The sequence below is a fragment of the Brachycentrus maculatus genome, unplaced genomic scaffold (genome assembly GCF_059751285.1).
Source record: "Brachycentrus maculatus isolate JH-2025_06_01 unplaced genomic scaffold, ASM5975128v1 h1tg000189l, whole genome shotgun sequence".
Classification (NCBI taxonomy): Eukaryota; Metazoa; Arthropoda; class Insecta; order Trichoptera; family Brachycentridae; genus Brachycentrus; species Brachycentrus maculatus.
This window is the reverse complement of record NW_028280940.1, coordinates 350,989-495,167: the sequence shown is the minus strand read 5'-3', so window position 1 is coordinate 495,167 and position 144,179 is coordinate 350,989. Positions and strand designations below refer to the sequence as shown.

The window sequence follows — 144,179 nt, the reverse complement described above, 5'->3', positions numbered from 1 at the left end:
ATATAATTAATTAAAAATATTTTTTATTACCGATTGTTTTTATTATGATTATAAAATTATACTCATTATGTATGAAGCAGATCATTTAAAATTCATATGTCGATTCATAAAGCCCCGTCCAAAAACTTGAAATTTTATGTATTTTTGAAATTTTATGTTTTGTGAAGGGTTTCTTAAAAGTGTTATAATTATGAAAATTGTGGGTTAAATTAAATGAAACTTCTGGTATTCGTTTGAAACACTTTGAAAATTAAAGTTTTTTTTTTACTAAATTTCGCCTTTATGGAGAGTACAAACAAACTTTGTGTACAAACATTGCAATGTTTGTACACAAAGTCCTTTTTTGTGCTTTGCATACACTTTGCAGGCAAGACCAATACAAAACACGATTTGTGACGTGATTTATATCAAGACATGTTTAAAACATGATTTATGTCAAAATTGCCAATGTTGCGATAAATCTTGTTTACTGGTCAAACTATTTTTTTTTATTCAAGAAAATTTGTCGCTTATATCATCGACTATGATATAATTATAAATTTTAAAAAAAAAACTCACTCCTGCACACGTTAAATTAGAGATATAACCAGATCCTACTCTTATACAGTACTACTAAGGATACCATATTTGTGGATTTTGCTAGGATTGTACACACGGAATGCAAATCGTCCTCGCCATGATATCATCGCTTCGTCCAAAGAAATGTTTTGCTTTGGTTTATAAGCAGCTTAAAATAGAGGAATAAAATGCTCTATGAGCGATTGTATTCTATACAGCCTATTGTAATCTACGAGACGCAATTCATTGTTTGACAAATGAAGCATTTGCAATATTTGGAAAAATCTATTACTGTACATAGATCAGTAACAGTAAGGCCAAAAATGAGCGTTTCTAACATAGCGTTAGAAGACCAGTAGTCTCTGAGCCGATTCTTGCCTACATGCCCCAAAATAATAAATAGTCCCATAAATTTTTCCATCTCAGCCACAATGACATCAGTCCATTGCGAATCCTTGCTATGCGTGCACAGTTTATGTACATTATGCCTTCAATATATAATAATATATTCGTTTGATCTACAACTAAACAAAACTATTCCCAAGGATCAACTCCGCCGTTAACATTGCAGTTTGAGGTTTATTTGGGAACTCTTTTACCTCAGGATTCCCAAAGATTTTTTACCAGAAAAGGAACAGCATAATATTCTGATGTCCAGTTGGTAACGCTGTCAGGAATCCTGTACATTCTGGTGAGACGTGGTGCTGCTCCTGATAAAAAACTCAAATTCTGAGAAGAACTGTGTAAATCTCTTCTTCCAGTTCTTGTACGAGCTCCACCTCTCGACGTCGCACATCTCGGAACGTGCAAAGGTAGCACCTGTTCTATCAAGCATGTCCACTTTCATCACCGGTATCTCTATTGGCTTCGCATCATCCAAAGTACGGTCCGACCGCGGTGAAACATGTCGGACCACAAATCATCTACTTATCCGATGTCACTAGACGTCGATGAATCGACATCTGAATCGGAATCGAACATCAATTCAAAGATGTTTTGTTTTCAATTATAAATGAAACTATACTTGTAGAATTTTTTAGAATAAAAATGAACAATATTGAGATTCTAATGAGGACATAACGAAAATTAAAAATAAATTGCCTGTCAAAATTGACCGCTTGGTTTGGCGAGTCACAAAACTAAAATAATATTTATCAAAAACATTATATTAATCATTACGTTAAATGTAATATATTTACCATTTCTGATAAAAATTCATAGCAGTTCCGCGTAAAATATCCCTCGTAAGTAATCTTCAAAATCGAACGCCAACTGCAAGCGAAACAGTAATGGCGGGTGACGGCAATGAAAAAAATATACATTTTAGTCGATAAAGGAGGTCCTTATATTTATCGATATTACAAATCAGCTGACATTTTTTAAATGCTTTGAGTATTTGCTATTCATAGAACTAAAAAAAATATAATAGAAGACAGTAGATGTCAAAAAAATGCACATTTTACGACGACTGCTTCATCACGTCAAAACACGGAACCGGGATCCAACGTTCGTTTACACAATCACGTGTTTTCACGGCTCCGGGATACAACGTGTTAAGCAACGTTTATTCTGATGTGGATAAAAAAGTTCAGGTTAAACAAGTAAAACTCAATGGCAGGCGGCCCGAACAATTTATGTATAAATATAAATATATATTTATACATATATATATATATATATATATATATATATACATATATATATATATATATATATATATATATATATATATATATATATATATATATATATATATATATATATATATATATATATATATATATATATATATATATATATATATATTATATATATATATATATATATATATATATATATATATATATATATATATATATATATATATAACCATATATATATATATTAATATTTTATATAATAACAAAATAAGTTTATAAATACTAAGGCGGAAAATCACAGCGATTTAAATATTTAATGATGTGCAAGTTTTTTTTAAATCATTTAACCAAAGCATTTAAAAAAACATCGCGATGCTGAAATGTTGTAATTTGAAATTAAAAGTAGCTTTTTCAAATATCATAGTTCGTGAAGAAAGCTTGCTGTTTTTTTTGTTGTATTTTAATTATTTATTTATGTGTACTTTCAATGATAACTAAAACACTCGAAGTGTTAACGACGCGTTAGTTCTTGACATTTTTATTTATATAAAACTGAATGCAATGAGTTTTAAGCTGGGTACCGCCTGTATATAGGTAAGTTCCTACCAGAAGCTAAAAAAATATTTAAAATGTTTGAGATCACGTTTCTTTTATTTTTTCCGACCCATTCTTAGTGCAGCTTTTGTTGAAAAGTTTTTCTACGTACCTACTCAAAAGCAATGAGACGAGAAAACTTAATAGCAGTCTAAGAACGATATAAGGCTGAGATTAGAGTATACATTTATCAATATTATACTCGTATTATCTAATGTCGCACAGGATTATATTATTTGATAAAAAGGTTTCGAGTTTTGGAGCCTGAAGCTAATACCAGTTTAGTAAATGCTCAACATTCGCTGTATTTCCATGTCCTCGTAATAATACATCAGTAAAAAAAACTGGTTCACAGGGCACAACGATGTGGATTTCTTCTTTCTGTCTGCTTTCTGGACTTGCAAACATTTAAATAATATATGTGGCTTAGGACTTAGATGGTCTAGGTCTAGGTCTAGGTGGTTTATCTAATATCTTCATATCATATTGTACTATTACACTTGAAATGAAAGATTTTTCAACAATACTCAAAAGTGACAAACACGATTTCACTAGTTATTTCCTAAATAATTCCTCTAAGTAAAAATACTAAAACTAACAATTTATGCCAACCCAATTCTGCCATTTCCCCCTTACATTATTCTTAATCAGCATGATTTTATCAATAAATGTTCTATAACATTCTATTACGTATCAAAATATTTACTTAACGTATTTAAGTAATAATTATAGGAGTAGTTCTAAACTCTAAATGTTAATTCTATAAAAACAAAAAATATTTGAAAAAAACAGCTTAATTCTTGAATTTACTTTAAGGGTTAAGTAAATCACATAAAAAATAACAGTACTCTACATTGAACTATATATTTTACCGTATAGATATACACTAGAGTTCGCTAAATACCTACATAATATATGTACAAGGATAATTTGTAAAGTACACAATTGAAACTACCAAAAACAAATCAATATCGGTATGGTAATATTATTACCGTGTGTGCACTTCAAAATAGAAGAATATAGGCGGGTTTATTAATAAACGCTCATATCAATTACTTTAGTGCATAAATTACTCTCCTGAATAAAAAAATGTTGTATTCACGTACGAGGCGTACAATTTTATTTTTTAATAAACGGCTCATAAGACGATGAAACGAATTCTCTACGCTATGCGGCTATTATCATATTTATATTGGTTCTTCCCAAACATTATGGATGTTTTTGATTTCAGGAAAATACAGCGCGCAAGTTATGAACTCATGCAGATTATCACAGGTCATGGAGGATTTATTAGTTACCTTTGCCACTTCAAACTATTACAGATCGACAGCTGTACGTGCGATGGTTTTATACTTCAAGACGTTCCTTACGCAGGGAAAAATATCAACTCGAGGCGCGAAACAGAAGTCTCAATAAAGGACATCAAATATGTAACAAATCATAGGGACTTGTCCAGAGTGGTGGTAGCATGCGCGATAAAGTTAGCCCGTAAAAAGTATTAATCAAAATAGGACACGAAATGCCGAACAGAAGTCGAACGGAAGGTCTGGCGATCCGTTGCGAAGAAAGTAATGGTTCGTCTTCTCCTTTTTAATTGACTGTGGTTTACTCGTCACGGAGGTATACCGCATCTATGCGGAGAGTCGCACGAAGAGGCCACAACCGACCGCCCTACTCGATTCACACAAAGTTATTTCACGTAAAATAAAAATCCCTTTGCCTTTTACTAAATAAAAGCTTTGTTCACCATAAGCAAGAAAATAATAATAAATAAAAACAATTTATCAGACTACAACCAAACTCTTAATCTAGGGCAGCGGCTTCCAACCTGTGGTACGGTATCACCGGTGGTACGTGAGTAGATAGTTGTGGTGCCCGAAAAATAATCAGTAATGGCGGATAAAAAAAGTTTTTAAAAAATCAGACATAAAAATATCATTGAAAATATATACATATTTTTTTTTAATTTATAAATTTAAGTTAAATTAATTAATTAAATTTATTTGAATTATCAACTTAATTTCAATTCATTTAATTCCATGTATTTTAATATAAATCAGATGTTTAAAAAAATACTTCTTTAAATTTCCTGATTTTAAATTTCGACGAGAAATGAGCTTCGGCACCTTTTATTTAAAAAAAAAAAACATTGTGATATGTAAAGTTCAAATGTCTCATTTTATTAGAAAAATATAAAATCTTTGGTATTTTTTTAAACTTGAATAAATTGAGTTTTCGGAAATATACTCACCCTTTAAAATTTATAATGCAAATAGAATAACATATTTCTCGAAATACCTACAATCATTTTTACGAAGTGGTACAATTAAGCGTGATGTAGGTACTATCAAGTGGTAAGCGAGCCAAAAACGGTTGGGAGACGCTGATCTAGAGGCTTTGGGGGTTATTATTTTAAATAAATAAAAAATAAAATAGATTTCTTACGACTTTTTGGTCATTTAAAATAGAAAATTAAAACATTTATGTAATTTTCATTTTACGATAAATTGAATTTATATAATTAGTATTTTATAGTCATATGTATTTGATTAAAACTTTGGTGTTACTAACCACGAGTTTAGTGTTACGTTGTATTGTAGTTTACTTCCAGTTCTGAACTCATTTATGCTAACTTACTACACTATTAATAAGATAAATTTTAATCGAAAACCTAATTTTACAGGAAATATATCTACTTCTTATTATTTCGTCGGTATTTCTAGGTCTGTGTGTTGTGTACTGTATTTTTCAAAGTCTAATTCCCCATTTTCATTATTTCACCCGCAGGCAAGTCTGTGAAATTAAAGCTTTGCGGGTTAATCCATTTTGAAAAATCTAAAACAATAAATAAGTTCACTTTCATTATCACTTTAAATCACTTTTGTAGAAAAGAGGCATATGTTGAAGAATAATCGGTTCGGTCTGGATTTCTCATAATCAGATAGTTAGGTACTTTAAATTGATGGAATCAATGTGTGCAGATTCACTTACAGTTAACAACGCGGTACGGCTTTTACTTCTTAGAGTAGATTATCTCGCTGTTCGAGTATGATCACTCGTGCATATGTAGTTTACCAGGTTTGCCATCTTGGGTAGGTTTTAGTACTTCACCTGTCCGGCAGAGTGCTAGTGGAGCGGATATAAAATTCTTAGCGGTCTTTTTTCGTGACATTTGATTTTGCTTTGCACTGCCGTGAGCTTCGCGGACGTAATTTCTATTTTAAAATATTTCGCTTTTTAAAAACGCGAGTGTCTCGCAGAACGCGAGTGTCTCGCAGAACGTATTGACTTACACGGGTGTGTAATTAACATCTAGTGAACTGGTTATTATAAAACTTTGTGTCAGTGATAAATTAAACAAAATATTTTTATGGTTTCATTTTGATGGTAAGTCAGCATTTGTTTATTATCTCAATTTAAATTTATTATATTTTCCATGTAAAATAAATTACTATAGTAAATAAATACTTAATTTGAAAGTAAATTAATAATACTGTGTAAGGAGTACTATAAAATTGTATTTAAATTAGGTTTACATTGGTACATGTTGTATAGATAATCATTTATTTCTTAATATATTCCTTAAACTAAGATTAATTTATTTGTCTAAATTATTACATGCAGTTTTTTTTAAACTTATACGATGTGTGTATCAATTTTATATAAAGTGCAAAATAGTTATCTTTTGGTGTAAACTTGAATAATATTATGGAATAACTAGTTTTTAGTCATTGCATATTTATTTGTGTATGTAAGAGAGTTCAAGCCAATCACCTATTTGCGAGTGCCTATAGGTATTTTATATAAACATTCTTTTGAACTGCACAAATCTAAACTATAAGTACGTTTTATTAACATTTAACCTAGATATGATATAAGCGTACAAATAATTTATCTTGTTTCAAACACCAAATAAAACAAGTAGTGATATTTAAAAAATGTGCAAAAAATATAGATTGTTCTCTTTTCTTTACCACAATTATTGGTCCTTTTTTCGATAATGGACAAAATCACCATAAATAAATGAAAACTGTCAAGAAAAAAAAAATATCAAGTTTTTCTTAATTTTTTTTGACAGTATTGTATCTGAAATGCCATTTACAGGGGTAGAACATTCTCAAAGGGTAAAAAACGAATAAATAAAAAAATAATAAAAACAGCCTTCTAAAAATGGATTACGTATAAAAAAAAATATATTGGTCAAATGTATTAAACAATCACAAAAAAAACTAAAAGAGATATCTCGTGACATTAAGCATTATTATTCTCATAATATTTTATGTGGCCAAAATATTTTCCTCAAAAGCCGTTTTCCTTGAAAGCTTTAAGTTTAAATGTAACTACGTAAAATATTTTTTGAGACGCGGATACCAAAAACTGTTTTTCATTATTCTTTTAATTATTATTTTATTGTAATGTTATGATACTATTATATTGGTATTTGCAACATTTCTTTTAGAGTTTTTGAAAAAGCCTGATTGGCGAATGTTAATATTTTTTTAAAAACTTCAGATTTAATATAAATTCAATCTTTATTTTACATGAATACATTAAAAACGAGAAAACAAGTCCAATGATCTAAAAAATATTAATAACGAAATGTTTTTCCTATTTCTATTGGATGTGTATCAATGTATTGGAATTTATTTTAAAAAATTGACACTACAATGTGGCTGACAAAATTAAGGCGGACCTCAACTTACGCACATGATTGGTTCCTGAAAATGTATGCGAAAGTTAACTGTTCCAAAGTAGAGGGATGTAAAAAAAGTAATAAAAAAACACCAAAAATTATACTTCAAAATTTGAATTTATCAAAAATTACTTAGTACATATTGAATAAATATTTTCTTAATAAACTAGTCAAGAGTTGTATTTTACTATTTTTTTCTTTTCTTCATAGAGTTCTGTAACACGAAGTACTATTATGGATCGCCCTACGCACTTCAGATATTATGTGTTCTCAATTGGGATCACATTCTTCCATAATTTTTCAAAATGTCTCGAGATGCGTAGAAACTCCGTTCTTATTTTATATTGTCAAGCTCTTGATGCTTTCTTCAGGTTCTTCTTCCTTACTTTGGATTTGTGTATTATTTTTATTCTCTTGTCGGTCCATTAGTAATTCATTAGTCAAGGGTTCAGAATGAGATTTAACATCTCATTAGTATCTTCACTGTATAATAATATGTTCACTGCATGGAAACAAAACATTTTTGTATTTTCGCCAAAAAAATTTTTTTTTTAATGTGCAAAATAGCGAATTGTGCGAAAGACGAGGTCCACCTGTACGGCATTGTCAGATTTGGCGAAATCCTTATTCCAAAACGAAAAATTCCAGCAATGCATTGCATTTTTTGACAATATTTTTTTCATTACGGAAATTATCTTGCGTTAAATATTTCAACAACGCTTTTTCGGTAAAATTGTTTATTTTATTTTTAAATAAACATATTTTGAGAAAAAATTGCATAGAAAATCGCAACGCTTGAATTTTTATTTTATTATGAAGAAAACATCAGATTTCAAATATCTCTTTCCATTGAAATTTCGTATTTTTTGGGTCATTAAACAATTCGGTGAGAATTATATATGAAAGCGATATAAAAAAACATCGAGAATCTGAATTGACAATTATTAGTAGGTTATGCTGCCAGATATTCCTTTGAAATCGTTATTGGAGTGCAGTACACTGAGTGCATAAAGGACTGCAGCACTATCCATGTATTTAAATTGCTCTACTTCAACTTGTTTTCTTGCTGTCCTCGACTCGTCCTGCGCAGGTATTACTAACTTCGTTCAAAAATATTATGTTTATATTGATATACGTTTTTTGCACATATATGTGTAGATATAGTAGATGAATATACTGAAATATATAGTATTGAATATTTTTTCTTGTAACCCTTATCCGCACCCAATGGTGCATAGAGTACTGCATCGTATTGACGCAGTATTATCTTGATCGTTACTTACATGAAAGCAAGGTGATCACTCTTACGTTTCAGGGACCATTTTGGGATAATATTAAATAAATATTAGATTGTAAAATCACTAATATTTATTAACAACTGGGAATCGAATCTGGGACCTTCAGCTCTATAGCTTAGACGGTGTATTATATAGATGAATATGTTTTTTGTAGTGCATAATTAATTGGTAGATACACGCAAAGCTATTTTTTATATTTATTTACTGAATTAAGTAAAAAAAATAAGGTTTCTACTTTGATTTTATTTCAACCAATTCTTAAGTACCTATTCCATTAAATATATTTGGAAAAATCAGTAGTAATCATCCCGATAATAATTATTATGGTAACATGTTTGATGAAAAACACTTGAATATGTTATATACTCGAAGTATAGCAGTAAAAATATTTTTATAAAAAATATAAATCCACTCTTCAGTAAAATCTACCTTTCAAAATTATTTAAATATCAAGTCTACTTGATCGAAATACGTCAATATTTTTTATTCTCACATCCAATATTCGAGTTTTTCAAGTTTAATTTGAGAAATCATCAATAATATAAAAATAACAATAATTATGCTTTATTATGTTCCATGCAAATATATTAATAATAAAATCAAATTCATTCCATTAAATATGTATGAAAATAAGTGTATGGATACCCTTCATACGGACGGTTTTACGAAGCCTTATGAAGCTTGATACAATTTTTATCTGATGTTTGGTTATACGCACGATATTGGTGTTTTCCAAAAATTTCTACGATTATCCATCGGTTACATATCGGTATTTGTTTGTTTATAATCATCCAAGTAGGAACGGTTTAATAATACAGATAACTATTAGTTTTCTCTATTGCAGATGTGAGGAGTGTGGATATCAGAATTTCAAACGGAACTTTATGTTATATATATATATTTGTTAATATATATATATATATATATAAATATATATATATATATATATATATATATATATATATATATATATATATATATATATATATATATATATATATATATATATATATATATATATATGTATACATATATATATATATATATATATATATATATATATATATATATATATATATATATATATATATATATATATATATATATATATATATAAATATATATATATATATATATATATATATATATATATATATATATATATATATATATATATATATATATATATATATATATATATATATATATATATATGTATACATATATATATATATATATATATATATATATATATATATATATATATAAATATATATAAATCCATTTTCGCTATTGTAAAAATTCAAATTGGGTTTATATCACCAATGAACTTTGGGAAATGCATCATGTGGCGATATAAATAGATCTCAGTTGGTGTTCAATGTTCAAAGATCATTTTTTCAGCATAAAAAAATCACAAGACAGCACATACTTTAAATAAAGTATCTAAATATCTAAATTTCATATCTGAATATATAAAAAAAATCTTATTGCTTTTTAAATTATTTTATTCGTACTTTAAACAAAAATAAAATAAACTGTAAAATAAAAAATAATAAATAAGAATAATTATAAAAGGAAAATAGCCAATAATGTAAATTGGATAGTAAAAAATGACTAAAGAACATAATAAACTCCAACGATCTGCAAGAAATACTCGTCATCATAAGCATAAACCCATAATCACGTATTTAAAATTCCCATCATTCTCACAAAAACCAGAATTTATTAATGATATGCTTTTTTTTTTTATTTAAATTTTACAAACCACATTTTCTTAAAATCCATTGGTAAAATTGTGTCCTTGGAGGATGAAGTGGGGTTAGGAGCTGTTTCAATTTTTTTATTTGTGTGAACATGAACAATAGGGGCGCGTAAGAATTATATCGGAGCTTTAAAAAAATATGTAAAACTTTTCTCTACAATGCCGACACGTGTAACGAAAATTATATAACTGAGAGGAAAAATAATTATAATAACAACTGGGAATCGAATCTGGGACCTTCAGCTCTATAGCTTAGACGGTGTATTATATAGATGAATATGTTTTTTGTAGTGCATAATTAATTGGTAGATACACGCAAAGCTATTTTTTATATTTATTTACTGAATTAAGTAAAAAAAATAAGGTTTCTACTTTGATTTTATTTCAACCAATTCTTAAGTACCTATTCCATTAAATATATTTGGAAAAATCAGTAGTAATCATCCCGATAATAATTATTATGGTAACATGTTTGATGAAAAACACTTGAATATGTTATATACTCGAAGTATAGCAGTAAAAATATTTTTATAAAAAATATAAATCCACTCTTCAGTAAAATCTACCTTTCAAAATTATTTAAATATCAAGTCTACTTGATCGAAATACGTCAATATTTTTTATTCTCACATCCAATATTCGAGTTTTTCAAGTTTAATTTGAGAAATCATCAATAATATAAAAATAACAATAATTATGCTTTATTATGTTCCATGCAAATATATTAATAATAAAATCAAATTCATTCCATTAAATATGTATGAAAATAAGTGTATGGATACCCTTCATACGGACGGTTTTACGAAGCCTTATGAAGCTTGATACAATTTTTATCTGATGTTTGGTTATACGCACGATATTGGTGTTTTCCAAAAATTTCTACGATTATCCATCGGTTACATATCGGTATTTGTTTGTTTATAATCATCCAAGTAGGAACGGTTTAATAATACAGATAACTATTAGTTTTCTCTATTGCAGATGTGAGGAGTGTGGATATCAGAATTTCAAACGGAACTTTATGTTATATATATATATTTGTTAATATATATATATATATATATATAAATATATATATATATATATATATATATATATATATATATATATATATATATATATATATATATATATATATATATATATATATATATATATATATGTATACATATATATATATATATATATATATATATATATATATATATATATATATATATATATATATATATATATATATATATATATATATATATATATATATATATATATATATATATATATATATATATATATATATATATATATATATATATATATGTATACATATATATATATATATATATATATATATATATATATATATATATATATATAATATATATAAATCCATTTTCGCTATTGTAAAAATTCAAATTGGGTTTATATCACCAATGAACTTTGGGAAATGCATCATGTGGCGATATAAATAGATCTCAGTTGGTGTTCAATGTTCAAAGATCATTTTTTCAGCATAAAAAAATCACAAGACAGCACATACTTTAAATAAAGTATCTAAATATCTAAATTTCATATCTGAATATATAAAAAAAATCTTATTGCTTTTTAAATTATTTTATTCGTACTTTAAACAAAAATAAAATAAACTGTAAAATAAAAAATAATAAATAAGAATAATTATAAAAGGAAAATAGCCAATAATGTAAATTGGATAGTAAAAAATGACTAAAGAACATAATAAACTCCAACGATCTGCAAGAAATACTCGTCATCATAAGCATAAACCCATAATCACGTATTTAAAATTCCCATCATTCTCACAAAAACCAGAATTTATTAATGATATGCTTTTTTTTTTTATTTAAATTTTACAAACCACATTTTCTTAAAATCCATTGGTAAAATTGTGTCCTTGGAGGATGAAGTGGGGTTAGGAGCTGTTTCAATTTTTTTATTTGTGTGAACATGAACAATAGGGGCGCGTAAGAATTATATCGGAGCTTTAAAAAAATATGTAAAACTTTTCTCTACAATGCCGACACGTGTAACGAAAATTATATAACTGAGAGGAAAAATAATTATTGCTTAAATAAAACATCAAATAAAATGACCAAAAAAAGCAATAAAAATTAAACTAGATTTTTAAAAAAAATACAAAATAATAAAAGAATAGAATTTAATTTAAAGGAATTTCTTAAATATTAAAAAAAAAACTATCAACCGTTTTGTACGTTCTAAACCATACGCATTCAAAAATACATATGGTTTAGAACGTTGTTGAAAAATTTCTCCATTTTATTTTAGGTAAGGGTCTAAAGCGCATTTGTACCGGAATCGTAGTAACTAGTTAAATTATTATTTTAGTTTATTAAGTATGGGCCCAAAGCGCAATTGTCCTACTGTATTATTTATGTAGATGGGAATTGCATTTATTATTTACCTTGCTTATTATGTACAAGGTTTATAGATCATTTAGTGGATTTTTGTTTCTTCTAGCTAATTAAATATGTTTTTATTATGCAATATATTCCTACCGGAATATATCGCATTTCAACAACCGACATTAATGTATTGATTATGGGAGTCCTGTTTTGGAATTCCAAATTCATTTAAGAATACGAGGAAAATTGAACACAAATTTTGAGTTTGTCTTTTTTAAACAATAATTACGTCATTGAATTGATTTGAATGTATCACCAGAAAACAACACTAGATAAAATGCAAAGACAAAAAAAAATCTGATTTTCCTTAAGACGGGTTTATTTTCAAACCCTATATTTATTTTATTTTTATAAATCAATATCTTATATATTTTTGTCAATAAATATTTTTTTATTGTAGTGCTTCAATGTTGTAATACATTTAAAATATAAAAAAATGTGTTTAATTTTTTATATTGATATAGATAAGATAAGAACTTAATTAAAATTATTTACAGAGCTTAATTAAACTTTCATATTCCATTCTGAATAATAATAATATTATATGTCTGTTTTTCCGCCTCCGTAGTGTAATGGTCAGCACGCTCGGCTACCGTTCTGGAGGTCCCGGATTCGATTCCCAGGGGGGGAGTCAAAAAAATATAAGTGATTTTTTCACTCTAATATTACGCCTGAAGCGGAGGATCACCTTTCCTTCATGTGTCAACTATCAAGATAACACTGCGTTTATATGATACAGTGCCCATTGCACTAATGAACTACGGATAAGGGTTTGAAGTTGAAGATGTCTCTGTTAGGATATCAATAAAAAATCTTAATGACATTCTTAATGGACATACAAAAAAACAAACAAATTTTTTTTGAGATAATTTGGAGAATGAAACATAATTTGTACTTTTATGGGGGGTGTGGTACTTATTTTGTTCTGTAATATACCGTAATATACTTATGTAAAACAAACTAACTATTTGCCCAAAATCACCTGAAATGATTAAACAAACCGCTATGCAAAATGAAGAACGCGTCAAATTATTATTATTTCAACGTCACGATGTATCTATATTTCCGCCATTTGAAATGTAAACAACTTAATCTTTTACATTTCTCACATTATTTTCCCAAAAAGAACGGTATCGATCATCTTGTATTTTTATGTAAATTTATTTGTGAATAAATAGTAAACATTAAGTTCCCTGTCGAAAATATAGATCACCATATTGAAATAATGCTAAATTTAAAGAGCAAAGAGCAAGAATTGCACTTCAGTCAGTGCTAACATTTAACAATTGATTGTTTTCTTTGTTGATATCACCAATTTTCACCGTCAGCTATATTCCTATATAATGTTTGATCAACATCGTATTTTGCAAACATATTCAATTTTCTTTCACGACATAAAAAAACTGCTTATTGCTGATACTATTCTGGGAACTGGACAATAAAACCTATTTTTTCATTGTACACATTTTTTGTCATATTACTACGTATTCCATTGTTATTTGAAATTTCTTTTAATTTACCATATTTCAAAGTGTCAAAAGCACACAAACGATAAAAACGTTGAAGTAGTGAAGAAAACTGCTATGGATAATCGTGGAATCACTACAAGAGATTTTGCGGAGGCTGTTGGCATATCGGTTGCCTTTTTTCGTGCTTCGAGGATCGAAAAAAGCTTTGGCACTAGTGTATTATGTCTCAGGGGTTTTACTTTGATGAGGACAAAATAAATTTACGAATAAACAAATTATTTTCGATAAAAATAAAATGACGCTTTATTTTTTGAGCACACCTCGTATATGAAATCCAGAGTTAAGATCATTATTTTTAACAATTAAGTTTTTTTAGTACTTTGAACAAGTACGATTAATATAAGAATTCTACACGTAATTTTGGATAACAACTGATTATGGAACAGCGTGACGCAAAAATATTGTGAGGAATAATGATTTCTAAGGTAAACCTTCTAAACCGGTTACATACAATAACAAATAAATTATAATAATCAAGAATATAATATGTAACTGTACGTGCACTGGTAGTATAAAAATGTGGGAAGGTAAAATGTCTTAACATGTAAACAATGGTTTAATTGAATATGTAGGTACCTATATTAACAAAAATTCAAATATGTTATTTAAAAATTCTAATATTCAATTGTTTATGTATATTTTTATTTCGTGAACAAAAAAGGGTTGTCTTAAAATGTTTAACAAAATAAAATGAATCGGGGTGCTTTTGCAGAATTTTTAAGTATATAGGTCTAGATGAGGATAGACTATAGAAGGAGTGGAAGGGTAATCAACTGTTTAATACACACACACATAAGAGTACATATATGACGTATTTCCACTATTATTTTAATATCTCTCATATATGTAATATCTCTCAAAAAAGGCACTTTTTTCCAGAATTCTTACATAAAACTTAGTAGCGCTCTAAGCCTTTTCGTTTGCCAGCAGCAGCGACTCTTTGAAACGTTTCCTTTATTAAAAATAATATTTATTTTATTCGAGTATTATTTATCAACGTACCATCAAAGCAGAACAATATTTTTATGTTCTTTATTAATGAATGCACATTATGTTTTTTTACATGTTGCGTGTTACATCACTATTATATTTATAATATATTATAATTACACTAAATAATGTACCATAATATGACCATTTACATCCATTCATTATGCACGAGTAACCTACATGTATATTATATGACGTATCATTGATAAAAGTTAGGCAGTTATAATGACCCTTTTTATAAACATCGTAATAATTCGCGATTAACCTTGAAATTTTAATTCCTGTCTTGTAAATTTGTTATGATGAAGTATGTATACCTGCTTTTATGGTGCTTTAATTGAATAAAAAAATTATTTACTCGAAGAAGAATATGAAAGTCCGAGTATTTAAATTAAACGTAAACTCTAATGAACTGAGCACACCCCTTGACTCGTGATAAAGAACGTGGTAGGTACTTTTCTATAATCTGTTTTCAACTTGTCGCAATCTTTCATACGGTTTATAGCTAGCGACAGCATAGTGCTAATCGCGCCTACAGCGCGTCCGTGTAAAGGCCGCCATTGACCGTTATGCATATCTAATAGGTAATATGATGTAACAGGCTTATGTGTCATTATTAATATCAATCAAAACAGGATCTATGAATCTTCTGATTTTTGAGACAGCTGTTTCGCTTTGCAAAGGCATTATCAGACTATTTAAAAAAAGTAACTGGCATTTAATTACAAAAATTACTCAAAATAGTCGATATTTTTATATTCTTATAATGTAATGAGTGCATTTTTATAACATGTGGGTTGGAAATATATGAGTTATGTATGTCTACATAAGAATATATGTTACATAAGAATATATACGTATTTTTTTATATGAACAACTCTAAAACTAAATAAATATGAAACTACAAATACACCATTTTTTATCGTGTTTCTTTCAACAAACTATAAAATTATGTTAATATGTACATCAATATAAGAATACTAGCAAATACTTGTGAAAAATCTCACGATATTTTTTTCGAAACAAATAAACATTATTAAAACGCTTTCAAATATTGACGAAAATCTTTTATCGTTTTCAATGCGAAATGCTTTTCATTTAAAATATAAAATAAAATTAAAAAATCAAACTGAAATAACAATTCTATCACAACTGATGCAACTCTCAACAAAAAATTCAACTTTAATATTTTAACTGATGAGGAAATTTCCTTTCTTATAAAATATATCACAGCCAACCATAGACCGATAAATATATAATTTAAAGTCTTTGATTTCATATGTTTATGTGTACATTTCAAAATATTTAACTGAAAATTTAAAAACCTAAAATGTAATTGAAGAAAAAATAAATTGAAACCTAAAATGACCCAGCTGAAGCAGGTCCAAAATTCTTTTCGTACAGAATGTAAAATTAAAAAAAAATATCTGAACTATATTTTTTATCAATGGCTACACATAAAATGTCATTTGTCGTTGACATGGTAGGATAAAAGTGTTTGTTTTAGATTGTTTATTAGTGTTTAAATTCAAGGATATTCATACCTTCCTAATGTGCATGTTATGTATATTACACTATATTAATAGCTGTATACTTTTAAAATTAAGCGTTAATTTGTCTTTAGTAAATGAAACGCTGAATCAGGAAATTCGTAGACCTTCAGTGGTGTCATATTATCATTTTACTAGACATTTGAAGATCATAGAGCACAATTTTAAATTGATTGGTTTGATTAATAGAATGTAGAGTAAAATTTATAAACGAAAATATCTGCACTTCCTTATATCAACATTCGTAACGTAGGAATGTAGGTACCTACATTATCTAATTAATACTAGTGATTTTTTTTTAAATTGGCATTTACACAGAAACTAATAAATACTTATACAAGTGGAATTTGGAATTTTTGGTACGTAACAGGACTCACTACCTTGTCACGTCATTAGCTGTTTAAAATAATCACTTTTTACAGTTTCTTAAGTTTACCATTCTACTCATGATAAAGTAATCACATGATTTCATTTTGAAATTTGTAGTAAGTACGGATATAAATTATCATTCAAAATCTCGTTATGTTCAACGAAGGCGGGTACGTTCGTTTTGGGGGTTTTTGACATATGGGTTAAAAGCACCGGTGATTTACTAGAGAATGTGATGATTTTTAACTGATGACCGTATGTTACAGGGACTGAGGATAGACATCATCTGCTTTTTGAATGGATATTTCGTCACAATTTAAGGCGATTGTGAATTCGCGTATAAGTGTACTAAATACATGTTGCTTTGGCGGGAAAATTGATGATTTGGTCCTATTCATATTTTTGTCTATGCATTGCCACTATAAATTGATTAACAAATCAAATAAAGGCAAATACAATAAAAATTTATAAAAATAGTAATTCTGCCACAATAGACCAGAACAATGATTTTATTAACTGTGCATATTCATTGTTTAGTGTTATTATTTATTTTCTTTAAATATGTCACTCGGTCAGAGTTCTGAAGTAAATTGATTGCGATGCATGTATGTAGAAGAATAAGTATAAATGCACACATCGGACTGAGGAACCTGCCCAGTATTGAGTATAGTTTTGTTCCCATATGTGTTTTTATTAGTTTCTGATTTAATATTTTTTATTAATCAACATTATTACTAAAATAAACTGTTGACAATATATCGATTTCACAATTACTCATTTTTATTTTTCAGGTATTTTTCAGGAATCAAAAATTCATTTGACAAGCATTTCAAGCATTTTATTAGTGATGTTTACGATGGTAGCGACTCAGCTATTCTAAGATAAAATATTCACACAAAACAAAGAACTTTTGTGCATTTGATTATAATATAAGCAGATTTTATTGAACATGACTATACTTAATATATATATATATATATATATATATATATATATATATATATATATATATATATATATATATATATATATATATATATACATATATATATATATATATATATATATATATATATATATATATATATATATATATATATATATATATATATTTATATATATATATATTTATATATACATAAATGTATGCCAACAAACTCTTTATACCATATAAATAAAGTTTTGACGTCAAAATGAAGCATACAGAAAAAAATTCCACATAAATATGCGCATTTAAGGCTATAAAAATAAAAGTCAACCAAATATGTGAGAAAATGTGTGTATTTTTATAAGTACAATAGAGCGAACATTGAAGACTTTTTGTAGCCATAATAAAATAATAAAAACAGCAGGAAATCAAGTCAAGCACTTGCCATTATAGCTGTTTCTCATACGTAAGATCCAGTTTTAACCCGATGGTTGCCAGAGACGAGATATCTCGGCAAATGGCGGAGTGCCCGTATGGCCAGAGACGAGATATCTCGTCAGTACTTTTGATGACGTATTACTCCGCAGTTTTAACTCATATTGACAATCTGTCAAAAACGGAACATACATTGCCATCAGTTGAAGTTGTCACAAAATATTTTATAAAGTTTTTAAATACTTTTAAGTGATTTATCGGTATCACTTTCAGCTGACAGTTGACAGATGTCATTAGGGCTACCACTCAAACCACTTGAAATATTGATTATTTTAATCGATTGTTTTGAACGCCAGGGGTTTTTATTTTGCTCAATTTTTTTGTGTTTTTCTTATTATTTTAAAATATTCCATTGATAAATAATAGTTGTGTGTTAATATTAAATTTAATAAAAACTTGCGTGTGCGACTTAGTGTGACAACCCTGAAAATTTGAAACTGGTTTAACTTCAAGAATAAAACTCTAACAATCGATGCAGGATATAATATTTGGTAAGTAAATTATAATTCAATAAAAACAACAAAAAAAAATCTTTAGACAACTTTTTTTTTTCAAAAAAATACTTGGCCTGTTGAGCACTGCGGCGTAATTTATTTGCGGCCATGAAAAGGTTAATGAGTCACTTAATGGTTTGAATTACTTTATATTTACGACTTTTATACATGTAAAAGGCGCTCTTGATACCTTTCGTATGAGGTTTTAGATTTAACAAAATAATCAACATTCTGTTGTAGTAAATTATTTAGTGGATTTAATTTATAACCGGGGCTGAGCATTTCATAAAAGAAGAAAAGCAGTGCCTACACTATTCTACTATGCGTTCCATATGGGCACAATTTTTTTTCTCATTACCCAATGCCCAAATAACTATGAAATTTATTGACGATTTTTGCAACACCGCTTATCATGACCCTACTTAGACTCCATCTTTATAAGTTTTATAGCTTATTCCTACTTGTGAGTGGATTTATTAATTATGTTTAAGTTAATATGATTTCATGAGCGAAAATTCTAAATAAAAATATTCGCTGGGCACATAAAGTGTCTGACTGTTTTAAGCCTTCATCTACACCCGATGATGCTTAGGGCACTGTATCATATGAACGCAGTGTTATCTTGATCTATACCACATGAGAGAAAGTTGATCAACCCTTCGTTTCAGGTACCAGTCCAGGGTAATATTAATTAAATACTTACTACTTACTACTTACTAGAGTTAAAAAAAACAGTTACTGACCGGATCTCAATTTCAGACGACCAATATTTTTTAAGAATGTTTATTCGTTTACGAGTGATTGTTTATTTTATGGTTTTTAGGTGTCATCATCTTAAATGGTAACAAAAGTTCCATCCCTACTGATCAATTTTGTTGGTCATAAGATCGTTCGTTCATCTGATCCGGTTCTAATGATCGGATCGTGATGCAGATCTTGTAAATGATCAGATCCTACCAAACTCTATCGCGTACTGCTATTAAAAACTCTACGCACACCACTGATCACATATTTAATGTAAAGTATTATCACATTATCTCTATCTACTGTAGACCTGTACAGGTTGCTTGTTTTTGAACACACTATTTAAAAATTAATTAAAACTTTATTTTATTTTATTTAAATATAAACCTATAAATTTTATTGGACTCAAAAAAGGTCTAATGACAAGACCAGTACCAAATGCATCGGGTCTCGGAAGAATATAGCGGTGTTACCGCCACCGAAAGGGCAAATAATGCGCGGAGTAAAATAATGAACCTTTAGTTATATTCACCTGTTTGGCGTCCAATCAAGAAACAGCCTTAACCTAGTCCGACTTACCTTCGCAACAAACCGCGATCATTACACGAAACGGGTTGAAATTATTATTCTTATTTCCCCACAATACGCGTAATTATTAAATTAATTCAACCTCGAATCTCGGGTAGACTCAAATCTGCACATACCCGAGCCCGAGACCCGAGAACAAACTTGTATTGGTAGCAAAAAAGCTCATTTTACAGGACATACAGCTTTATGTTAGGTACCTACCTACCTGCCTTTAAAATGCGTACTAAATATGTACTAAGTACCTGCCTATTTGTAGGCTATATTTTACTTGCACGCTTTACAGAATATATGTTTAACATTTGTGAGTGTAACGTTATGTTCATGTTGAAATAAAAAAAAAAGAGAATTAGTGTTTCTTCATCCCCTACATTCTATTCTCACGTCGTAAAAATTTAAATATACATATATTTATATATATATATATATATATATATATATATATATATATATATATATATATATATATATATATATATATATATATATATATATATATATATATTATATATATATATATATATATATATATATATATATATATATATATATATATATATATATTATATATATATATACATACATATATATATATATATATATATATATATATATATATATATATATATATATATATATATATATATATATATATATATATAGTTTTATAACGTGGTAATATTTTTCGTCGTAAATTGGTTGTAAATAATATGTAAAGTGGGTGTATAATAATAAAATAAACAATGTGTTGCTTTGTAACTAAAGTTATTATTAAAGTTTATTCTTATTTTATCTTTATAATATTTTTATATCTATCTATCTATCTATCTATCTGATTCTGACAGTTAATAATATTATCGGAAGTCTTTTGTTTTATTCTGAGCGACGCATGCGGCATCTGGTGGTAGAACTGTTTTATGTAGGTACTTTTTGTAAGTACTTAATAAAATGTATAGGTAGGTACCTAGGTATTTTATTACATCTCCCCCCTTGGGGATGAAAATTCATAGTAAAATTTTCACTCGTCCTCCGGATCATCTTCTTGTAGTGAAGGGACTGGTATAAGTTTAGTGATATGATAAAGTTTTTTTTTTTCCTCCTATCTTTTTTCCTTCTTTTTTTTCTTTCTTTTTTTCTTTCTTGTTTTTTTTCTTTCTTTCTTTTTTTTTCTTTTTTTCCGTTCTTTTTTTTTCTTTCTTTTTTTTGTATTTTTTTTTTCTTCTTAACCCTTTTAAAGTAGACACAGTTTTTCTCAATCCATTTGTTTTTTTCTTTTGAATTCCTTCATTTTTATTCAGATCTCTTAAAGTATCTTCTAATATAACCAAATGTACAACTTTTAATTGTTCATCTGCATTTTTATTCGATTCTAAAACTGGGTTCCGGCTTATACAATCTACTTCTAAATTTTTCTTTCCTGGAGTATATTTTATTTCATCTTTCGTAGAAGTTTTTTCTACTTTATTTTTATTTTCATTTTTCAAGCACTGTTTCTGTGTTATTTGTATGTCTTCATTTTTACCCATACTCTTAATTTTTTTATGTTAAATCATTTTTTCAAGATGTCGATTAGTCGAGGCGATAATCGCACACACAGAATTGAAAAATCAATGTGTGTCCATTGTAGACATACTTTTGTATCTTATATAATAATTACGTATATTGAAATTCTAAACATTTTCTAAACGTGGAAAAAAAATGTCATCAGCAAAACCATCTAATTGAAGCTTAATGGACGTAATTATACTGAAAAATCATTTTTAAAAGCAATAAACTTAAGCACAATATGTCCTTTCAATATTTAGTATAATTTTTAATTACTCGTTCTAGAGTTAAGTTAACCCATCCACAAAAACATCTACCGTTGAAAAGCTTAAAATTACTAGACTCTACTTAGTCCGAAAATGCAAAAAAAAACCTACTACAAAAAAATGTCCCTTACTGTGTTTTAAATTTGGACAGCCGTATTGTATGTAATGTATAAAATGTAGTAATTAAAAAAATAATATATATATATATATATATATATATATATATATATATATATATATATATATATATATATATATATATATATATATATATATATATATATATATATATATATATATATGCATATATCAACTCCATTGGTGTGATCATTACTGATTCATTTCAGTATTACATATTACATACATATTATTATATAATGTTGGATATTACAATACATAATAATTATATTATTACTGTAATTAATTTAATGTCTACGCAAAAAATATTCCACGCTGAGTGTATTTTATTATTATAATTTTTCTATTATTCTACAATATATTAATATATAAATTCATTAATGAATACTAAGATTTTCCTATAAATAAAACAACAAATAAAGAAACTAATAATGTTATTGTGTCTTATCCTGAGTTAGAAGCTGCTGTAGGATGAACGATTATTCATCTATGAAAATTTTATGAAATGTATTGCTCTTCAAGTATCAGTTAATATTAAAAAGAAAAAAGGCGTTAATAAAACTTCTATTAAAGATTTCTGATAATTTCATTACTTTATATTATGGGCAGCTTGGCATTAATTAACAAAATGCTCGAAACATAATTTGACGAAAATATTAATTTCATTAAAATATGTGAAAACTGAAATTAAAATTATTTGCTTTATTAATAGTGATTTTAATAACCTTGTTTTATTTTTGGTCAGTCACCATATTTTGTCTTGGTAACCCCTAATTAACCCTACAAACTCATTATGGTTATGATGATAGTAAAGATAATTGTTGTGAGCAAAGTCTTTGCTTGGTTGTTAAATACTAAAATATTAAATTTAAACAAGGATTATATTAGATTTTATAACAATACTGCGGTTAAACCATGTCAGGTGTCGGAGCCCAAATTAAGGTTAGGTTACGTCGTAAAATAATATCATTAAATAGTTAATGTTAACGTCTAAGATTCATTCATTCTTTTTCTACCATACACATATTTACATTTACATAAGGTGTCTCAACCGAGACGGAGCGAAGGTCTGAAAATTCACACCTTCGGGTTTACGACCTGGTATTGGCTGACTGAAGTGATCACTTTATGCAATTTGTAACGTTTTCTGTCCATTGTTGCACATCTTTATTGCCTCAGTTTTCGAAAGTTGTACGAGTATATATGCAGTATTGTAACAATTGCATTCGTATATCAGCTGGATTGGACAGATGTGGTTGCCATCTGTTGAGAACTAGTAACAAATAGCTTTCCCTCTCTGATCGTAAATGAGAATCTTTTGAATTTATTTTCACTTTTTAGGAGACGTCCGAAAAATTATTTCAACTAACGTACTTCTAGTATGATTTTAATTGATTATTCAGGTTCTATTTTATTTGATTGCACTGAACATTAGATTCCATACATGAGGGAGATATTATAAAACGCAACATGTTTTTTTTGTCAAAACACGTGCACATTTTAAGTCTAAGACGGGAATTCTATTAGGCTATTGACAACATGCATGCTATCATTCATATTAAAATTTTCAAACTTGATGAAACTATCGTAGCAGATGTTTACCGCCAGAAATAAGAGAAATTGAAAGAGAGACCCACTAGCATAGATCACAATCAAAAGCAATCTATGTATATCTAACACGATCAAACTTAATCACCTAAAAATTATTACGAGTTAAATTGAATCGTTCTGAGTCACCTTTCTTCTTTACTTTCGGGGTCACTGGAACATTTCATTAGCAATGAAACTTATAGAATTCAAAATAAATATTTACATCACAGAATTCACGACATTAATTCTATTTTTATCAACTTTATAAAATAAAGTTAATGAAAATATAATATAAAAACAAAGTTGTTTTATTTTATAAAGTTCAAAACATGTGCCACAAAGTATCTGAAAAAACATTCTAGAAAATATATTTTTATACCCTTATTTTTAGAAACGGGATTTAATCTTGTGAAGGAATAATGTATAAACGATTTTTTTTCAATGTGCACAATATGTCTGTAAAAGGTGAATGTTTTTGAAGAGATTTTTTCTACTACTACTACCATCACGCCGTTTCCCCGAAGAGATAGGCAGAGAGGATGCAACGCCACACTCTTCTATCCTGACATGCACTCCTCGCTTCCTTCACGTCCTTACATTCCTTACACCTAGTCATACATTCCTTCCGATTACGCAGACTTTTGACACCGCCAGATTTTAGGTTCTGATTGATCTGATCGTGCCAAGTCTTTTTCGGCCGTCCTCGTTTTGTTCTCTCGCTCACATCTCTCCACATGCTTATACCACCTTAAAAAGAACTCTATTCAATTATTCCTAGTTCAGCTTTACATTTTTTTCGAATATCTTCGTTTATAATTCTGTCATACAATGATTTTCCACACATTCTCCCATTCGTGAGGGAGCGTAATACAACGACGTTCACTCTGCTTTCATCGTTCCTTTGCCATATCACTACCAGTACCAGCACTCCGTTGTGTACCGCCAGTTTGGCTTCCATGGGCATATTTTTATATACACCATTTATTCTCTTCTCTCTTTTTTTCTTACTTTTGATATTCAATATTTTAAAAATATATAATCTCCTACTTAAATAAAACTTCAAATCGCTTTCCGGAACGTATTTCATGGAAATGTCAGACCACGTTGTACAACGTGAAACATCGTAATAATCGGTTTCAATGTCTTTTGTGTTAATGTGAGCCAACGTATAATGAACAGGCTTTTTAAAAAATAATATTGTAAATATTGAAATTAAAAACACACCGATGGTATATATTTGTCAAACAAAAATATTTTTGTATGTTACTATCACTTATACTCGAATAATAATGTATGCGGTTTAATATTTAAAATAGGCACTCGCAATAATGACATAAACGGTTAAGTTTATTTTGATTTAATTATATATATATGTATTATGTGGATTCGATATGAAACACTAAACATTAATCACATACTTATATGTATTATGTAGATTCGATATAATCTGAAAAATTTGTAAAACTAGTTCAATTTTCTTACATACATGTACTCGAAAATTAAATCCTTTACTAGATTATCCCGATTTATTAGCATACGTACATCTGAATTTTCCATCACGCCTTACTACACCCTTATTCACTGTAAAAAATTCAACCCTAACGTTGAAATAAAATAAACACTTAAAAAATACTTTGACAAGCCAATTATCATTTAAAATCACACGCGGTTTTTCGGTGTGTGAACATCTGCAATGCACTACTTGTCCTCACACCATTAAATTTACCGACATCTGCGATTCAGTATTTACATGAACTTTTACATATAATAACTTATGCATATAATAACTAAAATATGCACGGTATCTCATAAGAGTCACCGTGCATATTTTAGTTTGCACATAATTCTTTACTATCGTGATAAGAATCTTTCCATTCCTCGGAACGATGACATGAGTGAGGCAGACTACGCTCGTAGGCGCAAATCATGCGTTAGAAGTAAGAACGAGGTTAGTTTTCGTCATACAAAAAATAATGCATGTTTGAATTTATTTTGGAATAAAATAGATATATCGGCCTAAAACAGATATTGGTTTATAACATTATCGGTATAAAACAGATATTAGTAAATTTAATTGTGCGAGGAGAAGCAGTGTACATATTTCACACTTATGCAAATACTGAGAAACCGCATATGTCCCTAACAAAAACCCTCTTTCCATCAGGAAACATTAGTTTGCGCAAACCCAGATACCAGAGTCAGTCAGGAGAGCGACGATGTTACGTGGGTAATCTCTAATATTGAATTATTATTATTATTGTTTGTGTTAAAATAATTCTCTAAACCAGTTTTTATCCAAATGGCAAAACATTTTCGCAAAATAAGTGACAAATGAATTACTTGACATTTCTGAATCCTATTTAACCCTGAAACGTCAGACTGGTGTAAAATTTACAATTCAATGTACCTACTCAATGTTTTTATACCGATATCGGATTTAATATTATAAATATTACATAACTTTAATTATCAAAAGGAAGAAAAATGTTTCTCTCGCATAGAAAGAAAATATTTCTCTTCCCTTTCACTTTCCATAAAGTGGTAGTGTCCATCAAGTAGCTCCTTTACTTCCGCATGTTTAAAAAAATATGTATATGCATTGTTACATTTATATATATATATATATATATATATATATATATATATATATATATATATATATATATATATATATATATATATATATATATATATATATATATATATATATATATATATATATATATATATATATATATATATATATATATATATATATATATATATATATATATATATATATATATCAATGAACCTAGAATGCTGGACTGATCACCCAGCCTTCGTATAATTTGCGCTCAAGTTAACACAGCGTCGTTACGATGCGATGCCGTATGCACCATCGGGTACGGATAAAAATCATCACATCGCAACAATAGAGTAGGTATATTATGTATTGTAAATACATATAATGTGTAAGACTAAGCCAATTTATGTAAAAAGACATATGTTTGTGATTTGAGTAATAATTTTATCATTTAAACCACAAAGACAGATCACATGATATATCAATTATGACTTACTAGAAAGTACTTTTAAAAAATCTAAAATTTATCAAAGCTTAGAATTTGTCTACAATCTAGATATACAACAGTAGATGATATTCGGAACTCATCTAGCATTAACCTATGTATATTATCTTCATAGGTTGAATGTCTATAAATTCGATATAAACAATAAATTTATGACATGTTGTTATTACCATAAGTTTATCACATAATTCATACAAAATGAAAAATGCTTGTTTGTTGAACCCAAAATAATATGCGTATGATATTTTTTAAAGGACATTTAATTACGTTGTATCGAGTTGTATAGGTTTTTTTTAGTCTTGTATATGATATCATACATAGATAAAAATCTGAACGGTAAGATTATATCTAACAAATGTATTAATTGTAAAAATACAATCGAATTTCTCATTTATATTACGTATGCAAGATATGTTTGAACTATAGTCACAGTCTAATTACTTATAAGTTTATTAGACTTTCAGGTTGATAATGATTGAATTCAAGGGTAGGCATTTAACTTCCTAAAACTATTCGTACTAAAATATATATTTTTAAATGTACCTAATACTCTAAAGTTAAAACAATATATGAAAAATAGTAAATTGTAATGGAAATAAAATAAGTAGCTATGGCATTAAAGTTATAAATTGCTTTCGTTTAACCCCTATCCGCACCCAATGGTGCATAGGGCACTGCATGGTAGTGCCTCATGTACCATTGCGTAGGGCACTACGATACAGTGTTATCTTAATCGTTAATTGCACGAAGGGGAGGCGATGAGCCATGTGCTTTTTTTACCCGTCCAGGGTGATATTAAATAAATATGAGAGTGAAAAACACCAATATTTGTATTGATCCCCCTGGGAATCGAAACCGGAACCTCCAGCACGATAGCCAAGCGCGCTGACCACTACACTACGAAGGTTATACATAGTCCAGGAGAATTAAGAATCATTCAGTTTTGATGTTTGGCATTAATATGCTTAAGGTCCTAGAGGTGTCACCTTCGTAAATGTTTCCTCTGATGGCATCCAAGGGACACATTTAAGGTGGCTCCCACATCTCAAATGTGTCCTGTCTATGGTTATGTTTTATTTTCCTTAAAAATGCTTAGAGACAAAAGTCAAAAGATAAGTACACACAACACCCATTGTATTTGCAAAATTGCATTTATTTCTACTTACATTGTTCATTGAAAAAAATACTGGAAAACTACAGAAATTGTGACAAAATGATCTGGAAATCTGATCTATATTTACCTACAAACCTACAAAATGAGACATCTTTCTTATCATTTTTAATTAATGTCTTACTTAGTAAATACCACTATTACTTAAAATCTACGGTGTTTGAAAATGATGCGGAATGCATCAAAACACGTGTCACAGTAAATTTTAAGAAATAATGGTATTTACTAAGTAAAACATTAATTGAAAATGGATAGATTTTACCACAAAGTGACTACCGAATCAATTAATGAAAATATTCTTATAGTTAGAAAAGTACATAGTCACAATACATTTTACTTATCAATATCATGAAATAAGTTCTGTTCAAGCCAATATTTCTTGTGTTCTTCTTATCGATAAACATACCGTTCGTAGGTAAAGAGGTTATATACTAATAAATTTTTTACGTTGTGGTACACCTTAAATCTCATTTTTAATGGTACATTTGCTTCTTCTTCTCCGTCTTAATCCTCATTGCTGAGGGTTGTGACCCTAGCAGAAGCAATGACTCTTCTCCAGTTATCCCTTGACTGCGCTGCACGTAGCGCTCCAACCACTGAGGTGCCTGCTGCTGCCTTAATTTGATCGGTCCATCGTGTGGGGATCTTCCTCTCCCTCTCTTTCCCTCCAGGCTACCGATCACAATTAGTCGTTCCAGGCTCTCCTCGTTGCCACGTGCAACGTGTCCAAAGAACTGGAGAATCCGTCGGGTACAGATATCGGCCAGAGTCAAGCCATCCAAGCGTAGTTCCTGGCGAATGGACTCATTGGTGCGTCTAGCTGTCCATGGAATTCGGAGCATTCGCCTCCAACACCACATTTCGAAGGCATCAATTTTTCTCCTTTCTGCTGCTTTTATAGTCCATGTTTCAGCAGCATAGAGAAAAATGGAGTGGACCAAGCTCCTGACAAGCTTCATCTTGGTGTTGTTACTCATCTTACATTTGCTATGAAGTGTTATTATTATTATATAAGAGAAAAATGGAGTGGACCAAGCTCCTGACAAGCTTCATCTTGGTGTTGTTACTCATCTTACATTTGCTATGAAGTGTTATTAAATGTTGTTAAGATAACACCAATACAACAAATAATAAAAGAAAAAACCTCTCTTCTTATTAGGTAGGTACATCAAACTATTGTATGAATATTTTGATACCCAATATTACGTAAGTGAAAAGTTAGGGAGTTGAACATTACAATGACAATGCATGTTTATTTATATAAATATATGTTTATTAATAAGTAAAACGAAAACTTCGTTTTCAACTACTTTATCTAATGGTTCCCATCCCTGAAGAAAAAAATTCTTTTAACTGGTTGGAAAATTGTAACAAAAATAAAGTTTTCAAAATAAAGTTTCTTGTTTAATTAATTTTTATTGGGTTTGTAAAATAAGACACAATGCATAAGTAAATAAAAAAATATTTTATTATTTTTTTGTTTGTTAAAAAAAAAACATTTTTACTACTTAATACTCTTCAGGAAATCTAATCCAGTTAAAACGCGAAACGCGTAGGTGCAGAGAAAAAAACCTGTTTTTTCTATCTATGTTTTTAAGAACCATTGCCAATGAACTCTAAATATATAGGCAATCCCATATGTTTTATTCCTAAAATATCTGCTACCAGTTCATAAATCTAGTTTTTGAATTTCTGTAATGACATTTTCAACGATGACACCAAGCCACAGCATTAATATCAATTCATTAATGTTGGGAAAGTGTCTATGTATATATTTTTCTCCGATAAAATGTAACGAATAGTCATTTTATAAATATGGTGTATACTTAAAGTGACCATACGCCCCGTTTTGAACTAGACCGTCCCGTTTTTTGTTTATCAGAAAAATATTAAACAACATAATTTTTTCATATTTATTCCTCTTATATTCTTTATCAGTATTCCTTTTCTTTTTATTAAAACATAAAAACTATGAAAAAATACGTGTTTTCTTGAATATAAATACTATTACGTAAAATTTGGTAGATGTTCCGTTTTGAGGACAAAAGTAAATAGTCAATTTATGTATACTTTGCGTATTTTTCAATGTAGTTTAACACACTATGAAAGCCAAAAGTACACGCTTCCTAAAGGAAAAATAAAATAAACTCTTTTATTAAAATAAACTCGTATCTCCACTTTTGGCTGCGACCGAATATGTACCGAGTACTGATCACAGATAACGTGTTTTTTCAACAAAAAGAATCGTGCGGGTAAAACAGATTTGCGATTGATTTGATATTCCGCTAATTTGAAGATAGACTAAAGTTATATTCTTCTTATTCAAACCCTCATGCGCACCCGATAGTGAATAGAGCACTGCATCATATAAATGCAGTGTTATCTTGATCGTTGACATTAGAAGGAAGAGTGATAAGCCCACCGCTCGCTTCAGGTACGAGTCCAGGGTAATATTGAAAAAATATTAGAGTGAAAAATCACTTAAGTATATTTATTTTATCCTCCTCCTCATTTACAAATTTCAAAAGGTGCAATACAATAAAAACTGTAAAGATTGATTGGCCTTTTAGATCATTTTATGACGTTAATTCTCGAAATACACTGCCTTGTATTTTCCTCAACCAAAGATTTAAAAAACAAGATAAATGAAATGAATTACAAGCTAAATGAATTAGAAAAATAACTAAGCCATATTTTAAGATGTGCGTTAAGTTAAGTTGTTAAGTTGTTGTTAAGTGGTGCGAAATTTTATTTCCGTATATATATATATATATATATATATATATATATATATATATATATATATTTATATATATATATATATATATATATATATATATATATATATATATATATATATATATATATATATATATATATATATATATATATATATATATATATATATATATATATATATATATATATATATATATATATATATATATATATATATATATATATATATATATATATATATATATATATATATATATATATATATATATATATATATATATATATATATACATACCTTCTAATTGAAAACCTAAAAAATATTTATATTTGGCATTTAATTGGCTTGTTTTCCTTAAAGTAGTGAAACAACTGAGATTTTATTATTATAGCTATTATATTTTATTTTAATTATTATGATTTTTTAAAATTGAAGTAGATACTTAAACGACGGCTTAAGAAAAAATATTATATTGTAAAAAAAAAATTATAATAAAAAAAAAAATACATAGAATTGTGATGAAAACACTCCCGACGCCAATTAGGCGGCCATCTTATAATATTATTTAAACTTTCTATAAAATCCATCGTCCAGAAATAATCAAGATAGCCAATTTCTAGGAGTAATATTTTCGAAATTTTGCCTGTGTACAATTTTTCTGTAGTAAAGACAATTATTAATCCTTTACCATTTGAAAAAAATATATAAAATTACGGAGTTGTTTTGAAATCGTCGTGTAATTTTGTGTAAATATATTAGTTTTAATTATTTTTATTTACAGTAATTCTGAAAAAAGCTCCTAAATAAATAGCTTTTTTTTTGTATATATGCTATATTTCATGTATGTGATGCATTGTGAATTATTTTTCCTTCAATGGATTAGTGAAACAAAGTACCTAACTTTTAGTTAGGTACCAAGGTACTTTATTAAATTTTATGTGATAATTTGACCGTAACGTGTTTTAACAAATTATTGCTATATTGAAGGAGGTCAAACTTCTTGGGTAGGTAAGTACTCGTACCTGCTCTGATTTCTGGGGGAAGAATCGCCAGATTCTGGTTTTTCCAAGGTTTTTTTTACGTATACACATTCTTACGTTTGATTTTTTTATTATATGCGGAAATCTAACCCTCCGCAACACGTAACCATAATCGACCTCGTATTCCACTGCGCCACGCCCGTTGTCCTTAGCTGATTATTATATTATTTAATACGTGTGATCTCGTGTATACATATATTATACTTTGTTTTGTCTGTACAATTAAAGTTTACACATAACATTTCTTAGTAGGTAGGTAAGTGATGTAAGTAAGCGATGTTTTTTTATTAATAATAAAAAACATTTTATTTATTCCAATAGAATTAATGTATACATAAATATAAGGTATAGGTATCATGTGGTGTTTTTTACTGTAATTGTTGGCAGTAAACACTAGAGCTTTTATTTATACATACCTCGCGTTAGGGAATGAAACACGCTGCTAGATAAATCCTAACAAATTTTATTACTTAGTATCGACTTGAAAGTGCCCGGACGCACACACCCTGTATTATTTAATCGTTGTCTGTTATCTGGAGGAAAAATCCTTATAAAACAGCCTCAGGTTCAACAACAAAAATCGCCAACACAGACGGGTATGTAAGGAACCATATTATAATGTACAGGATTAGAAACCTGTTTTTGGCGTTGTTTTAAAAAATATATTTATATTCAAGCTTGTTATTAATACTAAGTAATATATCTGTGCCTAAATCTAATTAATAACAAAACGATATTAATATTATAGGGATATATGTATATTTTTATTATTGACGTTTCATTTTATATTATGTACTTATATTTATTTCCCAAGAACCAAATGAAATAAATTAATGTCATCGCTATTTGGGTACCTTTATAATAATAGAAAAAAAACGTATGATTAATTTCTAATCATTTGTAAAATTAAATGAATAAATCTTACATAGGATATTTATTGATTCTATAAAAGTGAGTCTTATTTAAAATGAAGGCAAGCACTATTCATATAAACAATATCTAACACCTTGTTTATTCATTTAACATTCACTTATTGAATATCCATTTTTAAACTCGATATTTAATTTATATTGTAGATAACATTTATTAATAATCTCAATCGTGTTGATGCACTCAACATACATATCATAAGGTGTTTGATAATGATGTTGAGTGCATCGAAATACGTGTCATAATATTGTTAATAATTAGTGGTAGTAACCAAGTCAATGTTTAATTTTACAAGTAGAAATATCGGAATTTTACACTACTTTGTTCGCAAAGTATTTTAATGTTATGTTTTATTTTAACCGATTCTAATATAAGATTTCTCGTGTTATGTGCAAATATATCAGACTTTTGAAATCATACTATGTAGTTATATTTCAAATTTGATAAACTTTGGATCATAGTTGTGTTGTGAAGCGCATGGGCCATCTAATTTTTCTATTAATAAATCGACGATACACCATAGCTGTAAGAATGTATACTTTTGGTTTCATAAAAGTTATAGTTAATAACTCAAACTCAGTCGTTAAAATGAAGGCGGGCAAAATGTAATCTACCTAATATCGCTTTTATTTCCGACATTAGTTTTTTCGAACTCTCGGCCGTGTGAACTATTGTTGAGCCTTAGGATCATTCATAGCTGTGTGAAATAACTTTAAAGAAACACATAAATTACCTCTTAGGATTGAAGTTTTGAATCCACCATTCTAGTCGTATATACATGGCGTATGTTATACTGTATACCTGTGTCCTAGTATGAAACTACATGAATAAAATGCAATAGATCTAAAAATTAATCCACTGCGGCCGGCGGTGATTATTTTATTGGACGTAATTATAGTCTCTCATTTGCTTATTTCATCCATTGCATTAATTAAATAACAAGATCAAAGAATTTGAACCCATGAATTTCCTGAAAACAAATTAAATAGCCCTTCACTAACGACGTACCCATACCACTATTTTTAAGCTATTATTTCTAAATATTTTATTACGACACTAATAGACTAATGCCAAGATCAGGGAAATATGCGAGATCGAAGATGTCGTTAGGTGGGGAAGGCAACGAAGAAGACAATGGATGCGCATGTGAGGAGAATGGAACCATCCAGACTCCCCCACATCGCACTGTACGGCCAACCCTATGGTAGACGACTCCCGGGCAGACCACCAAGAGATGGGCCGATAGCTGAGAATCGACGTCGCAGGAGGCTAATCCCTCTTAAAAACAGGCCGCAAGGCTTATAATAATAATAATAAGAAGAAGAAGAAGACTAATAGACTGATATTACTATTTAATGTAGGTAGATACCTCATTTCAAACAATAATTTGCATACAAAATTAATGTGATTATTGACAGAAAAATATCGAAGTACACATTAAGGATCGCATAATATATGTACATATATGTGTACGTAATAACATATCAAATTAAACATATTTATACTTTTGTACGTTTAAAGCAACTATATAAGTAAGTACATATCTAGTAATCCATGAATGGAAAAAATTAATATTATTTTTTGACATCTCATCAAAGATGAAGAAGAATATGGAAGTCTGGGCATTTACGGGGCTTACGACCGTCATAGGCTGGTTTTACAATGCTTTACTGAGTGATCACTTTACACACGTGTAACATTCACCAATTCTACCCATTATTGACAACCACACTACTCAAATTCTTGGAAGTTCTATATATATGAACCAATTTAGAAACCTTGTTCATGAATCACTAAAACTTCACTAGAGACATCTATTGGTGAGATGTAAAGAAGCTTTTTATTAAGCAGAAACTCTTATATTAGTATGTGAGATCCGAATCCCGGATTATAATCACACACATGAGAAACGCCAGAAAATACCATTTTCATTTTTATTATTAAGCTTATAATTTGACCAGATAATTTATTTACTTCGGATCTCACATACTAATATAAGAGTTTCTGCTTAATAAAAAGCTTCTTTACATCTCACCAATAGATGTCTCTAGTGAAGTTTTAGTGATTCATGAACAAGGTTTCTAAATTGGTTCATATATATAGAACTTCCAAGAATTTGAGTAGTGTGGTTGTCAATAATGGGTAGAATTGGTGAATGTTACACGTGTGTAAAGTGATCACTCAGTAAAGCATTGTAAAACCAGCCTATGACGGTCGTAAGCCCCGTAAATGCCCAGACTTCCATATTCTTCTTCATCTTTGATGAGATGTCAAAAAATAATATGAAAATAACTCCTGTAATTGGAGATAATCCAGATTTTGTGAACAAGTATTTGGACACACTCAAAATGTTGAAAAAATTAATCATGTATAACGGTATTCATTTTTTTATTTTTTACATTCGATAGGAATTTCGTTGGCGGCAATGTTTTTATAACTCTTTCAACCTGAATTATTGTTTCAGTGTATTTAATGTAATAAAACAACTGCCATATAGTTTCTGCGCTTTAAAAAAATAACAAAAAGGTGAAAAAAGCTATGCAGCTGTTGTTTTATTAAATAAATATTTGATTTGCCCTAGCTCTCCTTTACCGATCACATTTTCAGTTTAGTGGTTAGCACGTTTCACTACCATACAAGATATCCCGGACGTATTTCCAGGGGGTTAAATAACCCCAGACTGGTACTTGAAGAGCAGCATTTTGCCTTCATATAATCGATATGGTACAGTGCTCTATGCAACATTTAATATATTATCCTTGTCTGTAGAGATAAGGGTTAGAAATTTCTTAAATTGCATATATTCTAACTGACAGGAACGTTTCACACTTTCAATGCAAATTTCAGTGCTGCCATCCATTTTTTAACCTGAGACTTTTATTTTTATGAATATGACATTCGTTCCGAATTATTTCCACATAGTAGCAAACCCATTTCTTAATTACTCAAACACCAAATTTTTCATGTATTAACAGCATTTTAAATTTATTAATTTTTTTACACAAATACTAAATTTAACCCTACAGCTGAATCAAATATTAATATCTACATAAAATAGATTGCAGCTTACGAAAATGGAAATCCTCGGATTATCCATAAGATGATTTCGATCTAATGACACGTTCGACACAAAATTAATCACGTAACTAGTAGTTTTAACACTACGTATTTTAAAAAATCTTACTAAATATATATTTTCAGTTTTCCTTAAAAGTTTGTCCTCGTACGAAATTACATTTTGCATTTAACAGAAAATAACACTTGAAATCAAATATTTGATTATATCGCAATAATGTTATATTTGCTTTACTTAAAAGAATAATCACAAAGTTCTATATAACGACAGGGTCATAAAAAGAACAAAAAACCCCGTCACTTCCGAGAACTCTTCGGTTGCGTTGAAACATTCTTGGTCCATCAAAAGAAATACTCATGTGTTATATTATTATTATTACTTTGTTATATTATTTGTCAGAAAAATTAGTAAACATTGTTATAGATATATGTAAATAACAATTAAGATAACACTGCGTCAGTACAATGCGGTGCCCTATGCACCATTGGGTGCGGATAGGGGTCTAGAAGAAGTAGAGAAAAGAAGTATTGAAAATGAAAAAACCGTTTCTCAAGCCTTGCCTGGGGAGGTCATATATTACACATACACCTAAGAAATGAAAAAAAAATCGTTGAAAACAAATCATGCAACTAGATTTTTACAATAAAAAACAGTACCTTATGCGGTTGAAGGTAAAGCAAATACTTTATTGTTCTTCATAGGTTTCATAACACTAAAAAATAACCCAACCTTTCAGCAATAAAACTACGTGATATACATACATAAATATGAATTAGAGTTTAATTTCAAAGAACTACAGGCTACATTCAAATTGTTTTTGTGCAATCCATAACGATAATTATGTTCATGATGTCCTCAACATGCCCTCACCTTTTATTAGTTTCTGTAAGTTACAATTATAAAAAGATAATCTTTAAATCTTAAAAAAAATATATATCCAAAATTATGTTTTTCCCCGCTGACGGGTAAGATAGATGTCATTATAAAATGTATAGAATGTGAAGGTTAAATAATTACTTAAAGTTAACGGAATCTAACCGTATAGAAAATTATATAAAAAAATATCCCGTTATCTGTAAATCATTAATCATTGATCTATCGTCGTATCGAGATATATTAGTTATGTAAAAACTATACTTGTTTCAACAGTTACCAGTAACATAACATCGGTCAGCATAATACAAAAACATGGTCACAAGGCCCACATTTTTATAAGATATGGTAAAAAAGAAAAATGTAAACCGCTATGGCGGTTATAAATTGGCGCTATATAAATTATCCAAATATTATTATTACTGAATAGGTTTGCGGTGAAATTTACGTCTTTATATAAGTATGAATATCAAGAAAAAAAAGTACTATATTTTCAATCACTAAAAAAACAGCTTTGTTTTGTGATAACTAATGAATATTTGAACATCGTCGTACAAAACGTTTCAAATTAGTCGTTCTCATTTTCAATATGTATTTAAATGAGAATGATTGAGATGATTACAATTGAAAGTGTGAATATTGGAATATGACGAAAATTACAAAACGGGTAATTTGACTCACCTCTTCTAAGATTTTTTAAAATTGGTTTAGTATTAAATTGGCTTTAATTGCAAGAACTCGTTTTGAAGAATCGTTTGATACCTATTTTGCCAAAGGCGATCCTACCTTTATTAATTTACTACTAACTTACCGTTTATTTTTTGCATTCGATATCAAAAATACCACTTGTTTTTTCTTCATACATATTCAAGTTTAAAAAAAACAATGTAAATCCGGGTAGTAAAATAATCAAGCCAAAACTGTGTAATATCAAAAATGTCTAATATATTTATAAACAACTTTTAAAATATTTTTTTCAACATTTTTTATTAAATTCTTTTCATCAAATCCACGTGAAAAGATTAATGATCGATTTTTTAACTTTAAAAATAGTAGATGAATACGTACTCTTGTTGTGATAATTATTATTCGTTTGATTTCCATCACTTCACAATAGTTCTTTATAGTGCCCTGTGTCAAATTCTAACAATGATTATACACATTAATTTTTTTCCACACCCTTGCACATGTATTATAAAGAAAACACCGAAAAAAATATTAGAATTTGACAATTTTCGGAAGAGATACAGTTTTTTTTTCAGGACAAGAGTTAATGACACAAAAAAAGATTGCTTTGGCATTTTTAAGTATATATAATATGAGTAAAAAACAATAGCACTCGAACGGTTAATAAATAACTCGACACTGGCGATAACACCCAAGATGGGTGAAAAGCCATCAAAAAGAAGAAGAAGAAGAAGAACGGTTAATAATAAGTATCAACCATAATGGATAATCTTGTATTATTATTTTTTTTAAATATGGACGTGATTGAAAATTGTATTATTCATTTCAATATTATATTGTTATAAACATGTATATTATAATATTTGTAATGTAAATACCAAATAAGTATATATTTTAAATAAGATTTTAATTACATTAATTTATTTTTATTTTGTCATTCAAGTGCTGAAGAACTCTCATTAGCTGTTTGAAGTGAATCATTTTATATGCTGTGTAACATTACTCATTATTTATAGGATTGAATATCCAAATAAAGTCTTTTAAATCTAATACAAATTTATACTTCAATGCTAAATCCAGTAGGGTTTTGGTTTTTGAATACATAGATTTGGTCATACGTAAATACATGAAATATTATAATAGTTAATACTTCAATATGAATTTAAGTATAGATCAGTTTTTTGAGAACATACAGATACGTACGAATATTATGCTTTAACGATAATACAATTTTATTTTTTACGTGTTTTGATTCCTTATGGCAAGCTATCTTCAATTTATTTAAGCACGTTTTACCCTCAATGAATTATTAAAAACGAAAAATATATGTTAAATATTTGTCTTAATCAAACACACAAAATATAACATTATTTTTTGTACAAACATATTTTTTCAGGTCAGTCGCAGTACTGCAAATCCTAAGGACGGTCGGGTGAATAAAATCATCAGACAAAAACAAATCAATCTCCAAGTCGTCCATAAAGGAATTTGGAAACTATGGCCATCGTAAGTTCGTTCTTGGAGTCTTATCACGACTTGATGGATAACGCGAGTGACCCACGCGTCAATGGCTGGCTGATGATGAGCTCTCCTATACCTACACTCGCCATTTGCTTGTGCTATGCATATTTTTCAAAGGTAAAAACTTATTTACTTATAAAGTTTACCGTTTTGTGATTAATAGGTAAAGTCGAAATTAAAAACTATAGCTTAATAATCCAGAAGAAGGGATTTGTTATAAAAACATCAAATAATATAAATAAAATTAAAACGTTAAAGGTAAAACAATAAAAGATATTCCAAGATTAAATAAAATAATGGTGAATTTTTCATAACTTGTTTCTCTTCTGACTAACTTAATGATTTTTTTTGGTAATTAATTTTAATTATGAACGATTGATAAAAATTTCTAAGCTTCCACGTGCTCTCTACGTATATTTTAGCTGTATCTTTTTCAAAAATAATATTTTTTCTTTTGACTCTTATCCTTAGCGTTTGTGAAAAAAAATCTACCCTAGAGCCGACTAGTTTAGACTCTAAACTATACACCCTGAATTATTTGGATTTATTTGTTACAGGGACTAAAACCAACCATTCTGTATCATATTACGTGCAGAAAGATTAAACAGATAATTAAAAAATGGAAATACCATCAAAGAGCCATGACAATGATATTCCATGTGCCCTCTTTCATTCAGTAGCTAGAAGGCTTGTTAAGGCGGGTACCCACTTGCGTGCGAACACAAACCGCACCGCACAACTGTAACTGCATTGTGCTGTAGCGATCTGATCGATCTGTTTCGACAGAGAACGTTCAGCGAACGTAAATTTGAAGTTGAAGCGGTCGGTTCGTGTTCGCTCCTAAGCGAGTATGTATTACTCGCTGTCACATGATAATAGCAGTGGCAAAGAGTGATTAATATCCATAGTATACCCATTCTATAAATTGATACACACGCCTGTAAAATTAATAAAGGTTTTAAACCTGGGTTTTTTTAATGGTGATTAATAAGGTGTTCACAAAATTGTATTTATTAGTGTTAGATGTCGTTCATATAAATTTTCTGATGACAGGTATATATGTGCACGCCATTCGGGCCATAGTTAAGGCAAGGACCATTTATCGCTGTGTGAAATGACGATACTCAATGCTTTTAAAATGATTCGAGTCGTGTTTCAATGCAAAATTTTAACCCTTTGGCAGGAAAATGTACTTTAACTGTCAATTGTCAAGCCATTATTTTATTTCCAGGTTTTGGGTCCTAAGCTGATGGAAAATAGAAAACCGTTTCAATTAAAACGTGTTCTCATAGTATATAATTTTATTCAAGTAATTTTTAGTACGTGGCTCTTCAATGAAGTAAGTTGACAAAAAATTTAATTCATTATTTTTGTTACTTCTACTTTTAAGCTATATAAATCATATACCAATGATATATTGACCACGTATGATACATTATTTCATAAGAATAAGAAAGGTTAATTGATTCCTAGAATAAAGAATTAGAGTTACAATTGTAAAATTTCTGCTATCGTAAATTCGTCATACTTGAAGGAAAAGCATCAATGACCATGTTTTTTTTAATGGACATGTTTTTTTTATGTAATTTTGTACTTAATAATAATTTCTTTTCAATTGCATTATTTTTAATTTGATTTAAATATATCTGCCTTCTCAATTGTTTAAAAATAATTCACAAATATTTTCTATAACTTTCATGTATTTTCAGGCAGTAATGTCAGGTTGGGGTGGCCATTACAGTTTTAAATGCCAACCAGTCGATTACTCTCAAGATCCATTGGCATTGAGGGTAAGTCAATTTTTTTTTAATAGAGGTTGTATTCGTTTTTAGCATTTAAAAAGTTACCTGCTAATTAAAATATGGACAGATTTCAAGTCCACGTTCTTTGTTTATTTATAGGAATGTTATTTCGTTATCTGAAGGCATTAATTCCTCGTTTTGTGTGAATTTTAAGGAAAAATTCTTTCAAAATTTGCACTGATGTAATATATCACGAGTTAATAGTATTTTAACATGATTTATATTATAACGATGCTGCAATGACTGAATCTCGTTAACACAAAACACTTTTTTAGTAAACTAAAAAATATTTCATCCCGCTTTGGATGTTTCCAAATCCTTGTTTGCAAATCTGGATTTCTCCACTATTTATATTTTAATATCTCAACAAAGATGAAGAAGAATATGGAAGTCTGGGTATTTACGAGACTTACGACGTGAAGGTATTGTTGATTAATGTAGCTGAAAGCCGCAATCCATCTTACCCTCGGTTTGACAGCTCGTTCAACTAACCAGCGTTTTCGGTGTATCCGCTGGTCAGATTACAAACTAAGTTACTAAAATAACTCATAATTATCAAATACAGGGCTAGAGTTTTTTAATCCATTTAAGGCGCAATTTGCGCATGTAAATAAGGTGATGAATATGTGTAAATCGAACCTACATACAGGTATACGAGATATATAATATAGAATATAATTATAAATAAATCGCAATAGAAAAGAAATGAGGAAATAATTCTGAGCTTAATGTTTTTTATGGTAAACAATAAAAACGTTTTGCAAATGCCAGTAGGATTGAGTTACGAGAGCTAAATTATTTGAATAATTTAATTATCTATTTTTCCTGTTTGTAGATGGCACGCGGCTGTTGGTGGTACTATATGTCCAAATTCTCCGAATTTTTTGACACGGTGAGATTTTTATGTTTTTTAGATTTATACGGTAAGGGACTTTGATATGCATCGCTTCCTTGTTTTCTAACAAAAACATATACATTTATTCAAAGATTGACTCATTTCTGGGGTTTTTGTTAATGTGCATACTTTTTCTGGAGGTTTTGTCGGTATGGACCTCACGTCAGGGCTCGACATCGGTATTACCCCAGCTGTTTTTAATAATTGTTTTGCAAGAGAAAGTCTGTCAGGAAGCCTAGATACTTCTGTATCAGATCTGGGAATGCGATGGGACAGTTTTAAATATCGCATTTGTTAACCCTTTAAGTTTCAGAAGTCTGGAAACCATTTTTAAATAACAAAATAATATATATGGTTCAATTTGTCTGAATTTTTGGGCAGTAATTAGTAAATAAGTTCTGCCTACATCCCTAGAGGTGGCAGCATAAGTATCGTATTTAATTTTAATTTTCTAGTGTAATTGTTTCCCAGAGACATATGTGGTTCAATATAGGTATGGTGGAAATTTTCCGCGTACTATTTAAAGGGTTTATTGATTGATTGTCTCACATTCACGATCGATCCTTTGTATAGCCTATGCACCTATGTGTGAATATATTGCGCCGGTTGCCGGTTTCATGTGCTCGAATTGAGATTTTGGGTTTTGACAATATTGCAATAAAAATGTTTTAATAATTTAATTTATCCTGTTTATAAATCGTGATGACGAATATATAAGGTATTTCTGTTTAAAAAAGAGGAATCCTTTGTATATAGATTTACAAATATTGCCTATAGAACCTATCGGTCAATAAAAAATAACGCCAATCGAATTATCTTGTAAGATACGAGTATTATGTCCTTTATTCGATTTCGTAAATAACACAAACTAATTGAGCAATTGTGAGACTTCTGATGAGACCCGATAAAATTGACATAAAAATCCTATACGTAGTACATATAAATAAAATAAAATAAAATCTTCAATTTATGTAAATCAGGACCTACAAAAGGAAAATTAAACAAATGAATATTTTCATGGACACTGCAATATTGCATTGTATTTTCATTCATTCAAACCCTCATCCACATCCGATGGTGCATATGGCACAGCATCATATAAACGCAGTGTTATCTTGATCGTTAACACACGAAGGAAAGGTGATCAGCCCTCCGCTTCAGGTATCAGGTACCAGTCCAGGGTAACACTGAATAAATAATAGAGTAAAAATATCACTTATTTTTATTTTACTCCCCCCCCCCCCCAGGGAGGGAATTAATTGCCACGCGAATACAAATATTTTTCGGGGTCGTCAGAAGAAGCAAACACAAATGTTAATTTGTCAAACGATCATTTTTATTTTCAGATATTTTTCGTACTGCGCAAGAAGAACGATCAAGTATCAACTCTGCACGTGATTCACCATGGGGTCATGCCATTATCTGTCTGGTTCGGAGTCAAGTTCACGCCAGGTCTGTAATAAATAACTGTTCGCATATTATAGTGCCTTTTTTACAAATATTGAAATTAAAATTTTATGCGTTATAGAGATACGAACAATAAATATTAAAAATAAATCGAAATTGCTACCTCCTTATGTGTTTTAAATATACACACACACATATATATATATATATATATATATATATATATATATATATATATATATATATATATATATATATATATATATATATATATATATATATATATATATATATATATATATATATATGTGTGTGTGAAATTCAAATACTCATTTGTTTTATGTATTTTTATATGTACATATCTTAAGAAAACTAAATAAGTATTGCAACTGTAGCTATATCCTTTTGTCAGATTATGGAATACACTATTTTAGACATTTTGTGGAACTAGTTTACAAAATGAAAAAAATGACAAATATACCCCATTTTATGTCTTATATTTTTTACATATGAGATGTTTAAATTCTACTGTGTATTTTTATTATTAAACACAATAAAAAATATATAAAACAAGTTGTATAACCTCAATAACAAATTTATTGTGGATTATGACCGGTTGTTGAATCGAATGAATGTGTTGTTCAAATAGATCAGAAAACATGCATCTGAATTCATATTCGAAATACATATAATATATACGTCCAGACATTTACATTTGGTCTTCGTGCAAGGGAATCACTATTTTCCTTATATTAATTAATTCCATGCATATGAAAATACATATCACGTTTTTGGCGGGTGCCATTTTGATAATTGAGAAAATGTTTTTTTTATTGTTATTATAACCTGTTTATCCCATAACGAGTATCGTTGATGTTATGACAAGGCAATGCAAGTTCTATAATAAATATATATGTACAGTGTGCATGTCTTAATAGATTGCAATCGGTTGAAATTATAATATCGCTTGGATATGTTCTTTAATCTTGTTGAAAGTTTGACCAAGTAACGAAAAGTATGTACAAAAATAGGAGATTAAGAGGATTGATTTATGTTTCATCTTCTTCGCAGAAGGATACTCCTCTCTAAAGGGTGTTATTTCTAATTAAAAATGCGATCGTTTACTGCCAACAAATACTTAAAATTTGTTTTTAATTACCATAATTCACCAATCATAAGAATTAGATTTGTTGCCGATTCTTATTGAAGATATATTTGTTATTAAAATATTGTTAAATTTGATTTAATAAAGTATCCGGTATCTGGCTACTAACCAGTTTAATATTTCGGTATGGATAGATACGAAAACGAAAATAGGGTCGAATAGAAACTAAATATCCATTTCGTTGCTAACGATAAATATGTAGATACCCATTAATTTTTAGTTAGTGCATTATGAAAATGAATTATTCGCTCATATATACTAAATTGTAATATGCTATAAACAACACACAGTATTAATCATTTGAACCATTTGATGACTTTGCATGTGATGTGGTGATATATTCGTGTCATTAATTTTGCACATCGAAATTTCCAAGAAAATTGCATGATATGTATATTTGTGTTGTGGCTATAGCATACAAATTTAAAATAAACTCATCGATTTTTTTGGTTTTAAATAAATATCTTAATACAAGTGTAAGTAATAAACGTTTATTGATTATGATTATAAAAAAGTCAATAGGTCTTGGACTTCGCGACCATTGATTAATTTTATAAAATAACTGGATCACGAATGCAAATTATGAAAATGCACAAATAGTGCATTATAATTCTTTGACAGTATAAAGGTCATTGATAAATCATGTGAAAAAAAAGAAACCGCGACTAAAAGAATAACCAATTATTTCTACATCATAATGCACAACGCATTCGGGTTTTTTACAAAAAATAGCAAAATGTGTAACAATTTTTTTCGTTGCCATCAACAATCCTCTCCCCAAAAACATTTGTCTTCCATAGAAGGATCCCAAAAATACTAAATTTCCGGAATTTAGGTAAAAAAGCGGTACATTTCGACATGATTTTAGTAGATTCTGGTAGGTTTCAGTAGATCTACCAATATGTCCCCCGAAGTCGGGATCTATATCGCTCACTCCTTTCAAGAACGTCATAAATAAAAAATCTTCTATTTTCAGTTGCGCATGTTTTCGGAATGCGCAGAAAAGTACTATATCCCAGCAAAAGCGGCATATTTTTTCTTAATATTTACCCGCTTCAGGGCTGAAATTGTTTTTTTTGCATTTTGAAGAAAAGGTATTGTTTAATTATTTTTTTTATTTATAACAAATAACATTTATAACAAATTACAAATATTTTTCAAAAGGAGAAAAAACCTTCTGGTTTTACCTAAAAAGATCAGTTGCACAGTAAAAAAATTCAATAAGTGGCTTGATAATTATTTTTAATGCATTGTATTATATTTTAAAACTTTAAAAACATTCTCCTGAAAAATCAAGTTTTTTGATTTATGACGTTCTTGGAAGGAGTGAGCGATATGTTACTTTGCGCTCAACTGTAAACGACACAGCTCGCCCAGTATTGGCATAAGTGCGAAATATACGAGTATTTATAGTAAAAATCTTCAGTTGAGTAGATTTGGATGATAATATATATATATATATATATATATATACAGTATCTACTCAATGAATTAGGGCCACGCAGAATTTCGCGCAATTTCTCAATTCAAACAGGAATAACTCAGAAAAAACCTTGAATAAAACAACATTAAATTTTATTTACACATGAACACTTTATTACGCTTAAATTGTGCATATATTTTCAAATAAATATAGTTAGAATTTAGTATTTCAACCTTTGGCAGAAATAACTGCCTCAATTCTTTTTGGCATACTTAAAATGCACTGTTTTATCATGTTTTTTATTTCTTCGTCTTCTGACCAAATTTTTTGAATATTTTTTTTTAGACAGTCTACTGTCGGATTTTGAAATGAGTATACCTTATTTTTTAACATGCTCCATACGTTTTCTATAGGATTAAGGTCCGGAGAATTTCCAGGCCAGGGGAGCAAAGGCAGATTTTTGTTAGACAAAAATTTTATTATTGATTTAGCCCGGTGGCAAGGTGCCCCATCCTGCATGAAGGTGTATGGACCTTCTGTTGGGTCGAGTGTATGGTAGAAGGGCAATAAAATTCGTTCGAGGACCTGCTTATAGGAATTTTGGTTCATTGTTCCTTCCACGAAAAACAACGGCCCAGGTAAATTGTTAATAATACATGACCATATCATTGTTGCAGGGGGGTGTTTGATAACTTTTACCACACAGGCCTCATTGTAACGTTCCATTGGTGTTCTCCTGACGAATCGACGGCTCTCTGTCACGGCTTCTAACCGGCACTCATCACTAAAGATGACCTGAAAAATAATGAAAATTTAAGTTTAATTCAAATATATAAGTTTATTTACTCAAATGATATGTTGAAAATTCAATTTAAATAAATACCTTTTTCCAATCATCTACCGAGTAATTTCGATGTAGCCTGGCCCATTTTAATCGATCCGCTTTCGTTCGTGGTGTCAATTTTGGTACTTTTAAAGGGCGCCTGCATTTCAGATTTACTTCGTAAAGACGTCGCCTCAGTGTTGATACCGATATATTTATACCCTCTTCTTCCAATTTTATTTTTAATGTTTTTGCTGATGCACTACGGTTTTTTAAGGCACTTTGAACGATTTTTCGATCAGTCCTCGGTGTTGTTTTTCTAATCCTACGACAGTTTTTTCGCCGATTGCTGGTGGCGGGTGACTGATTTTTTATTGATTTTGAAATTCTGTCCACTGTTTGACGAGAAACGTTTTCTTTTTTTGAAATTTCTCTATTAGATAGTATTCCTAATTTCAGTAGCACTATAACACTAGACTTTTTTTCCTCAGAAATGTCTTTACTTTTTCCCATTTTGTCCTTTTCAAAAAAAACACTTGTGTTTACAAAAAAAAAAATATACTTTATGAACTAAAATTAAAAATTAAGTTTTTTTCACAAGACACGATAACTATATAACCTCTCTGAACAAAACAACAACCAGAACTCAAGAAACTTCAGTAATAAATGAGATAGGACTATTTTTTGAACTTTCAACTATCTGTCTACCTGTGCTAATTAGGGACCTTTCTCAGAAAAAGGGTTTGAAATTTTGTAAAGGCTTAAATAATCCAGGTATATTTTACATATTATTGAAGGTAATATACATGATATTAGATGTCAATAGAAAACTTAAAGTATTTATGTAAAATAAATATAATAATCCAAAAGATTTCAGAGTATTCAAAAAAATAATGGGTGGCCCTAATTCATTGAGTAGATACTGTATATATTTTTTTATTTTTTTTTTTTTTATTTATTAATGAATTCAATACTAGGCATGAGTTTTTGCATACATGTTTCATTTATATAAATAAAAATGTTAATGTTCCTTCGTTCAAAATGTTAAATCACGCAAAGTGATTCACCGATTGTTTTGAATTTTAAGACAACTTTTGGATTCAAATATCCGCGTGTTTTTATATGTTTTTACCTGTGACAGGTCAAAATATGTTTTTTTGAAAAACATTTTGTTTGACCGCATGGCAACACCATCGCAACGTAACAGCAACTCACGAATACTTAACATGGCTCATGACGGATAGCGTACTTCTTGACACTGCTGTCACTTAGCATTTTTATTTTTTGCTATTGTTTCGGTGTTTCAAAGTTTTTTTAAAAATATTTTATATGCTTCACAAGCATTGCGGTATGAAACAAATTAGAAATGTGTACTTTCTATTTTCTTTATTTTCCATTTAATCAGACAGAGCCATGCAACCCGTGGCCGGGTCCAAATAATTAAGAGCATAATAATAAATTATAAAAACACATATTTTCACTTCCCCTCAATTCGGCAAAAGGCCAATGATTTTTTTTTATAATAGTTGTTATTAACGTTAGATTAACTTCCTTATAATACTTGTAGAAAACCTGTTTCGTAATCAAATGTCATTATAAATAAAATCCCAGAAATAAAGTTACAGTTACACTTCGAAATTGATTCGTTATCTATCCATCGTAATTGACCTGCTGGGGTTCAAACTGAAATTTTGATGTAGGTAAATTGTAACTTATATCCTGTTTTCTGTAGCCAAGCAGACGGTGTAAATAATTGTTCTTCAGTTAATTTTAAAGATGTTTATTGAAAAATATAAACAATTGCTTAAAAAAACATATAGTATGTCGGTGTGGTGGAATGTTTGTAAAATTAACCAATGATGCGCTTTGGAAGCTCTCATGGAAATTCTCTCGCCTCATGAAATGGCTCAGAGTTGAAAGTATCTAACGTTTTGATAAACATGTTCCAGGTGGACACAGCACCTTCTTCGGTTTGCTAAACACGTTTGTTCACATAGTGATGTACACTTACTACCTGCTGAGCGCCCTCGGCCCACAAGTGCAAAAATACCTGTGGTGGAAGAAATACCTCACCGCCCTACAAATGGTAACTATTTTATCATGTTTTTGTCATCTATTTAATATACCCCCCCCCCTAGTGCATCATGTCTTCCTTCAGTAGGATATTTGCATTCGAGAGATTATTGGATTTCACATAAGTATGTACAGGTTGCACAAAATTAATCACTCCATTAGAAGATGTTTTAATTTTTGCAATTGACGTCGTATGTCAATAATATTTGACATTTGTGAATAAGACTGCAGTTTACAAGGGTACAAAATTAATCATCCAATTTTGTTTTTTTATATACTTTTTTCCTAAATAAAATAATAGTTTTTCAGTTATGAAAATCTTTATTTGGAAGTTGACAATTTTTCTGTTAAGTGGAAAAGATGATATCCGTCAAGTGGCTGCCGCCAGTGATGATATGCATTTGTTCCCGTTTCCTTATGTTTGTATACTGCAGTGTCTAGATCACAAATATCAGATTGATCGTCACGCCATTTGCAAAAATGATAACATCTTCCGATAGAGTGATTAATTTTATGCCACCCTGATTGTAGGCATTTTTTCCGGAAAATAAATCATTACCTTTTTCACTTTTAAAATATCTTATAGAAAAACAGTATTTTTCTAAGTTGGTGACTTACTGTATTATCACATTTGCATAACTTTACGTTTATGTATGTGTATTTTTAATCGTGTTCTTTACATCTGAGATGTCACGCGTCTTCGATCTGTGATTGTTCTGTCAGTTTCGATTCACATATTTCATAGAGTAAAATAGTTTTTTGCATCTCTTATTAGTCGAGAATCTAAAAAAGTAATCAAATAGAGATCAAACTGTTACCTCTGTCGAACTAATATTTATTGGACGAACGAAAGCCTAGAGAAAATCCAGGAATATTGAATATATCCGAACTTCAACTAAATTTGTTTTGTTAAGTGAATTCGAGCAAACATAGTACGTACCGATTTTTATATAAATTTTTGCATAAGTATATAGACAAATGCGTAAAAAAACTATTGAATGGAATGCGTGATTTAAGTTCCGTGTTAATTATAATTAAAGTACTATATCGCTTATTTCCATGTTAACATAATATAATATTATGACCCTGGTATTAAAGCATATAACAATCAAAACAAAACAATACTCAGTTTAATTTATGACATTACTCAAATTCGAATTGGATTTTCTTTGTGTATCCGTTTAAAAACGTATTTATGATTCGTAATATTTTTGCGTTTTTATATGTTAGTAGATTTTTTGAACAAAATGCAATAGGCACGTTACAAAATCCAGGACCAATGTCAAATCGTGATTGAAATGAAACCTTCTGCTTAGAGTTTAGATCATTCCTGATGTCTTGCTCTTGCTTTAACTTGGCTAATGGTACTCGTTATTCCGATTCAATATATGTGTCGTCGGTAAATCGATGTCCGCGGGTATTTTCGCACATTGGAAAATAAAAATTAAAAGGCTTGTTATCATCACTAGTTTGCAACATCAATGTATTTATAATAGAAAACTAGTTTTAGCAAGCATATTATAATATGGGCAAATGTTCCCGGTAGAATTTTCATCAGATAATGTTTACATTATGGTTGATAACAGGTCAGAGTTCATGGCAAAATATCCATAGGCTAAAAAAGTTTCCAAAATGTTATTATTTGATCTCGAGTCTCGAGTGAATTGATTGCGGTTGAAATCTTCAGATGTACACGGTTAGTAAGTAAATACCTAAAATATTAATTCTGGTATAGGTATTTCTGGCAAGATTATATTTATACTGTAATAATTCTGGTATGGATATTTCTAGTATGATAATTCAGATATTGAAATAATTATTTTATGGATATTTCTGTAACGATTATATTTCTGATATAATAATTCAGGTATGGATGTTCCTTGTATGATTATATTTCTACTATGATAAATTCTGGTATGGATATTTATATTTGAATAAGTCAACCAAACCATATGGGTAATTACATAAATTTATACATGATATCAAGGTTACGTTCATATTTATAAAATCAGAAGTTCAAACTACCAGTTCAATCAACTTTTAAAATATGCATAAATTTGATTAATGTACAAACTTTGCTCTATATTCGAAGGCAAAAAGATATACGTATACATAAATACTTGTAGGTTTATTCTATGAATGTTGTTAACGTTTATTTGTAACAAAACGAAAAATAGAACATCAATAATCTCATCTTCGACCTAGCATAATCATCGTACCATAAATTTTCGTATTTTTCGGTATGGATATCGCGAGTTTTTTTTTATTTTCAGCGAGTTAAACGGTATATTTTTTTGTAAAAATTGTAAAGTTGAAGTTATCTACGTACTACGTAGATAGCCTGTATCTTTCTTTGGATTAAGCGCCTTAGTCACAACGAAGACTAGTGAAAGGATAAAGCTTAATGCTACACGAAAACAAAATATCTTTATATCACCGTCATCGCTATCGTTTGCAAAACTACCTTATTCGATGTCCGCCGCTCCTCGCTGTTCTAGACGTAGGTCGAAGGGTCGCTTGGCGCGTGGCAAGGAGACCTTCACCCAGCGCTTGGTGAACGCTGGTTGAAGACGAGAGGTTTATTAGTATTTAGCGCCAATGATGCCATTCCCAGACATGCTACTAAATCACCGAATGCTCGATAACCGGTCTAAAATATATGTCTTGTGCTTCATTAAAATGTCTTTTGTGTATGTATGCATTTATGCATTATATTCTCGTGGAACGTGATCTCAAGGTGTTATACCTTGTTTGATGCATATCGTGGTGTTGCAGTTCCTATAAAATTACCCGCATCTACAGTATAAGAATATTTATTAAGTACTTTTATACGCGATTGTTTTTATGATGCGTGAAATTTTTCACCAAAAATGTAATTTATATTATTTTTAAACCTTAAATTGATGTCATCAGTGTGAATTTCTCGGTGATATTACCTACGTTGTATCAAACCACCATACGAAAGGTTGCCACAAAGTAGCAATTCGAATTATAATAAAGAATTTTGAATATTTATTCTTTCATGCAGTATTGTTTTATTGAAATTCTACTTTACAGGTCCAATTCGTACTGGTGATGCTCCACGCCTTCCAGCTGCTCTTCATCGACTGTAACTATCCTCGTGCCTTCGTGTGGTGTATCGGCCTTCATGCTGTCATGTTCTACTTCCTATTTTCCGACTTCTACAAACAAGCTTACATCAAGAAAAAGGCTGCAGATGCCAAAAGGGTAAGTTTCCGTTCTCTATGTACTCGTGTGCTAGGTAGTTTTTCTTCGATCTTTTTCGCGAGGATTATTGCAGGATTTTGGCATTTGGATAGATGCGATTAATACGATTTGCATGGTCCAGGCTCCGAACAGGTTCAATCCGGGCTGATCCGACCAGATCTAGAAGGGTATCTACCATACATAAATAGATTTACAACGTACTTTACTAAGGTCTAACCTGTTGGATATCTTGGGCCACATTGGAAGAACGAGTTATTTTGGGCCTCAAATAAAATGCAATAACACTGACGATAGCTAATGAGCAGCAAAACGTCTACAATAAATCATTTTAAGTAATACAAAATTATTTAATTCGTGAAAGAGTCATTATAAAAGTTTTTACAAAATATCAATCTGAAATGAATGATACATTGTTTTCGAGGTGGTGATCGGAAATATTATTTGGTTTGATGAATGTACTTGCAATTCTCAATTAGTTATGAAGGTGCTCTTCAGTATTTTTAGTTGTAGTTTTATTCTTCTTCCTAAAAATAAATTATCAGAAATGTAGGTGCTTCTTAACAGCGACGACATTGTTGTGGCTACCAAACAAGGAAGGAGTCCATATCTGGAAACACCGTAGTTGGCAACAAGTTATAAATATCACTGGCACAGAATCATTTTTTGCCTTTTCCTCTGCACTGGTCGCTGATAGTAATTGGCTCGAATAAGGCGTGACTGGGAAGCGAGGGACGTTTTTATTTGACACTTAAACTACCTAAACCCTCGAGTTTTCCTCTTTCAAAATCCCGAATGGAAAAATTCCATCAAAAATTGACGTAGTAAGCTCTCGGCTATTTTTTTCCAAGCGAATAATATTCCGAGTTGTGATTTTTTTGTAGAGATTCATGCATTCGAGATTTCGAAAATTTTTCGTAAGCTACTTTTTTTATTTACATTCTATAAATAATGCTTATGAAATACAGTAGCGACGTTATCGATCTTCAAAGCTTTTTCGCTTAAATTTTCCTGATTTCTATCCGATGACGTAATCTGTGATCGTCCTGGACCACGGATTAGAGAAGCCTGCTATAGACACTAACAGATCATAGTTTTTCGAGCACCGAAGCAAATTGAAATGTTAAAATTTCTAGTTAGTTAGAACCGATGTCAATAATTGTGGGATGCATAAGTACTTATATATTTGTTTATGTTTATAATTACAGAGTCAAGACGCCCTCGACAAAAGTGAAGCGCTCTCGGAATTACAGAATGGATCGAAACATGCATTAGCGCCACACCTTGACAAAGCTGGTAACAATCGCGGAGATAGTTACAGCAGCGCCCACCAGAGGGTAGTATTAGAACATTCGCAGTAAAGAGTACTCGGCAATATAATAAAATTATATTATATTATATTTTTGCCAGTAGATTAAAGGGCCATGATTATAATTTACCATGTTTATTTTAACAATGTAAACATTAAACATATTTTTACTCATAATAATGTAATCATAAAACGTAGATTTGTAAGGAGATAGCTTATCCAAATAAAATAAAAAACGGTTTCATAAAATTATAATAGATATCGCCAGCTGCATGCTTTTACCAAAGTTAATTTGTTTTTATAAAAGGAAACATATTTTAAACATAGTAAGAATGTAATATTTTGCTTGCAAATCACTTCACACTGCAAATTATCGTTTAAGCGAACTGTCGTAATAAAATTTCTTATGCATTAGTTACGTATATATTTGTAAAAAATCAATTGCGCTTTCAAATATTTCATTTGTCCGCATAAATACAGGGCACTACATATATACTTAATTTCTGCTCTCGTAAATAACAGCAGAAACACTTGGCAACACCGTTTTCATTTTTTTCAATGTTTTAAGATGCACAGCAATAAAAAGGTGCTAAATAGTCCTTAAATAACATATGTAAAGTATCAATTCATTCTGATAACTCTTTCTGTCCGCGGATTGGTGTTAAAGTTTAATTTTTGCGGTTTTCGAGGAAAGTTCCAGTTTGGATTCTAACCATTAAACATTACTTTTTGATACATACGTCATGATTTCAGACCAATGAAAGGGCTTTAAAGAATGAATAGGTTAAGTCAAGAAACACAAGCACATATTCCAGCACTTCCAACACGCGTTTCCAGTAAAGCTCAGACTAATAAAACAAGAAATTGTGTTGTGCTTGTTTTCATCATTTTTGCTATGAATCGTGGTCGCCCAAAGTGAAAATGCCTGTTATTTGGTGATTTAAGTGATATTAAATGCAATGTATTACCAAACTTCGAAGGTGTTATGAAATTATATGTGTGGAAACGGCATATGATAAAATGTACTTATAAAATTAAGCAAGAACCAACATTTAAAGAAAAAGACGACATTTCGTGCTATAAATTGAGGAAATATAGTAAAATCGAACATTGCCTTGCTCATGATGGCATCCAAGCTTATAAAAGGGTTTTATAATCCTGACATCTCGGAGATCATAGAATTATATGCGCCAGAGAACTACGTTAGAGCCAGGCAACAGACTATTTGTTCTACATGGGTTTAGAACCAATTTACCCTAGGCCTGTAGGGAGGACGATTAGTCTGCTGAACGGCCTACCAAGAGAGGTGGACCGGTTTTATCTCAGCACTACTAGATTTAGGCAATTCGTCTCGGATTATATAACATGATGTATATTGGTGATTTTGTTTTGTTAAGTGATTTTTTTTTGTACGTTTTATAATTTTTTGTATGCTATCTTTAAAACTGTCTGTCATTTTCTTTTGTGCATTTTTTAAAAATATATATATGAATGTATGTACATTGTAATTGGCTTTGCTATCATGTATGTGACATGTAAATTTGAATAAATAAAATAAAAATAAAAACAAATAAACATATGTATGTACATATCACACAAACGTATTTGTTCTGAACATTTACGCTAATAAATGTACGTAAGGAATAAAAACATTTACTTTATTTTACCTACAATGGTATTTTAGATGTAACCAATCGGTCCATAAAGTTTGTAATAATGTTCTTGGATTTTTTATAATAATGTAAATGGAAAAATGGAAATAATTTAGCAAACATCCATCATGTTTAAGTTTTCATTGAAATATTTATGGATTTGGCGTTTAATTTGTAGAACTCCATTTTAATTTATATACTTATTGAATATTAAAATCAAACATTGGTTTTGAGAGTCTACTAAATAGCATTTTATTATTAAATAAACATAAAAATAAAATTTGTGACTATTGTTTCACCGTGTAATGACATTTTTGAACTAGTGTTTTTTAAATAACTAAATTTAAATTCAATTAAACTAATTCATTTCATGTTTTTTTAATGATAAAATACAATGTAGTGGACTCTAAAAATCAGTGTTTGATTTTAATGTTTAATAATATATATAAAATTTATTATTGCTCTTACATTTTGTTTTTTTCGTCTATAAACGTAATGAGATACATACGGTATGTATATTGCCGATTACATGTATGTTAAAGATGTAAAAAATGGTTTAAATATATTTTTCCATGACAAAATGGGTTTATTTTATTTGAAATGAGAATAATTTCCCTGTTACTCCACATATACATGTACCACACTGTTAAAATATCAATAAAAATATCCTCGAAGAGTATCAACCCGTTCCCTACTCGCAACACCCACCGTGTAAGGTTTTTTTTTTTTTAAAACATTATTTTAAGCGGATCCTATAATTGGAGTTTTGTGTGATATTTACAACAAGAATTAAGATATACTTATAAATAATAAATAATAAATGAAATTTACGTAAAAATAATAACTAATATTATTTTCATATCAATTTTCAGATACTTGAAAATTTATTAATCAGAGGAATGTAGTATGAACGTATGACATATCAAGCTTTTAAGTGTATAAAGGAACATGTTAGGAGTATATCTTCTGATATTTGACGGCCCTTACGTAAAGTACTCTACAAATCGCAAATCGGTTACTTTACAGGAGAGAGCTTAGAATTTTTTTTCAGCGTATTTTTATTTATTAATTAACGGTTTTATCTGAAATTCTAAACTAGTATTATGCAATTAAAAACACGATAAAATAATAAATAAAATCGTTTTAAAACTTAATTCTTTGTCAAAATTAAGTACATAGTGTTTTAGGAGTTAAATTCATTTGAAAATTTTGATGTAGATAGCGTCTTAGATATACGCCTGAAAACTAGGAGTAATTTATTTTAAACTTTTTTTTGTTTATATACATATGTAGATAACGGTCAGTTGACTACATACATCAAATATCTCAAAATGGACAAAAATGTAGTTAGAGCACTTTACGTAGGGCACGTCAATATATAAATTCACAAAGTCAAATAATGCATCTGAATGATGAATATGCATTTCTCAACTTAAAGGAGAGGATTTATGCAGTGCTTATATATATGTTGATAATTTATTATTTTTATATGATTTACAACATTTTGAGTGTGTCCAAATACTTGTTCACAAAATCTGGATTATCTCCTATTACAGGAGTTATTTTCATATTATTTTTTGACATCTCATCAAAGATGAAAAATATGGAAATCTGGGCATTTACGGGGCTGACGACCGTCATCTATATAATACAATAACTATTATTTTTAAGTCCTTTTCTTAATAATGTCCTTTTCATAATTTTACATACTATGTCCTTTTGATAGAACTTAACATTCTGTCCTTAAGCTCAATAGAATATTAAGCTCAATAGCTCAATAGAATATTAAGCTCAATATTAAGCTCAATATTAAGCTCAATATGTCCTTAAGCTCAATAGAATCAATCGAAACCGGTAGACGTAAAAATCTCGGTGAGTGGTTATATACTAATTTTATTAACATTTTTGTAAAAAAATAAATAAGTAAAAATGACTAACCACAAAGTAAATGCTTTAAATATTAATAATATTGAGAATATCAATAGAATATGTACATATTTATCAAAATTTATAACCGCCTTTTCTTAAATATTCTTATAGTGATATTTCAAATATGATTTATTTAATTTTCTAGCAAGTATTCTAGTAACAATATTTAGTATGTCCTGACCTCTGTACATAAATTCAGGATTCAACCTCCGAAAGATTTTAACCAAGATATTAATAATATACTCTATTGTTAGTCGTAAAATAACCATAAAAATACTTTAACGCGTTTTCGTAGGCAAAATAATTCTGAAAGAATCACACCTCTTCACTTCTACTACTTCACAAGATATCAACAGGTGTCGGTAGGAACTCGCATTTGGTTTGTTCCTTGTTATTTAAAATACTTAAGTATATAAAAGCTTCAAAATAAATACGGCTGCTCAGTAATAAACAAAATGATAAATGTTTCATTGTAAATAAAGTGATCACTTAAATTAGTCAATAACGTAAGGCCAGACATTCATGATTCTTTCTTAAAAAGCTCATCTGTATCTCATTAAATGTATTATTTTATGTTATTGTCGCCAAACCAAAATAATTTTTGGTTTGGCGAATATGAATTTTGTAATTGAAAACGATTTATTAAATTTTGTACCTTTACACAACACTGTTTTTTTATCTCATTAAATGTTGAGTGACGTATGTTTAATTAATACGTATACGATATTCGTCGTAAGTGATAAATAATGATACTCTGGGTTACAAGTATGTATCATAGATTTTTTTTCTTCATGTTACGATTTTTGTATTATGCTTGACAATTTTTAGCAAAAAGTATACAATGATACATGATATTTGTATTTTTAAATATACCTACCTTTATTTTTCTATAATCTTATTCTTAGTTTGAAAAAGGCACACATTAAACAATAATTATTTTAATTTTAATCCCTTGATTTACCTAGGCCGAGGTAGACCAAGCCTGAATTATTTACCAAAATCGAAAAATGCGAAAAGTAAATGTTCAATGTACATGTGACTGAATAAATAACCAAAATCACATTGCCTACAGTATGACTGACAAACAAGCTAACACAGCATTGATCCAGTTGAGTACGGGTATTTGGGGGAGATGTTTAGTGTTTCGAGCGTATAAAGGGGGTTTTATGCATAATTTCAACAATATAAACTGCATAGGTATGGGTAGGTATCTATTAGTGTAAACGCTGTGGCGTAGTTGGGTAGACGCTCGACTGCAAAACTGCCGCCGCGGGTTCGATTCCCTCCAAGTAAAAAAATTAATTCAAGAAATCTTTATATCCAATTGGTCTGGGTATTTGTGTTGTATTTTTCACATTAACCTTCTCTATCCTTACTATTCTACCTGCAGACAAGCTTCTAAAAGGCAAGTTATTCCCTTTTTTAATAATAAAAAAGGTAAACTTAATATTACAATTCAATATGAATATTAACTTAATACTAAATCATTTAACCTTAATATTATACATACTTTTTTATGGCCTAATTTAAGTAGCAACAACAATGATCAGGTTGAGGTTGAGGTCTTCACATAAATGTTTAGTAATTATATGGTTCAATGCTAATTTTCACATTCAAGGACAGCTTTATTTCAATGTGACTCTGAATCTGGATCAAATTATTAGAAATAGGCTAATTAAATTTCTACGTTTAGTACAACGTAAGTTTCTTTGTTAAGAATACATAAAATCACTCGTTAACGAGTGGAGGAAACGAATAATAAAAATGCGCAACGAATCGCTCTACTGTATTTGTTCATATCTTCGATAGCAAAGTGAAGCAGAGGTAACAAGTTCGTCCAAGGAAGGACCTACAACCTGGGGACGAGGAGAGCTGACACCAATAATCTACAAAGGCGATAAGTTGGGATGGCCAGGAAGAAGATATAGATATATAGAAAAGTAGTTTATCAATACATCTGTTGTTATGTAAATATTATTACATGATTTGAATGATTCTCGGTATCGTGATACATCTTCTACAAATCTAAAGTCCTTTTATATGATGTAACTCCATATTCCATTTGTTAAATACATTTCACGTGCAGCGCTGTTTGCGTGAACGATGATAATGCAAACACGTGACATGAGAACGTTCAAAACTCAAGTTGCTATTCTCGGAAAATAGAAATACCTAATAATAACGATAGCTGATCGACAGGAAAATACATAATGCACCTTTTTCTTTATATAATTCTACATTAATTCTAAATACCATTTTACAATCTTAAAGAAGCATACCTTTATGTAAAAAAAAGTCAATCTACTAGAAATTTTCTTTATTATAATAGTTATTGACTTGGCATTATCTTTGTGAAATGATTTAATGAATGATGATTTGATTTAATTTGAATGATTTAATTTTAAAAAATAATAACGTTATGTTTGTATAAGAACACATTTGAGTTTATTATACGTACAAAGAACACTTGTGTTTTCTTTCACTATTGAAAAGAACATCTGTAGTTTTCGAAACTACTCAAGTTTAAACATACAATGTTTGAACTTTAGTGTTTAGGCTAAATAAAAGGATATTTGTGATGTACGAGTTATTGACTTGGTTAAGAGTATTTATAAAGTATGGTTTTACACTCTGCCAAGTTATTTAGACCTAGTTAAGTAAATTTAAAATTAAATGTTTATATTCTAATCAGAGAGTCGTATTTTTATTTTTTCGCCGAATGAAGTTATATTATCAACCATTTATAATTTTAGCCCATAAGAAGACGCTACGAGTTTAGCAAGTTAAAAAATTGGAGTTTGTAGTTCGTTTAACTACTGCGGAAAAAATGTCTTTTAAATGTCCACAAATTATTCATCTATTTTTGTCGAATGTGAGCAATTTATGTTAAAATGTATTTTAAATTTTGCACTACACTGTTAATTATTGATATTTTCAATTATATTTTACGTTTGAAAAACAAATAAGGAAAAACTACATAAGAAACACTAACATCCGCTTTGTAAATATGCATTTTCTGCAATGAAAAGCGCCTAATCTTTGCAACATCTCAACATGTACGCTAAGCTTTGACTGGAATTAATAAATATGCATATAATTAAATTTATACATATATACATATATATATATATATATATATATATATATATATATATATATATATATATATATATATATATATATATATATATATATATATATATATATATATATATATATATATATATATATATATATATATATATATATATATATATATATATATAATTATATATATATTCTTTTATTTTATTTTAAAGGAATAACCCCAAAGCCAGTGGATTGTCTGCAGGTAGGATAGTTAGAAAAGGGAAGGTATATGTGAAAAATACATTACAAACACCCAGACCAATTAAATATTTCATGAATTAATTTTTCAATTGGCGGGAATCGAAACCACAACGGCAGTTTCGCAGTCTAGCGTCTACCCGACTAAGCCACGGTGCCTGTCAATAATTAAGCATCCCGGAATAATAATTTATATACCTTTCAAGTATTTCTCTTGTTCGTGATCTTAGAAATTAATATTGTATTTTTTCTGCAAAAAAAACCTTGAAAACACTTCAGGTATGAAAAATACAAGTTATGAAGAGTTACTACAAAAAATATGACGCAAAAAAGGATTCTGATTAGTGGTCAAGAAGCCTTTTTTATTAATTCTTTTAAATATTAGCGGAAACGATGCGTATTTTCCTTGCCTACTTAATATTCGTCTCTCTTGACCGTGAAGATTTTACATGTGACCAAATACTGTATATTATAATCATTCAGTTTTAACATACACATTACATGTGTTTAATATCAATCGCCATGACCTATGTAAGATTTCCAAAATAATTAGCTACCAGGAGAAATATTACGCGCATTCTGGAAAATTCTTACAACTATTTTCCTCAAGGAAATACTAAGTGTGATTCACTCTTTGAATCTCGATTCGATCAAATTTTTCTTATTCCTTTACATTTTAGCAAACGCAATTTTTGTTTCGAGATTTCAGACTCTGTATTTTTAAAACACATTCTAAACTATTTTGCTATACTTAGATACATATTTTACAATACGTTTTTTGTAATTGAAATAATCTTTTCTTTGTAATGTGAGTTATTCCAATTTTTCTACAAAAAAAACTTGCACTTTGTCATGCGATAAAATCCTTTGATGGTCTACCCGGGAGTCGTCTATCTTGGGGTTGGCCATATGTTTAATACAAATTAAAATAATATAACTATAACCATCATAGAAAAAAAAAAAAAAAAAAAAAAAAAACTGTCCGCCTCCGTAGAGTAATGGTCAGCACGCTCGGCTACCGTTCTGGAGGTCCCGGGTTCGATTCCCAAGGGGAGTAAAATAAATATAGGTGATTTTTTCACTGTCATATTTATTCAATATTACCCTGGATGGTACCTGAAGCGGAGGGCTGATCACCTTTCCTTCATATGTAAACGATCAAGATAACACTACGTTTATATGACGCAGTGCCCTATGCACCATTGGGGTGCGGACAAGGGTTTTATTATATTATATTATTAAACATCATACACTTCCCCGCAGGGTCGTCGGCTCCTATTTCCAAATATTGACAATACATTCGACTTACGATTTTCTTTTACTATTCTTGGCCATCGGTTTCAGTTAAGGACGTCGATATATACGAGTCTCTTCAGGCAACATGTATGTCCATATGTACTCGTATTATTGTGTACGTAGTCGTAGAATATGATGTGTACGTAAATATATAAATAATCATTCAATACCTCGGCTGGTTTGTCTTCATATATTTTTAACGTGAACCTCACACCTCACTGTATATTATGTACATAGTACGTTCATATATTTTTAACGTGAACCTCACACCTCACTGTATATTATGTACATAGTACGTTCATAATGTATCAATAGAGGCATGATCATATTTTTAAATTAATACTACACAATGACGAGTTTTTTTCTAGTGCAAAACAAACACTTTGAAGCAAAGATTATATCTAGGAATTTTATATTAATGCTTTACGGCGCGTCGTACGGTTACCATATATTCCGGGACACATTCGGGATGTTTATGTTGCCGGCTCCATATATCGATTTATCATCTAATTAAAGATAAGCTTATTGAAAATATCAAACGGATCTTCATATTTCATTTTAATAGTATGTGTCGATTTAGAGCCTTGGACTCATAAATAAAACCTCTTCTTCTTCTTCTCAAAAATCTTCTTCTTCTACACATGGTGTAGTACCGTGCGATGTCGATTCCCAGCTATCAATCCATCTTTTTGGTAATCTGCCCGGGAGTTGTCTACCTTGGGGCTGGCCGTGCAGTGCAATGTGGGGGAGTCTGAATGGTTGCATATTCCTTACATGCGCATACCATTATCTCCTTCGTTGGCTTACCCACCTAACGACATCTTCGATCTCGCATATTTCTCATATCCTGGTGTTTCTTATTCTATCTCGTAGACTCTTGCCAGATATGCTCCTTGGAGTCTTCATTTCTGACACTCTCAGCGCATTTTTTGTGACTGCGGTGTCTGCTATGCATTCGATCTCATATGTGTCATGATGAGTCGCACACAAGTATTTTATTTTTTCTCATATGTGTCATGATGAGTCGCACACAATTATTTATATTTTAATTTTACTGGCGATCTTCATGTCAGGGTTTTTCCATATAGAATTTTTCAGGCATCTTGAGATAACGGCAGCCTTGTTTACTTGCCCCATACTTCACATCGCAGATAAAACATACAAAAATTAAAATCAACAAAAAAATTAACTTTGGAACGTCTTTCACAATCGTAAAACTTTATAAACACGTTAATATTTATAAAAATCATTACATATAAAAATAAAGCCATTAAGCTTCAATCGGCCGATTTCTTCAAAGCCAACATACCCTGGCCATCACTCAAATTCAGCCGGATCTCATTCAAAATTGGATTTCTCGGATCCGTGCGATCGTGAAAGAGTACGGGTATTATCCGTGGCCTTTTCTTACCCCATTTCTCCAGGGTATGCGGTATGCTCCTTATTTCATTAAAGAGTATAGGCTCTTTCTATCCCCATTTCTCCAGGACATGCACCTTACTGATATCTCTTCATGAAAGAGTACAGGTATTATTATTTGCAGCTCTTTTTAACCCTATGTTTTTAACTAATATCTCTTCATGAAAGAGTACGGATATTGTCCTCGGCTCTTTCCAACCACATCTCTTCAACGCGTGCAAACCTACAACCGTTTCAGCATTTTCAAATACAATATAAGTCATCCTGTAATGTCAGATCAAATAAAAATCGTTAAAATAATAATCCACAAAAAATGTTTAAAAAAATACGTGGCTTCTTTTTATAAAATCGGGTCATTTGATTAATTAATGCTCACCTAGTTTTTGGATACAAAGGATAATTTAAATAGGTTTTTAATCCGAGGAAACGTGAATAATATTGCTTACATTAATCATTCAGTAACATAATAATGTTCGATATGACATGGGCAATTAGACAGTCCTGTGAAGAGGCCAAGCTGAGGTGGTTTTCACGGCCACCTTGGTACTACTGCGCAGAACGTGTTCAAATTCTCGTGTTTTTCTTCACATAATATATCAGGAACTACTTGCCATGTATTCTACTTACAGGAAAGTATTTTATTTTTCATGAAAATCATCCTTGGCATATAAATGTTTCTAATCGAATCATGCAAATTAGGCCTTTGGATACATACCGACAGATAAATAATTCATAGTTCTGTATTTAATGATCAACCTAGAGATAATATCAAAAAATCCCTACAATTCAAATCTATTTCGACAATTGAGACGAATTTCATATAAAAATATACAGTGGAACCTCTCATAATGAGTTTAAATCGTTCCAGCATCTTCCTCGTTATGCGAATCAGTCGTTAAGCGAAACATTTTTTCTCATACAAATCAATGGAAAAAACGTTAATGCGTTCCAGGCCGAAAGAAAACTCAATTATTATTATTTTTTTAAACGTTTATTCAAATAAAATTACCTACTTGTAAATTGTTAAGGAGTGTTTAAACTTTAGATTTGGAAAAACGTAAATAAAAATATGAATTTATGAAAAAAAAATTATCACTTTTAACTAGAAAACTGTTTTAAGACATTTGTTTTAGCCAACGCTTCAAAAAAAAACGAAAATGTGTCACAGCATTATTATTGAATAAATTTGTTGCAGGGAGACACCTCCTTATTAGGGCGATGCTTCTTAATGTACGATGCAACAGTTTCCCATGCTTTCAGAATTTCGAATATTGGTGCTCTGCTACTTCCTCCTCCTCAAAGGCGGAGGAGAAAATAGATAGCATTATTTAGAAATATAATGTATTGCTGTGAAACACGATACGACTCCATAAGCTCTTCGGTGGTCAGCCCTTGGCTTTACTCTTTCACAAGCTCAATATCGTTGTTATCCACCTCGAGTCCCATGATATTAGCTAATGACATAATTTCGTTGACTGTAGACTCCACAGTTACCGTTTCGAAATCACATTTGAAAACACTCTCTGGCCAAAAATGTTTCCTAGCAGAAGTAAGAGTCCTCTTGGCAACTCCTTCCCAAGCCACGAAAGCCCCGGTTCACATGTGAATGTCGTGAAAAAGGGAATTGCCCTACCTCTGTTACTCGTTATGCGAGAATCGCAAGAATCGCAAAAGAATAAAAAGAATGCAAAATTTTCATACAAATAAAATTGTTTATTCAATGTTTATACTGTCATTGATTGATGATTGCATTAATTGGTAATTCCGATATAAATGGTTTGTGATGTGTCTAAAATATGATATACGATTATATCCGTGATTCGATATTTTAAAGATAACGAGAAAAAATTTGATCTATCTACTTCCAAATAATGTTGTTGATTCGTTGGGTTTGTTAATTACACCGCGCACGCGCGCAATACTATCTTATTCTATCGTATCGTTGTGACTTTCTTTTGATCCACTCCCGTGACGTCGGAATGTATGGATCTCTTTCTTCTCTCTAATGTAACGAAATGTGCTTATAAACGTGACGCGTCCTTGAGATTTCAATCTCGATTCCCGTCCGATTATCGTTTTCCGAATCCCCGCTTACGAAGTTTCACTTTAAAAATATAAATTTGATTCAATACATTTTTAATGGTTTTCAATTTAAATATAAATGTAGGTTCCTGAAACTGATTGTTACTTTTTACAGATGCAATGACTTAAAGATTATAAAAAAATAAAAGTTTTACTTCAACGAGATAAAAAACTCAAAATTAAAAAAATTAACACCAGAAAAAAAAAAGTATTTTAACTGTCATGCACACCCAGTGGTGCATAGGGCACTGCATCGCACAGACGCAGTGTTATCTTGGTCGTCAATAACGTGATCAATAATAATCAGTCAGATAAATGTTAAAAATGTTAAATCACTTATATTTCTATTGAACCCGGGAACTCCATCGGGATTGTTCAAAGCGATTACCCACCGCTTTGTGTATTTCAAATTAGATGGGCACCCATTATAAGTGACTCATTGGTAACTATTACTTTTTCAGTTACCCTATTGGGTTTTTTTTTACTTTTTCAGGGTTTATAGTTCTATCCAGCTATAGTTTGTAAACATTTATGTCAAATAAAAAAAAATCTAGAGATTTGGGGTCATTAAATGATTGGCGTATTAAATTATTGAATCCACAATCGTTGTTATTTAATACGATCACTCATATCTAACACACATGTACTGATTGATAGTATTTTTATTTAATCTTTAGTCACTCAGTAATCAATCACTAATACTTATACTTCACCCTACCCAAAATTAAAATTCATGCACGTTGACAGTATTTATTACATAATGTAAATAAGACAAAACCTAAAGCAATGTTTAAAAAAAACTGGAGTCTAGAAAACAAAATATCTTATGATAGTAAATGTAACATCTTCCTACAAAATTAATATATAAGTATATACCAATTTCAGTCAGCTGATTTCAGAATGCAGGACGAAGCGTCAATTTTGACGACCGTGTAATGTTCGTTATTTTACCTACAGGGAACAGGGATACCAACGAAACAAATTTAAACCGCCCAGTCGGCGGCGACCTAACCTATAAGTGGAGTGGCGTCCTCTCGGGTCCGCTGTCAGTTGTAACTTATTTTTCTGACTTTTCTTATTAGTTTATGCGCATTGAGATAATAAATTTGAAATTTTTGTGTTCAAATAATCAATAAGTGTGTGTACATTAGGGTATTTATGATAAGTAAATGGGCGGCCTTCATGTAGCTATTCTAACCTTAAAAAAGCTGTCATTTGACACTTATGTTTCGTGTTAAAGTTTTCGGAGGATTCTAACTTAATAGTGTTTTTGTTTTTAAAAATAAAAAATAAACTATGTGTGCAAGTAATAATAGTATTGTCACTTATATATTTATTCCGCGATAAAAAAAGGTGTAACCCACTCCTATCGTTCATAGAATGAATCATCAGTGTAATCTCACGTCTGAAAATACTTTTTGGTGATAATTATTGTTCTAAATTGGTTTAATTGTTATCGAGGCATTAATCAATTCGAAGATACTAAAGCAGGCGCCCCACCGCTTCTCTTGGGAAAGGTAAAATGTTCTTTGTAATTCCATATACGTTACTTACTCGATTGCTAATTTAAAAATAATGGACCACATTAGTGTGTACGAATTGATGTGACATAACATAAAATTATTAATAAAATTTTATTGATGAAATATTACAAATCAGGTTACATTATGATATTTAATATTTCGAACCCCAACATATTTTTTTACCCTTTTTAGTTTTTAATATTTTTAATCAATGTAAATATTTTTTTACTTCCGTTTACTTGCCTGATACTTAAAAAATCATAATCGCCCACATAATAAATATATATTTTTCAAATATGTTTTTGTAATTATATTTGGGTAATAAGTATTGACTCATTACCCAAATAATTTTTTTTCTGGCAATTTATCGTATACTCCGAAACCCCATTGCATAAAATATTGTTTTCAAATTTCCCTGCTTGTGTAAGACATATTTGTTTAATTAAAAACGTTGGTTTATTGCTCTCTATCTTGTGATGAATAAAAATAAGATAGCAAAAAGGCGTTAAATTCAAATTACAAAATGTTGTATTAATATTTTTGATACCGTGTTTACATACAGATTCTGTTCGACTGCATAGACTTTTAGTTATTATAAGTGTGCTCGCGAAAACTAATACAATAATTTATCCCTGAAATCTTTTTTTATATACATACATACATTTTTGGGTTTTTGTGTATTGATGATTTAGGAGATGGAAAAATGAGTTGTGATTTTTACCAAGAAATAATATTTATTATAATTATTATACTGATAAAATCTAAATTATTATAGTATCCACAATTCTTATATACCGTAGAACGTGGCTACTTGAACTTTGATGTGTTACTTGAGCCCAGTACAAAAAAAATAGATCGTGGTGTCGATCGAAGTATCGTGACAATAAGTGTCACCTCTCAGGGAAACAATGAATCATGTCGATACGTTCATTATTGTAGACCAAATGCAGATTTAAATAAAAAAATTGTACTGGGCTCAAGTAACACATCAAAGTTCAAGAAGCCCCGTTCTACGGTACTAAAATAGTGAGTGATCTGTTTTTTTTTAACTTTATTTTTCTCATTTAAAAAAAAATGGTTAGTAATTATTTTATGTTTATTTTTATTATTTGTTGAAAATTAATCATGACTTTTAAGCATAACTTTAGAAGCCTATTTAATTATCGAAAACTAGAATTAGAAATAGATTTAGGTATTTTACAGCCAACCAAGCCAAGTTTTTGACAACTAGTCATTCATTATTAAAGCATTTTCAAAATTTTAATAATGTTCATACTCATATCCTCCCTGGGCTTTGACAAGAAATTTGAGATTTTGTTCCCTAGCGCGAATCTGGGTTCCCGATAGAACATCTGGCGTCAGGATATCTATTTTTGTTACCAATTTCAAGGTGCAACACGTTTAGGAACGGAAACCCTACAACCTTCAACCATTTTAGCACTTTTATTGTTAATTTATCTTGATCGCTTATATATATTATATTTCACTTTGATCCTCCAAGTGTACGATATTTTACAGATCGTATAATTATTTTTTAGCAAATCGACTAAAACAAAACAATAATATAATAATAATAAAACCCTTATCCGCACCCCAATGGTGCATAGGGCACTGTGTCTTATAAACGCAGTGTTATCATGATCGTTTTACTTATGAAGGAAAGGTGATCAGCCCTCCGCTTCAGGTACCAGTCCATGGTAATATTGAATAAATATTACAGTGAAAAAATCACTTACATTTATTTTTACCCCCCTTGGGAATCGAACCCGGGACCTCCAGAACGGTAGCCGAGCGTGCTGACCATTACACTACGGAGGCGGACAAAACAAAACAAACCTAACTTTAATAGTTTTTATGAATTTCGCCGAAATGATGTTTTGATGATATGCGGAGTGTGTCGAATCCGATATTCCTTCCAACTGAAGATTCGAGATCATCGAGATAATACAAGATGATCAGTCTTATTAGTCTTCTGCTTCCAGTCCAGAAAACGTAATGACAACAAAAAGTAGCATCTATTGTATATCCGGATTTTGTTACTGATTCGTCGGCTTTGTTAAAACACATTGTTAAATATTACTTACACGTCGCGCAGTATCTCAGTTGTTCATATATAGTTTCTAAAATTTAAAACGCGCGCATATGCGTCACTATCTTATTACTTATATCGTTTTGTATCGTTGTGTATACGTCGCTCTCTTTTCCTCCACACCTGTCGTCGGAATGTATAGCTGTCTTTCTTCTTCTCTCCGCCATATCTTTCTTGTCTCTCATGTAAACAAATGTGCCTTTTAAACGTGACGCGTCCTTGAGATTTCACCCTCAATTCTCGTAAAATTATCGAAACGCCGCCTACGAAGTCTCACTTCAAAAAACACATTGTAAAGATATTTATTCTGTTATGGAACATCCAATACATCAATACATTAAATGTCTCTTTATAACGTAAATATAACACATAATTTATTATTTTAATTAAGTTTTTTTAGACTACAGTAAAATAAGTTAATAACTTATGTAACTAATAATAATATTGTCAAAAAGTAAAGTCTTCTGTTTTTTGTAACAAGGAATAATAATTTTGTAATTGAATAATCTTTCAATTTACATAAATTAATCGCTATAAAGAGTACGTTTTTTTCCAGATCTTGCCTAAAAAACTTTAAGCAGATTTACATAAAAAAATATTTTGTCGTTTATGATGTTTTGACGTGAAGGGTCGCTATTATTTGACATTTTATTTTGGATATTTAACTATTCACATATAGCGTGCCTACAGCACTAACGAGGAATATTGAATTTAGCGCAAGTATCCGAACTTACTTTATGTTTATTTAATTTTTCCTTTTAGTTTGTTTGTAAAAATATTCAAGAAATAACAATTTTCATCACTTCACATTTTCCTTATATCAATTAATTTTCAGAGCCCATTTTTGTGCTATCGGTAGGTTTCACCATACTAAATATAATTATACCAATTTTGAATGAATCGCTTTAATAATTTATCTACCTGTTACGAAAGTCCTCATATTTCTCTCCTAACCGCGAGTTACCACCAATTACCAACAACCAATATCTCTCGCTAGATGCAAGATAAACCATAAAGAATGTTAATAGTCCACACCAGAACGCGAAGGTGCAGCATTACGGCAACTGCCAAGTAAAATGATTAAAAATGGGCGTATGTACGTTCAATCTCCATGTTTCAAAGGACAAACCGCTAGGATAAATAAAGGGTTGCATTTTTTTTCAAATGTTAACATAATTAAATATTTATTAATTATAGCTACACTCGGCCACGCGTTGCTGTGCCTCAGCCTGGTCAAATGGAAAAGAAAACAATTTATTATCTGTTTTATTTCAGAATACTTGTAAAGCAACGAAAACATAAGAATCTACGAACAAATAACGCAATCGAAAACATTAAGAATACTTAGTGAGAACATCTGTCAAGAAGCACGCTGTTCACCAATGTTAATATTACGCGTGTTGCTGTTATGTTTAACAGATAGCTCAGCCATTTCGGTAAAAAAAATCGTATTTTTGCCTGTCAGGGGTATATAGTACCTAAAAACTAACGTTGCGTCAAAATTCTAAAGCAATCGGTGAATACCTTTAGGAGATTTAATATTTGAACTAAACGAACATATGTATATATATATATATATATATATATATATATATATATATATATATATATATATATATATATATATATATATATATATATATATATATATATATATATATATATATATATATATATATATATATATATATATATATATATATATATATATATATATATATATATATATATATATATATATATATATAATATAATATATTTAAACAACCTTCTTAAAAGATATTTCCGATCTCAACTTTTGAATTATTTACATTTATTATTTCGAGTCGATGACATTATAAACGAAAGTTCACGATATTATTTGGATCTGGTTGGAATTATGCTTCTATGGTTGGCACTGTCAACTTGGACAACTTAAGTCATGGAGTACCTGGCGGCCAAGGTGCTGGAGATGCCCGGCAATGCCGCCAGTGACAACAAGAAGACCAGCATCACCCCCGCCAACTTCAGTTGACTATTCAAGATGATGGGAGCTCAACAAGCTGCTCTACCGCTACCACACTCAGGGAGGCGTCCTGCCCAACATCTTGGCCATGGTCCAGCCCAAGAAGAATCAGAAGAAAGCGCAATAATACGACGGCTTCACTTTCCCCCCTTCAGACTCAGCCGATGGACGACGTTTATCTTTAATATTTTTTTATCTCTCACTATAATTTTTATATCATAATCCATATATGTTTAAGCGCCCTTAGGTAGTTTTTTACGAAAATGGCGCTATATAAATCATCCAAAATTATTATTATTATTATTAATTGCGGTTTCATGAACATCTATGGATTGCAAAACCCATGGGCCATCAATTTAAAAAGATAAATGCTGGATAGAGAAGCAAAATGTATTCCACGCGATGTCCGCTCGCTGCTGAACAGAACGATATTATTCTAATAGTATTTTAGTGAGCAGATTATATTATTAACTTGTGTATTGGACATGCGCGCCAAAATTAATTTACATGGAAAATAAAACAAGTAAAATGTCTCATAAACAGGGCATGTCGCAACGCATAGGATGCCGGCGACCAGGAGCTAGCAATACATCTGCGGTCTGCAAAATTAGAAACACTATGCAGCGAGTGTTTTTGCCTAGAATTTTCACTCATGAATTACATGAAATTATAATAAATAAAAAAATAAAACCCTTTTCCGCACCCCAATGGTGCATAGGGCACTGCGTCATATAAACGCAGTGTTATCTTGATCGTTTACACATTAAGGAAAGGTGATCAGCCCTCCGCTTCAGGTACCAGTCCAGGGTAATATTGAATAAATATGACAGTGAAAAAATCACTTAAATTTATTTAACCCCCCTTGGGAATCGAACCCGGGACCTCCAGAACGGTAGCCGAGCGTGCTGACCATTACACTACGGAGGCGGACAAAATTAGGCGGACATGAAATTATAGTAACTTTAAACGTAAAGAGTAAATCCACTCACGAGTAAGCATAGGCTGTGAAACTCATAAAGTTGAAGCCTGAGTAGGGACATGATAAACGGTGTTGCACAAGCTGTAGCCAGATTTCAGAGTCACTTGGACTTTAAGTAAAAAAAGAAACACTATGATCCCAGTTGTACAATGTTATTCAATTTTATTTAGTATTTTAACATCTCTGCATTCAACGCAACATCAAACAAATTAAATTCATTTCGACATCTCAACATGGATGAAGAAGAGTATGGAAGTCTGGGTATTTACCGGGCTTATGACCTGCCAAAGGGTGATTAAATGATCACTTTACACACATGCAGCTTTCACCAATTCCATCCACGATTGACAACCACATTACTTAATGTTTTGGAAATCCTAGATGCATATATTGATCAATCTCGTGACAGCCATCTATATTGGATTGAGGAAGGCTTTTATTTAGCAGAACCTTTTATTTGTATGCAAGATCCGAACCCTGGATTATATTCACATACTGAGAAACGCCTGGATTTTTTTTATTGATTTACTTGATTTCTATTTTTTTATGTAGTTTGACCAGTTATTTTTATTCATATTTTGAGTGTGTCCAAATACTTGTTCACGAATCTTGTTTTTCTCCACATAGGAGTTTTTTTTGACATGTAATAATATGAAAAATAATTGGAGAAAATCCAGATTTGTGAACAAGTATTTGGACACATTCAAAGTGTCGTAAATAAAAATAAAATAAAATTCAAATATTCATCGCAGAAAGTGAATACCGAGCCTTCAGGCAAAACTATTTAAAAACAGTTAGTCGTAATGTGACTAAGGTGTCTGAGGAAATTGCTTGTTGATTAAAGGCAGTGTCTGATGGAATTTTACATATCGGTACGAGCGATGTTAACAATTGGTCCATTATTATTATTTAATATCATATTTACAACATTTTGAGTGTGTCTGAGATATTAAACATTTATAGTTAAAAAAATATATATATATATATATATATATATATATATATATACAGTATCTACTCAATGAATTAGGGCCACCCATTATTTTTTTGAATACTCTGAAATCTTTTGGATTATTATATTTATTTTACATAAATACTTTAAGTTTTCTATTGACATCTAATATCATGTATATTACCTTCAATAATATGTAAAATATACCTGGATTATTTAAGCCTTTACAAAATTTCAAACCCTTTTTCTGAGAAAGGTCCCTAATTAGCACAGGTAGACAGATAGTTGAAAGTTAAAATAATAGTCCTATCTCATTTATTAGTGAAGTTTCTTGAGTTCTGGTTGTTGTTTTGTTCAGAGAGGTTATATAGTTATCGTGTCTTGTGAAAAAAACTTAATTTTTAATTTTAGTTCATAAAGTATAAAAATTTTTTGTAAACACAAGTGTTTTTTTTTGAAAAGGACAAAATGGGAAAAAGTAAAGACATTTCTGAGGAAAAAAAGTCTAGTGTTATAGTGCTACTGAAATTAGGAATACTATCTAATAGAGAAATTTCAAAAAAAGAAAACGTTTCTCGTCAAACAGTGGACATAATTTCAAAATCAATAAAAAATCAGTCACCCGCCACCAGCAATCGGCGAAAGAACTGTCGTAGGATTAGAAAAACAACACCGAGGACTGATTGAAAAATCGTTCAAAGTGCCTTAGAAAACCGTAGTGCATCAGCAAAAACATTAAAAATAAAATTGGAAGAAGAGGGTATAAATATATCGGTATCAACACTGAGGCGACGTCTTTACGAAGTAAATCTGAAATGCAGGCGCCCTGTAAAAGTACCAAAATTGACACCACGAATGAAAGCGGATCGATTAAAATGGGCCAGGCTACATCGAAATTACTCGGTTGATGATTGGAAAAAGGTATTTATTTAAATTGAATTTTCAACATATCATTTTAGTAAATAAACTTATATATTTGAATTAAACTTAAATTTTCATTATTTTTCAGGTCATCTTTAGTGATGAGTGCCGGTTAGAAGCCGTGACAGAGAGCCGTCAATTCGTCAGGAGAACATCAATGGAACGTTACAATGAGGCCTGTGTGGTAAAAGTTATCAAACAACCCCCGGCAACAATGATATGGTCATGTATTATTAACAATTTACCTGGACCGTTGTTTTTCGTGGAAGGAACAATGAACCAAAATTCCTATAAGCAGGTCCTCGAACGAATTTTATTGCCCTTCTACCATACACTCGACCCAATAGAAGGTCCATACACCTTCATGCAGGATGGGGCACCTTGCCACCGGGCTAAATCAATAATAAAATTTTTGTCTAACAAAAATCTGCCTTTGCTCCCCTGGCCTGGAAATTCTCCGGACCTTAATCCTATAGAAAACGTATGGAGCATGTTAAAAAATAAGGTATACTCATTTCCAAATCCGACAGTAGACTGTCTAAAAAAAATGTTCAAAAAATTTGGTCAGAAGACGAAGAAATAAAAAACATGATAAAACAGTGCATTTTAAGTATGCCAAAAAGAATTGAGGCAGTTATTTCTGCCAAAGGTGGAAATACTAAATACTAACTATATTTATATGAAAATATATGCATAATTTAAGCGTAATAAAGTGTTCATGTGTAAATAAAATTCAATGTTGTTTTATTCAAGGTTTTCTCTGAGTTATTCCTGTTTGAATTGAGAAATTGCGCGAAATTCTGCGTGGCCCTAATTCATTGAGTAGATACTGTATATATATATATATATATAAATATATATATATATATATATATATATATATATATATATATATATATATTTTATATATATATATATATATATATATATATATATATATATATATATATATATATATATATATATATATATATATATATATATATATATATATATATATATATGAATATATATTTGCTTATTTAAAAGCTTGAAAGTGAATTGTATATCTCGTATAGGTACGCCATTAATGAAAGTAGGAGGAAGGAGAATCTCAAGGACCACCGAAAAAATCCCGGGTACTCATCGACATTTACTGATTTTGCAGTCACTTCGTATTTTCTGAATTCCAAGATCAACTCCTGATTTTCGTATAAATTGCGTTATTCCAGTCAAACTTTACCTTCGCGATGTGATTTTTTACTCAATATACAAGAATAATAATAATATCTCTCTACGAACCAACCATATTCTTCGTAAGTTCATAAGTGCACTTGTAAAGAAACTTAAGTTGTTCTGTTGTTTTTGTTGTAAGGCGTTAGTTATTTCATGTTTTGTAGCGTCAAATGATGGCATGTTAAAAAAAACAGTGATTCGGTGTTTTTGCAATTATTTTTTTTAAAATTATTTGTATAAGGTTTTGGTGTCTGTTCGATACCAGGAGTGGAACATTTTAAGACTTGTGTTTGGTCATCGGTTACCAGCATTTCAACTACAGTTTACAAGCTAAAACAAGCTTTAGCTTGCAGAACTGTACCAGTCCAGGATAATACCAAGTCATAATACAGCGAAAAATCACTAGCATTTATTTTAAACCCCGCCTAGGAATCGAATCCGGGGCCTCCAGCACGGTAGCTAAACGCGCCAACCACTACACTACTAAGGCAGATATATGACATAGACCCGGCGTTGAAATATGAATCTGGGTGAATTATTGTTTCCCGGTATGTCCCACTCCGAGTGTCGGACACTGAACAAATAACCGACACAGTGACGTGATGTAATTCGGTGTATTTTGATTTGACGTCTGATTGCTTAAAACGAGCAAACAATGTGTTAGCAAGTACTGAGTGAGGTGTTGTGGGCGGGACTGCCGATGGAAGGGCGATTTGTTGGTTAATAACCGATTACTAATAATCGTTACCGACAACCGTCATTGAGTTATTCTAGGAATCGTAATTAACTATTTTATTGATTATTTATGTTTTATCGATTTCTATTCATGTTAAACATGAAAAATAAAATAACTTATCAGTGTTATTGTATAGGGGTTTGAATTTATTTATTCAAATAATACTGATTTCGAAACAAATCTTCGATCTTTTGGTGTAATATTTGAAAATATAACTATTGCAAACACAATAAAAATGCTTTTTAAAGTAATATCAAAATTGTCAGTAAATTTATGTTGAATATACTGAAAGCGCTCGGGTTCACATATTATTTTAAAGGAGTTGTTAGATATTTATTCAAGTTTTCTACTGCCTGAAACTGCGTTTGATTTTTTGGATTGTGTTTATTCTAATAGTTATATCGTCGTATGTAAGAATTATTTTACTCGGTAAACGTAGGTACTACCGCGAAAGTTTATCGAGGATTCAACTAACGCTTCGCTCGTCTGTAAGATTGATTTTAAAAAGATTGTATTATATTTGCAACAGACGAGTATATAGAGCACGGTTACGTGCGATATGAAAGATGGACCCAGATATAACCAGACTGGTAGGAAACTGTGACAAACAGTACCGTCCGACGGATACTAACTCTCTTAGGTCTCATAGCCTGGTCGTCTAGCGTCTAGCGAGCGGAACGAGTGCGACCAGTTTCCGCGGTGTAATCAGTCGTTCATCATCGTATCGGTGTTAATTATCGCTGTGGTGAGTTGCCTTCATCACAATAGAAAAGCAAACAGCGACATCGAGTTGACCTTGCCTCACCTCCAGCCTTTTGCGAGTCGCCGGACGAAATGCTCCGATGAAACGACTTCACCTCACTTGTGTGTTTGTTTTTGCCGACTACACGCATAGATTAGAAATATGAAAATGTTTTACCATATTTACATATCGGCAAACATTGGACGTTTACCTAGAAAGTGAATCAACGGTCCGATTCCGAATTAATTAACTAATAACATTCGATACATACAATACTTTTGTATTCAATATCGTACTCTCTTCCACTAATATAATTAACAATTTTTTTCGAACTATGTTATTAAAAAAAAATCTTTTCCAAATAATTTTTCTCCGTTTTACATTACCTACCTACTGTTCAAATCTCGACTTAATGATATTACCTGTTATTACAATATAACTGCGTGTGTGTATTATGTTGATAACCTATTAATTATATAAATAAGGAGAGCAGCTTATAGTTCGAAAAATACCCACAAAAAAACCCAACCAACCCAATACCCAACAGAAGTGAGTTCAAAAAAAGTATGAGTGTTTTCAAATTTGAAACAACGCTTGCATGAAATAATTAAATTTAGTTGCGCAATGCCCGAATTCCAACTTAAAACTATAAAATATAACCCATGATTATTGGGGATATTATCCTGGTAAGTATATCATTTAAATAAATGTGCCTGTTTATCGCGGATCGCAGATAGGACCAGTAACCTGTCCCACCAGTCGGCAAAAAGCTACTTTGGATTACATCAAATGGAATCATTAATATTTTGTAATATTTAAATCATTTATTTTATAGTCAAGCATTTACAAAATGTTAGTATAAACCCGCTCACCCATATTTTGGATTGGCGTATGTTGGTCTTCGGACAGACTAATAACTCGTGTGATTGATTTTGTATTGATTTAATGTATGATTATTGCATGGTATGGCCATCACGTTTTTTTCATATTATTTATTGATTCGGAATTCACTTTGTGGAATGTCACGTTGATTGTTTTAATAATCACCCGTCGATGAAAACAACTGTAGTTTCCAAAACTACACGTGTGTAATGAAATCAATTAAGTGGTATTAAACAAGTGTTTAATTTTTAAAATTATCAATGTATTTTCATGGTAGTGTAGAGATTGTTTTTTTACGAAGAGACAGGTACGTCTCGAAATCGAAAGATTAAAAATATTATAATAATAGTTATTATCCTGAGATAAGTGACAGTTTGTTCAAATGGAAATCCTTATTAAGATTATTTGTGGAGAATTTTCCCTATTCAGATGTATTTTACAAAGAATCCGAGCACGTCTTGGGAATTTCCACTTTGGATATGCTACACATGTGATATTTAGTATCTACTTATACATTTATTAGATTTTTATTTTTGGTTTTTTACTTTATGTGATTGTCATCTTAGACAACGTGATAAATCTGCACATAACGCTAATACTTGATCACGCAAATAGTATTTATGTAGAGTATTGTATGATTTTTACCAGGGATTCGTATTACAATGCATTTTTTGGATAGGAGGATATGACTTTTCATTCCATCCTGCGTCATTGTACCACTAAATGGTGAGAAAGTAAGAAAACAAAAATAAGATAATTAACAATCTTGTAAACATGCAAACATATATTTTCATCTTCGTTTTTAAAACATTTAAATAAAGTATCATTAAGTATATAGTAGGACCCTTATTCTTGGAACAACTTGGTGGTGTTATGGTGAATATAAAAACATCCGAATTTGATCTTTAAATTGACAAAATTATTGAAAGTTCTTAACATTTAAGAAATTTTCATTTGTCAAAGTTTAATTATGTTAATCTATTAATCGATGGGAAGGGTAACACATACAACACTGTCAGTTAGAAGAACAGAAAATAAACACCACTCACCTCACGGGCAAGGAATAATGGATACTGACACAGAAACTTAATTTTTCAATTAAAAACTCGACGTAAATTCTATATAAACTCTGATATTTTAATAGATAACTTAACTAGTACTTTTATTTGTTGAATAATCTACGTAATAAATACCGTTATGATAAACTAATAATGCTTTATTGATAAACTAATAATTACATCTACATATATAAATACTTAAATTTAATTCTTAAATTCTTAAATTGATGCGTTATTGATAAACTAATAATTACATCTACATATATAAATTCTTAAAAATAATATTACCAACAATTGTATTAAGCTTTAAAATAATAATTCTCTAAAATATGGCCATGTCAATAAATTCTTCCTTTCCCAGAAAATAAATATAAGGGTACATACCTACATCCCCCATTAGCTACTGTTGTCTCTCATAAATTATTGCTGCACGTGTTAAAACTGTCACTTAGAATTGTATAGCTACATAAGGACCGTAGTCCATTTGATCTTCACATTCGCTTGATAATGCCCTAACAAGGCGAAACAATTGTCACAATATAATTTTTTATGTGTTTTTGTTAATAAAATACAACTTAGTAGACTCAAAAAATCTGTGTTTGATTTAAAATTAATACATTAATAAATACCTACCGAAAAAATAATATTTTTCATAAATTTAGTTTCAGAAATGCAGATTAAGGGCAAATAATGCATAGTATGAAATTTAAAATAAAATTAACAAAACAAGATAAAAAATAGGGCAAATATTTAAAAATGACATATTAAAATAAATATAATGTATATTATCAGATGAATTTGTATAAAACAAATGAATCACTATTTTTTTTTGTGCATATGTAGGTACATAAAATAATCATTCAAATTACAGTACAGCCCTGTTTTTTCTTCTTTTTTTAAATCAAAATATACAAAGTAATACAAAATTGATGTGTATTGTACATACGTATGTAGTATGAAAAGTTAGCCAAATAGTACAATATTATATTATGTACGTCATTTGCTGTCAACACGTTTGTATTTGCAGTGGACATGATCACGTCACCGAGAGCTACTTCATTATGAATACCTACTCTTCAACTTACTAAAGTACGTATTTAATGTTATTACCATATTATTATCATTCTTTTGCATTTTTCTGGTACCTACGAGCCGCACAAGTAATTTTAATACTCAGGTAAATTAAACTTTACATGTAGGAATATTAATTGTATAGAGTATTCCTGATTTGTATGATATATTTATTCGTTTCATTCGTTTCGTCAATGGGTTTTTTTGTTTATTTCCCTTCCGTAAAATTCAAATGACAAAAGTTTTATTCTCTACTGTGGAAAATCTAGTTACGAACTTTATTCGTACCGTAAAATTGTTCGCAGCCTTAAACAAATTTCTCATACGAAGTAATGCAAAATGGACTAATCGGTTCCCGAGCCTCAGAAAATTACCCTTTATAACAGCAGTTTTAGATCGAAATCCCATATATATAAAACAATGCAAATTTTATGATCTAAACTAAAAATAACATTTGTTGTTTTATTATTTAAAATCATAAAAAAGTAAGTAATAAAACAATAACAACAAAAAACCCAAAATCATTAAATTTCAATTTACTACTACTACTTACCTTTGTCCGCACCCAATGGTGCATAGGGCACTGCATCAAATTGATGAAATGTTATGTTGACAGTTAATTATATGAAGATAAGGTGATCAGTATTGCGCTTCAGGTACCAGTCCAGGATAGTATTAAATAAATATTACAGTGAAAAAACACATATGTTTTTTCACGCACGTCAAATTTTTTGTCATCAATGAACTAGAAATATTCTTCCTTCTTCTCCTATATCTGATGTGTCGACTTTGAACTATTCTGAATTTTCGTCCTAACTCGAAATTCTACTTTATTTATGATTTGTATCTTTTTGTCGGGGAAGCTAGGCACGTGCGCGAAGATAAACATGTGGCGTTCCGTCCTTTTCCCCATACCTTTGCGGAGAAATGGCGTAATGCTAGTAGTAGTCAACTATCAGTTGGCAATATCTGTATAGAAGCAGAATGTTGGCTCGGGAATGCGGTCAGCAGGACGTCACTGGACGAATGAAGCCAATTCGCCCTATCTGCCGTACAATGTAGAAAAGGGCTTTCCATTATGGGTCCATCCGACAAAGAGTAGAGCCATTCATTTGAAAATGCCATAACTAGGCGAAATTGTCACAATACTAATTTTGATGTGTTTTATGTTAATAAAGTAGACTCAAAAAACCTGAGTTTGATTTAAAAATTAACACTTAATGTAGTAGAGACTTTTACAAAAGGAAAGAAGACACCCTAAATAATAAAATGTTTTGTCATATACTTACTTAATTAAATTTCTCGTTGACTATCAATTTGTCTTGACTGGACAATCGAATAGGACTTATATCACCCTGGTCCCTTTAATTTTTATACATATGTAGGTACATACTAGTGTTTCTGACTCTACTATTAGTCTTGGGATTTGAAATTCAGAAATAAATTAAATGCTTCTAATAAACTATTTATTATTTTAGTTCTTTGCTATTGACCTCTGGAAACAATCATGTAAACTCGGGAAAACCCGGGTTTAAATTTTTTTATACTTTGGTGTTCGAAACCTGTATTTTAATAAAATTGATCAAAATCGAAAACGCTAGTACGTACGTGTCTTTTCACATAATGCCAGATCATTTTCTCGGGGTAAATTAATGTGGGGACTAACCAGAGTCATTTCGTCGTAACGTTACACGTTACGATGCGAGCATTCGTATAGTCAGTACAGCGTTCCGAGTGCTCCATCCGAAGTCGGATGCTTGCCGCGAACGACATTACGACGTTACGTTACTACGTTACGTTATTACGAAATGCTCCGGTCAGTCTCCATCTTTAGATTTTTACCAGCTCGCTAAGATATGTTTTTGAAACTTTACCCAGGTCCATATTTCCGTCGTAATAAATTTCATTTAATTAAGTTTTTAAACGAGTATTTTAGATTTGAAATGCGTTCAAATTCGTATGAAATTATTATGAAAAAACCTATTGTATTTTTTAAATGTGCAATAGATTTTTTCTCGGAACGAAAGACTACCCTAGTTTTCCTCCTGGGCTCGCTAGTAAAACAACCTTCACCTTCGATTTTGCTGTCGCGAATTCGCGTTGTTTTCCCTCTGCTTTCCGGATATGCGGATTTTGGAAGCCCGCGACATCCGGCGGACGGGCGCGCAAGAGCTAGCGAGCCAAAGGTCTAGCCCGGCGCGGCGCGTGACGCGCGAAGGAAGAGCAGGTGGTTTTATAAAGCATCATACCTGAAAGCTGTCCGTGCAGTGCACCGGCTGGCTAGGCTCAGGACGCTCGCGTCGCCGGAACTCGGCTTCTAGTACGTTTCGTCGTTTCGACAATCCGTGTCGCGCTCGGTACGTTTCATTTTGAATTTGCCGGAATACAGCTAACGTGAACACATTGTGAACAAATAAACTTTAAACGTTCGTCACCTCTGAAAAAATTTCGAAAAAGGCTCGAATTTGTTTTGATACCAAATTATTAAAAAGGGGTAAGTCTTTTTATTTTTATGCTTATAAGTATATATTTACGTTACACCTAAAACGCCGATATAATATATATTTTTTTATTACATATTATTTTTTTAACGATTCTTAATTGAAATAAAAATACAAGTTTATAGATTACAATCCCTATAATTTTGTGTATAAACGTAATGGGGACATTTTCTTTTTCTAGTGGAAGAGCTATACTTATGCTATATAAATGAGATGGTTATAATTCGTGTTATTTATTTAAGTTGTAATAGGTACATTATCTTTGAGTAGTACTAAATTGTAAATATATAATCGACCTGTATTGTACTAATGGGTCCATACAATTTACCGCCCGTTTAGATCTAGGTTATTCTTACTTATATATTTTTACTGTTGTGAGATAATGAAAATCAAAAATTCAGAACATAAAAACGGTTGAAATCACACGAATATATATGAAACAATTATTATTTACACCATTAAAAAGTATGCGAATAAATAACTACATATAAATTTATTTGATTTTTTTTTCTAAATTACACTTAGGAAAATATCGAATGTTTTTATTCAACATTAAACATTAAGAATATTCGTCACTTTGTTTATATAATATACTAAACCTTCCTCACGTATTTTGCATTATGTTTAATGAACATCAATTTCTAATTTACGAAGTTTTTCCCTTTGATTCGTAATATTTATACAGCTACAAACCGATAAACAATTTCACCAAATATCTCTTTATTTATACTATACATTATTTTTAAAGAAATTCCCGAATTCCATATATGTATTACATAGATAATTTACGCACATTTTGACTATCAATTAAGTTTAAGAAATGAAGAAGAAAAAATTGTTGAAAAAAACAAAAAAAAATAGTATCTCAACAATCATAAAATGAATCTCTATTTAAATTTAATACTAAATCTGTATTATTTACTACGACTTTTCTATTTTAATATATTTTGCTATGATTTACCAACATCGCAATATGGGAGTTCGACTGTATTTTCGTATTCAGGTGGTTTTCTATTTACAATTTACATTTCCAGTATCATTACATCTTTCATTATCGAACTATTACAAAACTCAGTATAATTTAAATATTTTTTATTGTTTGCCAATACTTGAGATGTAATGTTTACTTTAGAGAAGAGAGACGACATAATAAATACACACGAAGGCCATGCAATATGTGGGTAGTGGATAGTAGATACCTTAGAGCGCATTGCCATATACATAGTACGCATATGGTGGAATACCCAGCCTTAGAAATGCGCGGAAGTGATAATAATAATAATATAAACACACGTTGAACCTTTCAATCTGTTGGTTATATTGATTGAATGCAAATTACACATTTTTACTGACATGTCTCGAAGAGGACTTCCATTGCCATGCCATGAACTTGTATTATCGTACAGTAACCATTTTATCGACAATTTTTGTGTTATAATAATAATCACTTTATAAAGTGAGACGAAAAATGTGGAATATCTGTCATTTTTTGAAAGAAACAGAAATTATCCACATGTTTATGAATGTGTTTATGTATTATATATAATATTGAAGAAATCGGTTCATTTTACATATCTTATCGATTTGTTTCCAATCTAATAGTTTATACAGATTTTTCATATATTTTTTATTGTGTTCATATAATACTTCATAAAAATATATTTAAGTAAAAACCCCTACGATTCAGATATTTTGTTACTCAACCAACAAATTTTGATTAAAAAATATATATATTTTGTTTTTGTTATGGTATTCTCATTTTTCACTCTTTCAAGCAGACTTGTTTAAAATAATATAAACAATAGGCATTTACTATTTTTATGTAGTATCGATTTTATTTTAAATTATGTGTGACATGTATTTAGTGACATTCGTTTTAAATGTAATTTTTGACAATAAGTTGCATAATGATTTCATGTTAACAAGAATGTACACATGTAATATAATATGGTATATCCACGAAATAAATAAAAATTATCCTTCAATAATATTTTAAGTAAGTTTAAATATTTAATATCTAAGAACATTACCATATACAATAAATTCTTTTTTTTTGTATTTATTTTTGCTTTTCTTTAACTAAACCTATGTGTTTGTTTAAACCTTAAAATATAGTATGTAAATTTTAAAAATGCGAACATTTTAATAATGTCCATTGGTCAACAAAGTGATGTAAATCAATGTATCAATCCATAATTAAATACATTATATGGATAGTTACGTTTCACCAATAAATTACATCATATATATTTAATAAGATTTTTATCGCTATCCAAGTTTCCTGTTTTTTAACAAAAGAAAATTAAAAATTATCTTTTAAAATTGGAAATGAGTGCAAGATTTAAACAAACGGGAGCTTTATCATTTTTTCTTCATAAAATATCGGCCTTGACCTAAGAGTGTCAACATCGTGTAAATGCCGGAAATGAAAGTGACCTATGAAAAAAGTAGATTAAAAAAACGCAATTTTAGTATAGAAATCCGCATTTAGATTATAAAGATATGTTATATTTCTCGTCAGCAAATTATTGTTAAACGAATGAATGGGTTGGCCTAATTATTGCGATTTAAATATGATCGTTTGGTAATCGTCCGTTTATGTGGCAGTAAGTGGAACCATATCGACTATTTGTGCTAACTCGGAAGCATTGAACGCACCGGAATTCGCTTGTGCAGTTACTCGGTACTCAATTTATTTCTCTAACGCGCTATTTGGCTTATATAATTAATACTTGCCGTTCATAGCGTTATTTGACCAAATTATACTGTCTTAAAAAATATCTCTACGGTACAATTTTTAAGAACCGTATATTTTATTCACAGAGTGTTGGATGGTAATTCTGCGCAATATATTAGTGAATAATTATTCTGTGAATATAAGTGTAATGGCAACAAAATCGCATCGCGTAAAATGTAAAAATGCGTAAACGAGAACAAAATTATAATTGTAGATTTTATTTAAAATTTGAAATATATAAATTGAATTCAAGCATTTTTAGACTAAGCAAAATATATTATTTTTAAATTGTATTTTATTATGGTAGAACTATATTTATTCTTTCGTAATCGGTAATATTAATTACGCCTTCGCTTAAAAGGATAATGTAGATAACTATAAAAATGGGAATATATAAATAGAATGAAACAGTATTTTTATTATTATTTTATTTATTTTCATTTATATAATAAAAAATATACTACTACTACTACTACTACTACTACCATCACGCCGTTTCCCCGCAGGGGTAGGCAGAGAGGATGGAACGCCACACTCTTCTGTCCTGACATACACTCCTCGCCTCCTTCACATCCATACATCTAGTCATACATGCCCTCCGATTACGCAGACTTTTGACACCGCCAGATTTTAGGTTCTGATTGATCTGATCGTGCCAAGTCTTTTTCGGTCGTCCACGTTCTGTTTTCCCTCTCACATTCGCCACATATATTTTCTTAGTCATTCTCTCGCTATCCATTCGCTCCACATGTCCATACCACCGCAAAGAGCTCTTTCTAATCTTTTCAATTATTCCTCGTTCAGCCTTACATTCCTTTCTCATATCTTCGTTTTTAATTCTGTCATACAATGATTTTCCACACATTCGTCTGAGGGAGCGCATTTCAACAGCATTCACTCTGCTTTCATCCTTCCTTTGCCAGTTCCATGTTTCGCTTCCATACATTAGTGTCGGTACTAGCACGCCGTTGTGAACCGCTAGCTTGGCTTGGACATATTCTTATTCCCATAGTCATGGACATATTCTTATTCCCAATCAGTCTAAAAAATATAAGTACCTTAAAAAGGCTTTATTGTGTTATTTAGTGATAAAATGAAATGGGGAACAATTAAGAAAACTTTTGAAATGTTGAAAATCTATTGGTGCAATATAAAGAATTTCATTAATTGATTCGGCAGTTTGTCGCTGTGGTAATATGTGTCCAGTTTTAATTTACAATTTTCTCTATTAATACCACTAAGATATCATCTTAATATCTATTGTAACAACTGTTTCTATGCATTCAGCATCATTATTAGTATCCGCATAGTAATAAATAGTATTCAATTACAATGCTGAATGCATCGAAACACGTATCACAGCAGATCTTTTAAAAATAATAGTAGGTATATACCAAGTATTTATTTAAAAAAATCTATTTGAAGTAAATCATAGTAATCAGCAAACAAATAAATTTATTTTGTATATAAAACGCATTGTTAACTTCGTGGTATAGTAATATATCACTCTCCTTATCATTCATCGTTCACTTAATGTAATACCATTTTGATGACGGAATGATTATTCCGAAACCGGTAGTCACGAATTAGTGTTTATGAAAGTGGTATTACACAATGTGAACGATGAATGATAAGGAGACTGTAAACAAATAAATTGTTTTTAATTTGTCAATGAGATAAGCATCATCAATAAAATAAGGAAAGGTGTGTTGAGATGTTTTGAACGTGTGAATCGAATGAGTAAAGAAAGTACACTAACTAATACAAATTTATGAGGCGAATGTAGTTGAAAATAAAAGCAGACGAAGACCGAAGAAAACTGACATTGTCAAATATATTTAATACTTGAAAGTGGTCAAGTCAGGATTTGGAATAATCAGCGGGTATGTATAAAGAGATGCATAAATGTTAAAGAGGCGAATATATATATATATATATATATATATATATATATATATATAATCAGCGGGTATGTATAAAGAGATGCATAAATGTTAAAGATGTATATATATATATATATATATATATATATATATATATATATATATATATATATATATATATATATATATATATATATATATATATATATATATATATATATATATATATATATATATATATATATATATATATATATATATATATATATATATATATATATATATATATATATTATATATATATATATATATATATATATATATATATATATATATATATATATATATATATATATATATATATATATATATATATATTGTTTAAAAATTTAAAACACCAAAAAAATAACCGTTTGACTATATGGTAAGTATTTTGCCATTTTTTATTGAATTATTTTGATGGCTGGATTCTATTTGATTGGAGCGTTTAGTGAGGCGCGCTTACTCTTTATAGCCAAATCACCCAAAACAAAATGCAAAGATTAATTAGCACCTTTGGCCCCGCCAGAGCTATCCATTTTTGCCTAACATGTGGATATTTTTTACCTAACCTATGCACAATTTATCGAAACAACATTAATTACATATTATTACTTTATGATTCTTTTTCAATTTACCAATAAACAATCCGTGGGTACACTCGGTTTCTCGGGATAATTATTTATTATCATAATAAGTGGCTCCATTGTTGTACGCTATTATTGCTAGATTTTATAATACGTAAATAGTACCTACCTCGACCTCGTCATTTATTTACTTTTATAATATTCATTTTTAATTTTTGCTCATTTATTTATATTGTTTGAAAAAAGTCTGCAGTAAGTTTTTTTAGCGTTTTTTTTAATGACACTTATCCTCCAATCCCCTATCACTCATTTTTTTATTTGGATATATTCCGTACTTTAGGTGAAATCCTATAAAAGTATTATTTATTAGCCTTACATCATAATTGGGAGAGAATAAAACATTTTATCCGCGGTTACGCAAAAAACGTTTGTCGATCATTTCGCCAAAAAAAACTTATCTTTTATTGTAAGTTCCTGCTGATTATCACTGAGCTGATGATCACTCAGCGCTTTTTAACGTGTTATACCTAATATACTCTTTAAAGTTGACCTTAGTGTGATTCATCTATATTATTCTAGCTATTATATTATTATATAGCTCATGTACTAAGTACGCTTATCGTACATATCGCTCACTCCTTTCAAGAACGTCATAAAAAATCGTCAATTTCAGTTGTGCATGTTTTCGGAATGCCCAGAAAATGTACTATATCCCAGCAAAAGAGGCATATTTTTAACTTAATATTTACTCGCTACAGGGCAGAAAGTGATGCATTTTGAAGAAAAGGTATTGCTTAATTATTTTTTTTAAATATACTAAATATTTTTTTTAAACGGAGAAAAACCTTCAGGTTTTACCTAAAAAAATCTGTTGCACAGTAAAAATTTCAGTAAGTGGCTTGATATTTATTTTTAATACATTGTGTTATATTTTCAAGCTTTAAAAACGTTCTCCTGAAAAATCAAGTTTTTTGATTTATGACGTTCTTGAAAGGAGTGAGCGATATATTCGGATATGTAGTTTATATAAAATATTAATTATTTATTCGAATATAGTCGATAATATTTACGATTTTATAAAAATTAACAATATTCCTACAAAAATAACTATCGTTTCCAATCAGAAATCCATACTAATGTAGTATAATAGGCGATATTGTGCGACACTACATCGGCTTCTGGGCTGATCGGTCGGAGTTACCTCACTGAAGAAACCACTCCATTAAAGAAACACGACCTTGTGTAAATCTGACTAAGAATTTCTCCTCGGTATGTTTACTTTCATCATTATCTTCGTCCTCGCCAGCTCTCCGTCGCCCATCGGCGGCGGTTTCACAACACCCGCTCCTCCACCGCGTTCGGGGCTTGTCCCGCTGTTCAGCGCCGATCTCCGGCAACGGGTTGCTACTTGTTATTTTTCTCTTCCATTTTCTGTAAATGTCTTTGCACTGTTCCGTGTCTGTCTGCTGTGCTGGTCGGGGTTGTGGGCGTCTGTGTACCGGCCAACGTCGAGTCGGAATCGGGTCAAGCTGACTAATTGAACTAAACACTAATCCCTTTCATTGACTACACCAGGGTACATCTAGAAAATTTGGTGATGGACTTACAATATTGTATTTATTTAGATTGGCAGTGACAGGTATATTGAAAGCTTTTAAATGTAAATTCACAGTAAAATCGGGATACAATTTCATATTGTTTCACATTTTCAATAAATTTCGCAACTTAGTTTTAAAAAAATTGCTTAGCAAGAGCAGATCTGTCAGGAAGCCTAGGTGCTTCTGTATCAGATCTGGGCATGCGGTGGGACAGCTTTCAATGTTATTATTCTCGGTTGGGTAGTCGGTTGTCAATCCACGGTGGTTCGCTTCCTCGCGAGTCGAGCCGCAGGCGCAGAGTCAAACCCCCGAGTGATGCCGTCAACTGAAACTGACCACCTGTATTCAAATTATCATTGTCTGTTTTTTATCGCTCCATTTCAAATATAAAGCGCGATATTTGTAAATGCTCATTATATGCATCGAACTCGCGAAACAATGGTTGCCCCTATTTTCCTATGTAGGCTTTAGATAAATTGTTCTCAATTATACCTACGTGTTATACCAATTATGCAAAGTCAGAAAATGAATCGATTGTCTATTTATGTATGAAAACAACTTGCTATTCTAGAAAAAATAATAAACTATTTTTTCTATAAAATATATCCCTATACTTAACTATAGTTATTCACAATACTTTGAGTGTGTACAATATTTTTCTTCACAATTGCTAGATTTGTCCCACTTAGAAGTTATTTGTTTCGAGATTTTTTTGTTGATATGTCGACACACTAGATGAAGAAATCTATCAAGATGAGAATATAGAAGTCTAGACATTTACGGGGTCATCGGCTGGCTGAAGTGATAATTGACACTGGGCTACCGTTCACCATTCTACCTGGCGTCATAATCGTACAAACATCTTTCCGGAAATTGGGTAATGTGGTTATCGGTCACAGGTCGAATGGTGAATGTTACACATATGTACAAAATGATCACCTAAAGCGGACAATGACGGACAAATAGCAATAATGGACTCGGTCATCGATAAGATCGTTTCGTGTGTTGTCGCGTGAGGTTCGTACACGAGAGCTCCCGCGTGAAAATGTTCGTCGGGCTGTAGATGCTCAGTTCCGATCGCAGTGACGTTATGTTCCGAACGTATTTGGTTTTCGAATAATGTCGAAATGTTATTGTCAATCACATACCTAATACAAAGTCGTCATTATCCTTTAGCCTAAGATTGGCCTTACACCTAATTTCGACCAGAATCAGAAGTGTCAAGGAGTCGAGGAGTATCAGCGACCATAACAATTAGATTCTTTTCACAATAGATTTCTGCGACAAATGAGCGACTTGCGTAATGCGAGCGTGTATTGCACACCGCGGTATGTGGGGCGGCCGGGCGGGCGGGCTCCCCGTGCCGGCCCACCAGCGCCGGCAGACGCGCGGGCCGACGCCTGCCGGGACGAGCTCTGGCACCTCGCTGACGTCGCGAGCTACTCGCCTCGCTACTCGCTACTCGCCTCACGGCCGCAGTTCATCACGTCGCGCGTCGAGCGGTTACTGTTCCCGCGACACCATCGCGCGCCGCTATTCTGGACTCTCACTCGCTACTTGCCAGTTTCCGTGTCGTGTACCAGATACGACAAAAAACTCGTATAATCGATGTTATCAACATTTCTTCTAACGTTGCATAGGGCACTGCATCGTATTGACGTAGTGTTTCATCACATGAAGGCATTGTGATCACTCTTGCGGGACCAGTCCAGGGTAATATTAAATAACAAATATTAGAATAAATATTAGTGAAATCACTAATATTCATTTTCACGTCCTCCTGGGAATATAACCCGGAACCTCCACCACGGTAGCTAAACACGCTTACCATTACACTACGAAGGCGGACAATCGAAATAAAATATAAATTTAAAGTATTTCAATAATTCATAAACAGAAATTACGGCAAAGAATGCGTCTGATCAGTCCTGACGTCCAGATTCGACCTCGAGTTGGACCTGCATTTCTTCTTAGCCTCAACCGCACCCAATGGTGCATAGGGCACAGCGATATTAATTTGACCGTTGATTATACGAAGGCGAGATCACCCTGCCTTCTTAGGCTCCAGATTAGTATCTGTAAATCTGTATACAGGGTAATATTAAATAATATTAATGTTAAAGTGAAAAAACACATAAAGGGTCACGAAGTACTTTTTTTTTTTTGAACATAACAAGGAAAATAGAGCCTGTTGTAGCTTCGGCTGTGTGGCACGTAGCGCCGTCCTGTTGAAACCAAATGTTGCCAATATCCTCCTCTTCAATTTTTGTGAACAAAAATCCGTTCAACATGGCCCGATAACGATCGCCATTGACTGTAACGGCCACTCCTTGCTCATTTTCAAAGAAAAATGGCCCAATTATGCCTCTGGACCAAAATCCGCACCAAACAGTGACTCGTTTTGGGTGTACCGGCTTTTCAATGTATGCGTGCGGGTTTTCTGTGCCCCAAATACGACAATTTTGCTTGTTTACATACCCGCCAAGATCAAAATGAGCTTCATCCGAAAAGATGATTTTTTTGGCAAAATCGGCATCTTCTGTAAGTCGATCGCAGGCCCACTCAGCGAAGCGAAAACGCATTGGATGGTCAGTTGGCTTCAACTCCTGAACCAATTGGACTTTGTATGGCGTCATACCAAGGTCTTTATGCAAAATTCGTCTCAATGATGTCTCCGAAATGTTCAATTGTTGAGAACGACGGTGAATTGATGTTGATGGCGCTTCACGCACACTTTCTGCCACAACATCGATATTCTCGGGTGTACGCACTGTTTTTGGCTTTTCACGCTTTGGTTTATCGATGAGGATGCCAGTTTCTTTCACTTTTTTCACAAGATAACGAACATACGGAGCTGACGGTGCTTCTCTTCTTCCAAAAACCGTACGCAATTTTCGCACACATTCTGCAACATTACCATGATTTTCAAAGTAATGTCGCAATATTTCCCAGCGTTGTTCAAGCGTATACACAACCATATTCGCTCAGCGGAAGGATAAAACTAATTATCTGTCAAATCAGACATGAGCTAAGTGTTACCATTCACGAAATAAGCACTAGTTGAAAAAAAAACTTTAGATGGCGGACCCTATATATTTATTTTGATCCCCCTGGGAAATGACCCGCGACCTCCAGCATAGTAACTAATCGTGGCAACAACTTCACGATGGAGGTAGACCTGTACTTCCTTGCATATGTAATATTATTTTGAATTAGTGATTTTTTATACATTTATTTTCTTCTTCATACTTTTTTCCCCGCACCCATGGTGCATATAGCACTGCATCGCATCTAAGCAGTGTTTTTTTTATCGTTAATTGTATGGAAGGCAATGCGACCAAGGTCGCGCACTAAATTCTTCGTTGCTAACTATTATAACATTTGAACTCTGCAATTGAAAAATATTTGTCCAGTCATCTTTATATATAATATATACCTTATCTTCCTAACTCACTTTTATATACGTTGTTGTATGGTTGTATATAAGGGGAAAAATATTAACTTGATTTTAGGCAAAAATTATTTCGATTAATCTAAAAAATTTCAGATTGTCGTTTATTTGACAATGTTTGTCATCTTACTGATAAATGTCAAGCAGACTTGACAGCCGCGATTTACCTCGGTCTTGAAAACGAAAGCTCTAAATTTAATGATATCCTATTTACTACATATTCTCTTCTTATTTTAACTTGGAAACGATAAGAAAATTGATGAATACGTAAAATTATGCACACAGCATCCGACGCTAACTTTTTTGGAGGGAAAACTCGCGATATACAGGTACATTCAAAGGGCGGTCAGTCTTCTATTATTTCATAAATTGTATTAACATTTGAACGCGTATTTTAATTTTGTAATAAGTTAATAAATTATTTCAATTACAACATCATTTAACCAAGTAATACCGGTGCTTGAATATAGGAATATTGTTCTACTGTGATTAATCGTATCCGAAACTTAGGAGCAGAAGTTCGTAACGATGCCTCCCCAACATCTAAATCATTCGAAATCAACAAATTGTGATCGCCTTCCATGTAATTTATACCTAATATATTGTATTTGTAGATGTGTTTTTATAAAAATAAATATTTCATTTATTGGGTCTTATGTCTGTGTGATCTTATGACCTACAACTTGTTTTGGTGTATCGGAATTTAAATGTCGCTAAGATTGTTTAGTTAGTTGTATTTGAAACCAGCCACTCGAAACCGAGGAGGAATTACGTACAAATAGAAATCGTCTTGGGTAAGACGCTATTGAAATTGAAAAAGTTAATATTCTCGCTTCGAGACCTCCGATCGATAGATATCAGCGGTGTGCTAGGAGATCCGACATCTCGGTGCACTTCGTCCGACTTGTCGCTCGATGGGCGAGTGGTTCCCTCCATCAGACTCGTCACTTTTGCTTTCCTGCCGAACCGCAGCCGGACCGCGCGGGAGAAATTGAAAGTTTAACTAATCATCGGGTACTACGCGGAGGCTGTAGGAAGACACGCTCCAGTTGGCCTGCCCGTTTCGTCTCATCACTGTACTTACCCAATCGAGGAAATGATAATCGACCCTTTTTATGGCCATTTACGTAAAATCGTTATCTAACCAACTTTACCACACTTTTCGACTGTTTGTTTATGGACTTTTTACTATCGTAAGAACACTATCGCGACAGAGTTTGTACTATTTTAGAACGTTTCCTTCAATATCTGGCATTTTGTTCAATCTTTAAATATAATATTTTAAACAGGCTATAAACGCTTTTATATTTTCATCGGTAAAATTATTTCGGATTTATAATGCGATATTATAATGGTTATTTACAAATCTACATGTCTATATCGATCTATTTATTTCAGAGGCAGCATTATGAAATATCGAGAATATTTAGTCAAAATTGAGAGAAGAAAGTTTTCAATGTAGAGAAATCATTGAATTTTTAAATTCACCCTCATCCCTAAAGCGTATTATTCAAATTTTTCTTCACAATATACACTCTTATTTGTATTTTTGTATCCGATCTTATAATCAATTCAACACCTAAAAATTTCATTGATAATTTCAATGTTACTTATTTGTTTAAATTAACATTTGAAATTTTATTTATGAATACAAATTTCCGCAAATGCAAAATATTTTACCCGATGAATATATTATGATTTCTCTGATGTCATCACAGTTTATAATAAAATTTCTTACTATTTACACAGGTATAAGTATATATCATTTTAGATAATCAGGATATTTTACCTTCGTTTAATAAATTTATTTACGAGTATATACAATAGTATGTAAACCGCTTATTCATATTAAAGTGTTCCGTAAACATACTTAATTTTGCGTCGTCGTTTTTATTATATTGTCATTATAAAATTTGATTATTATTATTATTTATTTTTATCATTATATGTTAAGCGTAATATGTGAGCATCTAATAGACTGAATAGTCTTAACCCTTTACAGGATACTTAGAACCGACTAGTGTTTGAATGTACAACCAGCATTAAGGTTTATCTATTTTATCGTTTTGTCTCAATAATGACCCTCATGTCACAATGACCATTCGCGATAATGTACACTAGATGAGTCTACGAAGAGTGAATTGACCCTTGTCTAGAATATTTCCGCCTAATAAAAGGGGTTATATACCACCTATGGTATCTATTAGAAAACGCCCACTGATTTCGGAAATTTGCGCACATGTGTTAATTGGGTAACTTAATTCGATCGCTTACTTGTGATATGATTTTTTTAACAAGAAAAAGTAAATAAGTATATGTACATACTCCAAATATGAAATATTTTTTTAGAATATTTCATAATATTATTGAGAAAACATGGATAATATATATAAAACGTGTATGTTAAAATGAAACCAGTAATATAAGAACCACAGATTCGATTTTTTATATGCATATAATATAAGAAATAAATAAAAACCAAAAATTATATGTACCACCTTGTTCCGATGTTCTTGTTTGACCTCGAAACAGTGGTATATAAATGTACCATTTTTTCTGAAAAAAATATTCAAGTTTTCATGAAAATTGCCAAACGCAATTTCTTTACTATCATAAAAAATATATTTTATTAGGTTTGGAATACACAACTTTGGAAATCGAGTATCATTTGAGGGATCAAATTGAATTCTGCAGTTTTTATTATTTAATTTACGACTCTACGTTTGATTTTCTTACACTCTGTGTACGCTAAAACAGCATTATCATTTTAATCCATTTTTGTCCAAATATCTTAATTTTTTCTATGAGTGTTATACGAGGGGTTAAGCTGGATTCTGCAGTTTTTTATTAATCTATTTACGATTCTACGATTTGTTTTTTGCATAATGTATAGTTACACAAATATGGTATGTGCTAACATAGCATCATCACTTAGTCATATAACCTAAGTTTTGGGCAAATATCTTTAAGTTTTTAAGGTTATAACATATATACGTATATAATTAGTTAATACAGGAAAAAACCTGCAAAACATACCATTTTCTTATGTTAGTCTTTTGGTATTTGTTCAAGTAAGTAAACAATAAATTTTCTTTAAAATAAATCCAATGTATATGTTTTGCATGAAGTTTGTGAAGCGTACGTATTTATATCTTACATTTAAACTTGGAACCTTCAGTACTTATTCGGAAGTATCCTTTCCTGTTAATACTGTTGTATTTTGACATTGTAATAATAATAATAGTAAAAAAGTGTTTTCTTAAATATTAGCTTCATTTTAGTTATTTTACGCTAGCGAGAATGTAAGTTTTATTAGTATGTCCTCTTAATGTCTGACATTTTGTTCAAACGATCTCGATGTCCTTCGGATAAGTAGATAATTTGCCAATTCATCTCCTAATTGTTTCAATATTATATTCCTGTTTGATCATGTTTATGCACTCCTAATCTTATAATAATTACCACCATTTGGAAACAAATCAAGATGTTTCTTTTGACATACAGGTATTTTCGCGAAATTAGGATACGTCACAGGAGATGTATATGTCTATGTTTATATACATATACATATTTTCCAGGTAGCCGTAACAAGAAAAAAATATAATTTTTGACTTCTTGCATAGAATATGAAAGTCTGGGCATAGTTTTCATATTATGTCAAAAAATAATATGAAAAATAACTCCTATAATTGGAGATAATCCAGATTTGTGAACAAGTGTTTGTGAGCATACGGAAATCTGTCTTTCGGCGACTATTATTACTGGCTACCGGTCTATTCGCGTCATTGATTAACAGAATAGAGAGGTCGCCCTCGCATCTAAATCATCTTTGGGTAATTTATTTTTTTCAAAATTTACCAGTTATTAATATATTTATGCCTGGTTCATCAGCAAATTCTAACACACAACACATATAGAAAAATATCTCGAAATCGTTATGACGATATGAGTATAAGAGTACAGCACAGTTCACGGTGAAATTAACAGAACTGTAGAAAGTGCCTGCGCAAACTGTTTAATATGACGTGTTAAGTGTGAGAAAAGTAATATTAAGAATTACTCTAAGCAGGCAGCTATGCCCGGCGCAGCTAGAGCAACGTTTCTCAACTCGTCGGGACGCCGATGGACCTGTATGGCACGTCCTGGCGCTAACTTTGCACTCGGCAACACTGATTGAGTCTGGAAGAAACGTGTATTCGTTTGCTCATTTTTATCGCTAGTTTGCACGGTATGATCGATAATCCCCCTCAACGTTGGTTTGTATTTCTCTAATGAACCATACCCATGACAGCGTTAGCATAAATTGATCAAAAATGACCACTCATGTTTGTTTAATAAACCCTAGACTGGTGCCTGAAGTGAAGGACTGATGATGTTGCATTCGCGTACTAAGGATAAAACTAGCGCATCCTCGATATAGTCGGGTGCGCAATTCGTGAATGGCAGAGGGGATCCCAGAAACATTGAGGAACACTGTACCAGAGAAAGGAATCTCTAGTTGCAAAATCTTTACTCTTACTGAACTGGCAGTTTTGCAATAAATGGAAGCCCACGCCTAATATTTATATTAGGACGTGGCGTAATATTCGGTTCATTTTCTAGGATACTTGTATTATGCAGGTAACCGGGTATGCTTTAGTGATTCGATAAAGAAAATATCGTAATTTGAACAATTTTCTTAATGCAGATTCAAAGTATGCAAATATATTTTTCTATCGTAATTGATTATATTTTTTTAGTAAAATTATTATTGACTAAATCTGCATTATGATTTTTCGTTTTCTTTTGTCTTTATGTTGATTTGCATAAGATTCAATTATTTTACAGCCAGTAACTGCGTTATTTATTAAACACCAAATCGTTCTCATAATAATGATAATTAACCTTTAACACCAACAAATTCGTCGATGGGTCATAAAAATGTATTTGAATCGGACACGATTTTCGCTTACAGAATCAATGTTATGATATTCGTGGAAGCAAATTTCTTAATTAATTTTTTTAAATCATATTTGTATAAATTATGCTGCTTTTAATGTGTCAAGGCAATTTGGAACGTTCGACAGTCATTTATATAAAATATCGGAAAATATTCAATTAAAATCCCGCAAATATAATATGTTGACAATTATATGTACCTCACTACCTGTATATTCATTTGGATTGGATTGGGAGTCGATAATGGTTTTATTGATAGCTACGATATTTTTTTGGAGACATTTGCATTATTTTAACGAGAATGTAATGAATGCCATATATTTAACCCAATTTGGTAAATCCACTAATCACGTCCCGAAGGGTTGTTAAATTAATGTTAATAATACAACCTGTTTTCCATTATAATGTCAAATAATCTGTAGCGACTCTTTCCCATAATATATCGTAAATGCCAGTTCGGCAAGACGATTTTGTTTTGGATGATCTGCTCAAAATAAATATAGACAAGATCTGGAAAAATCGTACAAGCAAGATAAGTGCTTTTACTTTTAACTATATACAAATGCAACTCTTTTTATATGAAGAAAAAAACAAAAACTCATTCACAACATTTTAAGTATGTCCAGATCCCTAATCACAATCAGGGTTTCTCCACTTACGAGTTATTTTGACATTTTAACATTGGTAGGCTGCTTTAAGTGATCACCATTCTATCCATGATTGACAACCACACTGCTAAAAAATAGTCCTATAAATTCCTAGACTTCCATATTCTTCTTCATCTATGTTGAGATGTCAAAATGTAAAAACCTTTTTTTTGCTAAATTTTGTTTTTAAATAAATCACAAATGGCGCTAAAGTGTACGTATAACTAACTGATGTAATCTTATATGTAATAACAAAAAAATGTAAGCAAAGACAAATGTAATGTACCTTTGTCTTTGCTTACAATTTTTTTTTGTGAATTTTTTTTTGTTATTACATATTAGTCTCCAACCCCGATACGCATATAAAATGTATAAATTTCGTATTTTCTTTAAATTAAAAACGCATTAGTCAATAGGCCAGGCTTGGAATTGCGCCCCACATGATCCTTTACGGAAGGATTGCCAAATTAGAATGCACAATGGCAATGTCGGTGCCTCGTTTTGGCCTAGTGACCCTTCGCGCTGTGACGTGTGTCCAGTCGGGTGGCATTCCTCGCGCGGAGGTTACGCAAGAGCAGATGATGGTTGCCTTACATTACCATTACATCGCTAGTACCGCAGTACCGCAGTACCGCAGTCTCTCGAGTTTCTCTCGGCCACTGCACCCGAACCATCTCGTTACCCGTGACAGGTTCGACAAAACTCTTATATCGATACATGCGTTTTTTTCTTTTTTTTTACCCGCAGCGGGTATAAAGTCCTGGGGGACTCTTTGTCAGCTGCGCTAAGAGGAATAATTTAAATTCATTCTTAAGGAATAAAAACTATACAGATTAATGAGGGGGGAGGAGGATGTATGGACAAAGGCCGACGCTTCGTCCCCACTCCTCAGGATCCCTATGCCTATCAAAAAAAGAATACAGAAGAAAAGAAAAAAAATCATATTTACAAATCTTATGAATGAAGACTTAAAACTAAGGTAACATAAAGATACATGCGCTATGTAATCTTACGTATGTGCAATTTTTTGTAATCCGTCATATCAGATGTGTAATAGAAAGGGTATATATATATATTTCTATTTGTCCGTCGCAGTGTAATATTTAGCGGGTTTGGCTACAATGCCCAAATTCCCGGATCGATTCCCGAGAGATCAATATAAATGTACGTGATTTCTTAACTCGCACGTTTATTACCCTAGAATGACAGCTGAAACTCAATAATTAACTATTATGTTAAGTTCCGTGTAATTAATGATTAAGTTAACACTGCATAGGTCGATAACATGCTATACATGTCATTGGGTGCAGATAAGAGCATAGTTTAATTATTTACTTTTTTTCTTCATAATATTAAATTATTTTTCCCTCTGTAATTACTGATTTTAAATGTTTTTTTACCCATTACAAAAAATCACTACCGTAAACAATTAAATTTCGCAAAATGACCCAGTTAACGGCGAAATTATGCCTTTTCTACCCAAATTTCTTTCTGGTGACTCGATGCATGTCGGCTGTCCAAACTCAAAACACAGTAAGGGACATTTTTTTGCTAGTACCATTTTTTTGCAGTAAAAAACGCACTGCTAAAAAAATGTCCCTTACTGTGTTTTAAATTTGGACAGCCGATGTGTTCGTATGTGTTGGTGGGTACTACTTACTACTTACTGAGTGGCCGTTCACGCAATCGTGAACTCGTGCAGTATCTACAAAATAATATTATACGCGACGCCTTTGTGGGTCGGAGCCAGACATGTCTACCTCGCGAAAAATAATTTATTTATTAATATAAATCATTGCTATCTTCGTTAAATCAGGGCCATACACGTGTTTATAAGAAATTGTCATACAACATCCCTATCGCATACAATCATTTTTAGCAATCATTTAAAAAAATAATGCAATTCTCGGGCAAGGCGAATAGAATTATAAAATATTAAGTTTGAAATGATATGTGTATGAAATAAACGTATGACAAAAATATCGATTTCATATTGTTTTTTTTTCTCTGCTGCGTATTCAGACATCTCTGTTTTTTCTTAACATACGGAAAAATCCAAAGAGCCATTGTAATATACATATATATTTTTTTAAATGTAAGGACAAAATCAAAATTATACGTTCCAAACATCCCGGGGATATCAATTAAAAAATCTTGAATGATTACTTTTACGTCAGAATTGTAGAATGGACCTTTGTATATGATTTTTTTCCAATCCTTCGTAATATATGGTCGGAATCATTGTTTTGAATTTTTCTTTTCACGTTCAGTAGCTATAATAACTTATCTTTATGAATATTTAAAAAAAAAAATACGTATAATTAAGGAATCTCCAATATCCTATTGTTAATTATACGGAAAAATAACACCAGTCGTAAATAGGGGAGACCGGGGTCTAAAGAAACACCGATCCAATGTAACATCGCTACGATAATGTCACATTACCAAATAACCATATATCTACAATATATTAAACCACATTCACAAACTTCACTCCTTGCACGGTACATACTTCCTGGAAGTGACGTAAAACGCATGTATGAAAATTTGCATAACAAAATATTCAATATTGATGGAAAGTAACACGAGACATGTCTGCAAAAATCTTCATTTGTTTTCAAGTGTTCTCGAGAAAGAATATGCTATAGGAGCTATAATTATAGATTGTAGAAGTGTAAGCTGCCTACCACCACAATAAGTTTTACTCTGCACAATCAAAATGTTATTTCGGACCCTGCTGTCGGGGTCGAAAGTAACACTGGACATGTCTACGAAAATCTTTTAATACCTTCCAAGTAATGTACCAAAAACTATTAGAAAAAAGCATTACTAAAATATATGCTCTACCCTTTTATAAATGATCACAATAACCACAAATGTAAAACAATATTTACAACATTTTGAGTGTGTCTAAACACTTGTTCACAAATCTGGATTTTCTCCAATTATAGGTGTTATTTTTCATATTATATTTTGACATCTCAACATAGATGAATTATAATATGGAAGACTGGGCATTTACGCGGCTTACGACCGTCACAGGCTGGTTTGAGTGATCACTTCCATACTTCCAGACTTCCATATTCTTCTTCATCTATGTTGAGATGTCAAAAAATAAAACGATATTAGTTTGGACCCCGGTCTGCCCTAAAGTAGCGCTATTGTATAATTTGTAAATAATGGCGCGTGGGCAGCGCTAAGTATTTTACGTTCGTAGCTCTTACTACTGTAGTAGGTTTATTTGTACCACGTACGTAGAATATGTCACCTTGATTCCAGGTTACTCCGACTAAAGTAATTTCCTACTCTTTCCCATCGCTACGAGCTGCCTGCGTTGGAACTCGGAACTAGTCTGACGTTAATAACCATATATTATCCTTTTATTACGTAAAGGCTAGTTATGGTTTCTCATAACATTGCGCTAATGTGCAGTGAAATATAATGTACTCGTATATAATACGTTTTTCGTTTCATTTACGTTAACTTTTTGAATTTTTACGTACTATTCTTCCTCTATTTTGTTTTCCATATCGCTCACTCCTTTCAAGAACGTCATTCAGGAAAACGTTTTTAAAGTTTAAAAATATAATACAATGTATTTAAAATAAATATCAAACCACTTATTGAACTTTTTACTATGCAACAGATCTTTTTAGGTAAAACCTGAAGGTTTTTGCTCCATTTGAAAAATATTTAGTATATTTAATATTTTTTTAAATAATACCTTTTCTTCAAAGTGCAAAAACAACACCTTCTGCCCTGTAGCGGGTAAATATTAAGTTAAAAATATGCCTCTTTTGCTGGGATGTAGTACATTTTCTTGGTATTCCAAAAACATGCAGAACTGATAATTGACGATTTGTTTATTTATGACGTTCTTGAAAGGAGTGAGCGATATAGCAGTTGTCTCCTTCATCTTGAGTATATACACCTGTATATACCCCAAGATCAGTGGCGTGCACAGAGTTTTTAATCAGGGTAGGCACTAGGGTTGGGTAAGGATAAGGCATAGTAGGCACTGGTCGTGTTTCTATAATATCCAGAGTAGGCACTGATTTTCTGCCTATATAGAATGCACGCCTCTGCCAAAGATCGAGGAATCTAGAGCTAGATTAACTGCCATCATATAACTAACGATCATGCTAACACGGTGCCCTATGCACCATTAGTTGCGGATAGACCTCCAAAGTACGTAATTAAATGTAAATTATTTTGAAATGTTGTTTGCTAAATATTGAACAACATTTTTTATGGGAACATTTTAAATATTTCGTCAAATATTTTTTATATATTTTTAATTTATAAAAATGATAATTAATACTTAACTTGGTAAATCACATTAATCATAGTGCTATAATGTGACACGTGTTTCATTGCACTTAACATAATAATCTTTATCGCGTCGAATCACGTGTTATAAAATTGAATAATAACTAATGGTATTCACCAAGTTAACAATAAATTTGATATACACATTAGCACAGGTGACAAGCCAGATTGATGAATGAAATATTTTTTTTAAACGTAAAATTGATCATATTTCATATCACCAAACGCCAATACTTGGATTCCAGTCACAGATACGTACGAATGTGTGGAATTTGTACTAGTCATATTTAATTAATTTTCTAATTGCGGTTATCGATAAAGCAGCAGTTATAAATTATTATAAATTATCGTGGTAGTATTGTACGGATAAACATTTTTTCTGATATTCGTCATCATAATAAATTTTTTAATATGTTGTTATTTACCTACATATTTTATCACAAGCAGTAATTAGTTATTTGACAAAAAAAAGTCAATTATTTACAATCGAGTATTTATGAAATATATAATTATAATCAAGCATTTATGAAATATTGAGAAGTTTAGTCGACTTGTATTTTATTATTTTAAAATACTAATAGTATATAAGTACATTCATGTGTTTTAATGTAGGGAGTATTTTGTTATTTTTTTTAGTCATGTAAATTTTTATTATCTAGTCCATTGCACTTTACTATCACAAGGAGGAAGAACTGCTAAGCACATTATAATTATTATTTAACGAGTAGTTTGTATTTGCTCATTGAAATTAGGGAAATACATTTCACTAATTGTTTCGCCTTTGGCGTCTTTTGACATTGTATACCCTGTGTTTGTGTATGCATGTGCATGTGCGTGTGCGTGCGCGTGTGCGATATCAGGGATATTCTGTTTTTGTTGTTGTATGAAACGCGTTTTATAACCCGGAACCTTACTGTTGTAAAGTCGAACCAAATAGTATACATCAATTGAGTAAAATATAGATGAATGAAGCAGCAGATCGACGGGAAAGGTGGCATTGTTATGTATTCACCTCACAACCGCCGCTCGCAGCAGTCGGCCCACTCAGGCCTCGGGGACTCGCTAGAATGCTCAATGTTCCCGCCATGAGACTAAACGGAATCTGGTACGGTACACTGTCGTGTCGTGTCACTTCTCGGGTAGCTGCTGATGACGATGGGTCGCAGCCGTTCGGCCCACGGAACTCCCTATAATGCTCAATGTTCCCGCCATGAGACTAAGGAATCTGGTACTGTACACTATCGTATCGTGTTACCTCTTGGGCTCTTCTTTTTAACTCGGCAGAATACTGTGCTCCAGTATGGGGTAGAAGTGCCCATTGCAAATTAAACAATGAGAAAAAAAGTACAATCAAACCAACTACAACCCAATACCTTCCCAGATCTGCGAAGATTAGGTACACGCCACAGTCAGAGAAAAAAATAAGATAAAACATAAACCTAATCTACCAACTTTTGAATATATTTTTCATCCACATCCAAAGAGGTTCAAATTCCGTAAACCTATTCGGAAAGTGGAGGCAGATGAAACCAACATAGAGGAAATGTGGAAAGAAAGATGGGCCACTGAACACGTGATAAACAAACAATTCATCGTGGACCCAACATTTCGAGTACCGGGCTTAGATCTGCCCCGAAGGACATAGGTACAGAAGGACAGAGTAAGAACGGGGCAGGGTTGCTGCAACTTCTTACTCTTGAGGTAGGGGAAAAGGAACAACCCTGATTGTGAGTATGGAGCTGAGCAGATCATAAGACAAATAGTGCAGGACTGCCGGCTCAAAGGTTATGGTGGTGACCTTCGGGATATCCATGACTATAGTATCATTAGACACAAACCATAAGGGTGAAAAAGAAACCGGAGCCTCGCGCAAAGTAAAAAGTAGGACCTCTCGAGTAGCTACTAATAACGATCTCTTCTGGAACACAATAAATCTGAATCAGATATATATAGAGCTGAATCAGGCGTTGGCAAATGTTTTTCTAATGAATGTTTACCATTCTTGCTTTGGTCGACAACAATCATGGATTGTTGTCATACCATAAAATCTATATATTTTTGCTCCTATTTTCAACAATGTGTAGGTAAATAATTTAAGGTAAATATTCTGAAAAAATATTATTTCGTAGTTTTAAATTTAGCAATCAATATTATTACTAACTACCTGGTGACTGGTGACACACTATGCAGAAATGTACTAAGTTGCTCTTTTCGACATAGTATTAATATGTTGGATTATGTTGCGCACAGATTAACATTCAATTCGATGCATTAGTCAACATAATTCTCAAAATAAATGACATGCTTCGTTTTATCTTACATCATATAAATTACTGAATAATTTCTCACAGTAAACTGTTCCTTTTTATCTATATATTTTTTATTGGTAAATCTTCTAGATTAAAATAATATTTAGTGTGAAACGAATATCGGCAAAATGCCTTAGTCCGTTTTTATACTTTGCTGCGAAACACGGTTCTAAATAAATTTATTTCTACAATAATAATTTACCTGTTACCTACTAAAAATTTTAATTGTCATTTTTCTTTTTTCTGTTTTCTCGATATTTGTTGAAGGTTACTGTTTTTGGTTTGACGTTCCTTAACTTCAGACTATTTTATTAGAAACATAGTAAGGTATGTACTTGTTTTTTCATTTATGTTTTACTACTAGGGATATTGTTTAAGGTTATAATCTCAAATATACAATTCAGTACGCGACTGGCTGAGCGCAAAGCCACAATTGATATCGCGCACATTTTTTAAATAATATATATTATCAGTTTTTAACTCCTTACTTTTCAATAACTCTTTTCTTTTCAAAACTGTACATTTATTTCGAAAATAAACTAATCTTTTAAATAAAAAATGGTTGTTCAAGCAAACAAAATCAATTGCGTTAAATGTTACCTGGCTTTAAAAAAAATAAGGTTATCGATTGTCTCGTCTTGAGTCATATACTAATTGAATAGTATGGTTACATCAGTTACAAAATGCATACTGTCAATTTCTTGCATTACGTTCTAATTGTTTACCGAAAAGTGTGTAGGGTTAAGACATTTTACTAATCATATATCGAAGTCCAATTATTATCATTAATAGAACCATAAAACAATAAAACCCGTGTTGATAATTCTCTGAACCTCTGGAGTGACACGTTTTATAATATTTTGAAAATGATGGTAATTCTGATTTTAAAATGCTGAACAAATAGTTGTAAAAACATTTTGAGTTAATATTACATCATGAAATAAAGTTGATACAATTAATTAAGTCACGTAATTTATATATTATTTTGAGAAATAAAAAGACTCTATTTTGATCCACTCACATTTGTATTAACAACCAACTAGTTTCGGCAACAACCTGTTGCCCTCTTCGGGGTTTAATTTATGACTTAATTAAACCCTGAAGAGGGCAACAGGTTGTTGCCGAAACTAGTTGGTTGTTAATAAAAATGTGAGTGTATCAAATAACAAAGTCTCTTTATTTCTCAAAATAATATATCAATATGATCCACAGAGTTAATGCTTTCAATATTCAAAACATCACGTAATTTGATTTATGCATTATTATGACACTGTTAATATTGACCCAAAAGTAGGTACTTGTAAAAGGGTGTGCATATTCGTTCTGTATCCGTTCACATTTCCTAAATACACGTGCATGTATGTTATATATGTTTCATAGATGACTCTTAAGAGTAACTAAGTTATCTAATGTTAAGATTAATCATACCCCAATTTCAAAATTCCATTTCGAAAACATTTACTTATTGGAATGTACTATGTATTTCTTCATTAGCGGTTAAACATTGATTCCAAGAATAACGATTTCTCAAATGAATAATGAGGTTTAACTTTTAAATTGAATTCTTGTTCCGGTCCCTACCCCACCGCGATATTGCATAAGGAACCGCATCAGATTGACAAGTGTTAACTTAATCGTTAATGATATGAAGTTTTACGCTTCATATTTTTGGATCTAGGAGAATAAAATTATTTGAAAGTACCCATACAGATGACACAACTGAAGGAGTTCACGGTAAAGGACATAACTGCTGTACGAAAAATATAAAAAAAGGAATAGTAGATAGAAAAATGAGAATAGCAGAAATGGCTAGGACACTCGGGTTTTCATAACAAAGGGACTTTTTAAGGAACACCATTAAGAAGCGTAAATCATACACAAGTTTGTACGAGTACGGTTATCATAAACTAGTTCAATTTATTACACCAGATTATTTCTTTATTGAAAAGTGTAGACTCTTCGTTTAGTAATATGGTTAAGTCTCTTTCTTGCCACCCTCATCCACCCACTACAGGGTGAAGTTCTCTCGCAGTTCTGAGCCCTCCCCGACCAATATTAGGCAAATTGGTGATACCATTTACCCTTCGCGCTGCTTCTACTACATTTTTGCATCCAGTTCCTCCCATCCTTTCGTCTGCATACATCATAGAGTCAATAACGCACGGCAAGAGACATCTTTAAGCCCTTCAGTGGCTGCCAGACAAATACGACCCGACGACCCCCGTATGCGAGTGTTTTGGCCTAGAATCTTCACTTATGAATTATATGAAATTATAGTAACTTTAAACATAAAGAGTAAATCCACTCACGAGTAGGCATAGGCTATGAAACTTATTAAGTTGAAGCCTGAGTAGGGACATGATAAACGGTGTTGCATAAGCCGTAGCTAGATTTCAGAGTCACTTGGACGTTAGGTAATTAAAAAAAAACGATCCCCGTATTCTATATACGACTCTACTTCTTCTTTCTTTTTCTCCTCGGTGTAGGCCTTGTGACCTGTTTTTAAGAGGGATTCGCCTCCTGCGATGTTTATTCCCAGCTATTAATCCATCACTTTGGTGGTCTGCCCGAGAGTCGTCTACCTTGGGGTTGGCCGTGCAGTGCGATGTTGGGGGAATCTGGATGGTTCCATTCTCCTCATATGCGCATACCTTTGTCTTCTTCGTTGCCCTCCCCAGTTCGTCGTCTTAAATCTGGCATATTTCTCTTATCCTGGTGTTATCTTGCCAGATATTCTCTTTAGAGCCTTCATTTCTGACACTCTTAGCACTATTTTTGTTACTTTTTGCAACTCTACTTATTATTTACAAATATACACGAATACAAAAATAAATCATGGAAACTCTTTGTTATAACATAGACACCTTGAATATTATGTTACACTTATGGTCTTATTTGTTGATATTCAAAACCCAATCGTTCATAAATATAATAATTTTTTTATAGTGTGTAATCAAAGGCGCCATTAAATTAGTAACGCCGATACATATTTTAGTTATATTCTAGGTCGTTTGCCCATAGCTGGACGCTCCGTACATTTCCACAAATTCCTCGTAAATGTACAACTAACATAATTTATTATGTATAAATGTGAAGGCACGTGTTTCCCTTCTTAATTCCGCGCCCTTTCTCATTGGTAGCTACTTTTTGTATTATTATTTTATAAAACCTTTCACGCCAACGGTTGATAATATGGGTATTATGGAATTTCACGACATATGTATTATATATTTATCCAAAGATAGGATTTTTTAAAAGTTTTTTTAGAATATTTGATTTTTAAAACGTACAGTTTGACGTCATATCGTAGGATTTTCCAATGCTACCAATATTGCATTAGGCAGCGTCTCCTTAAACCGGTAATTTATATTTAAAATGGTTGGAATTGATGTTTCGTTCAATTCGATATCGTGAATGGCCGGTACCCCAATCGTATTTTCATTGTGAAAAAAAAAAAGTTTTTTTCAAACTTTATAATAATTTTATCCTTCTTTATTTTAATAAAAGATGCGAGTTGTAATATATAAAACTTCAATTTTTAATTAAATAACTTGTCAAATAACACTATATATATACATTTTAAAATCCTTTGTGACACGTGTTTCAACGCATTCAGTATCATTATCAAATACCGTATGATAAAACTTCCGATAGGTAGATATCTATTTGAATTCCTGCTAAAACAAAATCCTTTGATGAAAGATTTATTTATAAATGTTATTTCCTCACATTTTTAGACAAATCATTATTTTAATTACTTTGTTACGTCGACTCTCAGGAATTTATTCCTGTATTTTGAGTACCCCTGCCCTACTAGCCCTGCGGCAAATACCAGGAACACGCCAAACTTGGGAGTGCCATAATCCACAGGACTTGGCTCCATTTCCAAGTGTTTTGGTTCATTAATGTTCCCTCAACCCAAAACGTAATAAATATCTGTAAGCGAATATCATTTTTACGGAATAACACATGCATCGTTTATAAGTAGTATTATATTGATTTGTTACTTATTATGTTCACTAATCCTATATAAATATACGACGAATACTTTTTTTTTAAATATATTACTTTTTTCACCCAAAATTCCTTTTCAACAAAAAATCTCCGCCAGATTTTTTATACAACATAAATAATTTACTCTGCGTGACGCTTTGTACTTTATCAAAAGATCATAATTAATTTTGAATGAATTAAGTCTCGTAGAATTATACAATGTTTTTATTAAAGCGATATTAAACGAAGAAGCACATAATCAATCATGCGTATTAAATCACTAACATATCTACGGTACCTACGTACATTTAGGTTGCCTAATATCTAATCCTTAGGTTATTATATGGAATGACATTATAATGTTTTCATAATAAATTAGATAAATATTAGTAAAATAGTTGGCAAAATAATGATGAATGTACAATAGACCGAATGCAGTCAAAATGCAAGACTAATATGAGGCAAAACAATGTACGATAGATGTTCTTATGATGAAATAAAGAAAGAATGGAGGGCTGAGATAAACATTTTCGATAAAATTAAGAAAGGTGTTTTGGTAATAAGGAAAGAATTGTAAAACAAATATATGAGGCGAATGTAATTGGAACTGGAAACCGAGAAAAACTTGATGATCAAGTTCTCCGATACTTGATAGTGGTCAGAAGTCAAAATGATCCGCGGGTATGTATAAGGAGATGCATAAATGTGTAAGCGGCGAAGAATGTTTGCACGGACAGAATGGTGTAGCGTTCTATCCTTTCTGCCGATACCTGCGGGAATGCGGGGGCTTAGTTAGTAAGTTATGTAGTTTTTAGGTCTCCGATTTTCTTCAAAATTTACTAAATATCTAAACATAAAAAAATGATATTTTTGAAGTACAAGTAAGTAATGAGCCAACGTGTAAGCACTAGATACGAGCATGCGTGACAATAAGTGAAATATTGGCAGACTAGCAACTTCCGATGTTGTGAATCGTTAAGAAATGTTCGGGTGGTGCAATATATTTAATTACTAGTGTCTCATTTACCTAATTTTTTTATTACTTTATTTACAGATCGACCATCTCTAAATCAAAATGGCACAAATAATCACAGAAATTTACGATGGATATCGAGATCTAATGGACAATAAAAGCGGTGAGTTATACAATATACATTTTTATTTTGGGCGTATGAATTTTGTTCGAAAAAGTTAGCTTAAAAATTTCAACTCTTTATAACTAATAGTGCGTAAGTTCTGTAAATGCCCAAAACGTTTTCTTCGTCCCTGTGAGACATCTCTGATGTATATTTATAGCTGAAATGGTAACACGAGAGCTGGACATATGACGAACTTTACGTTTAAACCGCCGAAATGTTAAAAACAAGTATTATATGCCTGCCTCCGTATTCCAATGGTCAGCACGCTCGGCTACCGTTCTGGAGGTATATGTTAGTGTCGAGATATGACCAGACCAGGTTGACCGCTGGCACATTCATATCGTAGTCGTACAGGAGAAAGTGACCAACTAACAAAACGTAAGATGTTCAGGAGGGCCATTTAAGTCACTTTTGCTTGGCAAGAAAATAAACATCAATGCAGTTAGTCATTTTTAACAAGTCAATATATTATACCTCCCAGTTTAAAATCCTTTGGGATTTTTTTCAGGGAAATATTAAGTTAGTAAGATATCAAACAGTCAATGATCACGTTTTTGTAAAAAAATGCACTCGGTCACTTTCTCCTGTATGACTACGATATAAGGATGTAGATATATTCAAATAGATGGCTCATTGGTCAGAAGTTAGCGTAGATTAGTTAATTGGAGCGCATAGTATTGTGTGCAATTGTTCCGCCAGTATTGGGAACGCGTGTTCAATTTTCACGGCCGATCAACATTTTGTTAGAAATTATTCGGATTTTTGTTATGTAACTTCCTCAATACGGCATACTGACGTTACTGGTGTTGTGGCGTATGGCCGCCTTGCCACGTCCATGTGTCGAACCAAGGACAACACCAGCCTATGCTGTGCCATGAGGTAATACTAATTTACCAGACAAAGTGGTTTTGGATCAATCGGATTCTTCTATATGTTGTTTCGCTTCATTTTAGTAATGGCATTCCATTTAAAAACTCCCGGAAAACTAAATCACGAATCTAAGAAACGATTATTTAAATTCTAGTATGTCTCGTCAATGTGCACAAATGTTGAACGGCTGTCAAACATAATAAGGTTTGAATACATTCTGTCATTTTTGAAATGTCGAACAAAGTCGTATCTTTTTTTTGTGTACGAAAAAGCTGAATCTGCTGAAAACGGTAAAATGACATATACTACATGAGTTATCACATTACTTCTCATTGATTTTAAATCTGGCAAAAACTTTCCGAACCTAAATTAGGGCGTTCATATAGTATTATACTAAATATTATTTATTATTGTGCCGAATTCGTAACCAGCTATTTATTAACAATATTTTGTGTGTTTAAATACTTATTTACAAATATGGGTGTTCTCCACTCGGGGGTCATTTTAACATTTTTTGACATCTGAAGTCATGAAGAAAAATATATAATTCTGAGTATTCAAAAGGCTTATGACCTGTCATAGGCTGGTTGGTAAGTGATCACTTTAAATACGTGCAATATTCACCATTATTATAAATATAGTGATAAAAAAATAGATAAATTTGTAGTTTCCGACCAGTAGAGGTATTACCATTTTAGTTGAAAATAGGGATTGTTCAAGCTGGCGGCTAAAGAGATTTAGACTTCGAATGCTTCCCATTTACAATTACATTTATATACAAGTAAAATTGCTGTATTTGATTAATGCAATGAATGGCATAGCGTCAGATCAAGAGCTAGAACTATTCAATTGAACGGTTTAATACAATAAAATCGTTGAAGTTTAGTTCCTACATTATCTGCTTGGGGGATTACAGATGACTGAAGTTCTATTGCCCTTCCTTCAGATTAATTCCATTCGTCAGCTTAACTCTTCCTCACGCACGTACAATCCGACAATCAAAATTCAACAATCCGTTAAAAATAGCATCCGTTATATTTTGTAATTTTGAATATTCTTCAGTACATTGGGTCAAATTTAGTTTTTGACTTAGATTTTTATTTAATATGTGAATAGCCATATTTATGTTACGACTACTAGAATAGAAAATATTACGCACGAAACAGTCATTTGTGCTATCCACTATTAGCATTTTTTCTTCGACTTTATATAAAGATGATTTGAATTGGTTTAGATCCTCGCGTGAATGGCTGGCCTATGATGTCTTCGCCGTTACCGACGCTGTTGTTATGCGGCACATACGCGTACTGTGCCAGGCATTTAGGACCCAAGCTAATGGCAAACCGGAAACCCTTTAACCTCAGAGAAGCCCTCATCGTCTACAACCTCCTGCAAACCATCTTCAGTTCGTGGATCTTCTACGAGGTAAGACACGTGTATAAATATATATTGTATATTCGGTGCTATAAACGGACGCTCAACTCGCAGACGTAGTACTGTAGTAACATTCAATAGTCATTTAAAGCCTTCAGAAACAGTCCAAAAACTTATTATGTTTTCAATATTGAAAGCATTAATTTTGTGGATCATATTGATGTATTATTTAGAGAGAAAAAAAATCTTTGTGTTTTCATCCACTCACATTTTTATTAACCAACTAGTTTCGACAACAACCTGTTGCCCTCTTCAGGGTTTAATTTATACAATAAATTAAACCCTGAAGAGGGCAACAGGTTGTTGCCGAAACTAGTTGGTCAATAAAAATTTGAGTGGATCAAAACACAAAGTATTTTTATTTCTCGAAATAAAATACAAAAACTTATTATTATAATCATGCCTTAAAAAATTCAACTTTTCCCTCCAACCAGTTATTTCAGGAAGCTGAACTTTTGGAGCTGCGAGAAATCTATTGCCAACAGTGTCTAAAATATGTTTTTATGCGCCAACATTTATTTCCTTAAAATAATAATAGATCTAGCCAAAGAATGAATAATTTATTAGAAATCCCTTTTTGTAAATCCAGACTCGCGCAAAGACACTCATTTTTCATAGCTCCAAAACTGTTCAACTTATTCCACAAAGACAATTTGTTAGATGTTAATTACCTAAGTTTGTGTTGATTTAAAATTTCGCTTAGATTATTTATTGAAGAGACAGTTTTAAGCTCCCTTTTCTTGTAGTACATGATTGCTAACTTTTTACTTTTTCATCTTTTTTATGTTTTTATATATATATATATATATATATATATATATATATATATATATATATATATATATATATATATATATATATATATATATATATATATATACATATATATATACTTTTTTGTTTTCTGATAGTCAAGTATTTTTTGTATTTTATATTAACACTATTATTCTAGTTCTACTTATAATACCTATACCCTTTACTATGACTAAATTATATTGTATCCCCACACACAGACCATGCCCTTGTGGGATCTTTTTTTTGTATTTATAGTTGTATTTTATTCATATTTTTTGTATTTGAATTTATGTCATGTAATGCAAAAGAATTTAAAATAAAGAATAAAAACGTAAGTTTTAAATACTTCCTCCTCCTCCATTAACAAGTTCTTCTCCATAATTTATTGCTGTAGAACACGATGCAACTCCATAAGCTCTTCGGTGGTCAGCTCTTAACTGTGCTCTTTCACAAGCTCTTCAATATCGTTTGTGTGCATCTTGAGTCCCGGCTCACTAGTGAATGTCGTAAAAAAGGGACTTGCCTTTTCTCTGTAACTCGTTATGCGTAATGTCGCTCGTTAAAGGAGCAACTTTTTCACATTTTTTTAACCCCGCTTTTGCTGTACAAGGTTTATTTTTCATTTATGGTAAAGTAATGGTTGTTTTCACACTGTCTTAAGTTAGGATCGGGAATAGTTGATAAGCCAATTACACTATAATCGTTCTCCAAACAATAAGATGTAACTACTGGTTGACCGATTGGGATGGTATTCTTTACTTTTCTCTGCTCATGTTTCTTTATTAAATTGTCAAATACATTTATATTTGGAACTAGAAATACGCAATACGCAACCAAGTTTGTATACTTATTTTCGTTGTCAACTTTAAATGATCGAATTAAAAGCTGAATTGAGTAGCGACTTCTTTTTAAGGCCCTTTTGAAATAAGTTTTTCTCCAAAATAAATAGGTACAAGTATTCTATAAAAACAAAAAAATGCGATACATGTTTAAATAAAAATCGGGTGTGAAGTAACGTCCGGCTCTCAGCGAAGCCGGACGCTCGCTGAATTTTTTTTATTGAGAATAAATCCTTAAGAATTGGTTGTTTAATTCTAACGCCCATGTCACAAAAATAAGTATTTAAAAGTCCTTTTTCTCATATGTGTTATGCTAAATCAAGGCCTTATAACAAACTTAAGTATAGTGGCACTAGCTCAAGGGAAAAAGAATTTAAAATAATATCCGTTTCCCAGATGATTCCGTTTTCTTTTACTTCCTATCCTTATTACTTTAATAAACCGTTTTATGGACGTTTAATCCTTGCGTAGAATTGTAGTGACCTTTGAATAGCGAGTCTTGTATTTGAATTTTCATAAAAAGATTGAACATAGACCTTGCCATGTTGATAATGCGTTACATATCAACCGTATATATTTTTTAAAGAAATTTAAAAACGTACTTACTATATTACGTTTTACATTTTGTATGTACTCCGTACAATACTATGATATTTATATTTGGTTGAGATATTAATTATTATTGTGAAACCTTCCAAGTAACATTCCTAATATCTTCTAATATACTATAAAATTCTAGTCTTGTCCTCCTCCATAGTGTAGTGGTTAGCCCGCTAGGCTATCATGGTGGAGGGGTTCGATTCCCAAGAGAGTCAAAATAAATATTAGTGATTTTTTAGTCTAATATTTATTTAATATCATTGATGCCTGGACTGGTACCTGAAGCGGAAGGCTGATCACCTTTCCTTCGTGTATATAACGATCAAGATAACACTGCTTCTTTATGATGCAGTGCCCTATGCACCATCGGGTACAGATAGGGTTAGAAGAAAAAAAGTCTAGACTCACATAAATGTATTTTAAAGCAGCAACCCGCGAAGCCCCTATGTGTATGGTTCGTCTACATGTTAGTAAGCCTCTATGTGTATGGTTCGTCTACATGTTAGTAAGCCCCTATGTGTATGGTTCGTCTACATGTTAGTAAGCCTCTATGTGTATGGTTCGTCTACATGTTAGTAAGAAAAGACCAGGAAGCATTTATGAAAAATATATCTAAATACCCAAATCAAAATAAAAAACGTACTTTGTCGAGTTTTCAATGAATCTCGATTCAAATAAAATGACGGCCCGATTCTTTTTTGAAATGTTATATAAATTGTCAAGTCACATTGTTCTCCGCGAATTTCCTACTGCCGACTTTCTCCCCTCCTTCCTGCAAACGGACGACCCAAAGGGTTGTCCGTTTGCCGAATGTCACGACTCACGCTAGAGCGGATGTTGACGCGCTCCCTTCGTGCGTACTTGCACATTTCAGACGCGTTATGTGCGCAGGTATTTTCTGTACGCGAACGTAAACATCGCGAATTATTACGAAAATTAAACTGGTATTTTACGGTCCAAGGTTATTCGTGGTATATACAAACTACCTGTAACCACTAGGTGTATCTGACATTCGTAACATTTAATCACTTTTTTGGGCGGATTTTTAATGTATTAAAGAAATATTCAGCGATTGTAGGTATATTACCGGCTTTTACACTGCCAATCAATGTTGCTTACCGTTTTTTGGATGTATATGTGATATCATATAAAGTGTAATTTATTGATTGACATATTGTAGGGAAATGATCGCAAATTTCTATCGAAGGTCACATTCTTTATATATTATCTTTATTAGTGTCTAAATACATATAAATATTCATATAATTGATCAGGTACCACAAGCGGTATAGTACTTACGTACTTGTGACCGGCTGCGTCGTGTGGCGTAGAACTAGTATTAGGACTACTTGGTACCTGCTTCGCGAGATCTGGGCTTCAGAAATTACTAATCCACTTTATCTATGAGTATTTTCACAAATTCTCAATCACTATCATATTGACAATATTGTGCAATCATACGTTAACGCCACAGTAGATTATTTTTGCTACAATGTTTTTGATGTTTGACTGTCGTAATTACTTGAAAAGATAATAAAAGTACATTGATATCAATTTCATTGAAATATTATAAGTATCTGGGAAGGACGGATGTAAAGATTTCTTAGCGATATCTCAACAGGAACCTGAAAATGTCTAAGACTTCCACATTCCCCCTTCCCATATAGTTCTTCGTCTCTGTTGAGATATCAATAACGCTTGTGATTATCATAATTTCATATTTTCAAACCTAAAACATTAAAATATTAACATTTAGTCGGATTTTTTAAAGTGAAACATCTAAGGCGGCGATTTGATAATCGATAATTAGACGAGAATTAAGAGTGAAATTTCAAGAACGTGTCACGTTTCTTGGGCGCGTTTTGTTACATGAGAGAGAAGAAAGATATAACTTCAAACACAAATGTATATTTCAGACGCAATATATGAATAGTAAATGTACTACGTTGTGAACGTAATTTTTATCATTGTGTTTCAACAAACCCAACGAATCAACAACAAAAACCGAACTACAATAGATGCAATTTGTTCTCATCACCTATAAAATATATAATCACGGACATACCTCATACTTTATCTAGTTATAACCATTAATATTAGTGTCAACGATTGAAGCACCAATCATTGACAGTGTAAATATTGAATAAACGGAATATTTCAATGCAAATTTTGTAATGTAGTAGAAATGCCCCCTCTCTCTCTTTGTCATTCATATTAAATCTTTTTCTTTCTAAAAAAAAAAATATTCTTTATTTTTTAAGAAGTTTCACTTCTATCACGTGTACTGTGTTAAACGCGCAATTTTTTGACTTATGACATTTATAAATTGTAATATTCCTTAACACATTCACCCGAAGATATCCTCTGCATTATGGCTCGAAAATTGGCTGCAAGTGTCGACGCACAACGACAAAACTACTAAAAGCAAACAGATACATTAATAACTAATATTTTCCCCAAGTTGTGTTTATGTGCCGGAATTTACCTGTGATAAAATAGTAATATAATAGATTCGATTTGTGTCCGTTTATTTACTCAATTTATTTAACGATCTCGTGAATTATCGCAGGGGTATACTAAATTTTTATATAAGCATATAAATTCTAAAATGTAAACTTTCGTACGGCAATATTTGCAAAATACAGGAAATCGTTATATTCGGTGATGAGTTTACAATTTTGTTTGTTGACAGTAAATCAAGTTTTATTCCTTTCAAAGATCGTCTACTCATTTTTTTCTATTGGTATTATACGAGTAAATATCCTTTTCCATGAAGGACTCAAATAGGCTAACGCAAACTATACGCTTTACAAGTACCTTAACCATTGCTGCTATTCCACTTCTACCTTATTTATTGGATTTCTCATATGGCAGAAATGTCATTCCATTAACCAGTTGCCAGTTTATCCCGAGCGTGACTCGGGCAAGGAGTTTGTATTGCATCGATGAGTCCGAGTGCTGCTCGGGCAAATCGTATTCTAACTCGGTGGTATTAATTTGCCCGCCAAATATATTTATGTATTTGTTTTTCATTTACTAACCCGAGCAGTCCTCTTTCGGGTTGTTAAGTGATGATTACCTGCACCAACCAATTTTTTCGCCAAAATTTGACTGTTAAGTGGTTAAGTTCCTTCGCTCTTGCCATCATTATTATATCTAATATATTCCAGTCCCACAACTAGAGAACGGGACTGATCACCTTGCCTTCATACTATTGAAGTTCATGTTAATAAGATGTCGATCCAATGTGATACCCGATGCATAATATGGGTGCAGATAGGGGGTTAAGGCAGAAAAATGCGTGCAAATAATCCATTTTTTAGATTTTTGTTACTACGTCGAAAATAAAGCTTTTCATTTTTTTTCTTCTGATATTACTTGCAGAATAAATTGATATTGAAGACTTTTGTATATATTAATATGTATATAATTCTCTATGAACTATGGTGGATCTATTATTTTTAACCATAAATTGACTACCCACTATTGTGGGAGAAAGATAAGTTTTGTTTTTGGTTAAACTGACTGTGGTTAGCTGAAAAAATAGGCGTAATTATAATATATAATTTACTTAAAGTTTTCATTATTACACTTATATTATCTGTTCTTGCATCTGTATGCTTCTTAAGCATAGATCGACCGGCATCTTGGAGGAATCGGAAATACTACCTACAATTTGTAGCAAATAGGATTTTCATATATTATATCCTTGATAAATAAAGACACATTATAAAGGTGAATACTTTTATTGGCAATAAGCCTAGAAGTCTACAATTATACTCTTATAATAAGTTAAGCTGACCTCCGCCGTAACAAGTTTTCCATAGTTATTTTGCTGATAATTGAATAATCTGAATGGAAATACTTTACATTGAAGATAGTGTGTGCTCGGCAGGTACTACTAATTAGCATTAGGTTAAGAGGTTAACATCGAATCAATAATAAACACAATCGTACTATCGCCTTTTCTTCATTCTACCAAGTCCAAGGGACACTTTTACTTATTTTTTTGTTATTTTCAGTACATGGTCAGTGGATGGTGGGGTGACTACGATTTGAGGTGCCAACCTGTAGACTATTCTAACAACCCCAAGGCTCTAAGGGTAAGAATTTTTTACTATTTTTAAAGGAATGACCTCAATCTCTATTTTGAGGAATTATTCAGATGGAATTTAATCAAATAAATAAAAAAAAAATAATACATTAGGAACATGATTGTATGTAGCTTAATCCTTTATATTTCCCGTGTTTCTTTGCAGATAGGTATTAATAAGAATAGTACCGGATAATTAGTTATATTTTTTTTATTTTTAATGATTATTTATTAACTGTTTTTCTATTGCCATCCTGTAGGGAAAAAAATGTGTGTTTAGTTTTGCATGTATGAGTGTCAGATACTGCCGGAGCAACAACTTTAATTAATTTAATTCACTCTTTTTTGATGAGTGGTTAGATCAAAGTTTAAAAATATACCTCCATTCTCCGTCCAGGGGAGATAAGTGCGGCTTCTAAGTATTTATGATGTTTTTGATGGATTCATATTCTTTAGGTTTTTTTTAAAGATCATTTGAAAAAACAGCCATATTCATTATTTTTTAAACTGCCATAGCTATTGTAGCAAACAGATGTTCATATACAGAATCGCAATACCTAGCAATGTTAATATATCCATAGCTTACTTTACTCATTGGAGTTGAATAATAAATTTGCTGTTTATTATAGAATCCTGACCAATAATTATTTGTAATAATAATCAATCATAATTCATAAATATCAAATATAATTGATCATTATGGTTTTTTTAACATAATTATCATTGATTAAAGTATTGATTCTTTTATTATTTTTTTCAGTGAAGTTGCCTAATTTTTTAAAAATCTTTAATTGTAATGTACAAAATTTACATATCATCCAAAATGTTTAGTTCTTCGTTTCTATATTCAGCGCTAGTAACAGGATGGAATAGTCATCGATTCATAAGGAAATATCTAAGTAATTGAGAAATTTCTTCCAATTTGCTCTCGTGATTTCGGTCATTAATATTACATCATAGACCATTTAATTTCTACCCTTCAATGAGTTTCCTTCTTTTTAGTTTATTATTTTTTAAATGTATTTTAATTTCATTATTCAAACAATATTACTTTAAACTGTAAACGGTATTGATAACAAACATGGTACACTCCGGTGTTCCTAGCTTGACTGTTAATAATACTAGTCAACATTTCCAGATGGCGGTGACTTGCTGGTGGTATTACTTCTCCAAGTTCACGGAATTTTTCGACACCCTATTCTTCATCCTCAGAAAAAAGAACAACCATGTTTCAACCCTCCACGTCATCCACCACGGTGTTATGCCATTCTCTGTGTGGATGGGTCTTAAGTTTGCCCCGGGTAAATATACCTATTCAATATTTCATCATCGGGTTATCGCATCAATTATATAAACAAATAAAAAATACATTATTTTGAATCGAATTGCATTTAAGTGCTACCATAACAAACTTTAATTTTTGTGTCACCAGTGCCAATGGCTACTCAAATTAGTTTATACCTGCATCGCATTCATAATTTTAAATGTATATCCCTAGTGTTTTATGTATTTTCATTTATAAATATTTATTCAACACTTTATTTTTGCTGCTTTTATTGGACAATATAAATGTCACCTATGAAAATTGGATATAGTATTATAATGTGGTTATTTAGTTTATATATAATATTTTTGTTCAAATTGCTACTGTCTACTATAAGAATAAGTGTCTCGTGATATTCGCTAGAATTTGTTTTCATTTTTCTCCATAAATGATTGTTTATAGTGTAATTTTTTGTTTTTGCAACCGGACTATGGAAATTTGTTTTCCCCTTTGTCTATCATGACAAGGAGGCCTGTCTTAGATTTTAAAATATATGTTTTCTTTTAAGATATATTGGGGATATTTTATATCCACTGACATTAGCTTATTTTTTAATTTGATTACTTATTTTTCTCATCCATATATTACTTCCTAGCTACTCATGATTCAGTACTGGAATAATTGGCACCTCTCGAAATGTGTGAGATTCGCATCTCACACATTTCCACTTACGTACCATCGTTGTATCATTCTCTTTCAGACTTCTCCCTCTTACAAAAACCGATTGACATACAGATATGACGATTTAGCAAGGATATTGATTGTTTGATATTGATAAAATTGAGAAGAAAAAAATAATAATTATTGTGTGTTCTTGTGTAGGTGGTCATAGTACGTTCTTCGCCCTTCTGAATACCATGGTTCACATAGTAATGTACTTTTACTACATGATAGCAGCCATGGGTCCGCAGTACCAGAAGTATATCTGGTGGAAGAAATACTTGACATCTTTCCAAATGGTAAGCGATCATTTAATGACATTTTAAAAATAAATTATCTTAATTTAAAAAACATTACTATGTATTTCAAACAATAGCAAAAAGTTGCCTTATTACATGAGTGCTTTTTTTGACTGTTTGAAGTAGTGTTTTTCTGTACATTTTGTTTTAAAAAATAAAGCATTTTGACTACATTGTACCTCAACATTACTAACACTTAACATCCATGAAGTATCGTATTTATGTGTTCAGAAGAAAGCATGTAGAAATGTCAAGCCTAATGGGCTCGGATATGTATTACAAACTGTTTCTTTATAGGAATTATTATATTATTATGACAATTATAATTAAGTAAACCACTACTTACATTTTCTCTCTTGGTTTTAAATATTTTTATTTTCTTTCTGGGGTTTTTTTCCAAATATTTTAAAAATGTTTACCATTTTGTAAATACCTACATATTACCTATATGAACAAACTTAACACGCATTATAAAAGTAACCAGGGTGGTAATGCAAATGTACACAAGGTGGTAGTAAGCCCTTATTGTATTACCGGTTTATTTAAATGCAATACAAGATAAAATTGACCGATGTCTTAACACAAGGAATGTCAACTGTATAATGTTGTTTTTCTTTCTTTAAAATCGTGTGATATTGATTATTACATTTTTTATAAAAATCAAGTGCATTGGAATCTTTAATACATTCTAAAAAATGCTTTAATACATTCTAAAAAATGCTTTCAGCGCACCCGGTAAATTGAGTTTAGATAAATAGTACTTTAGATAAATGAACTCTACGCTATATCGTTTTATAGGAAACTGTACACTATTTTGTATAATTAATGCTGACCGAGTGCTAATGTTTTATTTTGCGTCATAGATCCAATTTGTGGCCATCTTCAGCCATCAGCTTCAGCTCCTGTTCCGAGACTGCAACTACCCCAAGTCGTTTATGATCTGGATTGCCATGCACGGCTTCCTCTTCCTTTTCCTTTTTTCTGACTTCTACAAGACGAACTACTCCAAGGTGCCCAAGCAAGAATCCAATAAAGGAGCGTGTATGGTACGTATACCTATTCAATACATATTACTGTATGTTGAGTGGAATTAACTCAAAGAGATCTCCGAGTTACCAATCACTAATCCCAAAATCGTATCTTCAAATAATATGTCAAGTGTGGAAGAGCCTGAATAGTTATTGCATCTAATTACACAAATAATCATTTCATTTTTTTGTAAATCATACAAAATAATTATATTTGTAGTGTGATTATAAAGAACATTTGTCAATTGTTTATTCCTAAAATAAACAATAAATCATATACCATATTCACAAAAAGATCAAACTTGTTGTGTATGGATCCCTAATGCCCTAGCCATTCTTGCTATTCTCCTTTTTCTCTTCTATTTCTTTGTTCATATAGCAATAATGTCCTTCAACTGAGCTTCTCACATCGTCTGTGCCTTACCAAATATGAATCTGGAGCTCAGGGCAGATCACCCTGCCTTTGTTCTATGATCAATAAGACGAGTATCTTTTCATTTGTATGTTTGCTTTTTATTCCAGCCCGTCATGGAAGACGAGGTTGGCAACGGTAAGAGTGGTTACAAGCACCTGAACGGTTCTGTCAACGGCTACGCTCACGCAAACGGAGTCAGCAATGGCTATGTCACCGCCAAGAACGAACCCGTGGACGCTTACTACTCCACCGGAGTCAACAATGGCTTCGTCAAGGACATCAGATTAAACGGCCTCACCCACAGAAACAATGGCCAAAAAGATCAATGAATACACTGTCAGTGATTTAGTGGTACTAGATTATTAATATACAAACATTATACTTAATGATTCTAACTCGGGAACTGGTGTTTGAGGGAATTGGCGGTATTCCGTAGCATCTGGTTAGAATGTATAGTAATTCTTGTTTTCTTCGCATTTTTTATCCTAAATCCAGTCAATCGACTTATTCATCAGATACTTTTACCTCTATACTCACCGATACACTTTTATCTTTGCAGTCAATATGTATGAGCCCGAGTCTTTTTTAATCTTACATTCAGTTCAAATATTTCACTAACTAAATGCTGTATTGCACCAGGGTTTTAAAATGTGGGATATTGATTTACATAGCTGTGCATTTTATTAGTATGAAAATGTCTAGTCTCAAGTTATAGCAGCCTTGTGAATAGAGTACAATTGAACTTTACGCATTCTTCAAATTGACAATCTGACTTCAAATGTCAGCCGAATCAGTGTCCCAGCATTTTGGTAAATGAAGAAGTCTCGTGGCATATGAGATTTTTCATTCGCAATACTGTTCAGTGGAACAACGTTTCCCAATCAAATACAAAATTGTGTCGGGTTGCGATCCGATTTAATTTTGTGAGGCGGTGGATCAACTAAAAACTAGCGAAAACCCATATTTTCTATTTTTGGTTTGGCACAAATCTCAAAAGTAACGTCGAATTGTGACTGTTTAAGTATCACATACTTGACATGATGGAGATATACAACATACCATAGGCTGTTGTAATATTAGTTTTCTTTAAATGTTCAATTTGATTTAAAAAATAAGCTTTTTCTATTTTGAATGAATTTCTAACTTCGTGGCATGATAATATAACTCTCCTTATCATTCATCGTCCACCTTGTGTAAAACCACATAAAAATGGATGTATTACACAAATAAAATGTTAAATGATAAAAAGTTCTCATCTTTCTCTCCAACCTGATTTTTTTATTGTTATTATAAACTAGCATCACCATTACCAATGTACTGTTTGACTTTGTTATATTTTTTTGAGAGTAAAATATTTATTTATTAGATATACAAACATACTTAATAATGTATATTATAATTTTTTTTTAACATTCAGAGCTGTTCAATTTTTTCTTAGGATAAAGATAATAATTTTTTTGGGTGGATAACAAAAGGAAAGTATAAAAATAAGTGGATCGTAAAAAAGTTCAGGAAACACTGCACCAGATCATAGGGAAATAATCCGCGTTGAATTGAATAAGTGATTGATTGTTGGTAATGGGTGAAATGGTGTTTGGCACGATGCAGCCGGATGGGTCGCGGTGGGTAGATCCACAACACCAAGTTTTGAAGTTCTGAACATCTCTGGATATGAATGTGTTGTAGATTGTACTGAGTTTCCTTAACTGTACCTAATTATAAGGGTAATTTTATTTTAGTTCGTTGTTATAGTTGTATAATATAGGCTAGGTGAAAATGGTAGGAATGTTAATGACATTTTCTTAAATATTTATTCTGTCAATTTTTGTCTTCATAACCATTTTTTATAACTATCATCATGATCTAGGCGTTGTAATATACATATTTTATAGTACATATACATATTTTGTTCAAACAGTTATACAATTATTTTTTATTGATAGAGAATAGTCGTATTAAGTACTTTAAAAGAAAACTAAGTATATAAAAACATATTTTTACTGGCGGTTTTTTTTAATTCAATTTTACAGAAAAGTTATGCATTTTTAACTAGGTAATAATAACATCGATTTACAGGTAAAACGGTGCATGCAAAACAGTGGCTCAAATCTCACATTCCCATTCGAATGATTTTGTTTTTGTGCTAGGAAAAAATTCCATGGCTTTTTATTTAATCATAAAAATAATCAAGAGTAGTTAGTCCGTTGAAATGATCACATTTGAAAAACAAAAAAACTGCAATAATTTTAAAATAAAATTGGTTTGTACCATGTTACACCAAACATTATGGTGCAATTCATGTTAATGGATGATGAAAAGTTATAATTTTTATGCATTCATGTGAAATATGGGCCACTGTTTTGTACACGAGTTTCACCTTCACACCTACAATGGTACCTCAACTTGATTTAAGTAGTTCCCGGCTGTAATTCCCATGACATGTTATGTACGAGCAGTATGCGTCGCGTCACAAACCACTAATGTAACGGCGTCCTACAGTGGATAAATGCGACATAGCAAAAACAAGTACCATAAATATCATCAAATATCACAGTTGGTATCTTGAATCTAGGTCCGTTTGTAGAGGTCAAAATGGGATATGAAAAAGTTTGTCAAGGTACTACTGCGCTTGGTGTTTTATCCAGTAATAATAAATAGGTAATTAAAAATGCCAGAATATTTTCAAAAACCATTAACATAAATACCGTACGAAATGAAATCTTTTGCATTTAAATTAGTTCTCCTAAGTAATTAAAAGAAAAGAATTCTCATTACTTATTGCTACGTCTGGTACATAAGGACAAACTTCAATTTAAAAAAAAACTACATTCTTCAAAGCCACACTCTTAACATGTTATGTATAAATTATTATTTTAAAATTGTTTTTATATATTTTTATTTTTACCATAAATACAAATATGTATATACATATATATTTTTTAAACTGGTCCTTAGAATCTTTTATTTCTAATTAGGGTGCATAAATTGCATAAATGCAATTTAATTTGATAAGTATGAAAACACTGTATGCCTTATTTTTTTTTCATAGTTACCAAATATCAAAACGGTAACTTTTACACACATTGTAAAATAAAATACTTGCTCGAAGAGGCATGTCTTTTACTTGTGTATTATAATGTAAATTATTCAAATTATTGACTGTCATTATCCGCATTTTATTACCTAAATAATATTATCATATATCAATATGACTGACTGTTTAGGACAACCGTATGCGATCTGTGCAATACAAATATTACCTGTATTTATGCTAAATGCTTTTGTGTATGTGTCTTACAAAATATTATGTATTTCAAACTCTACGTGTTGATTAATTCTTATTAACAAATTATATTATTCTCGATGTTTTTGCCACCGTATGCCTTAGGTGTTTCCATGTATCTCAATATGTGTCGCATTCATGGTAGGATACCGATTATCTAATCTAAAGCAAATGTTCATTCAGGGAAAATTATTTATACAAGTCAATATTGTGGTTATGGAATTATTTTATATTAGATTTGAAAAATTTTCAATTATCGGTCTTCTACTTTTGATGTATGAAAAGATATATGTATAAATATATATGTATAAATATATATGTATATATATATATATATATATATATATATATATATATATATATATATATATATAAATATATATATATATTTATATATATATATATATATATATATATATATATATATATATATATATATATATATATATATATATATATATATAAATACACACATATTTATATGTGTGTATACTCTTTCATGATATATATTATTGAGTATACATATGAGGAAATAATGAATGTGAAGCACGTTACCTTTGGTAAAATATGGCTTGTTATTGTGAATATTGTCATACTGTATCAGCTTGTGTTGAAGAATTAGATGTTCTGTTCCTTGTAGCGGCAGTGTTCGGAATGTGTCTGCTAGAGGGCCCCTCTTGAGTCATTCTATTGACCAATTTTTGAAGCTTTTGTAAAATAGTTTATTTATTTATCATTTTGCATTGTCTATGTCCATCAGGTGCTTTCGATAGATATTTATAAAGATATATGGTGAATATGTATTGTGACCAGTTTTGAAGTAATATTCTTTTATAAAGCTAGTTTCTTTCAACTATTTAACTATTATTTTTACCGGATTTGCAAAGTATTCAATTCAACCTAGTACATAAATATATTCAATATATTTTTGCCATTGTGAACTTCATTTTTCTTATGGTTGCATAATGGGTTAGTTTTCCTATTTTTTGAGAATGATCTTATTTTAAAAACAAATTTTAGATTTTTTTATTTATTTCAACATTTGCTTTCCCTCATATTGTCAATTTTTTTTAAATATTACACGCTTTAGATTACAGAAATGATAAAAAGGTACATTTTCACTGCGCTGTTTCCACACATTAATGAATGACCTTTTAGCACGTTGGCAAAAGTATTCCACTGATTCCATTTTAGCAAAGGGGAAAGCTAATATCATTAGATTTTTCCATTCTTGTTCTCGGAACTATAATTGTATTTTGCACAGAAGCAATGTAATTTTCTTAACAGAAATAAAACACTTTAAGTATTTATCTATTAGTATCTCCTTCTGATTTTCTTTGATAGAAATAACCTAAACCTTAAGGGGTAGATAAAAATTGAATCAACTACGTAAAAAGATCGGAATCCGGCCCATTAGCAACTTTGACACATTCGGAGAGAGCAACAATGCTAGTGTTTCTTAAATAATGCGTCTGGAAAAACATACTGACTTACTTCACTTGCCCTTACTGATTCATAAATATACATTCATTCCTCGCAATAACTAATGAGGTTGCCTTAATATTATTTTGTTTAGGTAAGAAGTATCTGCGGTCCGCATGAATTAATTTAATTGTTGATACGCTTCGGTATGTGTACGCTATGCTCTCGAAAAGTTCTACAAGTCCATCAAATTAAATAGCCTACCTTCGAAAAATTTTATGTAAAAGAATGAAAAAAATATTTTCATATACGTATAATATATGAAATCCACATATATTGATCTGAATAAATAAATAAATATTCCTACTTCTGTGTTTCATTTCTACCGCATGTAACTCCTGGAGTCCACACATCAAATGTCTCGACAGAGATGAACCATCTTTTTATACTATCTCACTTTCTGTCAAAAGGGAAAGCTATTTATTTCACAAAGATCTCAACAGATGGCAGTTTTGTCTGTCATTTCCAACTGAGATACGAAATTGATTGTTAAAATACCTCCACATATCGCTCACTCCTTTCAAGTACGTCATAAATCAAAAAACTTGATTTTTTAGGAGAACGTTTTTAATGTTTAAAAATATAATATAGTGCATTTAAAATAAATATCAAGCTACTTATTGAACTTTTTACTGTGAAACAGATCTTTTTAGGTAAAACCTGAAGGTTTTTTCTCCATTTTAAAATTTTTTAGTATATTTAAAAAAATAATTAAACAATACCTTATCTTCAAAATGCAAAAACAACACTTTCTGCACTGTAGCGGGTAAATATTAAAGTTAAAAATGTGCCTCTTTTGTTGGGATATAGTACATTTTCTGGGCATTCGAAAAACATGCACAAGGGAAAATTGACGATTTTTGATTTATGACATTCTTGAAAGGAGTGAGCGATATATAATATCATTTCCAATAATTAAGGCAATATGGATGATTGATAATGTGTAGAGATCACTCGAACCAGCCAATGTCAGAGTACACGACCCGACCAGTCTTTCATACTCCTTTCGTGTGAAAATGGTGCTTCATCTCTCAGGTATCTAATAAAATTTCATTAATATAATTGTTCAATTGCTGGAAATTGAATAACTCATTCGTGGTAGTCGAATGCTGTAACTGAATATTACGGGGGCGGTTCATTGTAGAAATAATGTGTAAATGAATAATGTGTAAAATATAAAAAGTAAAGGATTTTTTTATAAGAAATTAATAAAGATCCCGAAAAACTAAAATAATCAAAATAACTATTACATACATGAACTTTTAAGCTGATAAGGTTCATTTATACATAATTAAAAAATCACGACAAATCTTATTATATCAATAAAAATGGTAGATAAAAATAATTTATGTATAATACATTTAAATGGCGCGAACAAGAGAAAATTCGAGACATCATCGTGTGTGAAGTCATAACTTGAACCTTGATGTCTATAATAACATCAAGTAGAATACATAATGCCGGAACGCGTTAATTATATTTATATCGACATCAAGTTATGCGATTTTAATTTGATGATAACCAAAAATAGCAATGTGTAATCGTTATCGGACTTTTATAAATACAAATAAAATAATAAAAATCCTTTTATAAAGAGTATGTTTAATCCGATATTCCTCCCAAGTTGAATTGGCGTATTAGGCAGAGTAAGAAACGTCACACAACTCTGTCTTGCCAAACAATCTTCGCCCCTTCAGCATTCAATTCCATTCCTCAGGCATCTGCTCCTACGTACCTACCAAATAAATACATTATACTTATGGGTAAATTAATCATGAAATACATACGGGAATAATGATTGGTTTAACATTTTATTATTAAACGTAAAAACATGTTTATTAACTCCTATAAAGCTGTCCGCCTCCGTAGTGTAATTAATGGTCAGCACGTTCGGCTACCGTTCTGGAGGACCCGGGTTCGATTCCCAGGGGGGGTAAGAATAAATATGAGTGATTTTTTCATTATAATATTTATTCAATATTACCCTGGACTGGTACTTGAAGCGGAGGGCTGATCACCTTTCCTTCATGTGTAAACGATCAAGATAACACTGCGTTTATATGACGCAGTGCCCTATGCACCACTGGGGTGCGGATAAGGGTTTTATTATTATTATTTTTATTATAAAGCTGATCAATATGATTACATTATTGGGCTCCGATATAGTAACCGAAGCTATTGCCGCATATTTTTTTCTTTAATTAAGTAAAGTACCTTAATTTATAATACTGTACAAACAATATGGTCATCCTTCGCTGAAATTCACCTTCTCAAAAATATCTCTTCGTTTTAAGGCCATATAAACCAATTAAGTATTGGTAATATTATATTTGCAAAGTACACAAAATAGGTACTCCATTTAAACAACAAATCAAAAATATAATTAATTTAAATCATAAATAACGTACCATTTAGGTAACACGCGAGTTATTGCGGGTACCTAGGAATGTACATGTCTACGCGAAGTAGGTAAATATTTGTAAAATAAAACAAGAAGCAATTAATGCTTTTAAATTATTGCGCCACGTTACTTAATTATTGATTCAACATTTACTATTTAAATACAAGACGATGTGAGGTCGCGTTGGAGACCGACGACGATCGGCTTCGGATGGACTAATCGACTAATAGATGAACTTGACAAATCAAGGATATCGGTGTTTGAAAACGTAATAAAATTATCAAAACAGTCGACACAAAATGGCGAATATTTCCCGCTTGACGGTCGGCTATTGATTTGATTCAAGGAATTCCGAGCCGGAAAACTTATCTCAGTCATCTACATCTACGTCACATCGCGCTTGGTTTATTACTCTGACGCGGTGATATGCTGAACATGTTCGGACACATCTCTTTTGTATTGTTTTAAACTTAAATCGCTAACACTTTTCTTCAAAACATCAAATCACTTCAATGGGATCTACAATACTTACATAAAAATCTGTAAGAGGTTAATAAATAATATAAGGATAATTTTTAAAAAAATATGGCGCGCTGACCTTAGTTTTTATAATTTTCATTATCCTCTTGTTTTATCCCAAACTCATAGCTTATGCAAAACGAACTATTATCGGTAAAATGTCCAAGCTTAAATTATGTGACTTTTTCCTAAGGTGACTGGCGAAATAAGGTGTTATTTGGGAAAATTTGTGACGAAATAATATAACGCGACTCGTTGGAACCTGAACGTCCATTTTTGACCCGCGAGCTGTGCATGTATATTGATTCACTTACAACTACAACTTACGTGATTTTTTCCAAACTTGGCTGGCTAAATAAGGTATTTATAATTTGGGGAAATATGTGACGAAAAAATTTAAACTAACTCATTGGGACCTGAACGTCCTTTTTGACCCGAAAGCTCTACCTACATATTAATTTACTTTGCATGTACAAATAATATTACTGATAATAATACCAGTGTGTCAACAAATTTAAGGATTAGTTGTTAGTTTCTAGATACCGCAGCAAATATCCCGATTGTTTTTCAAAATTTAAGAAAACCTTATATTTGTGAAATAAGCAACAAACAAAAAATGCGTGGTGTTTATTTAAATAATAACATTTTTTTATTACAACAAATCTATGTAATAAAAGTATGTATGTAGGAGTAGTTCATCATACATATACAGCATTTAATGTAATGTTCTTTCCTTGAACTGGTTAATGACCATAAGGCAGTTTACCTCGTATGTACGAGTAGGGAGGATATAATTACCAGCAGAGGGAGGATGTCGATTATAGGTATATAGGTTAGAATATGTATTGCAATTTATTTCTATTTATAAAATATATATTAGTTTAAATTATGCACACGATATCATATATACCTATGTACCTACACAACAGTACGCGAACAAAAGTAGATATAGAGAAAAATCTGGGAATAATAATTAATTACTATACTTAAATATTATCATAGAGTAGGAGCGTGTATCTTTGCATATGTATTTTTCATCGATAATTTTGTTAGGTCGTTGATTCCAAAGAGAAGTTAAAGATATATACTATGTAGTGTAATCATACTACATAGTTTATATCGTTCCGCCTTCGTAGTGTAATGGTCAGCAAGCTAGGCTACCGTACTGGAGGTCCCGGGTTCGATTCCCAGGAGGGGGGTCAAACAAATATATGTGCTTTTTTCACTCATATATTTATTAAATATTACTCTGGACTGGTACCTGAAGCGGAGGGTTGATCAGCTTAACATAACACTGTGTTTATATGATGTTGATCAGATCAACATAACACTGTGTTTATATGATGCAGTGCCTTATGCACATCGGGTGCCGGTAAAGGTTTTTTGAGAGAGTGAAATCAACTTGTCTGTTAGGTGAAACAAAATATTAATTTATTTTGATGACTTTAACTTCCTGATAGTACAGATCGACAACCGGTATCAAAAAGCCAAAAAAGTTTAAATAAAGTTGGATATTCAACTCGTTATCTGCCCACTGTGATCGACCACCTGTCGCAGTCGTGGCTTTTCATTTAATATTTTAATATATTATTGACGATCTGATCTCATCCACTTGTTATCGACCTAAGATATACGTACTAATAGCAAAATTAAACAAAATTTCGAAGAGCTTTTTTTTAAATATTCAACAAATACATTACGTACCTATGTAAGTATTTAAATATATTCAGACTAGGTATAGGCCAGTCGCTGTGAACAGTGACAAGTTTTTTTTCTTACTTATTGTTAGATGGGGTTAGGTGGGTCATTTGTAGCTTAATACTTGATTTTCTGGACACTTTTGCGTAAGGTGTCTTATAATCAACCTTGTTAAAAAATTTAATCGGTACAATAATTAATGGATAATTTCACTTCGATTTCAATTAGGACCGTGAATTTAACTGTTTTGTTATCGAGATGATGTAATGATTAAAATAATTCCATTTAAATTTTCACCTTAAAGTTGTAATAATGCGTTATTTGAATACAGCAGTTTATCACTTGCAAACATTATAGATATCTGCCTCGGGGTAATGGTTAGCGTGTTTAGCTACCGTGCTAGAGGTCCCGGGTTCAATTCCAAGGGGGGGAGGGTGAAAATAAAAATTAATGTTTTTGCACTCTAATATTATCATATGGACTGGTCTCTGAAGCCCAGGAGTGATCACCTTTCCTTCATGTAAGTATCGGTCAAGATAACAATGTGTCAATACGATGCAGTGCTCTATGCACCATTGGGTGCAGATAAGGGTAAAAAACGTGACGTAATTTCAACAAGAGATAAACTGCTGTATTCAAATAACGTAAATTTCCTAGCGACTGGCTGAAACGTGAATTCACAAAGATTAGCTCTACACGTGGCATATGTACAAGTTTTTGTGAAAAAAATATGTACATACTTGAGTTTAAAATATTTTCTTATTTGTTTTTCTCCATTTAAATGAAAATACCTTATGAAATTGATACACATTTTTAAAATGTTAGTATTCTCAATATAACATATTTTGTGGAACTCTGAAATAACGTTTATATAATGATATAAGCTATATCTGCAGGTAAGTCATAAATCAATAAACAAATATTTACGACTAAAATTATAACTTTGAATAGTAAAGGGGGTACCCTTGTTAAACATATTTATATACATATTCCATTTCTCTTATTTATTTTAATTAAAAAACTCACTCGCTTTCATGCAGAATACAGCTTTTTATATGAGGAATCATGTAATAACATTTTTCAAGTAATAACTATTCATTTTTGTTATGCTGTTTGATTTATGAATGAATAAATAAATATAAAATAAGTAATCATAATAATATTGTGATTGGGTAGATATTAATTTTGTACAAACCAATTAATTAATTAGAGCGAAGTGAATTATTGTCCCGTGGTTAATGTTACTGAAACTGATTCTAAGTTTCTAGATTCGAGCCAACTCTTCTTCAACAGACCTACGAAAATACTATGTTATTCTTCGATGTAGAGGTGGAATTTATTTGGAGAGTTGCAGATGGTGTAAGTGACGGAGCTCAGGGCGAATGTCAATACTTCTATATAACAAAGGAATTGGACAAGAAGTAGTAGATTGAGTTTAGCAGCGATAGCTAAGGTATGTTAGAAAGCATAAATAAATGCTGCATCTTATTTGAATAGTATGATTTGTATTCTAAAAATAAATCCTTCGATACTTTGAATAAAGTGTGAATAAAAGTTCAATTACAGGCAGCGGACCCTTGACCAATATTTACGATAGAGTGCTATTTTATGTAATATGAAGTGTACTTTATGTAATGTAAAGAAATATTTTATAAGAATCACATATGATCTCATATAATTTATTGATAATAAATTGAAATAAATAATGGAAAAAATGTTTCATTAACGATCGAAAAAATATTTTGTACACAATGGAAAATCGTTAACAAATTTGAGACATAATTTTTAAAAAATTCTTTACGTAAAACCTTCAATATTTTTTCAAAGAAATGTTAAGAAATAAAAGCAGTTAGTGTAAAAGCTCTAACCTTTTATATTCTAAAATTTCCTTATTCACAATTACCAAATAGTGAGAATCGTACGTGATCGCTTACCTGTTTTAAAAATAAAATTTAAGCACCGAAAAGGTATTTTTTGCCGATTACATATTTTTTCACATTTTCATACAATTTTGCATGAAATTTTTGATAACCACGCCCCTGCCGGTCGTTAAAACAATGTAAGTTTTTAAAATGCAATATTATAATAATTTGTAAAATAAAATAATAATAAACTGTATTAGTGCAGTTTTAAGAGTTTAATGTCACGAATCTCAAAATTTTGTCACATTCGATAATTATTATAGGGAAGAGCATCTACTTGAAAAAGCGGATAAATAATTGTACTGGTGATCATTGCTAGATAAAGAGTAACCTTAAGTTAATATTATAGAGACAAAGAATTGTGTCAGCAATTTAAATATTGATAAAACATAAATATAAACGAGCATTATAAAATATAAATTCCATAATCCTCTTTTGTATAATATTCCAAGATCAAGCGAAACAAGGTCAGACTTTTCTATGACAATATTGCCATATTATGTATTTTTTAGCGCTTCTTTAATATTAATCAGGAAATTGTTGCGAAACGGATGTCCTTTAACTCAAAGGTCACTCATTGATCTTAGTGCTAAAATGTTTTATTGACATCTTTTATTATTATCATTTGGGAAAATAATTATTTTAACCTAATCCCAAGTTTTGAATTCCATCATTTTGATAAATTCTCTGTAAGTATTGCTTAAAATACCATAAAAATAGTTGAATTTCTGATGTTTGTAGTGTACTTTGTCTCTATGATAATCCCATATAATTGGTGACATAATAATGAATTCCCGAGTCGATCTAATTCACAAAACCTGTTTTAATGTCTGACCTTGAACTAAAAAGTCCATTCAAAGGAAGAGATTAGCCTTAATTTCAGCCTTGTACGAGGATAGTACTGCGTGCATTAGGGTTAATGCGTCATTTTCATCTTGGTGTGGAATCTCTAAAGGTGTTAAACAGGGATATGTATTGTCACCGCGGCTGTTTAACTTTAATCTAGACATGGATTATTGCATGCATGAAAGAACTGAAAGGTTTAAATATTGGAATTAAATGATTTATTTCAATATGTGTTACCTTTTGTAACATATGCTGACGATGCTGTGCTTCTTGCTGATAGTAGAGAAGACCAGTAGGAGCTGGTGTTAAATATGTGCAACAATTTGCTGATGAATATTAGCATATCCAAAGTCATCGTTTTCAAAAGAGATGAAGAATGAAATAGATGTAAAATAGTAAAGTAAATGGGGAAATTTTGTAACAGATAGACGATTTTGTATATTTGGGAAGTATGTTTTCTAGGGTTGGAAAGATTGTTAAAGACCTAGAAAGGAGAGTGAATGCTGGAAGCAGATTGAATGATGAACTGAAATCGGTCACAGCGAATGAAAATCTTTCAGCGAAGCTGAACTGGCAGCGCACAATGGAGTCCTGGTTTATGGTGTATGGAAACCTATTGTATGGAAATGAGACATGAAAATAAAAAAAATAAAAGTGAATGTAAACTGAATGCAGTCGAAAAGCGATGTCTCAACGAATGTGCGGCGAAACGATGAATGAACATTAAGGATCATCACAAATCATGAGTAAGGGTAAGTTTATACGGTGCAGCGCGAGGTATCCGATAACGAAGCAATGATTTACCCCGCATCTATGCAAATTCTAAGCAAAACCACTCGCTTGCCGATGATCTGCCTGATTTTTTCCGATTCATTTTTTTTTCATGTTTCTACTTTTATTTTCGTTTTTACTTTTTCCTCGACTTTTCTTGAATTTTTAGATTATTCTATGTTATTCATAAGTATTGAACCCACCACTTACTCGAACTTTTATTAATTTTTACTCCGAACAAACACCTGCACCGCATGACTGATCACCGTGTAGTGAATTAATCTAATCTATTCCCCAATACACCATCAGGAGAAGAGCTTATTTTTCGTAAAGTTTTTAGGTTATATGATTTAAATAACAAAGTTTTAACAATATCCTGTTTTGAACGTCATATTTTTCTATACTCTCTCACAACCCTTTCAAGAGTTTCTACGCGCAGTAGTCTTCAAGTGACGTAAGTTTTAAAGCAAATATTTGCATGGTCTTTGTGTCTATTGAGAATTACGTAGTTGCTATGAAAAAAATGAGTACTTCCTATTGAAATCAATACAATACGATCTTAGTATCGACAGCATAACGATATTTAACATTCCATTGTTGAGAATCGAATTAGAAGGCATTCTTAACAAATATTAAACCTGGGAACAGAAAAATAAATATACTACAGCGGAGTTTACCAAAAATTCCAACCCTTTACTCACTTTACTGATATTTCAGTGAGTGTGTGCTAGATTTTTTTATGAAAGCAAGAGTAAGAGCTTTGTTTAAAAAAATAAATTAAGAGTAACAGCTTTTTGTGCGTATACATATATATTTTTGAAAAAATAGCATGTTTAAACTATTTAAGGGTGAAAAATACTTGAATCTACAGAAAAGTTCATCTTCGAGATACCAAAATGACTTTACAATACCAAAATGCAATACTGAACAATTCCAAGAGAACAAATATTTGAGAACCAAATACTTAAATTACTTCAATAACCTACAGATATAAAAAAAACTAACTATTTAAAGTTATTTTAATGCAAAAAAAATAATTATATACATGTTAATGAAAGAAAAAAACACTATGAAAATGAATACTAAAAAAATAACCCACAAATATAAACAATAAATAAAAAGTGTAAGTTCCTTTCCAAGCACAGAGTCTCTTTGTTAGAGAAAACATCGTAATTAATTTTAAGGTAAAGTAGAAAATGAATAAAATAAAAATTTTAAAACTCTTATAACTTCACATATTAAACAAAGTAAAATAAAAATGTATTTTGTTATCTGTGTAACAATTTCAAATATCAAATATCATAAAGGTAATCAATTTACCATTTTATAACTTACAAAACTACTTTTCGAACCGGTTGACTGATCATTAAGTTATAATAACATAGCGATATTAAACAAAGTTGTTTTGCGAATTCCCTTAACCGGGTTTCAATACAAAACTGTGTCCATACGAAGTTGGTGTCTGTTTTTTTGGAAGAGCCACGAGTTCTATTGAAAAATGCAACGTAAAGTTTATAATCGTAAAATACGAGGTCACCAGAAATTTTGTAAGAAAAGTCAGAAGTTGAGAAAGTATAACTATATAGAATAGACATGATTTTGGAGGCAACGACCTGTTTTTTTGCTTTTAGCCTCGCTTTATTTTATAATGATGAAATTCACAATATCGATATGATGCATAGTCAATGTGATAACAAAATTTCCTGATTGTGTTCCCTAAAAAGGAGATAGGAGCAGGACCAGCCTGTTGTGAGTACGAACAGACACCTAAGAATACAGATGGACTTGTGGCACTTCGGACTTTGTACAGCGGACGCTTGGACGGAGATTCAGAGTTGGCCGATAGAAGTGGTGATCTGGCATGCTAGCCGCTAGCCGCTGGCCGCTGGCACGAGCAGCTGGTCGCCGACGTCACTAACAGGTTAATTGTGCCGGCAACTCATCAAACAGGCCGTGTTGTAGTATCTACACGTTGCTATAATGTAGGTGCGATATGCCTACTGAAAACTGCTTCTTAAACTCAGATCTAACGGTATATCGAACTAGGGTCATTTAAATTATTTATATATTATATCTATGTACTACAAAATAAATACTATACATCTTTTATCCGTATTCCAGAAATTAAATGATGTTTTCACGTACCCCCAATTCTGCCTATGTCCACTGAAAATTATCATTTTCTCTAAACTGATAACGACCCAATATGTTGAAAGAAATTTTCAATGATATTACGATATATTATATTAATGTTTGGATTGGATCATTAAACATAAAACAATATTACGCCTTTTACATACGTACATTATTCTTCTAACCCTTATCCGCACCCCAATGGTTCATAGGGCACTGCATCATATAAACGCAGTATTATCTTAATCGTTAACACTTAAAGGAAAGGTGATCAGCCCTCCGCATCAGGTACCAGGGTAATATTGAATAAATATTAGAGTGAATAAATCACTTATATTTATTTGATCCCCCCCTGGGAATCGAACCCGGGACCTCCAGAACGGGAGGTTTTTTTTGGTAGTCGTATAATTGTATTTAACAAAATTCAAAAGGGTTGAACAACCTCTCATTGTCAAGACAAGGGCGCAGAGGATCAAGTAGCCGCGAAGGTAGGTATCCTTATTGATTTTTTTTTTGGAAATCTGCTTTTTCACAAACAACTAACATTCGGTGTCCATCACGGAGCGTGGTCGAGAGTATGTTTGGCGAGTTATATCATTAAATTAACAATGTTCATAATTAAATTGGACCATATAACCTAAAGCAATTTTACATCAAAACATAATATTTTATTTATTTTGCAATCAGCAGACACCGGACTCGCGATGTCAAATTTCAGCTCGCAGTTGAGCCAACCCATCCCACCTATACCATGCATGATTTGGATTTTGGCACGGGTGGAATATTTCTAAGAAATATGTAAGCTTTGTCAAGTAAATAATGGTTAGTGCTCTTTATATAATATTAAATTTATTTGCGATTATTATAATGTTAAAAATATAATTTTATGTTTGAATCAAAAATCTTTATTTTTATTTTCACCAACATCAATCAGTGTAATAAATTTATCATACTGTTTTATGTTTAAAATATTCAACTCCATCAGCATCCTTCATCGTGATTTATTCTTAGGAAACGTTTCTTGAACCTCTTGTTTAGTTTATCGATTAAATAAAAATAAAACGTTTGTACGAGTATAGTAGCATTTAAAAAAATTATAATAATATAATGGAAGTTGTAATGAAGCCTTCAGATTTAAATTGATTGCATAAAAAAGTGACGATTGATTATTTAGTAATAATTTATCTTTTGCATTAATACCTAAATATTATTCTCTCAGAATGTAAGTATTTTTTAATACGGGGATGTTCCACATATGATATCGTACGAGTAATTGCTAATCTGGACGTGTATGACATGTGTGAGTCATAATATTCAATGATTAATATTATCATTCAAACTTTCACTTCACAGGTATGTCAAAGAACATAATTTTTAACAACGTCTGTGTCAAGTATCATCAACTAGATACATGTAATTTTTTCTGAAGTTTTTAATAAAAATTAAATCTGAATAAATTATCAGTCGGAATTCACGAATCTTAAACGTGTATGAACTTGACTTGGAAAACATGTTATCAAAAATACATTAACGAAAACGGAAAAGAAAAGGTATAGGTAGGATTAGGTAGGTATAGGTAAAAGGTAAAGGTTTTGCCCGGCTCGTGTAATGACTAGCGTTAGTTCAATTTTGTATACCGTGCATGAGGCTTCGAATTCTATTCTTAGGGGTGTCAAAATAAAATAAATGTTTCGCTTTTTTATATGGGAATTGCATTTATAATTTACTTTGCTTATTATGTACAAGGAGATATGTTTGACTTTAATTTTATTTAATTAACGATCAAGATAACATTGCGTCCGCGTAGATGCGATGCAGTACCCTATCCACCATTGGGTACGATAAGGGTTTCACATTCCAAAACATAGAAGCTAACGATTTTCATTTTTCAATATTTTTTACAGTGTTTAATTAAATAATTAGGCATGGGTTTTTTTAATCTTTCTCGGAAAAAAACTAATCATCGACGTACAAAGAAAAACATCTACAAGGACGATACCTATCGTGAGGTTTTTTTTGATTACTTTTGTACTTACCTAAGTATCTGAGTATAAATTTATGTATTTATGTATATTATATAATTTACTGGGAAAATTAAGTTTTAAAATACATGTATACTTTAAGCATGATTTTCAAATGTTAACACATATTATGACAATCACAAATAATGTAAATTTTTATTCTTATAAATTATACAGGTTTTTACCTACTTACATTAGAAATTCAATTGTTTTCATGTGACAAAGGTTGAATTGCATTAATTAATGGGTTAGTTGAACTATATCGTGAAAGTGATTAGCAGAAATTAAAATTTATGTTAAAATTATTTTTAAATATGTTCCATAAACCTACAAACTTTCCAGTGTTCCAGTTTTAGAATATCCTATTGATAGGGAAGAATATTGCAAGACACATTATAAAACAATACATAACATTAGATACGCTCATACTCTTTCCACTCATTCTCTTCTTATATGGCATCCTGTGAAGGGTGTTTTGCGCCATTACAATTTATATTATTCACGTAATTTTCGCTAATAAAGGATATGATATATTAATAAATGTATAAATTATAGACATGCAGAATTTATTACAAAATGTACTGCTGGTTAAGGAATATTGGTGTATCTAGAGGTTGTTTCTGTTCACGTGAGGACTACAAACAACATAATTTATTTCATTAACAGAAGCATTGTCGATTTGCTTCTGAATATGTTTATAATACACGAAATAGAACGTAAATTCATTTATAGATAATGGCTTCAATTATTATTATCTTTAAGTACTTCTCATACAACTATTATGCATGTATTGTCAAAAGTATTAATAATGTAATAATATTCAAACTATGTACAGGTAGCTAGTATTTACCTAAAACAAACCCTACAAACAAGATACACGTATAATCCAACTGTTAGGATTATACTCAAGTTTAATTTTTCTTAAATCAAAAATACCTTTATTTAATTTTTAATCCGTTATAACAATATATAATACATGATACATGATTTTGTAAAACGTATTATTTATTGTGTTTTATTTCTCGGAGGTCAATGTAATAGTAGTATAAATGTTTTCTTTATACTGCGTTTACAATATTGAAACTTTAAGGTTATTTTATCCTTTTCAGATCTGAAGCCGATATAACGCAGGTACATAATATTGTAAAACGTATTATTTATTGTGTTTTATTTCTCGAAGGTCAATATAATAAAAGTATTAAGTTGTCTTAATACTGTCAATACAATATTGGAACTTTGAGGTCTCCATTTCCTTTTCAGACCTGAGCAAGTATTTTTTTAACATTTTTTTTCTATCCTTTAGATTCTTATTTGTTATTTGAACCTTTTCAATTTAATGTAAATTAAAAACATTATGATATCAATCAATGATTATTAAAAAGGATTTATATTTTTTAAAGGTGAGCATTCCTTTTTTTCGTTCTTCGGACCGGATTATAAATTAATCTAAATATATATTTTTTAAAGCTTTACATATCGACTGTTCAATATGAAAAACCTACCAGGAAGTAGATTTAAGGCCTCAATCAGAGGACACGAGGTAACCTATACAAGTATGTAAATTACAGCACAATTCACACAATTTTATTTCTTCCATATTCGATTATTCAAACGAACAAATGTCAAAATTCACATAAAACAATGTCAACAAACGTTGGAACGAAAGTAACTATTATAAACCCATCAACGAACATCGTGATTTATGCAAGTATAAAAACGACGTCACTTCAAGAAAGCATCGATTTAATAGACAGAATTTTTGGACTTTCTTAGTTCAGCCACATCACTCCAATGCTTACGTATTAAACATTGGAAATGTAAAGAGAAAAGCAGAAGATAAATCAGGAGAGTAAGGTGGATGCTTTGAAATATCCCAATTTAGCTCCTTTAATTGATGTTGCGTTATCATCGCCCTCATCTTTCGCACATTCGACTTTCGTACAATTCCCTATTTCGGCAATAATGCAAAAATGTTTTGTTTCCATGCAGTTGATTCCCTTTCACACTATCAAATGCATATGAACTAGTTCTGTACTGAAAAGTGTTATGTACGTACTGAATTGAATGTGATCCCAATGGAGAACACATATCTCAAGTGCGTGGGGAGATCCATAATAGTACTTCATGTGTTGTAAAATATAACTCTTGTCAAGTTTATTAAAAAAATATAATTTTTATTCAATACGTAGTTAGTAGTAGTTTTTTTATAAAAACAAATTGTAATGTACAATTTTTGTGTTTTAAAAATAAATTATCCCTCTACTTTCGAACACATTTTCAGGAACCAATCATGTGCGAAAGTTGAGGTCCGCCGGTATATACTTATACATATAAGATACAACACCTCGCAACCTAGCGCGCACATTTTTATAGTGTAATTTAACAATATTTATGACTATATCTGATATAACTCCAAATGAATACACCAAATCGCGTCGCAATTTTCCGTGTTAGCTGTGTTAAAAAAATTATCTAAAGTATCGAAAGAACAGGTCCAGATGATGTAAAACCTATTGGCACCGTTCTCGGGAGGCATCCAATATCCAATCCTGGGTTGGCAGAAAGTAAGTCGCGCACATATCACGATATACCTGTTTGACCAAATTCCAACTCACCGATCACTTTAGTAACCACTTGGATAAAAACAGAACCGCATCGTACTATAATATGTTGTCTCAATCATTAAGGAGATGACAGTATGTAATCCGGTGTATTTTATCAACTCTTAATCTCTGAAAGGAAAATATATACTGTTTGTATGAATAACACATTCGTTGAAGTTATACTGGAAAGTCATTTGAAGTGCAGGACTGATTACTGATAAACGATTACATGTCTTTATTCAATTGATTGCCAATGTAATACTTAGACATATGCATCATTATTTAAAAAAAACGTAATTTCCGAAAAGGAGATAAAATTAAAAATGTGATATTCATTATTTTACATCAGATACTATAATATATACTATTTAAAAGCACCTCCATCGCTATATGATCCACATACGAAAAACGATCTGATTTCAATATTTCAACAATGTTATCTCTGAACAGCGCGAACATAAATTGGTGACGTTAGTCTTATATTGTGAGTTTATCGATGTAATCATTAATTATTTTCGAGAATCGTATAAAATGATTTCGTATTAAAAAACACATTTAGATGTTACGTAGTAGGCAAATAGTTTTAAACTTGATTTAATTCCTATACAGACAGTAAGATAAGGGCCACAACATTTTATTTACCTGTTTGAAAATTAGCATAATGTATGCGATAGTACGCGTGGGTCCCCTTTTTTTATTTATGCATAATTGTTTGCGGATATTTTAACATTTTGAAATGTTTTAAATTAATGCGATTACAGAACAAATGAGACTTCATTATATAATCATTAATCTATAAAAGTTAATAATAATAATTAAGACCCTTTAAAAAGTATACAATTTAAAAAAAAAAACTAGATAGGGTAGGGAATTTATTGATTTCTGGCAATATTTCGTTCGTAATCTTTATTAAGTATACGTACTAATACGTAATATACCTAGCATGAATTTGGAGCTCAGACCGAACCGTATAGTCAAGAACTAGTTAACTTCGAATCGATTAAGCGCGGTACCCTATGTATCACTTAGGTGTGTACAGGGAGGGATCAGAAGAAGAAGAAAATTATCGTATTTTAAAAATATATTATATGGTAGGGGTTGGGTGGGGAGAAAAGTGCCGCGGGTAAGAAGTGCCACCCGGTGTATTTCGGCCTACGTGCCTTTTTTCCTTTTCGTGGACACCTCGACATTCGCAGGGGCTCGAGTTTTGGTTTCTCGGTTACAGTTTTGTTACAGAAACCAATATCGATTCTACCTTAGCAAATACTACACGCACACCTCGAATACTGCAAACCCTGTGCCTAGTATATCCACATCAAAACATCAGTTTTCTCCTGAGTAATTGAAACCCCTACCTGAGATTGGTCCGCGATAACTTGAGGAAGGAAGCGTCGTCAGACTACTATTTAAACCGATGCTCCCGAAAAAGCAGCCCTCGAACAAGAGCAGTAAAAAAATAAAGAATCTGGGAACCAGAAAGAGAAAAATCCGCTGACGAAGAAAAAAATCTTCCAAGAAAGAAAACATTCCTCATGCTCAGAAGATAAATAATAATTTTGCATAACATGCTGTGAGTCTCATTGAGAGAATTTGCCAGGAGAAGATTGGGAGCAGTATGTTTTATGTAAACAAAAGGCCCACAAAAAACGCATTACAAGGGGATTTAACGGAATGAAAAGTGTCAATCGATTTCTTCAAGAAAAATGGCATTATTCTTTTACCTCGGGGAGTAACTTCATTAATTTAAATAAAAATTGTGCTGCAATAAAGTAACTACAAGCTGGTAATCTCACAAGCGCTCGAATTGTACAATACGATGTAAAAAAATGGCACTTTTCTCCCCACCCTACCCTAATACATAGTTAAAGATAATGTACCTAACATTAAAACCGTACTTTTAGTTCGGAAAGTAGGAAGTATGACTTATTCAATAATTAAAATATTAAAAAACATTTTTTTTAATGATAAATATTTTTGTTTTTTTTTTTTTTTATTATTTACACAAATTTTTCAATTTCATACTATTTATGTGAGCCTAAGCGGCTCATTATTAAAAATATTTATCAAATTGTAGTAGTGGGTTCGAACCGAGAAACTCTGACTTAAGAGTCCGCGACACTAACCACGAGACCATAACTCGACACATTTTATTTTTTTATGTTATTTATATCATAAAAGTTGTTTTAGTCATTGGCTGTACAAATATGACGGACTTCGGCTTCTTAGATCATTGGTTTTTCCTTCCGGGTTTTTTTTATTTATGTTAAAAGATGTTTACATTAAGTTTTTTTTACAATAACCTCTAAAATTACAAATCTTCCTAACTAACTCTGGATATTTAATTGAGTTTCTTATTGGTATTTTATGAGTATTGTAAATCTAACAGGCTTCTAAATCCGTTTTTTTTTTCAAAAAATATTTATTTATTTCAAACGATACCTCCAGATAAATCCCAGAAAAAATACAGTGGTTAAATGCAATATCAAAATTGTTTCATCAACAATCTTTAAACATGATATATTATAAATATCCACTTCTTTATTACATCGTAATAGTTAATATACAATTTGCCTACAATACAATATACGTTCCGGGCAAGACATCGCATGATTATGATGAAGTATGATCAATCTTCTTCTTCTCCACTTGTATCTTTGAATGGGGAATAGGACAC

At 31.1% G+C, this 144,179-nt stretch overlaps 2 protein-coding genes across 4 annotated transcripts; both read left to right on the top strand.

Moving 5' to 3' along the window:
• The first annotated feature begins 5,959 nt into the window (after window positions 1-5,959).
• Window positions 5,960-55,015, top strand: LOC148307800 (very long chain fatty acid elongase AAEL008004-like). Its single transcript, XM_088262784.1, has 9 exons — window positions 5,960-6,179; window positions 39,194-39,435; window positions 40,550-40,657; window positions 41,028-41,108; window positions 41,956-42,012; window positions 43,362-43,467; window positions 48,783-48,919; window positions 51,964-52,134; window positions 53,340-55,015. The coding sequence occupies exons 2-9, from the start codon at window positions 39,295-39,297 to the stop codon at window positions 53,490-53,492; spliced, it is 954 nt and encodes a 317-aa protein (XP_088118910.1). The 5' UTR covers window positions 5,960-6,179; window positions 39,194-39,294; the 3' UTR covers window positions 53,493-55,015.
• Window positions 55,016-66,124: 11,109 nt separating this feature from the next.
• LOC148307799 (very long chain fatty acid elongase 7-like) lies at window positions 66,125-124,588 on the top strand. Of its 3 annotated transcripts, none has more exons than XM_088262808.1 (8): window positions 66,125-66,662; window positions 109,385-109,466; window positions 111,574-111,764; window positions 118,030-118,110; window positions 119,239-119,401; window positions 120,247-120,383; window positions 121,247-121,429; window positions 121,934-124,588. In XM_088262808.1, exons 2-8 carry the CDS (start codon window positions 109,406-109,408, stop codon window positions 122,153-122,155), a joined length of 1,038 nt encoding a protein of 345 aa, XP_088118934.1. In that variant the 5' UTR covers window positions 66,125-66,662; window positions 109,385-109,405; the 3' UTR covers window positions 122,156-124,588. The 3 variants fall into 3 exon arrangements, with proteins under 3 accessions (XP_088118934.1, XP_088118935.1, XP_088118932.1); XM_088262809.1 differs by lacking the exon at window positions 66,125-66,662 and adding an exon at window positions 79,275-79,336; XM_088262806.1 differs by lacking the exon at window positions 66,125-66,662 and adding an exon at window positions 81,583-81,812.
• Window positions 124,589-144,179: the final 19,591 nt, after the last annotated feature.

What these genes read in the sequence shown, in the direction of transcription:
- LOC148307800 (XM_088262784.1), top strand. Translation starts at nt 39,295, where the DNA reads ATGGCCATCGTAAGTTCGTTCTTGGAGTCTTATCACGACTTGATGGAT. An exon ending in GCTATGCATATTTTTCAAAG is followed by an intron (nt 39,436 to 40,549) that starts GTAAAAACTTAT and finishes TTTTATTTCCAG; the next exon opens with GTTTTGGGTCCTAAGCTGAT. An exon ending in GTACGTGGCTCTTCAATGAA is followed by an intron (nt 40,658 to 41,027) that starts GTAAGTTGACAA and finishes ATGTATTTTCAG; the next exon opens with GCAGTAATGTCAGGTTGGGG.
- LOC148307799 (XM_088262808.1), top strand. Translation starts at nt 109,406, where the DNA reads ATGGCACAAATAATCACAGAAATTTACGATGGATATCGAGATCTAATG. An exon ending in ACAACCCCAAGGCTCTAAGG is followed by an intron (nt 118,111 to 119,238) that starts GTAAGAATTTTT and finishes CAACATTTCCAG; the next exon opens with ATGGCGGTGACTTGCTGGTG. An exon ending in CCAATAAAGGAGCGTGTATG is followed by an intron (nt 121,430 to 121,933) that starts GTACGTATACCT and finishes TTTTTATTCCAG; the next exon opens with CCCGTCATGGAAGACGAGGT.